At 37.7% G+C, this 143808-nt stretch overlaps 12 protein-coding genes, 2 long non-coding RNA genes, 1 other non-coding gene and 1 pseudogene across 23 annotated transcripts; 10 read left to right on the forward strand and 6 right to left on the reverse strand.

Annotated features, from left to right (window-relative positions):
• Positions 1–14368: 14368 nt before the first annotated feature.
• LOC121787100 (dnaJ protein homolog) lies at positions 14369–17994 on the forward strand. Its single transcript, XM_042185720.1, has 6 exons — positions 14369–14610; positions 16209–16374; positions 16503–16644; positions 16756–17032; positions 17129–17327; positions 17399–17994. Exons 1-6 carry the CDS (start codon positions 14461–14463, stop codon positions 17719–17721), a joined length of 1257 nt encoding a protein of 418 aa, XP_042041654.1. The 5' UTR covers positions 14369–14460; the 3' UTR covers positions 17722–17994.
• A 484-nt stretch (positions 17995–18478) lies between these two features.
• LOC121768194 lies at positions 18479–20975 on the reverse strand. 7 transcript variants are annotated; one of them, XR_006043311.1, is made up of 8 exons: positions 20943–20975; positions 20782–20863; positions 20402–20475; positions 20229–20316; positions 19933–20052; positions 19638–19835; positions 19026–19124; positions 18479–18795 (listed from the first exon to the last, which is right to left on the reverse strand). It is a non-coding gene; the product is annotated as an uncharacterized LOC121768194 (long non-coding RNA). The 7 variants fall into 7 exon arrangements; XR_006043309.1 differs by having other exon boundaries at positions 20402–20479; positions 20943–20959; XR_006043310.1 differs by lacking the exon at positions 20943–20975 and having other exon boundaries at positions 20782–20903.
• Positions 20976–22516: 1541 nt separating this feature from the next.
• Positions 22517–27577, reverse strand: LOC121787108 (BEL1-like homeodomain protein 1). Its single transcript, XM_042185733.1, has 5 exons — positions 27453–27577; positions 26691–27229; positions 25657–25982; positions 25507–25567; positions 22517–22936 (listed from the first exon to the last, which is right to left on the reverse strand). Exons 2-5 carry the CDS (start codon positions 27156–27158, stop codon positions 22619–22621), a joined length of 1173 nt encoding a protein of 390 aa, XP_042041667.1. The 5' UTR covers positions 27159–27229; positions 27453–27577; the 3' UTR covers positions 22517–22618.
• A 40110-nt stretch (positions 27578–67687) lies between these two features.
• Positions 67688–69442, forward strand: LOC121767696 (aluminum-activated malate transporter 2-like). 3 transcript variants are annotated; one of them, XM_042164029.1, is made up of 5 exons: positions 67692–68031; positions 68095–68238; positions 68308–68577; positions 68643–68737; positions 68811–69442. In XM_042164029.1, the coding sequence occupies exons 1-5, from the start codon at positions 67800–67802 to the stop codon at positions 69324–69326; spliced, it is 1257 nt and encodes a 418-aa protein (XP_042019963.1). In that variant the 5' UTR covers positions 67692–67799; the 3' UTR covers positions 69327–69442. The 3 variants fall into 3 exon arrangements, with proteins under 3 accessions (XP_042019958.1, XP_042019970.1, XP_042019963.1); XM_042164024.1 differs by having other exon boundaries at positions 67688–68238; XM_042164036.1 differs by lacking the exon at positions 68095–68238 and having other exon boundaries at positions 67689–68031.
• Positions 69443–70483: 1041 nt separating this feature from the next.
• On the forward strand, positions 70484–72990 carry LOC121772683. The gene is made up of 3 exons (XM_042169879.1): positions 70484–70505; positions 72400–72911; positions 72976–72990. The coding sequence occupies exons 1-3, from the start codon at positions 70484–70486 to the stop codon at positions 72988–72990; spliced, it is 549 nt and encodes a 182-aa protein (XP_042025813.1).
• A 4831-nt stretch (positions 72991–77821) lies between these two features.
• On the forward strand, positions 77822–79471 carry LOC121772700 (annotated as a pseudogene).
• Positions 79472–91930: 12459 nt separating this feature from the next.
• LOC121787112 (receptor protein kinase TMK1-like) lies at positions 91931–95486 on the forward strand. Its single transcript, XM_042185743.1, has 3 exons — positions 91931–92166; positions 92249–94688; positions 94780–95486. The coding sequence occupies exons 2-3, from the start codon at positions 92285–92287 to the stop codon at positions 95289–95291; spliced, it is 2916 nt and encodes a 971-aa protein (XP_042041677.1). The 5' UTR covers positions 91931–92166; positions 92249–92284; the 3' UTR covers positions 95292–95486.
• A 5908-nt stretch (positions 95487–101394) lies between these two features.
• LOC121787120 (serine/threonine-protein kinase Nek5-like) lies at positions 101395–108088 on the forward strand. Its single transcript, XM_042185752.1, has 15 exons — positions 101395–101595; positions 101676–101877; positions 101973–102039; positions 102404–102469; positions 102592–102638; positions 102736–102781; positions 102877–102957; positions 103032–103074; positions 103671–103720; positions 104420–104501; positions 104586–104635; positions 104939–105012; positions 105257–105308; positions 105391–106032; positions 106113–108088. The coding sequence occupies exons 1-15, from the start codon at positions 101559–101561 to the stop codon at positions 107754–107756; spliced, it is 3183 nt and encodes a 1060-aa protein (XP_042041686.1). The 5' UTR covers positions 101395–101558; the 3' UTR covers positions 107757–108088.
• A 975-nt stretch (positions 108089–109063) lies between these two features.
• Positions 109064–109210, forward strand: LOC121793266. The gene has a single exon (XR_006049088.1). It is a non-coding gene; the product is annotated as a U4 spliceosomal RNA (small nuclear RNA).
• A 1057-nt stretch (positions 109211–110267) lies between these two features.
• LOC121760831 (NDR1/HIN1-like protein 10) lies at positions 110268–111321 on the forward strand. Its single transcript, XM_042156435.1, has one exon. It carries the CDS (start codon positions 110373–110375, stop codon positions 111117–111119), a length of 747 nt encoding a protein of 248 aa, XP_042012369.1. The 5' UTR covers positions 110268–110372; the 3' UTR covers positions 111120–111321.
• Positions 111322–116412: 5091 nt separating this feature from the next.
• Positions 116413–119032, reverse strand: LOC121771105 (mitochondrial import inner membrane translocase subunit PAM16 like 2-like). Its single transcript, XM_042167898.1, has 5 exons — positions 118834–119032; positions 117863–117916; positions 117259–117346; positions 116924–117054; positions 116413–116803 (listed from the first exon to the last, which is right to left on the reverse strand). The coding sequence occupies exons 2-5, from the start codon at positions 117863–117865 to the stop codon at positions 116684–116686; spliced, it is 342 nt and encodes a 113-aa protein (XP_042023832.1). The 5' UTR covers positions 117866–117916; positions 118834–119032; the 3' UTR covers positions 116413–116683.
• Positions 119033–122512: 3480 nt separating this feature from the next.
• Positions 122513–123512, forward strand: LOC121767218 (NDR1/HIN1-like protein 1). Its single transcript, XM_042163444.1, has one exon. It carries the CDS (start codon positions 122759–122761, stop codon positions 123389–123391), a length of 633 nt encoding a protein of 210 aa, XP_042019378.1. The 5' UTR covers positions 122513–122758; the 3' UTR covers positions 123392–123512.
• A 2534-nt stretch (positions 123513–126046) lies between these two features.
• On the reverse strand, positions 126047–128971 carry LOC121787127 (internal alternative NAD(P)H-ubiquinone oxidoreductase A1, mitochondrial-like). The gene is made up of 6 exons (XM_042185763.1): positions 128340–128971; positions 127503–127716; positions 127252–127412; positions 127085–127150; positions 126686–126846; positions 126047–126609 (listed from the first exon to the last, which is right to left on the reverse strand). The coding sequence occupies exons 1-6, from the start codon at positions 128772–128774 to the stop codon at positions 126162–126164; spliced, it is 1485 nt and encodes a 494-aa protein (XP_042041697.1). The 5' UTR covers positions 128775–128971; the 3' UTR covers positions 126047–126161.
• A 1251-nt stretch (positions 128972–130222) lies between these two features.
• Positions 130223–135065, forward strand: LOC121787132 (transcription factor E2FB-like). Its single transcript, XM_042185778.1, has 14 exons — positions 130223–130638; positions 131814–132000; positions 132165–132224; positions 132379–132464; positions 132533–132621; positions 132744–132798; positions 133177–133229; positions 133334–133384; positions 133470–133518; positions 133602–133667; positions 133766–133842; positions 133990–134215; positions 134386–134452; positions 134538–135065. Exons 1-14 carry the CDS (start codon positions 130459–130461, stop codon positions 134726–134728), a joined length of 1437 nt encoding a protein of 478 aa, XP_042041712.1. The 5' UTR covers positions 130223–130458; the 3' UTR covers positions 134729–135065.
• On the reverse strand, positions 132805–133982 carry LOC121787145. Its single transcript, XR_006047281.1, has 3 exons — positions 133835–133982; positions 133113–133191; positions 132805–132968 (listed from the first exon to the last, which is right to left on the reverse strand). It is a non-coding gene; the product is annotated as an uncharacterized LOC121787145 (long non-coding RNA).
• A 50-nt stretch (positions 135066–135115) lies between the features above and the next one.
• LOC121787138 (probable CCR4-associated factor 1 homolog 11) lies at positions 135116–136199 on the reverse strand. The gene has a single exon (XM_042185789.1). The coding sequence runs from the start codon at positions 136032–136034 to the stop codon at positions 135231–135233; it is 804 nt and encodes a 267-aa protein (XP_042041723.1). The 5' UTR covers positions 136035–136199; the 3' UTR covers positions 135116–135230.
• Positions 136200–143808: the final 7609 nt, after the last annotated feature.

The raw sequence follows: 143808 nt of genomic DNA on the forward strand, positions 1-143808 counted from the left end.
TCAATGTGATGTCGATTCTGTCCAGTAATGACGATTTGGTTGATTATTGAGTTATATCTATGTTTTTTGTCGATTTGGATGAAGGAATTTAACAAATTTCGTTGGTGTGTATTACAGAGCATCAATGACGAAGAGAGACAGACCCTTCAAGAGTCAACGAACACACACTGAAGGTTACATAATTGTTTCCCTAGTTCTGATGCATTATTCGTTGGCTGTACTATATTATTGGTCAGTATTCTTGCATTATTTTGTATATGTAATGCATTATATAGAAATTTATTGACATAACCTGCAGTATATGATGCAATTTATGGGTATTGCGTGTACTGTTTACGTAAATCATTGAAGCTTACTTTTATATATTATATGGTTTGATTAGTGCATTATGTCTATACAGACACCGTCATTATGTGCAGAAAAGTATGCAATATGTATGGTGTTGTGTGTTTTAGTGACTACAATAAGTAAATAGTACATATGTGCATTTTTTTTAGTTTGTACTGTGCATTATTGAACATGATTTATGCATTATGTTTACTAAATTATGCATTAATAAGCGCATTGGGTGTGTACTAATATTTACTCAGTCAGGATGAAATATGTTTATTAATTTGTGTGGGTACTGCATTGAGAATCTGTAGTAGTACATTTGTTGGAGTATATTGTGCATTATATGAGTGGTATTCATTATGTGCAGTAAATTATGCAATATGTAGGGTGTTGTGTGTTTTAGTGACTAAACTCAGGAATGAGTACATATGTGCATTTTTTAGTATAGACTGTGCATTATGGAACATAATTTATGCATTATGTTTACTAAATTATGCATTAGTAAGGGTATTGGGTATGTTGTAATAGCTGCCCAGTTAGTATGAATTTTTTATTATATTGTGCGGGTATTGTGAATCAGTAATAGTGCATTTTTTTTAGTATTGTGTGCATTATATGAGTGGTATTATTTATATTGTTTAATACATTTTCTGTGTAACACATGTGCATTTTTGTGTTTAGACAATGCATTATGAGTAATTTTTAATGCATTATGAGGTTGTGTTATGCATTATTTCATATGATATATGCATTAATCTGTAAAAAGCTAGCACCATTATGTATTCTGATTTATTGATACTGTTTTGATGTATTACTTTGTTTGTTCCATATCAGAGAAGCGGCTAAGATCAGACATTGACGATGCAGTTGACGATGCTATTCCAGTTGACGAGAATTATGGTTTGGAGTGAGTCTTGGTTCGGCTATAATGAGATCTTGGTTAATGGGTAAACCGATATGCGGATAGATGTTTCAATTTAAAACTGTACTTTTTCGCAACATAATAAGTGCGTTTGGATATTAGCTAATGCTTTTGAGACTACGTAAATTGTCTGTATTCAGCATTAAAGATTGTGCATTGTGTTTTACAATCTGTGCATTACTCCTTTATCGACTGTCATTATTTGCAATATAGTGTTTGTTACGATAATAATTGTGTATATGCAAAGTCTGAGCTTTATGTGTAATTATATCGTCATTATTTACAGTTAATTATGCATTATAAGAAGTATGCATGGTAAATTTAAAGTGGATATAAACGTTGCAACAGAATTCAGGGGTGCATGGTTTATTTCAACTGGATATAAATTCAACATTAGATAAATTAGTGCATTATTTGATTAAAACGTTGCATTATTTACCAAGAAATTATCATTAATTAAAATTTTGTATTGAATAAGACATATCAACGGGCTGCATTATTTATTCCAATAAGTGAATTTTTTAATTTAACCGTTTCGCCAGAATTCAGGGGTCCATGGAATATTAAAATCGGATATCAATTCTGCAATAGACATTTTTGTGCATTATTTTACTAAAACGTTGCATTATGACCTAGAAAAAAAAATTGGAACAAACAAAATAATTCATCAGAACACACATGAAACAAAGTTGACTTCTTTAAATAAAACCAAACATTGCATTATGATAGATATAAAGTTCCAATAACAAAAACAAAACATGACCTAGTGCAACACACAAGAAGTTGCTATATGTACGTACTATACCCTATCCCCTAGTCTTATTAAACCCTGGGGGGAAACAAGAACCGTGTGTCAAACATCGTATTACGGTACATTTTATTCGTATGCATTGCAGTTCACATAATTTGCATTATAAAGTCAATAATATGCATTACTCGCTTCAATTTGGTGCATTATTCGAATTGTTTTACAATTTGTAATTAATGTGTACGTACTATAACCTAGCCCCTAATCTTATTAAACCCTTGGGGGAAACAAGAACCGTGTGCCAAACAACGAAATACAGTAAATCTTATTTGTATGCATTGCAGTTCAGATTTTGATCATTATATAGTCAAATATATCCATTATATAGTCAAATATATCCATTAGTCAAATCTTATTCATACTTTTTCGCAACTTAATAAATAAAGGAAGAGCTGCGTCATACATAAACAAAGGAAGGGCCGTGTCATACATAGGCAATTGCTGACTCCAGATCCCCACGATTTTTGTAGATAACACCCATGGTGCAATATGCTTCAGCATACATAGGTCGCTCTATTGCAGCTTTCTCGTAGCAATCAAGGGTTGTGTCATATTGCATCATTTCGGAATAGACGACACCGAGGTTATAATAAGCAGGCTGCAGGCAATGAACTGATACATCAAAATTTAAATACCAGAACAAAAAATCAATTAGCGAAAACTAATCATGTTCTGACACTTAATGCACCTAACAACAACTTTTATAATATATACATTACGTAATACGTTAATTATGTATAACTCAAACACGTGCTATTTTTAAACGTTGTTTTTATTGTGTACGTACTATACCCTAGCCCCTAGGCTTATTAAACCCTTAAGGGAGATAAGAACGTGTGCCAAACATCGAAACAAGGCACATCTTATTCGTATACATTGCAGTTCACTTATTGTGCATTATATAGTCAATAATATGCATTAATAGTTACCATTCGGTGCATTATACGTACCGAACTATACGTTGTTATTAATGTGTAAGTACTATAACCTAGCTCCTACATTTATTAAACCCTTGGGGGAAACAAAAAACGTGTGCCAGACATCGAAACACGACACATCTTAATGTGTACGTAGTATACCCTAGCCCCTAGACTTATTAAACCCTTAGGGGAAACAACAAACGTGTGCCAATGTCATCGAAACACGGCACATCTTATTCGTATACATCGCAGTTCACATATTGTTTATTATATAGTCAATAATATGCATTAGTCGTTCACATTCGGTGCATTATTCGTATCGGTTTATACGTTGTTATTAATGTGTACGTACTATACTATACCCTAGCTCCTACACTTATTAAACCTTTAGGGAAAACAAGAAACGTGTGCCAAATATCGAAACACGACACATCTTAATGTGTACGTACTATACCCTAGCCCCTACACTTATTAAACCCTTAGGAGAAACAAGAAACGTGTGCCAAACATCGAAACACGACACATCTTATTCGTATACATTGTAGTTCACATATTGAGCATTATATAGTCAATAACATGCATTAGTCGTTAAAATTTGGTGCATTATTTGTATTGGTTTTAACACGACAACACAATAAATGAATTACTTGCTTTACGAAACACGTCACATCTTATTCGTATACATCGCAGTTCACATGTTGTTCATTATACACTAAATAATATGCATTAGTCGTTAACATTAGGTGCATTATTCATATCGATTTTATACGTTGTTATTAACGTGTACGTACTATATTATACCCTAGCCCCTACACTTATTAAACCCTTAGGGGAAACAAGAAACGTGTGCCAAACATCGAAACACGGCGCATCTTAATGTGTACGTACTATACCCTAGCCCCTACATTTATTAAACCCTTAGGGGAAATAAGAAACGTGTGCCAATATCATCGAAACACGACACATCTTATTCGTATACAGTGCATTTCACATATTGTGCATTATATAGTCAATAACATGCATTAGTCATTTCCATTTGGTGCATTATTCGTATTGGTTTTAACACGACAACACAATACACGAATTACTTACTTTACAACGAGCGAATACTCGGACTGATGTGAATTGGTATTAACACAACCAACTGATACATAAACAAAGGAAGACAACACTGAATTACCTTATTCCATTATTGAGAGAACAACGATCGCTCCAACGCCGACAACACAAGATTGTAATACTGAGGAGGCGTCAACGGAGAACGCCGGCAACGTGTGACTAAGCGACGAAGGAAAAATTGCAGACAGGGAGTAGGGAGAGAATCACGTCTAGGGTTAAACCTGGATGTAGATGAACGTTACGGCGGCGACGAGGAAGATGTACCAGTAGTCGCAAGAGCACCTCATCATCCTTGATTAATTGAATCCTCTCTCTCTTTGTTGGTTGTCGGAGCGTGTGGAGTGTAGGGAGAGGAAGAACGTGAATTCAATTGCAGAGTGGGAGTAGAGAGAGAATCACGTCTGGAGCGTGAGAACAGAAGCAATAACCGTGAAGATCTTCAACGGAGTAAATTTAGGGAGTTGCCATAACCAACGATTGTATTCATTACCAAATTTGCCCTTTTTGGTTTTTAATATAATTAAATTTTATGATTAAAACCACTAATTTAGGCCATAGGATGTAGGAAATCAACGGCTGAGATCAAGAAGGAAAAAAGAGAAAATATGCAAAAAGGAAATGAATACATCCCTATATATATATATATATATATATAGGGTTGGAACCGTTAGATTTGAGGAATGGACGATCCGGATGAGAAGCTTACTAATGATCCCGTCGTTGCATTATTAAGGCCTTTTTGTGCATTATATGGGTAAACTGGTAAATGCACAGTACCAAAACCGCCAAAAATGGAATGTGCGAATTATAAGAGGGATTTTGCTATCAGCTTCATCTACTCCCTCAATTCATCACTGCAAATTGTCTCCCTACATTCCCACCACTTTCTAAACCCTAGCCGCCACCTGAAGCAACCGGAAATCTACAGAGAGAGCGCGATTTTTGTACGTTTCGCCGTCCAAACATTATTCCCGTAGTGCGCGACCATCTCTGTTTTCAAACTCAGCTTGGTCTCGATTTGCTGAAATCATAAATTCGTTTTACTTTTTTGTTAGGGTTCTGCCTATTATTGGGTGTGAAATTATTTTCTAGTTTGCCATGCTTTAGTTGCAGATTTTGTCGACGAAATCTTAGCGGTTTTTTATATTTGTTTCGTCTCGCAGATACATTATGATGAAGAGAGGCCGACCTTCAAGATCTCAACCAACGCTGCTGAAGGTGAGGGATCTATTTCATTTGCGTGTAGAATTTCTGGTATTGATGTACATCATTTAGTATTCCATGGTCCATTCGTCGGCGGTTTTTTGGTAAAAGGGTGGTAGGTGAATGTAATTTCTTGTGCATTAATTGATTGATTGGGTACATTATTAGTCACTGTTTACACATTATTCGTCAAGTATTATCCATTATTTGACTGCTTCTGTATACGGGTGATTGGGTGAATGAATATTCCTATGTGCATTATTTGATTAAATCTATACATTATTTAACTATTATTATTCATTATTTATCAATTTATAGGTATTATTTGACTGCTTATGCACATGGGTGAATGGGTGAATGCAATATTCCTGTGTGCTTTATTTTATTGAATCTGTACATTATTTAGCTAATAGTTTACATTATTTATCAAGTATTGGGTATTACGTGACCGCTTGTTTATATGGGTGAATAGGTGAATGTCATATTCCTTTGTGCATTATTTGATTGCATGTGTACATTATTTATCTATTTTTATACATTATTTATAAAGTATTATGCATTATTTGACTTCTTGTGTATATGAACCTAGTTGATGCAATGTAATATTCTGTTGTGCATTATCTGATTGCTTCTGTACATTATTTAGCAAGTATTATACATTATTTATCAAGTACTATACATTCAATTACTGCTTGTGTACATGAGTGAATGGTGCATTAGCTAATGTAAATGCAATATTGATAGTTTCCGTTATAATCATGTTCTGATGTTGTATGTTGGATAGCAGTGAAGCAGCTTAGATTGGACATCGACGAAGTGGTCGATGATGTAATTCCAGATGGAATTGTCCAGAAATTATGGAAGAGATTAGCAGAGACCGGGACAAGTACAGCTCAGGAAGAGCCTGAGCATAGGAAACCAGGGTGGTAGAAGGTCGACCATCTATACAGCCTCAGATATGGCCCCTGATAGGGAAGTGCTGAGCAAACTAAAATGTTGTATACAATCATAACAAAAACATATCAGGAAAAATTACATTACAGTACATATATTGTACATCACTGATTAAATAGATTACATTTTACAATATTATTTGTACATTACATTTATCGATTGATACTACCCCCTAGCCGATATGATAAATAAACCCCAGAGTAAGGACTGATACTCGTGGACTTAGTTACGGTTGCGTTGCTTAAACCATACTACACCCTATCCCCAGGGATTGCTAAACCCTTGGGGAATAATTGAAACGTGCCCCAAACAAGCAACCAGTGCCAATCGTAAACTATTCGTAAAATTTTATAACATAAACAAACAAAATGGTTCAGAAAACATATACATTGCAATTCACAAGTCGTCCATTATATAGTCAATAACATGCATTACCTAGTACAATTTGGTGCATTATGTGTATCGGCTTAAACTACCACCCTAGCGACGGATAACTAAACCATAGAAGAATGACTGATACTCGTGGACTGTAGTTACGGTTGCGTTGCTTAAACCATACTACACCCTAGCCCCAAGTTTTGCTAAACCCCTGGGGAATGATTGAAACGTGCACCTAACAAGCAACGAATGCCAATCTTAAACTATTCATGAAATTTATAACATAAACAAACAAAACGGTTCAGAAAACATATACATTGCAGTTCACAAATCGTCCATTATATAGTCAATAACATGCATTACATAGTACAATTTGGTGCATTATGTGTTTCGGCTTAAACTACTACCCTAGCGACGCTGATAACTAAACCATACAGGACGGACTGATACTCGTGGACTTTAGTTACGGTTGTGTTGCTTAAACCATACTATACCCTAGCCCCAAGGATTGCTAAACCCTTGGGAATGAGTGAAACGTGCACCAAACAAGCAACGAATGCCAATCTTAAACTATTCATGAAATTGTATAACAGAAACAAACAAAACGGATCAGAAAACATATACATTGCAGTTCACAAATCGTCCATTTTGTAGTCAATAACATGCATTACCTAGTACAATTTGATGCATTATGTGTATCGGTTTAAACTACCACCTTAGCGACGCTGATAACTAAACCATAGAGGAAGGGCTAATACTCGTGGACTTTAGTTACGGTTGTGTAGCTTAAACCATACTACACCCTAGCCCCAATAATTGTTAAACCCTTGGGGAATGATTGAAACGTGCCTCAAACAAGCAAACAGTGCCAATCTTAAACTACTCGTGAAATTGAATAACATAAACAAACAAAACGGCTCAGAAAACTTATACATTACGGTTCAAACATCGTGCATTATATAGTCAATAACATGCATTATCTAGTACAATTTGGTGCATTATGTGTATCTGCTTACTCTATGGTGCACTAAATAATTTAACTCAACAATATGGTTTCATTGCAACGTGGAATAGGGAGAGAGAAAGAGTTCGGCGATGGATTAGGGGGAGAAACACGTTTGGTGGGTGTGATTTTAGAAGATAACCGCCAAGATCTTCAAAGGAGAAATCATGGAAGTTACCATAACAAACAATTTAGTAATTCCCTCTTTTATCCTTTTCAGTTTTTTATTGTATTTAATTTAATTGTAAAAGCCAATAATTTATGCCCTAGGATCTTGGAAATAAATGGTGGAGATTAAGAAGGAGATTGGATTAAATAGGTGAAAAGGATTTGAATACAATCCTATATATATATATATATAAGTTTACACTAAACCAAAATCTAAAAGTTTTTCAAATTTTGTGAGTAAAAGAGACATAATATAGAGAATATTCTTTTAAATTTAAGTTTAGTGTAAATGGTTGGAGTAAAATCATATTTGATGTGATATTTACCGAAAATGAGAGAGGGGAAGAAAAATGACTAAGAGCACCCACAATGGGGCGCCCGATGGCCGTCCATCGTCCTCGGGCGCGGACGATGACACCATTGTGGGTGCCTGCCATCGGGCGCGCCCAAAGGCACGCATTTTACTTAAAAAAATGCATTTGCCGGGGTTCGAACCCGGGTCTATTGCTTGGAAGGCAATAATCCTAACCATTGGGTTATACACACTAGTTGAGATATTTTGAAAACTAAATTCTTTTATACATTTATTAAGATGAAAATGTGATAAAAATTAATTTTTATAAAATGTATTAATTTTTATAAAATGTATGTAATTTTTATAACATGAATTTTTCTAATTTTAAATCCAATTACATTACTAATAATGTGACTCTACTCTTGACTAACTCATAAGCATATGAACATTAATTTTTATAAATGTATGAACATTAATTTTTATAAATGAAATGGAGTTTTTTCCCAATTTTTGTAGTTATTTAAATATTTAAATAAAAGAAAATGCATAGGGCGCCATATGGTGCGCTTTAGGGCGCCCCACTGCAGGTGGGGGGTATGACGATAAAACTGATGACGTGGCGCGCCATAGGGCGCCCCACTGCTAATGGTCTAAAGTAAGAGAGAGGAAAAGAAAACTAGTGGAAATCGAGTTAGTGGATTGTGGGGTCCACTTCCTAAAAATAGAAACTTTAGAAAATTTCTATTTTGAAGAAACAACTCAAAATGAAAATAGTTTCTATTTTTAAAATACGGAGGTACTAAGTAAATATCCCAAAAATGTAATGTTGTGTAGTTGATATTTGATTGTGGCTAGCGTGTGAAGATCTGGGATTTGAATATAGCTTTCACCTTTGTTGTTATTCTTATTGCTATAGTTATTTGTTTAATTTGGTGGATTTTCTATTTATATACTCCCTCGGCATCATGATACTTGCACTTTTCTATTTTAGCTCGTTTCAAACTACTTACATTATTCCTTATTTTAATAAAAATTAGGATATTTAATTAATACTCCCGCTGTCCCCAAAAAATAGACTAGTTTTACCATTTTAAGTCGTTCGCCAAAATTAGACAAAGTCTAAATATGAAAAGTCTTTAACCAATTATACACCACTAATAATGTGTACCCCACAATCCACTAACACTCATTCCACTACCTTTTCCCTCTCTCTTTCTTACTCCCTTCGGTTCCATTTTGGTTCTGACACGAGTTTTAAGAAATGTAAAAGAAAGTGGTTGAAAAAGTTAGTGGAATATGAGTCTTACTTTTATATAGAAGTATTAGTTTTATAATGAAGTGTGACTGAAATGAGTTAGTGGAATGTTGAGCCTATTTATCATTTATGATAAAAAAGTGAAAGTGGACAATTAATAGGGGACAAACAAATATGACAGGAATGGACAATTAATGGGGGATGGAGGGAGTATTTTTTTTCTATACTCTCTTCCTTTATCAATTGCACATTAAAACTTGTGACATATACAAGTTTGTCAATATTTTGAAGAAGGAAGTATATAAGAGTTAGTTAAGTATTTTTTTAATTTGCTTATTTAAGTACTTTTTCTCATTGCTAGATTAATTTACAATTGATATTTTTTAGATTTTTATTTATAATTTTTTATATAGTTATGTTGTTTATAAGCTCAATTAGTATTATGAAAAAAAATATGTTTATATGTTGTTTGACATTTTATATTACTATTCATTCTCCTGTTTACTAAACTTATAGATCGTCTATATTAATTTATGTTCTATATACATTTGGTATAAATTTATCAATATGGATAGAAGTTGAATGATAAAATCGAGAGCAACGGAGGAGTACCAAAATGGATTTCAATACTTTTTGGATTATTCTTTTGGCAATGCAAGCGTAAATGATAAGATATTATGTCCATGCAAACGTTGCCAAATGAGAATATTTGCAAGTTGAGATGAGGCATATGAACATTTGACAGTCGATGGATTTATTCCTGGATACACACATTGAACAACTCATGGAGAACTTCCTAGTCGTTCTCTTTTCTAGGCATGAAGATCAACATAATAATTTAGAGACTTTAGGCGTATGCAAGGTTGAGTTCATGACGCATGTGGAGTTCCAAATGAAGAAGGATATACACATTGTACTGATTCTTGGATGGATTTAGAAACAGCAATGGGCAAGCAAAAGGGTTTTGTAGATTGATTGATGGTTCGCAACAACCATTATATGAAGGTTGTGCTGAATTCTCAACTATCTTTCATCATCCGTTTATTACACTTAAAGTTTCTTGGGAGATTGAACAATAAAGTATTTGATATGCTATTGGGCTTATTAAGAGATGCTTTTCTAGTTGCCATGGTTGGTCTACCGAAGTCTTACTATGAAGTCAATAAATTGATGAAAGAAGTAAGACTTAGTTATGAAAAAAAATGATGATTGTCTAAATGATTGCACTCTGTCTTGGGAAATGACTTGGTTATGGCATGCTGAAAATCGTATGAAGGATTGGTATATCATATGAGACACCCCGCCGATTCTCCAGTATGGAGCACATAACCAATTCATTCCCCAATACAGAGTGTAATCATTTGGGCAATCACCAATTCTTTCATAACCAAGTCTTAGTTATGTTATCAATTTATTAGCTTCATAGTAAGACTTAGGTAGACCAACCATGACATCTAGAAAAACATCTCTTATAAGTTCAATAGCATATCAAATACCTCATTATTCAATCTCTCAAAACGCTTTAAGTGTAACAAAGGGATTATGAATGATAGTTTTGAGAATTTGACACATCCTTCATATAATGGTTGTCGTGAACTATCAATCAATCTATAAAACTCTCTTGCTTGCCCATTAGCTAATTCTGAACCATCCGAGACCCGGTACAGTATGTATATTTGTATTCATTTGGAACACTAAATGTGTAATGAACTGAACCATGCATATCATCATCGTCTAGAGTCTATAAATTATTATGTTAATTTTTACGCCAAGAAGAAAAAACTTAAACATTCCGATGTACATTGGGATTAACTTCACAAACGATTTCTAGATTATTATAAATATTTTTTGTTCCATTAAGTTTTATGCACATCTTTCTCAATTATTGGACAAAATCCTAACGGAAAATATAGAGTAGTTTTTAAGTGTTCTTTGTTTCACTTTTGAACATACAAGTGTTCATATGTTATAGAAAAAGAAAATAAATATTGAGAAGTAGTTCTCTCTATGAGAAAAATAAGTTCGTAGCTTAATACTTTATGAATTACATTTAAGCAATGACCAAACAATAAAATAGCTAGAAATAACAACGTAAATAGTTTTAAGCAATTTGAATCAACTACTTGGGAAGGGAACTAATAAAAGTAGGTACATAGGATCCTTTTAGCCTAAAACTTATTTGTCCGTCTAATATATACGATCATTGACTAATTTTGGAGATGAATGGCTAATTTTTGTTCGTTTCTTTTAAGTGATTCCTTAACTAGCTAACATTGGGAGTATGCAATATCTAGCATCTAGACTCACCGAGTGACACAATACTCTTGATCATATGACTGTATTCTCAATTATTCTATATAAAAACGAAATCCTCATATCCCTAGAACAACCACAAATCCAAGAAGAAATATCTAGCATCTAGACTAACCAAGCGACACAATACTCTTGATTATATAACTAAATTCTCAAATATTCTATATAAAAAGAAAATAATCATATCCCGAGAAAAACCACATATCCACGTAGAATAAAGGGCATTTTTCACTAATTCAACAATAAAACTTGGGTATTACAAAGTAGGAACAACATAGCGAGCACAAATATAGTACTCCTACTCAATAAGCACCATGGTACTTTTGAGCAAGCAAAACCTTAAAGATTGTTAAATCTTGAATTATTCAATTCTTCAAACTATATTCAGCATGACTTTCGGTATTAAAAATGCAAATTAGAAAATCAAATAAGTAAAAGTCAGAGTTCATAATTATCATACGCTGTGAAATTTGGGAGTCCAAATTCGAACTTGCCGCTCAAACGGTAATGTGAATACTCTTCAATTCAATCCAAAAAATCCCCTATAAACCATAGCTATCTATATGAATTGATATAAATCAGAGGCAAATAAGAAATAGAATTGAAAGGAAGAATGTAAACTACCTTCAAATATTTGATTCAATTACTAGAAGCGCCGCTTCTGAATGTGTAGCTCGAATACTAGGGTTTATTTGGGTTTTTCATTAGTATGTTATTGAGAATTCAAATAGATGTGTAGTTTAAATGTATATTAAAATATATTATATTATTATCAAGTTCGACTTTTATTAGGGCTAAACCTGTTTCGTTTTGTATATATAGTTAATATTCTACACACTCACATATATTTGTACATATCTTATTAGGGTTTTAATCCATAATCTTAACGATAGTTACAAAATACTACTCCTATATTGTACTAGATTAAAAGGATACTATTAGTAATAAATTAAAACACTAAATAAATCATTATCTATTCACATAATTTTGGCCATAAAATTAGTTTTCATGCATTTTGGAAATAATAATTTTTAAACAATAGTTAACGTCAATAGTTAACGTTATGTTTAAAATGTAAGTGAGGTATTATAAGTGTGAGTAAACGAGTATTATTATGATGTTGAACATAGTTTGATAAGATAGCAATACTAATATATATTTTTCTAATTTTTGATATCATATTTAAGCTTAATTGAAAGCCCTATATAAAACAAGGGCTCGCATTCAATATTACCAAGATTATAACTTTAACCGTGTTTATGTAATCCACTAATTTATCTAGTTAAGCCACTATTATTTAATAAATACTATACAAATTTAGATAATTTATTTTCTATCAAACAACAATGAAAAAAATCTTATCTCTGAATATCTTGATATATTTTATCTTGTTTTACATATTTCTCATATCACACCTTTCTTATAAACATATCCTTATTTGAATATGTAGAATTAATAGTATTTAATATGAGTATAGCAGCACAGTAGTGAATTGACACAGGATTTAAGCGGATATTTTAATGTAGCGAAACTCCATTTTTTTCGTTGTGGGAAGTTAATAAAAAGTTATAATTTAAGTAGCAATTAAATCACATTGGTTACATTGGTGAAAATCAAAGCTTTTGAGTGTTTAGCACCGTAATTAGTAGAAAATTGATGGTACAATTGATTACATTGGTTACAAAATCAATGGAGCGGAGACAGGAGTAATGTCAGTAGCATTTTTGAAATAACTTGCAGTGTTCTTGCCCATGATATTTTAACACATAATTTTCATTGTTTTTCTATTAGCTAATTAGATATCAAACTAAGTCATGGACTAAAAGGGTTTGAGCTTGGGCTTACCCGTCGAGCTAACTATATGAACTAAATTGATCCTCATTTTAATTGTAACTCAATAAATATTGTAGCATTGTTGAAAATTAATGCAAGCATTCCATAGAAATAACCTCAATTTCATTTTCAATCCGCCCAATATAAATAAGCTATATTCATTTATGAAAACATTTTTTCCTTATATTTTACTTTATCATTTATAGGCCTCACAATACACTTACACTAGTATCTCAAATATACATTTTATATCTCATTTATTACTTTACCAATTACTAATCAAACTAGTGTCGTTCCCAAATGATCTATTTCTATGAGGTGGAATGAGTTTATAACTCAGCTCAATACTAAATTAAGCATAATTCAATATTATTTATTAATTAATTAAACTTGTTGATTTAATTTAACTAACGTACTTTATCAAGAGTTATCTAGTTCAAAACAACTATTTGTTGTACTGAAATTAGATTCCGACTGATCATAGTTGACGCACAATAGAATTTGATCTCGTTGAAGACATAATTGAATGCAATAACAAGCATGACACTGCCAAACAAGGATTAATAAATATTACCCACTTTGTCAATTGCCTTTTGACAAATCTATATATTCAATATTATATACACGTTATTTTAAATTTTACATATAATAATTTGCGAGACTTCATCTATAAATAATTTATAAAAACTTAATTGAAAAAATAAATAACATGAAATATTTAAAAAGAAAATTTCCATAAGCACAAATTCTGTAATATTATTATTAGGTAAGTGTAAAACGATGAGATCAAATCGAACGGCCAAGATAGGTTGAGAGTAATGGGCGACCGCCAAACAAGACCTATATATAATCGGAGAAACCCTTTCAAAGTCTCCTCTTTTGCTCTCACTCGCAATCGCTTCTATACGTACAGCCTATACGTATAGTCGTCGATCTGCGCGAATTTGATCGGAAAGATGTTTGGGAGAGCGCCCAAGAAAAGCGACAACTCCAAGTACTATGAGGTTCTAGGGGTCCCCAAGACGGCCTCGCCCGATGATCTCAAGAAGGCCTACAAGAAAGCAGCCATCAAGAACCATCCTGACAAAGGCGGTGATCCTGAGAAGGTATTCATCCTTCTTTCTTTTATCAATTCTTCGCTGATTTTGTATTCTGGATTCGTCTTGTGTTTCCGTCTTTTGATCGGATTACTACCGATGCTTAATTTGGGGTAAATGCCCTATTTGTTTGATTTCTAACATTTTGTTTAATCGAAGACACTATGCATTGGATTTAGGCTTGATCATCTTTGAATTGTGATCGATCCTTCAATTAAATGCTAGTAGTATGTACTAATTGAAAGCTAGAATATTGGAATGACCTCAGTTGATCTATAGGGAAAGCTGGATTGTACATCCTTAAAGGTTCTTATTCTTGTGTAGGAAATACACGCAATAATAATAAATGGAGTAATAATAATCATCGCACAGGATCAAGTAAGAGAGACATATATTCGTAGGCTTGAATTTGTAAATTATATAAATAATTCAGTAATTGAATTTGAAAAAATACGTTTTTTGGTAGAAATTAAATTCTCCATCCAACTAACCAAGTATCCGACTGCACCATAAAGAAGTGCCCGTCCAATAATTAAGTACTCAGTTGAAGTTTTTGGTCAGTTACAGATTTTTTTGGGCATTTTATCAGTTTCATAATTCAAAATCTAAGTATCCTCTCACTCTCAAAAGATCACCCATCCTGTACCTCAATAAGAGTGGAACATTTTTCTCACTCTCACAAGATAGCCACTCTTTGAAATAGAACATATCGTATCAAGTTTTTGCCTTTTTCTCCGTTCTCATTGTATATGCCACTAAAGTATCAAGAGTCCATGAAATTGTCACAGCAAATGTCTATTGCCTTCAGTTACATGTTTCCTTTTTGGCTTGAGTGTTGTACAGTTTGGAATAAGTTACGAGGGTCTTGAGAGAGATTTGATCATTAGTTAAATTTGTCCCAAAGGATTCTTGTTCAAGAAAACAGACAAAAGTTGGCCTTTTGTTCAAACTGTTAACAGTCACTGAGCTTCTTATGATAGTTTTGCTCAACGTTTGTCTGATAACATATTCTATTTTCGGATCACTTGCTGTAAGATTTTTTTAGTTCAAGTTTATCACTGATTCAGTCTCTTCTTCAATGTGAACTATAAACCAATCTTTCGCATGTTAAATTAACTAGTGGGTTTTGGCAAACTAAGTGTTGCAATATGGTTGCTATTCAATTATGGTATGCCATTATGTGCACGTATCTCTTAGGTAATAGGATATTGTTATATTTTTGTTGTTACCTATTGCTTTACAGTTTATGGTCATTAAAACCTGACATGCTATTTTTTCTTGATTTTAATGTGAGCACTAGATGTGCGGCAGTGCTATTTACTTATGCTTCCTTCATCTTGTAGGGTGATCTTAAAGTCTTTTTAACTGATCTTGTTTACGCATCTCTTAGGCAATCTTTTGGTAGGATATTGTTGTATTTTTGTTACAGTTTATGGTCATTTAAGCCTGGGATGCTATTATTTCTTAATTTTAATGACCATGAGATTTCAATTTGAGCATTAGCTGTATGCCAATGCTATTTACTTATGCTTCCATTATCTTGTGGTTTGATCTTAAACTTGTCTTTATTGTTAAACTAATCCCTACTAAAATTGTTCCATTTGCAGTTCAAGGAGCTTGCTCATGCTTATGAGGTCCTAAGTGATCCTGAGAAACGTGAAATCTACGACCAATATGGTGAAGATGCACTGAAAGAAGGAATGGGTGGGGGTGGTGACATGCACGACCCATTTGACATCTTCTCATCCTTTTTTGGTGGTAGCTCATTTGGAGGTTAGGCATTCAAAGTTGCTACCCTTTTGATGTATTTGAAATCATATCTTATATTCTGATAATGTTCATATGTCCTTACTGTGATGCTTTTTCTCTATTACAATAGAACTCAATTCTGTTTGCTGCAGGTGGTGGTAGTAGGAGGGGCCGAAGGCAAAGAAGGGGAGAGGATGTAGTACATCCACTGAAGGTTTCTCTTGAGGATTTGTATCTAGGGACCAGCAAGAAGCTTTCTCTGTCACGCAATGTTCTCTGCTCAAAGTGTAAAGGGTGAGTTATCTCCTTAGTTTGTTTGTGCCTATCTTAATTTTTCTGTGCAAACATTCTATCTCCCTTGTTGGACAATCATCATTTGCTTTATTTCTTCTCTACACTCTACAGGAAGGGTTCAAAATCTGGAGCATCAACAACATGCTCAGGATGTCAAGGCAATGGTATGAAGGTAACAATTAGGCAGCTTGGCCCAGGTATGATTCAGCAGATGCAGCATCCTTGCAATCAATGCAAAGGGACAGGAGAGACTATAAGTGATAGAGATCGGTGCCCTCAATGCAAAGGTGAGAAGGTGGTTCAGGAAAAGAAAGTCTTGGAAGTCCATGTTGAGAAGGGCATGCAGAATGGGCAAAAAGTTACATTCCCTGGGGAGGCTGATGAGGCGGTATGATTGCCTCAGATCAACATTTCTTTTGCATAGTTTTGTAGTGCATTGGAGTATTAATGTTAACTTGCTAACTCACTTGTCATTTCTTTGCAGCCTGATATGGTCACTGGAGACATAGTTTTTGTGCTCCAGCAGAAGGAACATCCTAAATTTCAGAGGAAGGGTGATGATCTTTTTGTCGAGCGCACATTGTCACTCACCGAGGCACTGTGTGGCTTCCAGTATATACTGACGCATTTGGATGGCAGGCAGCTTCTTATCAAGTCACACCCTGGAGACGTTTTGAAGCCTGGTCAGTTTTTTTTTTATAAATTGTAGGCAGTCTAGTTATTGTTCTCATCTTTGTATGTTCTACTTATGCAGATTCTTACAAGGCAATCAATGATGAAGGAATGCCTATATATAGGAGATCATTCATGAAGGGCAAACTGTATATTCATTTCAATGTTGAGTTTCCAGATTCGTTAAGTCCAGACCAAGTCCAGGGACTGGCGAAAGTACTCCCACCAAAGCCTCAGTCACAGCTTACTGACATGGAACTGGATGAGTGTGAGGAGACGACTCTGCGTGATGTGAACCTTGAGGAAGAGATGAGAAGGAAGCAGGCTCAGCGTCAGGAAGCATATGATGAGGATGAAGATATGTATGGTGGCGGAGCCCAGAGGGTGCAATGTGCTCAACAGTAATGGAGTTAAGGCCTTGAGTGTTTAGCCTTAGTGTGCAATGTGCTCAACAGTAATGGAGTTAAGGACTTGAGTGCTTAGCCTTAGTTGTGTGAAGCAATATAATATCCTCGGAAGGTAAGTCGTCGTTTCTTCTTCTGAGGGATTATTCCTATGGAAATAATCTACTACGTACTACTTGGTAGATAGTAAGGATAAAGAGTTTTGTTGTGGACAATCAACATGGATATATGTATTTTTCATAAGGTATTGCTAATATTGTTTGTTTGTGTGGAATATGTTATTCAGGATTTTTTTTTTGTAAAATATGTTTCGCAATGTCCAACGATTCATACGCTCACCTGCTCTATATGTTTGAAATGTACAATATTCAACTTGAAATTAATGTGAAATCTATTGCCGTACCACTACAAAAAACACGCAAATTACCAATCAAGATTTCCGTTGGAAAACTATGTTATAAAGGGATTACCAAGGGATACTCGACTTTAGTAAAAGGCAAGTCGCATGTTTTTTTTATCAAGGGATATATGTGTCGTTGGTAGACTTCCCAACGGCAATTCCCTTGGTAAATCTTGGTTAGGGTTTAGGGAATTACCAACGACAGTTGTCCGTTGGAAATTGTATATTAGGATTTAGGCATTACCAACAGTTTCTGTTGGTAATGTGCTAAATTGTATCAGCTCTGTTTCATTGTTTTTTTACCACACCTGTAAACAATATGTTTCTAGCTATACAATTAAATCAATAACCAATAAAATAATAAGAAACAAAATAATAATCATGATAGATAAACCTCAAAACTTTTCGTCAAAACATAACGAACGTACGAAGCATAAAGTATCGAGTTTAGAAGTTTGTTTGTGAGACATCAATTCTAACTAGTAGCATCATCATCGACACCATCATGAGTGTGACTTGATTGTTGGGGTTGCTTGGACATAAACCGCTTCATCATCTATTCCATCTCCAGTTTTTGCTAGCGTCTTTGCTTAAGTAATTCTTGCTGCATTTGGCCCCACACTTCTTGTTGCACTTCATTTCCTATTTGATCTCGAATGGAAGGATCCAAGCTAGCTGAGGATTGATGAACAATTAGTACAAAAGTTCACTTAACAATTTCTCACACTTCAAGTCAAGTTTCAAAACATATATACGCATGGTAAAATCAACAAAGAGCATACAATAGCACAGAATCAACACTATCAAGTCACTTCTTCACTACAACGCCAACAAAGCTCCACCCCAAGCCTAGCCACCAATTGAGATGTTCCAAGCTAACCAAAATAAAAATAAACAAAATTTACCTCTTATATATTCACTTCAACTTTAATCTCTAAATCTCCTAACTTTGCTCCTCAAATAAAATCTCCAACACAGATCTGATTCTTCAGCTCCTACCACTCCTGCAAAGTTAATTCATATAATTAATTCTCAAACAACAATTTACTTCGATATCCCCAAATCTGCTCCACAATTAATCCTACAAGTAAACGGTTGATACGGATCTTTTTACTTTCTAGCACACGCGCAATTAACAATAATTTATCAAGCAAGAGGAACGATAGGAAGAATAGAAAGAAGGACCAGAGAAGAGTCTTCTTCATCTTCTACACACTCAATTCCACACCATTCTTTTAATTCCTTTGCATCATAAATACGGCAGTTTTGCAAACAACGGTAGTCCCAGGAATAAAGTCTTGAATACAAATCAACCAGTAATCCTGTTTGCCTTTTTATTCTTTCAACTCAAATTTGAAAATGTAAGAAAGGATAATGAGACTTAGCATTGGACAAATCAACCAATAATCAGGTATATTTGTTATACAAGCATCACTAAAATCTCAAGTTATGACAAATAGGAAATAGACCAGGTCTTATAACACAATTAGCGTTGCAAGTTATATATTAGATTCTACCTATTCTAGCAGCTTCCAGAAAACCTCTCGAAATCTGCCATCATAAAAAAAATATCAGAATGGAAGTAGACTCATGTTTATGGAGATCATGACGTAGCCAATCCAAATAAACACTTGTTAAGAGTTGCCTCCCTCAACTCTTTCAAACCCGCAGAGCTCAAGAAACTTCACACCTTCCTCGAATCTGCCAACTCTCTCCTGTTGAAAGGCCAAGAAACACACATCAACATCACTACAACTGTTTTCCATTCTCAAGAGAGGGAAATGGACCACACCAGGGAAACGAGCAAGTTACCTGGAATGCAGGATTGCTGATGCGAATCTTTCTGAACTTCCCCTCGTCAGGATCCTTGAAGACATTTTTAACATGGATCAAGAGAGGTTAAAATGCTCTCATAGCTCGGGTATTGTTATCCTAGCACATCAGATGCAATGATTTTAAAACAACTAGATGGTAAGATTTGAGTTTTTTCTATATAAGAAAAATTCATTAGTACTTCAGTCATTTGGAAAAAAATGAAAGAAATAGGAACAGTTCATATCCCTTTCTCAGTGTACAAGTAATATCCTGAGAGGGTTGAGATTAGCTACCTTATTTGATGTTTAAGAGTTCTTAAACATTCTCTCATGCTGACACGGGCGTTTCGGGCAAAGCAGCAGGATCAATTAGCTCCGTGTTCTGCATTACAAATATGAATATGTAAGGAGCCACGAGACCTGCTAAGTAGTAACTAAAGGAGACACAAAATTCAAGTGTTTCATACATTTGTTTGTTGTGGCAATCCAGTATTCACTGATGCAGGAACCTCCATAGGCAATCCCAGCATCCAGCGTCTTTCTGACTACCATATGAAAGGAAACATAGTATAAGAAATAACAACGTTTCAATTGGTAGGAAATAGATAATTTCATAATCTCAGAGCTCAGCCATTTTGGCAGATGACTGATGCAAAGAACACAAAAATATTGAGTGAAATCATGAAACAAACTCACAAAGCAATTTAGTGTGGTGAGGAATATAATTTCTTTACTAGTGTTCAATGTTCCTTCACTTTTTGCCCCAATATTTATTTATAATGCAACGAAATGGTAGAAACGAGACTTTGTTAATTGCAGGAAGGCTGGCATGCAATAATTCAGGTACCTTGTCCTGCTGCAATTTTTGACAAATTCTTTTGCGTGCTATTTTCTCTTCCTCTTTATCTGCTTTTTGTTGTGATAGAAGCCTGAAACCGACTCCAAGCAAATAAAAGAAATATGATAGAAACCAAAAGCAGAAAAGACGAACGTGTAGAAAAGGCAAACCTTTTCCTGTCACTTTCTTCAGCCATCCTTTTAGCCTCTAACAGTTCTTTCCTGGTCGAATTCTTTCCTGCATATAGCAAAGGTATCTGATGAGAGAATGCCAAATAGATTGACTAAAGTAAACCCAATCATCTAAACCTGTAAGTCTATACTGTTGATCAGACACGCCAAACTAACCTGGCTAAGTTTTCAGAAAAGCTGCCAAATTGAACTCAGAGAATGGAAGCTAAAACATATTATGAATTCAAATATGGAGCAACAAGGAACAGATATAATGCCTATACATTACTCAAGAAACACGCTTGTCCAACACCTTATGTGAATATGCATAACTCATAAGTTAAGAGTTTTGTTTAAAGCTTCTAATGCAATGTATACTAGTAGTTCATAGTTTAACCCAAAATCAACACTAATTCTGACCTAAAAATCAAATACAGCAAACTATATAGTAATTGTATAGTTGCATATAGAGAATAAGCAAATGCACACCAATACTCGGAAATCAAAACAATTAAAATAAGTAGTTTTAATTTCCCGACGACATTAGCCCCTCGGTAAATGATTTATGAAATAATTGTTTTAAAAAATATAATAGCTTTACCCACGGAACCATCCGTTGGTAAAATAAAATGACAATTTCCGTCACAGATACGTTGGAATTGACGTCGGAAAAATTACCAATGGCAAATCCCTTGGTAATCCATTGGTAAATGCCGATGGAAATTATGTTGTCAGTAAATCCCTTGGTAATTAGCTTGTTTTTTTGTAGTGTACATACCTTGTTATTTTGATACTGTGAAAAATTTGATAACAGGCTTCAGATTTTGTTGTTTCAGCCAAAAATCAATTGGTAGAAAAAAATAAAAATTCTCTTATTCAAAATTGGATATAGTCCTTGACGATTTACTGTCGTTGCTTGCTTTTCACCGCCTTAGATCATGCTAGGTTAAAATACCACTCCCTCCGATCCGTCCATCATTAGGAGTTTTACTTCTTTTCAGCACGGGTTTTAAGAAATGTTAAGAAACGTATGTGGATATTATAAGTGTACCGGGACACCTATTCGCATACAAAGCGAAAAGGAAAAACGGAATTCATTATTGCAGGCGGAGGAAGTAAAACCTTGGCACTGAGATCAACTGAGAAAAGTTAGGTAACTAATCTATAGGCACACCGCATCAAATTTATTCTCTAGAGAGAATCATTTTGTGAAAGTGTAGTGAATAGTGTATTCGTTCATAGCATCCTGATTTTGGATCCATTTTAGTGTTAATTTTGCGTCTTTCTCTTTCCTATATAATTTGAAGTTTTCCATTTATGTCAGCTCCTCAATATAGGCTATAACTGGTTCCATAAAAAATGTACTAAATATTTTGAAAAATCCTTAAAAAATAAGTCAACAACCATATTCTGGAAGATCTACGCTATTCATTCAACACTATATATACATTCAGTATTAATTTAATTTAAAAAAAAAAAAACTGCCGGCCGTTGGAAAATTTATTGTTTGTGTTCCACTTCCACACAAGAGAAGGTATATATATATATATATATATATGTATATTGAACTATTCTAACGTGTAATATATCATCTTAATTTGTAAATAACTCAACAAACAACTCTTTTATACATATCTACAATGTAAAATTTATAGGGAGTAGTAGTATATAAGTAGTTAATCGAGAGGAGTTGAGGTGACGAAATCCGGCAGCGGAAACGGCTTCCAATCCATCATCTCTGTCCCGAAGTGGAAGCTCCGTTGAGAGGGCGGCAGTCCTAGGGAGAGAGAGGAGCTGTTCTCCTGCCCGAACAACTTCTCTCCGATCCCGTAACTGTCGATGCTTTCAGCAGCAGCAGCAGAGAGAGTATTTGGCGGTTTCTGGTCGGCCGTGGGAGGTGATGTGATGGATTGGTGGTTGGTTTCTTGGAGGTACATCTCCTCAACCATGGGCTTCCACAGCCGCACTCGGGCGTTTATGAACCAATTCGACACCTGCATCAAACTCATGTCATAGTATTCATTTGCCAACACTGTTTTTAAGAAACTACTACTGATGTCACAAAAGATACATTGCATAACATTTCTGTGTATTTACACAAATAATTGTATTTGTGTTTGATTTTGCTTACTACTACTATACTCCATTTTATTACTACTACTCATTTTCTTATTAATTATTGATTTTGCCTAAATGTACAATTATTGGACAATACAGGATCGAGTAATGAACTTTCAAACTGTGGTCAAAACTATTTTAGTTGTGTTTAATAAAATATGTTTGAGCTTTGGGAGAATATTATTTGTACACCAATCTATATGAAATTATAAATAAGTCAATACTATTATTCTTAGGTATAAATTTATAATTTTACATACGCTTAGAAGTTTAATTATTAATGATATTTTCCCAGGATTTAGTAAGTGAAGTACTTTTTTAACCGGTTAATGAAATACATTTGCCGGCAAATTTCAGAATTATGACACTGCCATGCAGAATGGGTAATTACATTGGACCAGGAGTACAATTTGTCTATATATATTTACCTACCCCACATGTATATATATGCATGCAATTATTTTGTCACAAGAGAATCTACAATGGGGAAGACTATCCGCCCGATGCATCGGGCGGGCCATCGTCTGCCACTGTAGCCTTGCGGACGATGCCCGATGCATCGTCCGCGCCCTATACATCATCCGTGGACGATGGCGTCGGAACACGCATCGTCCGCCCCATTGCGGTCACGCGGACGATGCAACGCGTTTTCCTTTTTTTTCAAAATTTTTATCTATTTAAACCCTCATTTCTCTTCCATTTCCCACACCAATAATTCTCTCACATCTCTCACTTTCTCCACACACCAATATTTTACTCCCAATCTTTCTCACTGAAAAAAATGAGACCCGGCGACGACTGGAGTACCTCGGAGGACATTACTCGGGCCTTGACTCGAGCCTTATTCGATTGCGTTCATGAAGCTGCGGCGGAATGCTTGGCCGAAATGGAGCGCGAAGCAGCGGAGCAAGCCCAGGCGGTGCGGATCCCACGTTCGATTCGACGTCAGACGTTTGTCCGCCGCGAGCACGACGTAGCTCACCAATGTCTGTTCGCAGACTACTTTGACGAGCAACCACGGTGGGGCCAGGCGGTTTTTCACCGCCGTTTTAGAATGCGCCGAGATCTTTTTCTCAGCATTGTCCAAACGTTGGAGGCACGTGATGAATACTTCCAGTATCGGAAAGATGGCATCGGCAGACCCGGACTTACGCCGTTGCAGAAGTGCACGGTTGCTCTTCGGTAGTTGGCCTACGACACCACGTCGGACATGTTCGACGAGTACCTTCACGTCAGGGAGACAACTGGCATCGAGTGTCTGAAGAATTTTTCTAGGGGAGTTGTGGAGGCTTATAGCAACATCTATTTGCAAAAGCCGACTGCTGAGGATTGCCAGGCCCTGATGAAGATGCACGAGACGGCGCACGACTTTCCTGGAATGCTATGGAGCATCGATTGTATGCACTGAGAGTGAAAGAATTTCCCGACGGCGTGGAGAGACCAATTTACCAGTGGATACAAGGGCAACCACCCTACGATGATCCTCGAAGCCGTCGCTGACCATCGGCTCTGGATCTGGCATGCTTACTTCGGTGTAGCGGGGTCGAACAACGACATCAACGTCCTAAACTCATCCAGCTTCTTCACCGAGCAATGCAATGGCAACGGCCCGACCATCGACTTCACTGCCAACGGACGCCAATATCAATGGGGTACTACTTGGCAGATGACATATACCCGAGGTGGCCTGTTTTTTTGAAGACGATCAGCTGCCCAATGGGTGAGAAGAGAGTTTTATTCGCGCAAAAGCAGGAGGCTGAGCGGAAGGATGTGGAGCGGGAAATTTGGTGTGCTCCAAGCGCGGTGGGCAATAGTGAAGGGTCCGGCGCGCTTCTGGTACAATGACGTCATCGCCAATGTCATGTATGCGTGCATCATCTTGCATAACATGATAGTCGAACACGAGGCTGGAAGAGTCACCGATTGAGGCGATGATGAAGGTGAATCTAGCTCCAGCACGGCAGCCCCGCCCCACGTTCGAGGATTACCGATGGGCTTCAATGAGGTTCTATCTAGACAGGCCTCAATGCGCAACCAACAAGACCATGCTCAGCTCATGAACGACATGACTGCAGAAGTTTGGGACCGTAACCGCCGTTGAGAATTTGTAGTTTTTTTATTTCGTAGTATAATGTTTGAATTTTAATGAAATGGAGTTTTTTTTTTAATTTTTGTAGTGTTTTAAATATTCAAATAAATAAAATGCTTAGGGCAGACTATAAGGCATCCTACTGCAGGTGGAAGGGTAGGAGGATGAAATGCTGATGTGGCGGAGCATAGAGCACCTCATTGTGAATGTCCTAAAACATATATCTCGACGACATATATATAATTCCTAATTAATCTATTATCATACACAAATTAATTTATTTCTTAACTAGAAAAACTGTTTAAATTATACTACCCCATATGCATGCATATATACAAGTGGAGTATTAATTAATACCTGACTCCTGGTAAGCCCTGTTTGCTTAGCTAGCATTTGCTTATCCGAATCCTTAGGATACCTGCATTTCAACAAATAAAACTAATTATACATCAATCTTCAACAATATTAGCTAACAATTACTACTAAAATTAAAAAAAAAATAATTACGGATGAAGAAAGTGTTGAAAGAGCCAAGCACGAAGCACCGAGACAGCTTTCTCAGGCAGTCCTCTTTGCGGTCTCCACGCATTGTTCCGCCCCATCCCCGCCACAAACCTCAGCCTCGACACCTCCGAACCTTGGACCTCGCCCAAGCTCTTATTCAAAGCCTTCATCTGTGAAGAAATCGTGGATTTCAAGCACCGGAATTGCTTCAAGATTGTGTTCATGGCCACCTGCGTGTACGAACGCGCTGATCCCATCCCTGCGGCCTGCTCGAATGCATCTACTATCATCTGCATTTCCTGCTGATACAGTCTGCATCTTTGCTCCACCTAATTAATATTCGAATTAGAGATTTAGAGGGTGATGAGTATATTTGATTTTCTGATGACAAAAAAAAATATTGTACATGGATGGCCTCTCAATGTGTTTAGGGAGGGAGACAAGGCAATAAATTCCTGTTAGGGGACCATGATCCCACCATTGGCTTTAATTAGAATTGGACCTATTCATCATCAATTGAGAAGTACAAGTTTGGTTAATCTGGGGAAAAAATGATCCCTACGTGTTTACATTTTCCCAAAATTAATGTCACTATTTTTGAATCTTAACGTTTTGCTATTGAATTTTCAATAACGGAGTCATGAAAATGGCTCAAGTCAATTTTTTTGGACACTTAAAAGTTGACATGTGCGTCAAGTCATAACCCCAAAATCAGCATAGTATAAGCGATTTTTTCAACGCTAAGTGCATATTTAGCCTTGTTTTTCAAGCTCAAAATTATTGACTCGCCATATTTTCTTATTTTTACTGATTAGTCATATATATAATAAAAATGAAGTGATGGCCCCGCTATGCATAAATGTGAGCCACACACAGAAAAAGATGACATTTATTAGGCTTTTGCAGAAAATGTTGAAGTTGAATTGTGCTTCTTCATATCTCAAGAATCTCACTTGATTGATGTATATACATTATATAGTTGTTTGATGGAATAAAAATATGAGTTATTGCGAAAAAGAAGGTTGAAAAACCCATACCTCATCCAACATGTTAACTAGTTTAGCTTTCTTCATCTGAATCTCCTGTCTCTGAGCCGTCGTGAGATTGGCGCCGCCTTTGTTAGAAGACGGAGCTTCCTTATTTGCAGCGGCGGTCAGGTCTTTGATCGGTTTGGCCTCATCGTTGTTACCGACGCTGACCACTTCATCTAGAAGCTCTTGAGCGGCCTTTAGGTATTTGGAGCCCGTGATCATAATAGTGTTGGATGAATTATTCACAGCAGCCGCCGGAAAATCATGATCGCCGCCCGTGAGGCTGAGGGAGAGGCCTCGAGGATTAATATTATTGTTCCCACCGCCCCACATGCTGTAGAGGTGGGAGGAGATCTCTTGCTGGTGCGGCGGCGCGTGGGGATTGGAGAAGAGCATGTTGGATTGGGGTTGGGTGTCTATGTAATTAGGGTTCATTAGATAGAGTGTGTCACATTCAATTCCTTGGTAGTACATAATTTTTTTATGATTATTAGTAGTTTTTTTATTCTAGGGATCCTTGATCGGTTTAGAAATCCGGCTGAGACCTGAGGAATTCATCCATGCACTCAGAATAATTCCGTATATATCAAATTTGCTAATTAATTAAGGTAGTGAATTTTGTACAAGAATTCTGACTGCATACAGAAAAATTAGAAATATATACTAGCATATGAATAGCGAAATACTAAAGAATAAAGGGGAACAGAAAGATGTAAGAAAATAGGTGGTGTAGGATCCAAGAATGGATGTGTTGAAAGAGGAACTCACAGTGGAAAGAAAAGGATTGAGGCTCTATTGTCGGTCTCAACTTGGGCTAGCTAGCTGCACTTTCTCTCTCTAACTTAGAAGGAGGAAGAAACTGATTGATGAAAACTGGAAGAGATCAGGTGGGGTGTAAATACATAAATATAGTTACAGTACACTACCAGATAGTGAGATGGTTTTTGGATATTTTCTTCACCTTCATTCTACATGTCAATAATTGAGACCCTCATCCCCTTCTCCAAAAATAAATCAAAATTAATATTCTCCCATACAAATTAACATGACACTGTTTTATTTAAAAAAAATAAAACAGTTTTCATTTCTTTTCTGTTGTTTTGGCCTTATTATATACTCCTATATTGGGTTATAAACAACCCAAACAAAACACACATATTTTGAATAATGGAACTTATTGATATTCCTTCCTTTAATAACTAGTAACTTCATAAAAGTCCATGAGTTCCATTCTAAAACCAATTAGTAATAGGAACAAGGGCCCATATAGTTAAGTTATCTCTTTATATCGATATGCGATTATTGTATTTTTAATTTTTAGTTTCAATTGCCGACAAAAATTTCATCCATGGTGAATGGTGAGTGAAGTTGGACATAAATTAAATTAAGTGGTCTTTTACTATACGACCTAATTCAAGTAATTACAATTTGGGTCTCTACTAACGACGTAATGACCTAATTAATTTTGAAGCATAGCTGCCCAAGCATATGATGCAAGATTTTTTGTCTTCATCTTTAATTAGCCTCTAAATATATGAATTTGGAAAATACGAATATAACACATTTGTACGAGGCTATTCATTTCTCAAACTATGTCTTTCCATTGCGCATATATGTACTTCTTTGCATTTGTTTAAAACTTGAACATAAATATGCATAAGCATAATGTTGAATACAAATATGGATAAAGTAAATTCAAAAATTTTACAATCCAAACCGCATTCGTTGTTTTTCTAATGAGACGGATAAAGCCATGATAGTAGTGTTGAAGTGATTTCATTTCAAAATTTGAGGAGCTGATAATGGAGGTAGTGGTGGTGTGTGACTACTGCTTTGGTCGTATTTTGAGCCAGGACAAAAATGAGACATCGAAGTAATTGTGGAAGGATTTTGTTAAGATTGGAGAAGAGACTGCGCACATTAAATTAATAGAAAAACTGATATAGTTAAATATGAATATGCATAAATTAAGGTATTAAAAAGACATATATTCACTTGCAAATATACTATATTTATATAGCCAAATTGAAACAATACTTCCTACTTAAATGATCTGCTAACCATCTCCAATCATACTCCAAAAATGAGTTTTGATATAGAAATATTCTTCAACCATACATCAAACTCAAACCTATATTTGGTGTTTTTTGTGAAATAACATCAAATATGGTGTTACTTCAAAAATTTTGTGAGACAAAAACTCAAAAATGGTGTAAATTTTGAATTCGGTGTAAATGGTTGGAGTAAAACTACATTTTAGTGTGACGTATACTCAAAATTGGATTTGAGTTTAGTGTAAATGGTTAGAGATGGTCGTATTACTAAATTATACTAATAATGGAATATGAATTGGCAGACTAATTACTACAAGGAGGGAATTAATCATGTTTAGATATTATTCAATAACAATTTTAAAAAATCCGTATACACTTATTCCGTTAGAGCACTTGTAAGTCGTATCGGTGTCCTCAGTGCCAACCAAAGTATATCGTCTCGTGCTTAACCATAATTAAATACATACGCTTTAGCTTGGAAAATGGTTTAATATTTAATATATATACATAAGAAAAAAAATTAGAATATGATATTAAGAAATTATTAGTATTTTTTAGTTTTAAACAAATCTTTTATTGAATTTTGCAATTACTTACGACGACCTTTCAAAATTTGAAACCTAATCTTATACAATGACAATCATATTCAATATTGTTTAAAAGTTTAAAGATTTTATCTACTTACTCGTTGAAAAAAATAAGGGCTTTTTTTTATGAAAGTAATGTTATTAGAAGATATTATTCTTGATAATTATATGATTACTAGGAATATATAGTTATTAATACATGATTTATTATATAATTAAAAATATAAATAAAATGTTAGGTTTTGAACTTATATCAAGTAACTAAACTCAATTGATTAATAAACGTAATAATTAAGATTAAATCATTATTATTTAACCAATAAATTAATGTAAACTTTAGACTAAAGTAATAATAATAACAAAAATTAATATACACCACAAAATATGAATTATAATTTAAAATACTCCGTAATAGTTTCGTAGTTTGCAGACGCATTTTAAAAGTATTATGTAAAACCAAAATTTAACAAAATTTACATACAAATATAAATATAACTTTCTTTGTTTTTAGAGGTTTTGTTATGTCAACTAAAAAATATCAGAATTTGAAAAATCAATTGATCAGATTACGTTACTTAAAATCCTACAAACTCCGATAAGTAGGCCATCCACAACGCTGTCACTATACCGTCCCTTAAAACACTATTTGCGGGCCTCACTGTACTTTTTTACTCCATCTTTTAACTAAGGGAGGAACCTGCAACCCTCCGTCCCTTAACCGTCCCTTAAATTACTATTCATTCAATTTCATTTTTTTATTTTTTTCCCAACAAATTCAATTAATAAAAAACACACTTCATTAACAATAAAATAAAATTACAACATAAAATAAAAATACAACTTAAAAGTTAAAAAATTAAAAAACACACAATTAAAATCCTAAAAAAATAAACGTGGCATAATTTAAAATATAATTTTATAGAAAATAAAAAAACTATTCCGCTGGCGAATCATCCCCCGAAGACGGTGGAGGTGCACTAAAGCCTGTAGGAGGCGGAAGGCCAAGTTGTGCTGCCATAAAGACAATTCCGTTCCACCAGGCTTGGTACTGGGCGGGCGTAAAGCGGGAAGTGTCCGCCATTGTGGCGGACATTTTGTGATGAGATGTTAGATGAAAATTGGAGAGGAAATGAAGATGATTTGGGGAGAGAAGATGTGTACTTGTGTGTGAAATGAGGATGAATTAGGAGTATTTGTAGAGTATAAAAAATAAATAAAAATAAAAAACGGCTAATTATTACCGTTTACAATTTTTATTTATTTATTATTTTTTTAAATTTGAATTTTTAAAAAAAAATGATTTATTGCGTCAGCGTGACGATGCCCACTCGCGGGCCGGCGAGTGGCGTCAAGCATGGCGCCTGGGCGCGCCACGTCGCCTCGGCGAGTGGCGAGACGGCTCGTCACTCGTCACGCCGTGACGGGACGTGGGACGGGATCGGAACGGGCTGGGGACGAGACGGGGCGCCGCAACGCGTCGCGCCGCCGTCCCGTCCCTCCGTGATGGAACGCGGGACACCCGTGTAACGCGTTGTGGGTGCCCTTAGTGTTTGAGAAATAGAAGTGTAGAATTTGGCGTGAGGGTTTCTTCAAGTGGCAATAAAACACGTGTCCATAGATAAAGGCGTTGCAGGTAGGGTTCTTATAATAAGTGGCATTCCGCAAAAAGTGGTTTTGATAAAGTCGTGTTTGGGACCACTAACTACGTTTCTAATTCATCCTTCATCATTCTTGTCTCGTAGTCTCTAGCTCCACGGCCCCACTCCCAAAACCAACGTTATTCAGAATATATAATCAATTTCTAATCTAACAAAACATTATTGTGTTGTTTGATTTCTGTTGCATTATTTTTAAATATTTATTTAATTTTTTGGAGTTATATATGCTAATTAAGTTGTACACTTTTTATCTTTACTTTGATAAAGTTTGAGCCTCTTATTTTCAACAAATCCTTTTAAATAGCCAATGAAGGCATTTCCACAAAAAATATCTTAGTATAGCTTCGAACAAAATACATACTGTCTCAACTTTTAGTTGGGTCCCTTTTGAAAAAGTTGAGCTTAAATTTAATTATGTTATTTAATATTCAAGGCTCACGAGCTTAATCGATTCTAAGCAACTTTTTCACATTTCGATTTATAACATTTCAAATATTAATTAATTTTTGTCTATACTCCTAAAGTTTATTTTTTACAAATAAACTGTAACACAATATGAAAAGAATTACTCTATTTTAAAGACGAAGACTTCTATCTGCACAAGTCTTGAATCTCGCCCCTCCTCCTCGTTGGTCCATAGCTAAGGTGTTACATTACTCCATCCTTTATTGATCGGAGCGAGATTATAATAGCTCACATGTAACTTGGCTAGATGGATTAGTTTTTTCTCACAAATACCGTAATTGATAAGAACTACAGTAAAAGAGAAGATAGTCGTAGTAATAGCAAATAAATCGAAAAAATTCATATAAGAAGGGGGTCCTATTCAAATACTAGTAGTAGTATGTTTTTAACCAAAATGGCACTATTTTAGTCAAAGTTACTAACTGATTCACCATAAGTAAAATATCCAAACTCTTTTCAAAACTAGCTGCCACTTTTGTTAGGTCAAGGTAATATTTCAGAGAAATAAGGTTAATACGTAATAACCACATGTGCTTAAAAGGCCAAAAAATTAATTGCTGATCTAATTTTTCGGTTTCCGATATTAATGCTATCTATTCTCCGTTTTCAATTAATTTTGAAAAGCTCCAACACATTATTTACACCTGTCACATTAAGCTCGACAATTTAAAAAGTAGTAATTAAATATCAAGTTTATATTTTCCTTTTTTTTATTTTTCTTTACAAAATTAATTAGTTGTCCAAATACGTACAATTTCAATACAAGGGATGTGGGATATATATGTAGGCGGATTGCAACTTTTAGCTCTTAGCCTTTGAATGGCGGATTTCAATACGTACATGACTCTTTTCTTCAAGTTGAACATCGGATAGCCTTTGAATGGTGGATTTGATTTTGGGGATTATTATAACGTTGATGCAACTTTTGCCTTGTTTCGGATCCAACTCAGGCTTGACTTGAGTTTTCACCTTTATAATATTGATGCAGTCCAGTAATTCGTTTTGTTTCAATTCGAATCAAACTTTGGGGTCAATTTTGAGATTTGTTCACATTCTTTTCGCATCGAATGTTGAGCTTCATACGTTTCTGACTACTTCTACGAAGAACATAGGCAACTTATACGAAGAACTATCAGAGATTGAAGATAAATTTGTAGGAGATATATACTATTCCAAAATGAATCAAGATATTGAAATTAATAGTACTAAATTTTTTTTTATCAAATTACACCCTCCTTTAGTGTCGACTGTGAGAATACAAAAAACTGTACTCCATATTTATAAATTATCATGAGTAATAAAGGGAAGTAATCGATAAGGAACAAAGTCAGCATTTTGAAAATTGAAAATATTGGGAGATTTATGGAACCTGTAATGGCATGCCACGTACACACGAAGTTGGAATATTGAGTAGAATAGAAACAATTACATACACACCTATAAATATAATTATGTTGATGTTTTAGTTTAAACTTTAAAGCATCAAAACGTTGTCAAACTTTCAACTGAACTGATTGAAGTGAGAGTTAGCGCAACATAATAAACTACTGAGTAATATTCATGAGTGTTATACAAAAGCTAATACTAGCATTAAGATTTAAATACTAATACGTAATAACAGAATTTCAAAAAAAAAATCCTATATTTGGAAAATAGTTGTGACTTCATTTGGTAAACTGTCTGTATAAACTTTGAAGTTTGTCACAAATTAAATATCGAGGCATGCCAATAACCATATACTCCATACTAAAGTTGCTAGTGACTTGCACCGCCATACTAATGTTAGTAGTATTGACCACTTAAATTATTCCATATTTCCTTGTAAAAAAGTCATGTCAATTGATTTAGACTATAATAGATGTAGGAGATTAGGTTTTTTAAGATGAGTAATCATCATGCAAAACAATGTGAAATCATTAAACATGGGATGACGAATCATCTGAAAAAGTTTATGACGAGGCTTTTGCATGCAGATCAGCCATTTAACAAGTGACATCAAGTTTAGCCTAATTATTTGCTTTATCACTTTGGGATTAGGTTAGTGGAAAGGTTATTATGGTTTAAAAACCCTACTTTATTTGCTAAAGATCCCTATGGTACAACAACTACAAGATTATGCTGGTAAGCTTTATTTATTTCTTGCACGACCGATATCAAATTCAATATTGACAAAATAAAAAAGACAATTAATGTAAGAAAATAGACTAATTCAAACTATACTTCAATATGATTAATGTAAGTCAGTAAGTGAACTCTTGTGCCCAGCACTCGTGCACTGTGTGTGTGCAGGCTGACCCAGCCCGGACTTGGGTCAAACGCGACCTGATTTGATTGGATCCATTTTATTTTTTGTAGTCAAAATGTCAAATTCACCAACAAATATTTCTATTAGTAAATCTCGGAAATCCGTTAGTAATATGGATTACCAACGGATCAACGATGTTTGTAAAAATATTATCGACTGATAACATCCATTGGTAAATTTTGCCAACGGATACTAATGGCGGTATCATGACCAAATTTAACCATCATAATTACAGATTTCTTTTGTACAGTTACCTTAACGTACAAATATGATCACTTTTTCTTAGAACTCATGATTTTAGAGAGCTTAAACAATTTTTCCTGAATAAAATTAAATTCAACTTGCGTACTATGAAAGTTCAAATACACGATTATAGTATTATACGATAGATTTGTACTAGTAGTATAAATTTTGGGAAGTGTATGTATTGGATTAGAGTATTGGGCTTTTACTTTAATAGCCCAGTTAAGTACTCATAAGATGGAAGGAACGAGACCCACAAAACACAAAGAAACATGGGCCAGCCTCCTCCTCCATCGCTTTTATTATTTTGGGAATTCATTGATTTCGAAAAAAAGAAAATCCAGACATTTATTTTTCTTATTATTTCAACAATTATTTTGCACACCCAAAGGTTTTCTACATCGCATAATAATTGTGGAACTCAAGTAAAATAGTTGAGGACATTTGCTAATCTACTAAAACAAATAATAGGCATTTTATCCATACATAATGTGTAGTGTTTATAATACCAACCCCACCACATTAGGGCTTTATCTCAAAAGAAAAGAATCAATTCTTCCTATTATACTTATTTATGAAGTTATCAAGTGCATAAAAATAAAACATGAAATTGAGAATGCCATGTGCACTTCTTCCATTTGAGGTTTTAGTTTATACCAAGACCTGTATTTCACAATTTTGAATCGTATTTTTTGGCCTGATACCGACTGCAGACATATCAAATCAACAATCCGACTGGGAACACAACTTCTTAGTGTTGAGACCATTCACATTGCTAACAACATATCATATCAATCAAGATATGCAATTTATATTCTAACAAAAAGCACTCTCAACTCGATCATATATGTCTGATCCTTCGGCCCGCAGCACCACCGTTAATTGTCTATATTTACCATATGTCTGATTACAGAATTGGCAAAGCTCAAAACACAGGCTTTTATATGTATAGATGTATATATAAATTGCTAATTTATTTTGTTGCAAGATGTACTCACGGACCTAGTGATCATTCTCGCACATATTTGTAAACACCTCAAAGGATAGGAGGTACAGTTAGTACATTGATTTAATTTGCTGATATTAATTTGTTAGAAGATATGCAAAGATCACGGAAGATTAATGCAAAGATCACGAGATCAATTACAATGATTCTTCCCCTAATTATAGCTAGGGCAAACCATGTTTAAATCTTACCATATGTAAAATATCCTCTGCCTATTTTAGGCGTGTATCTCCTCTCATTTGTGAATATACGAGAATGAATATGATCTCTCCCTTCAACATGGTACCAGAGTAGAGGCTCAGAATATAGATTCATCATAGCCATATACCGTTTCTCAGCCAGAAGGCAGAGGACACCACCGAAACCTGAAAATGTCAGAAGAAGACGACATTAAAACCGGCGAACTCAAACTCAAAGCAAGCAAGAATGTTACAATAGCATTCAAGCTAAATGGAATAAATTATCCATTGTGGTCTCGGCTAATGCGAGTTGCCATTGGAAGCAGACGTGCACTAAGGCACATCACCGGAGTGTCGGAACCCCCGAAACCAACCGATAAGGAGTATCTGGAGTGGGAGGAGACCGATTTAGTGGTCTTCTCCTGGATCGTGGACAATATGGAAATCGAGATCGTCGGAGATTTTGCACATCATCAGAGTGCGAAGGCGATTTGGGAGAGCTTGGCCGTGACGTACCAAAGCACATCAGATTCGTATATGCTATACGATTTAGAAGACAAAGCAAGCCAGATCGTTCAAGGGGACATGGATCTGGAAACCTACGGGAGAACCCTGCACGGAGTCTGGATCGAAATTGACCTATGCCAAACCAAAACAATCACCTGTTGTGACAAAGGAATCAGTGAGTACCGAAATATAATCAATACCCGAAGGGCTTTACAAATTCTTGGCGGGACTGAATTCCCAATTCGAAGGAATAAGGAGGGATATCCTCGAGGAGAGTCCGATGCCACAAGTAGACATCGCGTACGAGTGGGTGAAACGGGAAACCACCCGGCTAAAGATCATGCCAGCGGCAAACCCGGACCCAACCAGCGCAGCGAATGGAGTAGGCCTCGGATTTGGAGCCCGGAACACAAGATTTCCTCCTCAACCGGCACAGCCCCGCCCCGGTCAGAACCTTGCCGCCACCAACTACCGCCGCGGAGCAGCCAATACCGACAAGACGAAACTATGGTGCTCTAACTGTGGGGTGAACAAGCATACTCGTGAAAACTGCTTCAAACTAATCGGTTTTCCAGAGTGGTGGGACGAAAATCAAAAGGGGAAGGCGAAGTTAGCCATTGGAACAGAGGAAATCAGTGGAACTGAGACTGTCGCCCGTGGGCGAGTCGCCGACGGGGAAGCCACACGCGACGGCGGCGACAGCCAAGGAGATGAGATGGGGCAAGCGGCCTTGACAAACACGGATTTTGCATATTTTTAAGGGCTACATTTGACTTGTTTTAAATGTCAATCATGCAAATTATGTTCTTAAATTACTTATTTTATACATTTGGTATTTTTGACGTGTTTGTTGATAAATGGTAGAAAAAGATAGAAAAAGGTGGAAAAAAGGCCAAGGTGTAGCAGCCTCTGTTCGAGCCCATTCTGCCATCAAGTTTGAAGTCCAATCAGTGCTTACTACATGTCATTCTCTTCGTCTTCGAAAGAGCTTCGCGTGGATACCTTAAACGTCTCAATCGGAGTTTTGTGGAGAAAGTTATGACAATTCTACAAACATTGCGCAATGCAGTCAAAGATGACGGAAATTCAAGAAAGAGAATAAATTATTAAATTGTGAAACCAAATCTCTCTCCTTTCTTGTAGGGCACGAAAATAACCAATATTAACCCCTTTTCTAGCCTATAAATACCCAAACCTAATTCATAATCTTCATCTCAGAGCCTCCAATCCTTCTCCCTCTCTACACTTCTTCCATTCCATATTCCACCATTAAATTCATCCATCTTCCATTGGAGCGGAGTTCTGCAGATCCAGGCAAGAGAAGACTGAAGATTGAAGATTCAACCTTGGGTTTTATCAATTTCTTTCATGTCTTGTACTTTAATTATAGTTTTTACTTGTCTATGAGTTAAACATCTTTTGTAGAATTTTTGGTAAAGATATTCGATTGATTTTCCTTGTTAGTTCTTGCAGTTATTTGATTTATCTGGTGCTTTCTATGTTCAATTGATTAGCTACCTCTTGAATACATGTTAGAGTTGATTAGAGTACTCGGGAGACGAAATAATTGACTTGGAAAAATGGATAATTCACACCTTAATTCAATAGAACTCGGGAGAGTTGAGGTTTTGAGTGAGGTCTTTGATCTTATATGCTTTTAGGAGTTAGGGGTTTAAGGGTTAGAAGGGGACTTCAATCCTATCACCTAATCTACAGGTTTCTCACCTCGGGAGGGGGTTTAATCTATAATTGTGATCGACTTAATAGCTCTGGAGACCGTAATTCAAGGAAGTCAATTGTGTTTTTGGATCCTAAAATTCTACATTATTATGCCTGCTTTGTATTATTTCTTTTTATGTTTTCCGTTTTTTTGTTTATTTCCTTCAGTCTAGTTTAATTAATCTACCCAAAAATCACGTGTCTCTAGATAGTATATGACGCTTAGTATATGGTTGCAATCTTATTCCCTGTGTTCGATATCCGGTACTGACCTTTAGCTATACTAGATCTACCCTGTATGCTTGCAGGTATTTTTAGTGCTAATAAATAGTGCATCAAGTTTTTGGCGCCGTTGCCGGGGATAGCGACCTGCAATCAAGATGATCATCTAGTTTTCTTCCTACCATCCTGTCCCCATTTATTTAGGAACCCAACCAATGACCCTCTAGACTTCGTCTAGCTTATACCTCCAGTTTTTTTTTTTTTTTATCACACCCTTTTCTTTTCCTTTTTCTCTCTCTTTTTTTTTTATTTTATTTTCTTCACATAAATCACTCACACACACTTCAAATTCACATCACTTAAGCAAATTCTTTGTACTCTACCAATTATTCATGTGCTTAGCTCTCAATCGACACAAGGTACGTTCTCTTTTAATTTCTGAGCTTTGATCTTGAATTCTTTCATTGAATGACTTTGTTGTTGATATATATATTGGGAGTTTGATGAGTGACGATTTAATTTGGATTTATTTTTGGTGAATTTGTGAGTTTTGGATATTTGCAAGAAATAGTTGTTGGGTGTGCTTGGGTATGTTTGGTCTTTGGTGGATGAAAATTGAATATCACTTTGGCTTGATGTTGATACACATAGTTCATGTTCATAGCATTGCGAAGTTATTTTATCTTGCATGAATTGTGTTTTAGAAGCTTAAATTGTTTTGCGTGATCTTGGTCTATTGTTGAAAATTTTTGCAATTAATTGGGGGATAGAGAATATTACGGGGGATGAAAAATGATCATGTTAAGGTAGATAATTTGATTAGCATATTTTATGTCTTGATATGATTAAAGTTTGGGGGGTAGCCACATGTTATGCATTGTACTCTACTATAATTTTCTTCATTCTATGCTCACATTGCGAAATTGTAGGTACATAAGGCATCCCAAAGAAAATCCCGAGAATGAGGGATAATTTATGAGCTTCAAAGAGCGTCAAGCTAAAGACGTTAACCAAGCGCTTGTTGGGAGGCAACCCAACATTGGTATTTTTTTTAGTTTGATTTGTTTTCTTAGTTTACTCACATCTCCACCGACTTTTCAAACTTATTCTTAATGTAGTTTTGAATAAGTTTGGGGGGATGAAGTGGTGGACCGTGAGCGTGGTAGTATTGAATCCTATACACTTAAGAGCGAAAAAAAAAATGTTACACTTCATAAACCTGCGAGGGCATTGAAACCAAGTGATACACGAGACAGTAACTCAAGGTAATGTTTGATTGATTTTGCTTTCCATGCCGTTGTTTTAAATATGAATCTGAAGCAAAGCCCAATTTCACCTCTTGTATGAGTTTATTCTTCTTGCGATATTCTTCTTGATTATTTGAGGACAAATAAGGTTTTAAGTTTGGGGGAGTTGACAAACTCATATTTTCATAGGTGCAATTGGTATGTTGAAGTGCTAAATGTTAATTTTATCACTCGATATTGTCTTCATCTAACCGATTATTATACCTTTGGAGTTCTATGTGTTTTGTTGAGTGTTCTAGGAAAGATAGGTGAAAAGAAGAGAAAATGGAGCATAAGTGTTCAGAGGCAGCAGGGGCACGAGAAGAAGGACCCGGCCGGGTCGAATTTACAGTGCAAAAATATAACCCGGCCGGGTAGGGCCTGAGTCCAGCAACGACCCTAAAATGAAGACCCGGCCGGGTTTAATTTCCAGTTCAAAAATACAACCCGGCCGGGTAGGAGTGTCTGACGCGTCTGAAGCTGAAAACGCGATTTTTGAAGTGAATGAAATAGAGAAAATGCCTAGGGTTCGAAATACATTCTACCTACCGCCTACCACACGCACTCACACCCTCAAGAACACCTTTGAGAGAAAGATTTGAAGTTTGGAGACTCTATATCGGAAGATTGAAGCTTCATTCCATAGATTGATCTCACAGGAGTACTTAGTATCTATATTTCATGTATTTGTTGAATTTCTTTGTGTTGAATATGATTTTCTTCATAAACATGAGTAGCTAAACATCTCTTGTAGAATTCTTGGTGATGATGCACTAATTTCATAGTTTTTATCCGATTGATTTTGTTCTTGCCTTGCTCTTGTAGTTATTTGATTATTCTTGGGTTTATTCCTTTCAATTGCTTGATCACCACTTGATTGTGTAGGATTAATTAGATTAATCGGGAGATGAAATAGTTAATCCGGAAAGAAGAATAATTCACACCTTAATACAATAGAACTCGGGAGAGTTGAGGTTTTGAGTGAGGTCATTAACCTAATCAAACTTTTGGGAGTTAGAGGTTTTAGGATTAGAAGGGGACTTCAATTCTAGCATCTAATCTACAGGTTTCTCACCTCGGGAGGGGGTTTAATCTATAATCGTGGTTGACTTAGTAACTCTAGAGACACCAAAAGGTAGGGCGAGTCAATTGGATAAGAGCTTGGAATTGTGCATCGGATCCTTGAGTTCTACGATTTCTCCATATTATCTTTCATTATCACACCGTGTTTTCTAGTCCTTAATTGATACTTGCTTATTATATGCTTTTATTAGTTGTTAGAACAAACCAAACTGCACTTGATTGTCTAGATAGTAGTTGATCTTTGTTCGTGGTAGTTAAGTTGATACAAAATTGTCTCTGTGGGATACGATACTCTTGCTTACTGATTGCTACACTAGCCCCGTACACTTGCGGGTATAACTTGTGTTAAAATAAGTTGAGTCAAGTTTTTGAAGTTGCGCTATAGGGGAGGCAACCCCTAGTAGGTAATTTTATTGCTTTTGTGTGTGTTTGTGGTTTATTGTTTTTGGCTTGTTTCATTTTTCTTCCTTTTTCTTTGGTGTGTTTGTTTCCTCCTTCATCTGGTGTTAAATCTTTCTAACTCTCAGTCGTAGTGGCTTCCTTTTGGTATTTTGGAATTGGGACTTTTGGTGTTTGAGTTTGGTGCAGGGATTGGAAGGGAAAAGATACATTAGGCGACAGAAACTACCCAAAATTTGCTACCCGGCCGGGTTAATTGTCAATTCAAAATATGCAACCCGGCCGGGTTAATTTTCAGTCCAAAAATCCAACCCGGCCGGGTAGGATGAAACGCCAGAGAAAGGTCAAAATATGAAACCCGGCCGGGTTAATTTTCAGTTCAAAAATCTGACCCGGCCGGGTCCGTCTGCGCGAGCCCTAGATCTATATCAGGTACGAATTTTTCTTTCTTTTCTCTTCCTCCTTCATAACCAACGGCTCCCTTCTTTCCCACCACACAAATTGCTTAAAATTGTTCAATATTCTCTCAATCCCACCCACAATTTCCTCCACCCAACCCTTAAACTTGTGATTTGGAAGAGTTTCACCATTTAGTTTGTGGATATTCGGTCAATAACATCCACATTGGAGCACTTTCATCGCCGTTCGGTTAGCTCCAAAATGTCCTCCACTAGGACTAGAGTGGCACTTCCTCATCACAAGTTCTCATTCATCTTCGGGAATGCATCTTCTTATCACCATGTCGGCACATCGCCTAAACAAGAACAGCTCGTCCCAAAAGTAGAACTTGACGTCGTGGAAGAACTTCTTCTTTTGATATTCCTTGTACTCTTCGGGGATGACTCTTGCCACCAAAAAGTTCACAATATCGGCGTACCACGGAGATGAGCCTTGAGCAAAGAAAAGATGCTCATCGGGAAATTCTTCATTGATGGGCACCTTTAGATTTTCACCTTCAAAACAGTGCTCCAATCTCGATAAGTGGTCGGCCACCACATTCTCGCATCCCTTCCGGTCCCGGATCTCTAAATCAAATTCCTGCAGTAGCAGGACCCATCTTATCAACCTCGGCTTGGCATCTATCTTGACAAAGAGGTGACGGATGGCGGCATGGTCGGTGAACACAATAGTTTTCGCCCCGATGAGATAGGGACGGAACTTGTCGAACGAGTATACCACCGCCAACATCTCCTTTTCTGTAGTAGTGTAATTTGCTTGCGCGGGGTCCAGTGTCCGGCTGGCATAGTAGATCACCCTGAATAGCTTGTCTCTTTTCTGTCCCAAAGCCGATCCCACTGCTACGTCACTGGCATCACACATTATCTCGAACGGTTGTGACCAATCCGGTGAGATGAGCACGGGTGCACTCACAAGCGCCTTCTTCAATGTCTCGAATGCCTGCAAACATTCAAGAGAACATCCTTCGCAAGTAAATGACATAAAGGCCTTGCTATCTTAGAGAAATCCTTAATAAAACGCCTGTAAAACCCGGCGTGTCCAAGGAAACTCCTCACAGCCTTCTCATTGGATGGTGGTGGCAACTGCTCAATCGCCACGATCTTGGCCCTGTCCACCTCGAGTCCTCCTGCAGATATCTTGTGCCCAAGCACAATACCATCTCTCACCATAAAGTGACATTTCTCCCAATTGAGCACCAAGTTCGTCTCTTCACACCTCTGCAAAACACGGGTTAGATTTTCCAAACAATGATCAAAGGAGCTACCATAGACGGAGAAATCGTCCATAAAGACTTCCATAATATCTTCCACCATGTCGTGAAAGATGGACATCATGCACCTTTGGAAGGTGGCTGGGGCATTGCAAAGGCCAAATGACATTCTCCTGAAAGCATAAACACCATAAGGACAAATAAAAGCTGATTTATACTGATCCTCTGGGGCAATCAAGATCTGATTATATCCGGAGTAGCCATCTAGAAAGCAATAATACTCATACCCCGCCAACCTATCTAACATCTGGTCAATGAATGGGAGGGGAAAATGGTCTTTCCTAGTCGCAGCATTGAGGGCTCTATAATCTATGCATACTCTCCACCCGGTCACCAACCTAGTGGCTATCATTTCATCATCTCCCCCTTTCACTACTGTCATTCCCCCTTTCTTAGCTACCACTTGGGTAGGACTTACCCAATCACTGTCAGATATTGCATAAACAATCCCGGCATCTAACCACTTCAACACCTCCTTCCTAACAACATCTTGCATTATGGGGTTAAGTCTCCTTTGGTTTTGAGCCTTGGGTTTAGACCCCTCTTCTAAGAGAATTCTATGCATACAAACAGTAGGACTTATCCCCTTAAGGTCCGAGATAGACCACCCAATTGCACCCCTATGCTTCCTAAGCACTCTCAGCAATTTATCAAGTTCATTAGTATTGAGTGAGGATGATACAATTACCGGATAAGTAGCATTCTCCCCGAGAAATGCATACTTAAGGTGTGAAGGCAACGGCTTAAGCTCCTCTTTCTTCTCTTCTTTCTTCTCCTCCTCATTCGGATCCCTTAATGGCTGGAATTTCTGTCGAAACTTTGGGACTTCCTCAGCCGAGTTAAGAGCCCCTAAAAAATTCAATAAATCATCATTAGGCTCAATAACATCAGTATAATAAGGAGAAAAGATAGATTGTGATAGGCATCGCTCCAATTGATCTTGTGGGGAGATGGCTCGGGCCACCCCTCTCACACAGTCATCGACCACTTCAACCATGTTGCAGTGCTCCATTCTCTCTGCATCCTCGTCATCATGTCTTTGCATCGCATTGTAGATAGAGAATGTGACGCTTTCATCATTAAGTCGGAGTGTGAGCTCTCCCTTCTGCACATCAATCATTGCCTTCCCTGTAGCGAGGAAAGGTCTTCCCAGGATGAGAGGGACATGCCGGTCTTCCTCCATATCAAGCACCACAAAATCAGCGGGGAATATGAAATTATTGACTTTGACGAGTATATCTTCAACAATCCCCCTAGGATACGACACAGATCGGTCGGCCATCTGGAGTGTGATGGTAGTGGGCCTCAGTGTCCCAATCTTCAACTTCTGAAAGAATGAGAAAGGCATAAGGTTAATGCTCGCTCCCAAATCACATAGAGCCTTGCCCACTTGGCTATCCCCCACGATGCATGATATAGTGAAGCTTCCAGGGTCTTTCATCTTAGCGGGCAGCTTCTTCTGGATAATAGCACTGCAGCTCTCTGTCAGGTTGACGGTCTCGTGCTCCACCCACCTCCGCTTCTTGGAGATCACTTCCTTCAAAAATTTTGCATAGCTAGGCATTTGCTGTAACGCCTCTACCAACGGAATGTTGATGTGCACCTTCCTGAATATGTCAAGAAACCTAGAGAATTGATCATCTAGTTTCTTCTTCTGCACGCGCTGTTTCTTCATCTAGTTTCTTCCCCTAAACCCGGCAATGGCGCCAAAAACTTGATGCACTATTTATTAGCACTAAAAATACCTGCAAGCATACAGGGTAGATCTAGTATAGCTAAAGGTCAGTACCGGATATCGAACACAGGGAATAAGATTGCAACTGACTACCATATACTAAGCGTCATATACTATCTAGAGACACATAATCATTTGTGTTGAATAATTATATGATCAGTACATGCCCAAATTCAAGTCCCACAGGAGAGACGTACACAAATCAAATAGAAAACAAAATAAGACAAAAAGTTCACAAACATCCACGGAGATAGCGGGGAAGGAAAGGAAGCACCACCAATCCACGTCAGACTCCCCCAAACTTATTCAATACGAATGAGTGAATAAGTTTGAAAAGAAGTGGATGGGGTGTGATACCTCTAATCGGAGGGTGGAGGAAATCTCGCGTAGTAGGCGCGATAGAAGGCCTGTTCCTCCGCCCACCTGGCGTCACCTTGAGCTTGTAGGTGGCCTATTTGCTCCCCAAAATGATCCAGTCTTGACTCCTGTTGAGTCCTCCACATTTGATTCTCCTCTCGCAATTGCTGCTGGTCGACGCGTATGCCTCGAATCCCTTCAAGTATCTCGGCCAGTTGGTTGCCCGTAGATGGTCGGCCAACCGGATGTCTCCTCTTCGGCTGGCTGGGCTCGGCCTCCTCCTCATCTTCTTCCGTGTTTGGATCATCATCCTGAACGGGTAGGGGCTCGTCGGGTATCTCTGGTTGTGGGAATTGGCGTGGGCCCACACGCATTGGCCGTTGACCTGTAAATCCTTCGCCTTGTGGGGGGTCACTTGCTATTCTCGCCATATGATCCTCGGAGTTCATCCTCCATTTGGCCTGATAGGTCCACCCTCCAACCGCGGTTAGCTGAGGGGATGGGAATCTGAAGAACGTATTCGGGTCTATAACAAAGTACCCGGTGCCCCTGCTGTCCACAGTGATTATGCCTGATTTCTTCAGAATGTCCCAATCGATTGACATGCTCCCCGAATCTGGGTGACGCTCCTCTATGTCAACCCCAAAATGGAGGGCCAAGCGGGTGATCACACCTCCACAGCATAATTTGCCACTTTTCTTCTTCGCCTGTCTCTCCAAATGTTTGATCATATAGTATCCAGTATTGATCCTTCGATGGGCCAACATGCCCCATAGCATGAAGAGTATAACTTCGGAAATGCTTCCCAGTTCCTTATGTGCTAACGGGAAACAAACCAAAGCCTTTGCCATGTACCTCAACACCGGGTTCCGAATGGAGTTGATTTTGGCACGGGATGGGGTAAAAGTAGGGCCCTGGCTAGACGTAGCCTCATCTAATGTAATGCGACCCCAGAAGTCATGCCTGTCATAATCTTGAGGCTCTTCAGTATACCCTTCCTCATTGTCATCGAGTAGCTCAAAGATAGAGTTGAGCTCCGCCAGAGTGAGAGTGTGAGCGACATTGTCCAGGCGGAAGGTAATGGAGACCAATACTCTGTTGACGTATTTCACTTGGAGAGTGGATAGAAACTCCAAGGTTAAGGCCTTGTACGATCCATAGCGGTGTGCAAATAGGAAGTTAAGGTGGCCCGCTTCCCTGAGTGTTTCCCAAGATTCCTTTATACCCATATCGGTGAGTAAGTCAACCACCGGGTACCGGGACGGCATACTATCCAAAAGTGCCAATGCTGCCCATCTGTTCTTCTCATCTCTGTTTCTTAAGGTCACATTCAAAGCCCGAGGGTTAGCAAAGTTGGCCATCTGAAATTGTACCTGAAATCAACCACAACAAGGAGCCAACTCCCCCAAACTTTAGTCCACAATTAAGGATTTATAAATAAAACAAGGTGAAATTAGGAAGATAGACTCAATTCCTAAGATCAAAAGCTATAACATCAAATTAGGGTGAATCCAACCAAGCTGCTCTAGTGGCTTGGGAGTTGATATCAGGGAGCTTTCACTTCCTAGGAGGTCGCAGGTTCGAATCCTAGGAAGTGCAGATTTGGGGATTAATTTCTCCTTGGGCCTGTGGGCCCAGAATGACAACGAAGCGCACCTACGGGGTAAGACGCTTCACCTCCAACTGTTAGGTCGGGTTAGCATGAATTAGGGAGATAGACTCAATCCCTATGCCCAATTCCAATGCAATTCATTCAGAAAAAGGAAGCTAGACGCAATTCCTATACCAAGCTCACATAATCAATTTATAACTCAAATCAAGCATATAGGCATATTTCACATCTCAAGCAACATACTTCTCAAAGTCAACTCACGGTCCACCACTTCATCCCCCCAAACTTATTCAAAACTACATTAAGAATAAGTTTGAAAAGTCGGTGGAGATGTGAGTAAACTAAGAAAACAAATCAAACTAAAAAAAATACCAATGTTGGGTTGCCTCCCAACAAGCGCTTGGTTAACGTCTTTAGCTTGACGCTCTTTGAAGCTCATAAATTATCCCTCATTCTCGGGATTTTCTTTGGGATGCCTTATGTACCTACAATTTCGCAATGTGAGCATAGAATGAATAAAATTATAGTAGAGTACAATGCATAACATGTGGCTACCCCCCAAACTTTAATCATATCAAGACATAAAATATGCTAATCAAATTATCTACCTTAACATGATCATTTTTCATCCCCCGTAATATTCTCTATCCCCCAATTAATTGCAAAAATTTTCAACAATAGACCAAGATCACGCAAAACAATTTAAGCTTCTAAAACACAATTCATGCAAGATAAAATAACTTCGCAATGCTATGAACATGAACTATGTGTATCAACATCAAGCCAAAGTGATATTCAATTTTCATCCACCAAAGACCAAACATACCCAAGCACACCCAACAACTATTTCTTGCAAATATCCAAAACTCACAAATTCACCAAAAATAAATCCAAATTAAATCGTCACTCATCAAACTCCCAATATATATATCAACAACAAAGTCATTCAATGAAAGAATTCAAGATCAAAGCTCAGAAATTAAAAGAGAACGTACCTTGTGTCGATTGAGAGCTAAGCACATGAATAATTGGTAGAGTACAAAGAATTTGCTTAAGTGATGTGAATTTGAAGTGTGTGTGAGTGATTTATGTGAAGAAAATAAAATAAAAAAAAAGAGAGAGAAAAAGGAAAAGAAAAGGGTGTGATAAAAAAAAAAAAAAACTGGAGGTATAAGCTAGACGAAGTCTAGAGGGTCATTGGTTGGGTTCCTAAATAAATGGGGACAGGATGGTAGGAAGAAAACTAGATGATCATCTTGATTGCAGGTCGCTATCCCCGGCAACGGCGCCAAAAACTTGATGCACTATTTATTAGCACTAAAAATACCTGCAAGCATACAGGGTAGATCTAGTATAGCTAAAGGTCAGTACCGGATATCGAACACAGGGAATAAGATTGCAACCATATACTAAGCGTCATATACTATCTAGAGACACGTGATTTTTGGGTAGATTAATTAAACTAGACTGAAGGAAATAAACAAAAAAACGGAAAACATAAAAAGAAATAATACAAAGCAGGCATAAGAATGTAGAATTTTAGGATCCAAAAACACAATTGACTTCCTTGAATTACGGTCTCCAGAGCTATTAAGTCGATCACAATTATAGATTAAACCCCCTCCCGAGGTGAGAAACCTGTAGATTAGGTGATAGGATTGAAGTCCCCTTCTAACCCTTAAACCCCTAACTCCTAAAAGCATATAAGATCAAAGACCTCACTCAAAACCTCAACTCTCCCGAGTTCTATTGAATTAAGGTGTGAATTATCCATTTTTCCAAGTCAATTATTTCGTCTCCCGAGTACTCTAATCAACTCTAACATGTATTCAAGAGGTAGCTAATCAATTGAACATAGAAAGCACCAGATAAATCAAATAACTGCAAGAACTAACAAGGAAAATCAATCGAATATCTTTACCAAAAATTCTACAAAAGATGTTTAACTCATAGACAAGTAAAAACTATAATTAAAGTACAAGACATGAAAGAAATTGATAAAACCCAAGTTTGAATCTTCAATCTTCAGTCTTCTCTTGCCTGGATCTGCAGAACTCCGCTCCAATGGAAGATGGATGAATTTAATGGTGGAATATGGAATGGAAGAAGTGTAGAGAGGGAGAAGGATTGGAGGCTCTGAGATGAAGATTATGAATTAGGTTTGGGTATTTATAGGCTAGAAAAGGGGTTAATATTGGTTATTTTCGTGCCCTACAAGAAAGGAGAGAGATTTGGTTTCACAATTTAATAATTTATTCTCTTTCTTGAATTTCCGTCATCTTTGACTGCATTGCGCAATGTTTGTAGAATTGTCATAACTTTCTCCACAAAACTCCGATTGAGACGTTTAAGGTATCCACGCGAAGCTCTTTCGAAGACGAAGAGAATGACATGTAGTAAGCACTGATTGGACTTCAAACTTGATGGCAGAATGGGCTCGAACAGAGGCTGCTACACCTTGGCCTTTTTTCCACCTTTTTCTATCTTTTTCTACCATTTATCAACAAACACGTCAAAAATACCAAATGTATAAAATAAGTAATTTAAGAACATAATTTGCATGATTGACATTTAAAACAAGTCAAATGTAGCCCTTAAAAATATGCAAAATCCGTGTTTGTCAAGGCCGCTTGCCCCATCTCATCTCCTTGGCTGTCGCCGCCGTCGCGTGTGGCTTCCCCGTCGGCGACTCGCCCACGGGCGACAGTCTCAGTTCCACTGATTTCCTCTGTTCCAATGGCTAACTTCGCCTTCCCCTTTTGATTTTCGTCCCACCACTCTGGAAAACCGATTAGTTTGAAGCAGTTTTCACGAGTATGCTTGTTCACCCCACAGTTAGAGCACCATAGTTTCGTCTTGTCGGTATTGGCTGCTCCGCGGCGGTAGTTGGTGGCGGCAAGGTTCTGACCGGGGCGGGGCTGTGCCGGTTGAGGAGGAAATCTTGTGTTCCGGGCTCCAAATCCGAGGCCTACTCCATTCGCTGCGCTGGTTGGGTCCGGGTTTGCCGCTGGCATGATCTTTAGCCGGGTGGTTTCCCGTTTCACCCACTCGTACGCGATGTCTACTTGTGGCATCGGACTCTCCTCGAGGATATCCCTCCTTATTCCTTCGAATTGGGAATTCAGTCCCGCCAAGAATTTGTAAAGCCCTTCGGGTATTGATTATATTTCGGTACTCACTGATTCCTTTGTCACAACAGGTGATTGTTTTGGTTTGGCATAGGTCAATTTCGATCCAGACTCCGTGCAGGGTTCTCCCGTAGGTTTCCAGATCCATGTCCCCTTGAACGATCTGGCTTGCTTTGTCTTCTAAATCGTATAGCATATACGAATCTGATGTGCTTTGGTACGTCACGGCCAAGCTCTCCCAAATCGCCTTCGCACTCTGATGATGTGCAAAATCTCCGACGATCTCGATTTCCATATTGTCCACGATCCAGGAGAAGACCACTAAATCGGTCTCCTCCCACTCCAGATACTCCTTATCGGTTGGTTTCGGGGGTTCCGACACTCCGGTGATGTGCCTTAGTGCACGCTTGCTTCCAATGGCAACTCGCATTAGCCGAGACCACAATGGATAATTTATTCCATTTAGCTTGAATGCTATTGTAACATTCTTGCTTGCTTTGAGTTTGAGTTCGCCGGTTTTAATGTCGTCTTCTTCTGACATTTTCAGGTTTCGGTGGTGTCCTCTGCCTTCTGGCTGAGAAACGGTATATGGCTATGATGAATCTATATTCTGAGCCTCTACTCTGGTACCATGTTGAAGGGAGAGATCATATTCATTCTCGTATATTCACAAATGAGAGGAGATACACGCCTAAAATAGGCAGAGGATATTTTACATATGGTAAGATTTAAACATGGTTTGCCCTAGCTATAATTAGGGGAAGAATCATTGTAATTGATCTCGTGATCTTTGCATTAATCTTCCGTGATCTTTGCATATCTTCTAACAAATTAATATCAGCAAATTAAATCAATGTACTAACTGTACCTCCTATCCTTTGAGGTGTTTACAAATATGTGCGAGAATGATCACTAGGTCCGTGAGTACATCTTGCAACAAAATAAATTAGCAATTTATATATACATCTATACATATAAAAGCCTGTGTTTTGAGCTTTGCCAATTCTGTAATCAGACATATGGTAAATATAGACAATTAACGGTGGTGCTGCGGGCCGAAGGATCAGACATATATGATCGAGTTGAGAGTGCTTTTTGTTAGAATATAAATTGCATATCTTGATTGATATGATATGTTGTTAGCAATGTGAATGGTCTCAACACTAAGAGAACTCCATCACCCAGTCCATCTCCACCTCCGTCACCTATCCAGTACGAGCCTCATTCTCCAATTCTAATGGAGAACGGCGGGGAGAACAACAATGAGGATCCTGTCATTCGTGAACTCCGTCTACAGCTGGCTAACATGCAGAGGCAACTGAATGAGTAGAACGCGAGGCCAGAGCCCGTACAGAATCAGTTTGCCTACAGACAGATCACTAATCCACCAGTCAACAATGCGGGGATAGCGGCCAACAACTTTGAATTGAGACCGGGGTTGATAGACAGAGCAGAAGCAAACGCATTTGGTGGGACAGGTTCAGAAGATGCCAACAAGCACCTCACCAAGTTCATACAGATCAGCAACACAGTAAAGGCGAATGGGGTCACAGATGAGCATGTCCGCCTCCGATTATTTCCATTCTCTTTGAAAGACGAGGCGAGGGACTGGTATGACAGCATGGGTCCTAATTCTGTGCCCACATGGGATGCAATGGTGGAGCTGTTCTTGGAGAAATACTATCCACCTAGCGAGGCACTCAAACGCCAAGCTGAGGTCATTCAATACAAGATGCACCATCAGGAGAATATCATGGAGGCTTGGAAAAGGTTCAAGCAGCTGATGAGAAGATGCCCCAATCACGGGCTAACTCCGGGACAACAGATCTTAACCTTCTACAGGGAAGGCACGCTGGAAGCAATGCGTGAACTAAACATGAGCGCCGGAGGATCTCTCTTGAAATTGGGGGAAGCTGAAGCACTTGAAGTGATTGAGAGGGTGGCTTCAAATGATGATGGATGGAGAAATGACAGAAGCAAATCTTATAGGGTGGCATCCACCTCCGATAATGATAGGATGGATGCAATATCCAAGCAGCTGGAATTCATAACTGACAAGCTTGGGCATATGGGAACGAGTCAGGTTGGGACTGAGATACAACAAGGAGTCGAAGATGTGAACTACGTTCATCAGGGTGGCAACAACAGAAATTTCAACAATTACCGCCCCAACCAAGGAGGAGGCAATTACAACCACTATGGGAACAAGGTGCATCCCAACTTGTCCTACGGGAACCCGAATAATGCCCTGCAACCACCACCCGGATTCCAGGTATCAAATGGCCAAATCGTAGAACCGAAGAAGGATGAGCTGAAAGATGTGCTAATGGCCTTTATGAAGCAAACGGGAGAGTGCATGAAGGACTCCAACAAACGGCTAGTGCAGGTTGAAGCTAATGTGAATGACCTGAATATTCACATGAAGAGCATCGATAACCAAATGAGCCAGATTTCACAGGCCGTGGGTATTCAGCATCAACCGGGCCAATTTCCGTCACAAACGGTTGTAAATCCTAAAGACTTTAAGGATTGCAAAGCCATCAATCTTAGGAGTGGAAAGAGCTATGAAGGCCCAACCATGCCTACAGAGAAGGAGGGGATCTCTAAAGAAGAGACAGTTGTAGAAGAGGTGGTGGAAGAAGAAGAAGAAGAAGAAGCAGTGGAAGAGGTGCCGCCTCCTAAGGCGAGTACCGTGATGCCTGCACCCCCTGCTGAGGTCAAGATCCCTTTTCCACAGCGCGTGCAGAAGAAGAAACTAGATGATCAATTTTCTAGGTTTCTTGACATATTCAGGAAGGTGCACATCAACATTCCGTTGGTAGAGGCGTTACAGCAAATGCCTAGCTATGCAAAATTTTTGAAGGAAGTGATCTCCAAGAAGCGGAGGTGGGTGGAGCACGAGACCGTCAACCTGACAGAGAGCTGCAGTGCTATTATCCAGAAGAAGCTGCCCGCTAAGATGAAAGACCCTGGAAGCTTCACTATATCATGCATCGTGGGGGATAGCCAAGTGGGCAAGGCTCTATGTGATTTGGGAGCGAGCATTAACCTTATGCCTTTCTCATTCTTTCAGAAGTTGAAGATTGGGACACTGAGGCCCACTACCATCACACTCCAGATGGCCGACCGATCTGTGTCGTATCCTAGGGGGATTGTTGAAGATATACTCGTCAAAGTCAATAATTTCATATTCCCCGCTGATTTTGTGGTGCTTGATATGGAGGAAGACCGGCATGTCCCTCTCATCTTGGGAAGACCTTTCCTCGCTACAGGGAAGGCAATGATTGATGTGCAGAAGGGAGAGCTCACACTCCGACTTAATGATGAAAGCGTCACATTCTCTATCTACAATGCGATGCAAAGACATGATGACGAGGATGCAGAGAGAGTGGAGCACTGCAACATGGTTGAAGTGGTCGATGACTGTGTGAGAGGGGTGGCCCGAGCCATCTCCCCACAAGATCAATTGGAGCGATGCCTATCGCAATCTATCTTTTCTCCTTATTATACTGATGTTATTGAGCCTAATGATGATTTATTGAATTTTGTAGGGGCTCTTAACTCGGCTGAGGAAGTCCCAAAGTTTCGACAGAAATTCCAGCCATTAAGGGATCCGAATGAGGAGGAGAAGAAAGAGGAGCTTAAGCCGTTGCCTTCACACCTTAAGTATGCATTTCTCGGGGAGAATGCTACTTATCCGGTAATTGTATCATCCTCACTCAATACTAATGAACTTGATAAATTGCTGAGAGTGCTTAGGAAGCATAGGGGTGCAATTGGGTGGTCTATCTCGGACCTTAAGGGGATAAGTCCTACTGTTTGTATGCATAGAATTCTCTTAGAAGAGGGGTCTAAACCCAAGGCTCAAAACCAAAGGAGACTTAACCCCATAATGCAAGATGTTGTTAGGAAGGAGGTGTTGAAGTGGTTAGATGCCGGGATTGTTTATGCAATATCTGACAGTGATTGGGTAAGTCCTACCCAAGTGGTAGCTAAGAAAGGGGGAATGACAGTAGTGAAAGGGGGAGATGATGAAATGATAGCCACTAGGTTTGTGACCGGGTGGAGAGTATGCATAGATTATAGAGCCCTCAATGCTGCGACTAGGAAAGACCATTTTCCCCTCCCATTCATTGACCAGATGTTAGATAGGTTGGCGGGGTATGAGTATTATTGCTTTCTAGATGGCTACTCCGGATATAATCAGATCTTGATTTCCCCAGAGGATCAGTATAAATCTGCTTTTATTTGTCCTTATGGTGTTTATGCTTTCAGGAGAATGTCATTTGGCCTTTGCAATGCCCCAGCCACCTTCCAAAGGTGCATGATGTCCATCTTTCACGACATGGTGGAAGATATTATGGAAGTCTTTATGGACGATTTCTCCGTCTATGGTAGCTCCTTTGATCATTGTTTGGAAAATCTAACCCGTGTTTTGCAGAGGTGTGAAGAGACGAACTTGGTGCTCAATTGGGAGAAATGTCACTTTATGGTGAGAGATGGTATTGTGCTTGGGCACAAGATATCTGCAGGAGGACTCGAGGTGGACAGGGCCAAGATCGTGGCGATTGAGTAGTTGCCACCACCATCCAATGAGAAGGCTGTGAGGAGTTTCCTTGGACACGCCGGGTTTTACAGGCGTTTTATTAAGGATTTCTCTAAGATAGCAAGGCCTTTATGTCATTTACTTGCGAAGGATGTTAAGTTTGAATTTTCTCTTGAATGTTTGCAGGCATTCGAGACATTGAAGAAGGCGCTTGTGAGTGCACCCGTGCTCATCTCACCGGATTGGTCACAACCGTTCGAGATAATGTGTGATGCCAGTGACGTAGCAGTGGGATCGGCTTTGGGACAGGAAAGAGACAAGCTATTTAGGGTGATCTACTATGTCAGCCGGACACTGGACCCCGCGCAAGCAAATTACACTACTACAGAAAATGAGATGTTGGCGGTGGTATACTCGTTCGACAAGTTCCGTCCCTATCTCATCGGGGCGAAAACTATTGTGTTCACCGACCATGCCGCCATCCGTCACCTCTTTGTCAAGATAGATGCCAAGCCGAGGTTGATAAGATGAGTCCTGCTACTGCAGGAATTTGATTTAGAGATCCGGGACCGGAAGGGATGCGAGAATGTGGTGGCCGACCACTTATCGAGATTGGAGCACTGTTTTGAAGGTGAAAATCTAAAGGTGCCCATCAATGAAGAATTTCCCGATGAGCATCTTTTCTTTGCTCAAGGCTCATCTCCGTGGTACGCCGATATTGTGAACTTTTTGGTGGCAAGAGTCATCCCCGAAGAGTACAAGGAATATCAAAAGAAGAAGTTCTTCCACGACGTCAAGTTCTACTTTTGGGACGAGCTGTTCTTGTTTAGGCGATGTGCCGACATGGTGATAAGAAGATGCATTCCCGAAGATGAATGGGAACTTGTGATGAGGAAGTGCCACTCTAGTCCTAGTGGAGGACATTTTGGAGCTAACCGAACGGCGATGAAAGTGCTCCAATGTGGATGTTATTGACCGAATATCCACAAACTAAATGGTGAAACTCTTCCAAATCACAAGTTTAAGGGTTGGGTGGAGGAAATTGTGGGTGGGATTGAGAGAATATTGAACAATTTTAAGCAATTTGTGTGGTGGGAAAGAGGGGAGCCGTTGGTTATGAAGGAGGAAGAGAAAAGAAAGAAAAATTCGTACCTGATATAGATCTAGGGCTCGCGCAGACGGACCCGGCCGGGTCAGATTTTTGAACTGAAAATTAACCCGGCCGGGTTTCATATTTTGACCTTTCTCTGGCGCTTCATCCTACCCGGCCGGGTTGGATTTTTGGACTGAAAATTAACCCGGTCGGGTTGCATATTTTGAACTGACAATTAACCCGGCCGGGTAGCAAATTTTGGGTAGTTTCTGTCGCCTAATGTATCTTTTCCCTTCCAATCCCTGCACCAAACTCAAACACCAAAAGTCCCAATTCCAAAATACCAAAAGGAAGCCACTACGACTGAGAGTTAGAAAGATTTAACACCAGATGAAGGAGGAAACAAACACACCAAAGAAAAAGGAAGAAAAATGAAACAAGCCAAAAACAATAAACCACAAACACACACAAAAGCAATAAAATTACCTACTAGGGGTTGCCTCCCCTATAGCGCAACTTCAAAAACTTGACTCAACTTATTTTAACACAAGTTATACCCGCAAGTGTACGGGGCTAGTGTAGCAATCAGTAAGCAAGAGTATCGTATCCCACAGAGACAATTTTGTATCAACTTAACTACCACGAACAAAGATCAACTACTATCTAGACAATCAAGTGCAGTTTGGTTTGTTCTAACAACTAATAAAAGCATATAATAAGCAAGTATCAATTAAGGACTAGAAAACACGGTGTGATAATGAAAGATAATATGGAGAAATCGTAGAACTCAAGGATCCGATGCACAATTCCAAGCTCTTATCCAATTGACTCGCCCTACCTTTTGGTGTCTCTAGAGTTACTAAGTCAACCACGATTATAGATTAAACCCCCTCCCGAGGTGAGAAACCTGTAGATTAGATGCTAGAATTGAAGTCCCCTTCTAATCCTAAAACCTCTAACTCCCAAAAGTTTGATTAGGTTAATGACCTCACTCAAAACCTCAACTCTCCCGAGTTCTATTGTATTAAGGTGTGAATTATTCTTCTTTCCGGATTAACTATTTCATCTCCCGATTAATCTAATTAATCCTACACAATCAAGTGGTGATCAAGCAATTGAAAGGAATAAACCCAAGAATAATCAAATAACTACAAGAGCAAGGCAAGAACAAAATCAATCGGATAAAAACTATGAAATTAGTGCATCATCACCAAGAATTCTACAAGAGATGTTTAGCTACTCATGTTTATGAAGAAAATCATATTCAACACAAAGAAATTCAACAAATACATGAAATATAGATACTAAGTACTCCTGTGAGATCAATCTATGGAATGAAGCTTCAATCTTCCGATATAGAGTCTCCAAACTTCAAATCTTTCTCTCAAAGGTGTTCTTGAGGGTGTGAGTGCGTGTGGTAGGCGGTAGGTAGAATGTATTTCGAACCCTAGGCATTTTCTCTATTTCATTCACTTCAAAAATCGCGTTTTCAGCTTCAGACGCGTCAGACACTCCTACCCGGCCGGGTTGTATTTTTGAACTGGAAATTAAACCCGGCCGGGTCTTCATTTTAGGGTCGTTGCTGGACTCAGGCCCTACCCGGCCGGGTTATATTTTTGCACTGTAAATTCGACCCGGCCGGGTCCTTCTTCTCGTGCCCCTGCTGCCTCTGAACACTTATGCTCCATTTTCTCTTCTTTTCACCTATCTTTCCTAGAACACTCAACAAAACACATAGAACTTCAAAGGTATAATAATCGGTTAGATGAAGACAATATCGAGTGATAAAATTAACATTTAGCACTTCAACATACCAATTGCACCTATGAAAATATGAGTTTGTCAGGCCTTCACCGGTCGGGTCGGAGGAGTGGAAAGCGGCTGAATCACCGAAGGAGGTAACGGGCTAGGGCTTCAAAAACCTAGCCCATATCATGACTTAAAACTTGATCCTCCAACTTTCCAGAAATTACAATCTGAACCCCCCAAATTTTGCCACCTGCCCCCCATACTTTGATTAATCCAAAAATGAACCCCAATGTGATAATTTAGCTATTAGTCCCAATAGTTTTGAAATATTGCATAACCTGCCTATTGCATGTGCAGTACAACATAAGTGTAGGACGAAAGATGATAGGTGGATTTTTAACTGTGGGGCGACCGATACTATGACCCATGATAGACAGGATTTTGTGAATTTTTGTGGAACTATGAAAAGTCAGATACAAACTGCAGATGAGGAATTTACGTCAGTAGAAGGGAGTGGAACAATTGAGATATCCCCCACGTTAAGACTGTCAAATTGTCTTTATGTTCCGAAACTGTCACATAAGTTGATGTCTATTAGTCACGTGACGAAGGAATTGAACTGTACATTACTAATGCATCCCAATTTCTGTGTATTACAGGATATCAGGACGAGGAGGATAATTGGGCGTGGCACTGAGCGTCAAGGTCTCTACTATGTTGACGAGATGGCTCACCAAGGCAGTGCCGCAATGCTGGCTCACGGATCTGCAACTCGAGACGCTTGGTTGTGGCACAGACGTTTAGGTCATCCATCTCTTAGTTATTTTAAACTACTCTTTCAGAATTTTTTGTATCTTAAGGATTTTGAGTGTGAATCATGTGTTTTGGTGAAGAGCCACATACAATCGTTTAAGTCTACTGAAACTCGTGTTAAGAGTCTTTTTTCACTTGTGCATGCTGATGTTTAGGGCCCGCGCCCGTTACTGGTGATCATGGTTTTCGATATTTTTTTATTATTTGTGGATGATTGTTCAAGAATGCCGTGGGTGTATTTTTTGAAAAATAAGTCGGAAGTTTATGAAAAATTTATCCTTTTTCACAAACTAATCGAGACCCAATTTCAGACAACTATAAAGGTCCTTAGGTCTGATAATGGGAGGGAGTTTGTTAATCGAGAAATGTCAAATTTTTTCGTAGATAAAGGGTTAGTTCACCAAACCTCGTGCCCATACACCCCTGAACAAAATGGAGTAGCCGAAAGGAAAAATAGGATCATTATGGAAATAACTCGTGCTTTGTTTTTTTGACTCTAATGTTCCTAAATTTTTGTGGCCTGAAGCTGTTGCTACGTCTGTTTATTTGGTGAACCGTCTCCCTACAAAAATCTTGAAAATGAAAACCCCGTGCAACTTTTATCTTCCCTAGCCGATGTACCTGAACCTCTTACCCTACCCCTTAAAATTTTTGGGTGCTCTGTGTATGTTCATGTTCCCAAACACGAAAGAACAAAATTTTCCGCGTGCGCCATAAAGTGTGTTTTTTTGGGGTATGGAATAAATCAAAAGGGATATAGGTGCTTTGATCCATCGTCTAGGAAGATTATAACGACCATGAACTGTAATTTCTTGGAGTGTGAGTACTACTACACCAATCTTAGGGGTCAGGGGGAGAGTAGAACTTTTGATAAGACAAGTGGACCCCTAAATTGGTTTGTGTCATCATCAAGCGAATCTGTTGCGGAACCAACAGAGACAGTTAGTACTGCCGCCGAGCCCGTTTTGTCGCCAGCAGAGCCTCCTCAGTCACCCACACCTGATCATCCTCCTCCAGTGATATCAGAGGTAACCACTGAAACTGGGGTCAATAGTACATATATTCCAAATGATACTGATGCAGAAGGAACTGAGAATGCCGCAATTGATGGGGACACTGGACAGTACATACTCCCAGACAGAAGCACAAGGGGTATTCCACCCAAAAGATACAGTCCCGAGCGTATATCAAAGAAGAGCAGATATTCAGTGGTGATTTTGGCAACGACAAATCTGACCGAAATGCCAAAGGCATTTATGGCCGCATTATATGAGGAAGAAGAGCTTCCTAGAACGGCAGAAGAGGCAATAAAAGTCCCACATTGGAGAGAAGCAATGCTTGTAGAAATGAAGGCACTAATGAAGAATAAAACGTGGGAAGTGTGTATGAGGCCTGAGGGATCCAGACCAGTGGGGTGCCGCTGGGTATTCACAATCAAGAGGGAACCAGATGGGTCGATTGATCGCTACAAAGCAAGACTAGTAGCGAAAGGTTATACTCAAACCTATGGAGTCGATTATGCAGAGACCTTCTCACCAGTAGCAAAGATGAAAACTATCTGTGTACTGTTCTCCATTACTGCGATGAAAAACTGGCCACTACATCCGTTTGATGTAACTAATGCTTTCTTGCATGGAGATCTGACTCGACCAATCTATATGGAGGCCCCACCAGGATTCGATGGAGAATTCAAGGTAGGGGAAGTGTGTAAACTCAAGAAGATAATTTATGGTTTGAAGCAGTCACCAAGGGCATGGTTCGGACGATTTACGGAAGTAATGAAGAAGTATAGATACAAACAGAGTAATTCTAATCATACTCTGTTCCTAAAGAAGAAGGAAGGGAAGATCACATGCCTGATTATATATGTGGACGATATGATCCTTACTGGGGATGATGAGGAAGAAATCGGGTAGTTAAGGAAGAATCTATTTGCTGAATTTGAGATGAAGGACTTGGGCCTACTAAAATATTTCCTAGGTATTCAAGTAATGCGATTCAAGAAGGGGATATTTATAAGACAACGAAAGTATGTTTTGGACCTCTTGGCTGAGACAGGAATGCTAGACTGCAAGCCCGCAGAGACCCCAATGATGCAGGATCATGGCCTTCGACTGATTGAAGGAGCCGAACTCACTCACAAAATGAGATATCAACGACTAGTGGGTAAGCTTATCTATCTCTCGCATACTAGACCTGATATTGCGTATGCCGTTGGAATAGTCAGCCAATTCATGCATAAACCACAAGTTGATCACTGGGAAGCAGCTCTGAGAATCGTACGCTATTTCAAGGGAACGACAGGGCATGAGATCTTGTTCGAAAATCACGGGAACTTGAAGGTGCATGGATTCACAGATGCAGATTGGGCAGGGAACCCAAATGATCGAAAATCCACCGCGGGGTATTTTACCTTCGTCGGGGGTAATTTGGTGACTTGGCGAAGCAAGAAACAAAAGGTGGTAGCTTTGTCAAGCGCAGAAGCAGAATTTCGTGGAATCAAAAGTGGAGTAACAGAGATCCTATGGCTAAAGAAGCTAATGACAGAACTTGGCCTAATGCCAAAGGAACCGTGCAAGCTCTTTTGTGACAATAAAGCAGCGATCAGTATATCTGAAAATCCGGTGCAACACGATCGTACAAAGCATGTTGAAGTAGACCGACACTTCATCAAAGAGAATATAGAAGCAAGGGTTATAGATCTCCCATTTTTCCGTTCAAAGGACCAGTTGGCAGATATCCTTACGAAGGCTGTAGATGCGAGAAGTTTTAGTGAAGTATTGGGCAAGTTAAGAATGGGAAATCCCCTTACTTAACTTGAGGGGGAGTGTTAGAAGATATGCAAAGATCACGGAAGATTAATGCGAAGATCACGAGATCAATTACAATGATTCTTCCCCTAATTATAGCTAGGGCAAATCATGTTTAAATCTTACCATATGTAAAATATCCTATGCCTATTTTAGGCGTGTATCTCCTCTCATTTGTGAATATACGAGAATGAATATGATATCTCCCTTCAACATAATTGTTCAAGTTTTTTATTATGAGAATAACGTGACAATTTCCTTTAGCAAAATTTGGGACAAAAGGACTGAATATAAAATTGAGTGTTAAAATTCTTAATATCTTGTCTCACATCAACTTGGTAACGATCCTAGCTCACTCACCTATAAAAGTATAGAAAACCCTCTCCCTTATAAGGACTTTTAAGGAGTGAGTGATCCATTTCTAATATAGTATCAGAGCGGGTCAAGTCGATGATGGATTTTATCTCTTTATCTCTTCTCTTGCCGACTTGGTAACGATCCTAGCTCACCTATAAAAGTATGGATAACCCTAACTACCCACGTGATAGAAGTCCGATGTGTCATTCCGGCCCACACGTGATGGGACGTGTTAAAATTCTTAATATCTAGTCTCACATCGACTTGGTAACGATCCTAGCTCACCTATAAAAGTATGGATAACTCTCTCCGTTATAAGTCCTTTTAAGAGGTGAGGGGCTCATTTCTAATATTGAGATAGTATTTGTTGAAAAATTTGTGACCTTTAAATTGTTTCCACTAATTCCTGAAATTGCTATCTACCCTGCATTTTCAAAAGGTACACATATATTCAGTGTTTTTTCTTGATCTTGATAAAATGAGTAGTTTTATTGAAAAGTTGGCAAGTTCCTTAAAGTTAGCAACATGTACTAAGAAAGATAAAATTATTGTCATATAGTACTACCAAAGACACTAAAAATCAAAGAACTCTTTAAAACGAATCTAAATTTTGAATAAAAAAAATGAACGGGCTCCTTGCACGAGCCTAAACTCAATCAGACATTGAAGAAATCTTAAATAAGAGCCGAAATTATTTACAAAATTAAAGAATTCCTGAATACAAGTATAAGTATAAATTGTTTGTTAACCAAATCCAAATTAAATATCGTCACAAGTTTATTTAAAAGTCGGATGCTCAACTTGAGGGGAGTAGAAGATAATAGAGCTACAATATCTAATTTACCCCAAAATGGTTATTATGGCTTATGTAATAGCCTTGCACTTTAACGAGATAATATGCTTCCTCAATAATTATAGGTAAATGGCAACTATAAGATTCATATAAAATACTCCCTCCGTCCCGCCATTAAATATCTCATTTTTCTTTTTTCGTTCGTTCACCAATAAATTTCCCATTTCACTTTTACTATATTTGGTAAGTAGACCTTACATTCTACTAACTCATTTCACTCACATTTATTATAAAATCAATATATAAAAGTTGGTCTCACATTCTACTAACTTTCTACCCACTTTACTACATAAAATCAAACAATTTCTTAAAACTCGTGCCGGTCAAATATGAGACATTTAATCACAGACGGGGGAGTAAGAAATATGTAATGTTTAACACTCCATCAAACAAGCCAACGAAATGTAGTCATTAGTGTTTTATGTTCTTTTAATACAATGTTTAATTTCTGCATTTCTATTCCATTTTGTAATAGAGATCTGGTTTGGTATCTAAAAATAGTCCATTTACGATTAAAAAAATTAATTACGAATTTTGCCATGTTACAAGCCACCTAAGATCAATTAGTTAGGTTCACTTAGGATTAAAACGACATATGAATTTGAATCATGATTGGAAAATCCATAATGAAAGAGGAAAAACAAAAAACAAAAAAAAAACAGAAAAGTATTATAAATCCGTGATATAAGCGATTATTACCCATTATAATTAGAAGGATAAAGTTATTGCGATGCACCAAATAAAACTTTTTTAAGTGACAAATTAGTAGAGTAATAAGTGGGCTTTATCATACGTGCATTAATAAGTGCTGAACTACACAGATAAAGCTCTCCTACTTATGGTCTCGTGAGTTGTTTTTCCACTAAATTTTTAGTTCGACTCCAAGTTGCTTTTATCACCCAATCCTTATACGATCTTAATTCTTTTTATTTTATTTTTTCATTTGGTAATAGATAAAACTATGGCATGAAAGTTATATATGAATATATATAGATTGATAATGAGATGTGTAATCAAATGATTACTAGCTTAAATCTGATAACTTTTATAATTAATTAACTCAGTTATTAAAAATGTCAATATAATGATATAATGATATGGGTATGTCAATACAATTTAAATTAACACCATAAATATATAATATTGACATTTATATTTATATGTGAACACAAAAACATAAGTATGTTAATGTAAATTGTGTTGACATACTAATATCATTGTATTTACCTTTTTAATATATCGAATCGATTAGTTATTAAAGTTAACATTTAAATTAGGTTGCATTCTAATACGATCCTTGATATTGAAACCTATATTAATAATATAGTACTACTAGAAAACCAGGGTTATTTGCAATTTAATACCACATCTTATAGATGGTGAAGGTATTCACGGGACGGTGGTGGCGGGCCTTAGTGTGTGGGGTTACGCCTATTAATCATGTTTGGTCATTCGTCTTCAATAATCATGTTGTATATATTATAATGCACACATACATGATGTCCACAACCACAAGCACCTTCCGAAACCAAAGTCGACCCAAACCTTTGATGATTGCGAAACATGTTAGTAGAATAGAGGAGGTAAATTTAGAATTAAAAACTATATTCTTGATATAAAAAAAATTAAATAACCAAAAGGAAACGGACTCGTAGAGCCACGAGTGGAGAGGGGAGGGCATGTGGCGGAATGCCACCCTTGCTCGGGAGGCTTTCAAAGCGTGGCGATACCATTCCGTGTCTCCAGAACGGGATGTCATCGCACCGTTGCGATGCTCTTAATCAATGATGTGACTTTAAAAATTAAAATATGTTCGGGGCAGTTGCTCGATTGGATAATAGTATACCTGCATCTCCCACTTAAGAGCCATTCATCGACTAATTCATTTATATAAATATTTAATTCAATTGGTTTCTAAATTTGCTCTTTAAGCCGGTATTTATTTATTTATTTATTTATTTTCCCTTGTTTCTGTTCTGCTGTTGTGTTTTCTTGTTTTTGGTAATTGGGTGTGGGGAAGACTACGTTTTTGGGTAACCATCAGTATCACTACCTGAGGCTGAGGTGGTGGACAATCCTTCCACCAGATGTAAATCTCACTCCTTATTGTTACTTTGTGTAGTAACTCTTATCACATATGTTTGGAGAATTAGATGATTGTCGCACGATTCCCCCCTATTGTTACAAACACATAAACCACTAAACCAACATTTAACTGTCATCATGCATCACCAATTGTTGCATATTTTCTTCAGAACAAGCCGTAGCGCTTATCTTATTGAGGGATGAGACTATAGAATATGTGTTAATAAAAATTATGGAATTATACTGTTCCTATTAAAAGGGTGTTTATATATAGGTGGCTTTCATATTAAAATAAACATCCGATAGATTACAATAAATAAGCAGCGATGCACACTTCATGATTGGCAATTTGAAAGTTCATATATTTAATATTTTTATTTTACTTTTACAGTTTATAAATTGTGACAAGAAATACGATTGGTCTGTCAAATGATTTACAAAAACCAAACCTTTTCAACAAAGAAAAATGATAGATGTACTCGTCGTTGTGCAAACAATATGATTTCATATAAATATTTGTCAAATTGATTATCAATTATCATTGAACTATGCATGCAATTATACATATATGAAAGGTTCAATTCAGATAAAAAGAGTGGAATTTTTTTTAAAAAAATAATAGGAACTCTCCTACTTTAATATTGTGGGCATTAATTTGATAGGGCTAAAGATAATTTTTAATTATATTTATAATATGGATTGATGCATTTAATTTTTTATTGAATTTAATTTTTTAAAGTTTGTGTTGATTTTAAAGTAATCGAGGGTGATAAACATAGACAATAAGAGTAATATGTATTTGCCAAAAACAAATGTTTAGAATAACTCATTTTTATGAAATACTAATCACTTAAAAAAATGCGCCATTGCCGGTGATCGAACCTGGGTCACCCGCGTGATAGGCAGGAATACTAACCAGTGTGACACACAAGGGTTATACATCATTAGAGTAAGACTTATAACCCTTATGCTAATGACGCATAACTCTTATGCGTCGTTGAACGACGCATAACCTTTGTGCGTCATTAACCAAAGACGCATAAGGGTTGTGCGTTTCATTAATAACGACGCATAACCATTGTGCGTCACTTCCCTATTCAGAATAAATCTAATCTTCTTCATTAAAATGGAATTCAATTAACATGTTTTACTAATAAAAGAAAGAACTCACCGTCACACTGCCCAATCCGATTTAGCATAAAAAATCTCCGATTATCAATCCAATATGAATCGGTGAAATTGCCCTATTTAGTCGGAAGTCGCACCAATTAAACCCTTTTTTAAAATTGTCAGTTGCCCTTTTATCAAGCTAGATTTTGTTCTCGTGGCTTATGCATTTGAGTAAATACTCCTCTGTCCACGAATAAATGTCATATATTTGATCGGCTCGGGTTTTAAGAAATATCTTGTAAGATTCAATATTCATACTTTCTTGTAAGATTCAATATTCCTGCAATACCTGCATCTCTTACTTAATTAAGAGCCACCATCGACGAATTCATTTATATAAATATATAATTCAATTCTAAATTTGCTCTTTTAGTAAGTGCACTTAACTTTTTATCCTCAAATTTTTTTAATTGTACGTGATACGTGATTAAAGAGAACAAAACTATTATTATTCGCATGAAAGTTTATCATGACGTCGACTTAATTAATAAGGTTAAAAGGTTGCTTTATTTTTGTTTTATTTCCTTCTTTGCTCTATGTGATTTCTTCTTCTGTTAGTATTTTTGTCTTATTGTATGTGTATTTGAGAGTTATTGTTTTCAGCAATATTTGTAATTGGATGGAAGACTACGTTTTTCGGTAACAATCAGTATCACTATCCAAGGTGGTGGACCAGATGCAATGCTGTTGTAATGCCGCGGTAATTTACTATTTTGATCTCACTCCCTATTGTTTTACTTTGTGTAGTAAATCAGATTGATATAACATATGTTTGGAGAGAATTAGATGATTAACATGAGTTTTCAAAAATAATCAGTACGAAATCAATGATTTAACTGAACTTCGTTGTCATGCATGAGCAATCTCTGTCGACTCATATTGTTGCATATTTTCTTACAAGTAGTAGTGCTTATCTTATCACTGGACAATGGTGGATTCAGAAATTAAATATCGTGGGGTCGAACCACATTATAAATATTTAAATAATATTTATATTAATTATTTTTATAAAAATATATTTTAATATTTAACAATTTATGCGAGTATGGATATTCATAAAACAACATATTTCCCTTCATTGCACCCTTTGAGTACGGATTTAAAAAAATAATGTTTAGAGAAATAAGTAAAGAAAGAATAAAATAAAAGATGAGATAAAGCCAAGAAGCAAAAAGATAAAGTAAATGAATAATTATGTTATATTTTGCCAAAGAAAAAAAGATTTATATTATTTGGGACATCCATAAAAAATACAAGTCGTTTATGACAGGATGAAATGAGTATACCTTTTCTGTAACATTCAAAATTTTTAAAAATTAAAAATAATTTAAATATGAATAATAAGGTTGAAATTTTAAATTATAAAACTGAAATTAGAAGAAATTAAAAAATATTTACTTGTGTAAGTATGTGTTTATTTAGTGATATATAAAAAATATACTCCATGTAACAACAATTGTCTCGGTGCACGCCGTGGGGGATTAGTTCACAGCATCACGCTACTAAGCCGCCTGTGTATCCGATGGTGTCGACTATGGAGGGTTCAAAGGCAACAACTACCTATCCTTATGCTTATATACCTCGTGAGGGTTGAGCTTGTGTCTGCATGCATATGCATTTAGCTATTTCCACTCATGTGGGGATTGTTGGAATCTTGTTTTAAGATGTCCGGTCAATGAAGTTTGACCAATAATAAATGTGTCGAAACATTTAATTTTGGAGAATTAAATGATATAGCGTCGATCTACGTTCCGCGTAGATGACGTAGTATATTCACTTTCTTAAATCCGATTCCCGGTGAGTAAGAAATAGTGGATTAAAGTTGGTCACATTGTAGCTTTTGATAAAGCTAGGAGTTGAAAGTGTAGGGAGTAATTAACTAGTGTTAATTATCCCACATAGAAGATGAGACACATCTTTAAATGTGTATTTATTAAGTGACTTGTTACACTTAGTAATTATCGTGGACTAAGATGGGTGAAAGAGCCCACACGTGTGGACACGCGCGCCGAGCCGAGCCGCGCCCGCGCGCCCGTGCCCTTGCTCTTGCCCTTGCCCTTGCCCTTGCCCTTGGTCTTGGTCTTGGTCTTGTCCCTGGATCCAGACTTAATGTTTTGGACCACCTAAGTTTGGGCGGCAGCCTGATCAACTTGACATGCTGCGCCTTGATCAGCAGTTTGATCAACTCGGCCTGCTGCGCCTTGAGCGATGGCTTCAGTAGCCTGATCAACTCGACCTGCTGCGCCTTGAGCGATGGCTTGATCAGCGTCTTGATCAAGTCGAAGTCCACATGTGATGGTTGAACTAGGGCGTGTACAACGTCTAGATTCAAAGTCGACCACTCCAGCTTTCAAACTCGTAACGGCCGACGGTTACAGCCCCGCCATAATGAGCCATGATGACAGCCATCAAGGCTGAGTTGACCCCTGCAGTGGACCAAGCCTATAAATAGGCTAGTCATTCCTTGCATTAGATATAGAGCACAATCAGAACAACATATTCACAAGCATCATACTCTCTGCATAGTCTTTCTTTCCGAAGTTCTGCCCTCTCCTCCATCCAGTTCGCTGAAGCTCTGTTGATTGCGGTGCTGCTTCACCAGAGACGTAGCCGTTTTATCTTTGGGGACGACACACCAAACCGAGAGCACTACCGGGGCGTATCTCATCTTGCGGAAAGATGACTCCTCGACTCGGCTAAACGCTTTTACGGTTTTACAGTTTCGATTCCATTGTAATTTTCAGTTTTAGTTCTTCCTTCCTTCTTGGGTTGTATTACGTCCGGTATTGTTTATCTCTTGTAATTTCAGCATTATCCCCAACACAGAGAGGATAAACAAGAAGTAACCAGGAGGCGGAATACCGTCGACAACTCAAGCTTTAAATAAAGTGCACCAAATAAAACAGAAAGAATCATAAATTCATATATTATTCATTCGTTGATTGAAATGAATAACAATGACACATATTTATAATGCTAATTAACTAATTAATAAAGATATATGGTCTTCCAAAAATATGCACGTAAAATGTGTCCTGCACTTCCACTAAAACAATGGCAGACAATAGAATCCTAAAACCAGAGAGATTCAATATCCGAAATCAATTTGGTTTCATAGATCAATAACAACAAAATCAAATTGGCAACATATACACAACCGCAAAATAAGTACCCCTATTGAATTCGTAAGATGAGTAATAAATAAATCGCGAGTGTTGGTTGAAAATATATGCAAATGGCAACTAAGTAGTGACAACATATGTGACACCGACCCCTCCACATAACCTGAAAGCCCATAGTTAAAGTTGATAGTAGTATATAAAAATCCCACATTCCCATCGACTGCATACAGCTTGAGATCAATAATGGCGTTAGAAAAAGTGAAACAAGGGGTGAAAGGAAGCTGGGAAATGGTGGTAAAAATAGGAGGTGAAGATCCAAGAAAAATAGTCCACGCAATAAAAGTGGGAGTGGCCATGGCCGCTGTATCTCTAATCTACTACTTTGATCTCTTTCACGACGGCTACTCTACCGGTAGTGGCCTTTACGCCATGTGGGCCGTCAACACTGTCGCCGTTGTTTTCGAGTTCTCCATAGGTCCGGTCCCTCCCTCCCCACAACTCCCCTTATTTAACACTACATATAATTTTTTCATTTCAGGAGCTACCATTGGCAAAGGAGTGAATAGAACGTTGGCGACGCTGTTGGGAGGCGCATTAGGAGTTGGGGCACACGGCGCCACCAGCTTTGCCGGGAACACGCCGCCCGAGTCCATCATGCTCGCATTCATCATTTTCTTCATATGTACATATATTATGAACAAATTTAATTTTGATTTGCTTGCAAAATTGTGATTGTGTTGTGTTTATGCAGCTGGATTGGCGACGTTTGGTCGATTTATTCCAAAGCTGAAGGCGAGAAACGACTATTTTTTCTTGATAGTAATAGTGACGTATGGATTGATAGCGGTGTGCACTTATCGTGGCGAAAAGCTGATAGAGATGGCGGAGAAAAGGATGTCTACTGTGTTGGTTGGTTATGCCACCGTACTTGTTTGTTGCTGCATATGCCCCTGTTGGGCCGGCCAAGATCTTCACACTCTCGTTGCTACTAACATCCACACGCTCGCAAACTTCTTGGAAGGTATGCTGGGATAATAGTCACTTAAATTATAAAGTATTGTTTAAAAATGGAATATTAAATTACAGGTTTTGAAGGCGAATATTTCGGGACAGGCAATAAAAACCATGAAATGGAAGGCTATAGAGGAGTTATTGAATCACAGAGCATTGAAGAATCACTGGTTAGTCAAATTAAACAAGTTGGAAATCCCTCAATTAAGATTGTTATTAACAATGTGTATACTTTTGTGTTAGGTGAATTTTGCAAAATGGGAGCCTAGGCATGGCAAATTCAGATACTGGCACCCTTGGGAGCACTACCTTAAAATTGGAAGGCTAACACGAGAATGCGCGTGCAAGATCGATGCACTCAACGGCTGTCTTAACTCGGACATGAAGACGCCACTAGAGATTCGAGAAAAGATGAAGGAGGCATGTACAGAGATGAGCCGGGAATGCAGTGAGGCTTTGGCAGAATTAGCGGAGGGGATGAAAGCAATGACGCGGTCCACGCATGCTGATCCGCACGTGAAAAGGGCGGAAGCTGCAGCCATGAATCTCAAATTGGTGCTCCAGACTCCTCTATGGGGCGATGCTCATCTCCTCGATCTGTGCCCCGCGGCCACCGTGGCTTCCCTGCTCATGCAAATTGTTGGTTGCACGGCCAAAATAGTAGATTCTGTTCATGAACTCGCCACCTTGTCCAAATTCAAGAATCCAAATGCAGTTACTGATGTTGTGCTCATTAATGTTCCTCTAGATATTAAGTAAAATATCAAGGGTCACGCGAATCTAGTTTGACCCAAAATGCCATATAGTCAAATTCAATTGTTTGTCACCAGCTTAATTTTAATAAAAAAAATTCCCGTTTTTTTTGTTAACAAAAATGCTCTTGGAGGAGTGGTTTAACAATTTTTTTCACTTTCTTAGCCCATTTTATTATGATCGAATCCAGAATATAGATATGGACAGACAATTCATGAAAGAGAATATAGAGATTGATATAGCGCAATTCACATTTAATTTGTTCGATCTGAGATCAATTAGATTACATTTGATAAAAAAAAATATTAAGTTCAAAAAGTTCAACAGGAATTCTTGACAAATTATAGGTGATTCCATTAGTCTGACTTGTGGGGATGTTAGGAAATGGTCAATCTTGAAATCAATACTAGAATAGATGAATTACCTTTTGTTTAATGTAACTAATTTATAAGAATTGCGTATAATAGAAAGCAATTTAAAACTTCGTTCCCAATTCTATGCTCGATTAGTTTAGAGCAAACTGAGATGTTGAAGACTTCGACTACTTTGACTATGATGGTGTGTTAGGCCGTCCTACCCACAGAATCTACTATTTTGGCCGTAAATCACAATTTGACATACTAACAAAGTATTACTCCTGATTGAATAATATTTTCCTTGAACACTTACAAAAAAGATGCTTTGTGAAATCTTATAAACTAATGTTTCAAAAATATTATTCCAATAAAAGATAAAAGGCTGGATTCTCCAAAGAAAATGGACACATTTGATTGAATAATATTTTCGATTCAATTAATAAACAAGTTGGTCAAACTAATTAAACCATGATTTAATAATTTTATTGATTAAAATTTCGAAAATATTGATATCAACACACTACAATACAAAGAAAACAAATTTAAATTCCAACTATTTTTCTAAAAAAATACTCCCTCCGTCCCGCACTACTCGCACTTATTTCCTTTTTGAGCGTCCCAAGTTACTTGCACTCTTTCCATTTTTAGTAAAAAATTTCACCTACAGTCGTCATTTTTTACTTTCCTATACACTCATTCCTTAATCTCCGTGCCGAAAAGGAAAGGAGCGAGTAGCCCGGGACGGAGGGAGTAATAATTTATATGTAATTTCCCTAGTATCTGAAAACAAAAATAATTGGAGTAAAAATGGAGTCGCAGGCTCATTCAGGTACTGGGTCTGTTAAACAACTAGAGCTAAAGTGATATAGTAGTAGTTGATTTTGATATCCTGGCAGATATGGGAAGAGTGGTAGATGTTGGAACATTTTAATATGGTCCAACATAATAGTCTAAAGATTGTATAATATTTATGACTATTTATTGATTGACCCGATTACGTGATCTACTATGGTTATATAATTTATAGGGTCAATTGATTATCTATAAAAGTATGAGGACTGTTGTGCAGATACTACTTTGGATAACTTTAATTTTGTTATGGGTGAAATTAAAGTTATAATAAAGTTAGGGACTTATTCTCTAAATATATGGTTATGGTCCCCAAGTGCAACCTATAAATAGGTTAACAGATTCCCATTCCTGTTAATCTGACGTATTTTCAAGACTTACAGATTACAGAGAATCTGTGAGAAGAGCGTTGTCACTTGGAAGATTAATTTTCATACTTTAGAATCATCAATAACATTATGAATCCAAATCCATGTATGCTTCCGCTTTAAGTTTATCAATCTTATTCAACATGTATGATTTGTGTGATGAATTATGTGAATCATTAATTTGATTTCAACAATTGGTATCAGAGCCAATACATGTTGGAATGAATTGATAATTCCTTAATTTATAGTTCTGTGTTAGGATTCGATTTATGAAAACTATGTGTTCAAATTGATGAAGAATTTTTGAACGAAATTCTTTGAAGTTTGTTGAATTCAATCACAAGTTTTACAGTTGATCACGCAAACCAATATGTGATTCTTGAAAATTGGTTTTGAATTCTGTTTTGATTCAATTTGATTCTTGAAAATCGTTCGACTAAATCGTTTTAAATTTTGAAGCTTGTTAAATACAATCTGAATCAGAAATTCTCGTTTCTAAAACCAAGTTATTCTGTCAAATTATTTTTTTGGGAAATTTCAGAATTGATTCATTAATTTTAAGCATCTCCTTGTGTTCGACAGAATGGTTGTGAGAAACTGTTTCTTCTTTGTAATTTTTGTTGATGGAAATTTACGTTAAAATCCATATTTATGGTGTTTTAAAACATTCAGTTTCTCTGTCAAAATAAAAGAGATTTATTCAAAATTTAGTTTTCAATCATATCTGACCATCAACCATTTATTCCGACGAACGGAGACGGCGTCGCCAACAAAGTCAGAGCGGTTGATGGCGGTTGTGATGGTGAAACGGTGCATTGTTTCGTGAAACAACGCGTCTATTTAATTTTGATTCAGTTTCTTGGGGCTGAATAGTTGTGATGTTTTGCATCCAAAGTGAATCAGATGTTTTCTAAAATAAAGAAATCAAATCAAAGACATTGTGGACTTAGAACTATTTTTTCTCTATTAATATTTACAACGTTTGCTGAAGCCCAAGAGTATTTTTAAACAATTAATGGTATTTTAATTGTTTTGGTTATTAAGTAATTAATTAAATAATGACTTGAAGCTTTTGTTGTCTATTATTCTAAAGGAATTAATTAAAGCATTAACTCGCCAAAGTGAGCTCTGACGTGTAGATTAATTTATTTGGAATGTAGAGATTATTTGTATACTTGAAATACATGCGAATAGTTAATCGGCCCAAAGGAAGATTGTTATTTGGTCGTGTTTCTTGTGTACTTTGTTGTAATAATATGAGATTATCCTTAAGTCATTGTGGACATTAAGTCGGCCCAAAGGAAGACTTATTGTTTGACAGGAAATGATTATCTATATTTGATTACTACATATTAAGATGTCACTTGCGAGTTATTATTTTGTCCAAAGATGAAATTTTAATGTTGTGCCGACATCTTGAAATGGGAATTGTCATTATTTAATTTATTTACTTATTATTTCCGTGAGCTAATTATTGTCCTACTTGTTATATTTGTTCTTTGCTAGCTCAAGAATCTGCTATTGGTTTTCTAAATTCCATTCATATACTAAAAGGCAATACCTATGCATCGTGGAGAAGCAAGGTATTGATTGGTTTGGGGATTGCAAATTTAGACTATGCACTTCGAACGGAGCAACCCGCCCCTCTTACTGATGAAAGTTCCGACGAGGATAAACGGAATTTTGAGAGGTGGGAACACTCCAATCGCATGAGTCTTATGATTATGCAACATGCTATCCCTGAAAACTTTCGTGGTACTGTCCCGAAAGAAGCAACTGCTAAGGAATTCCTCGAGACCATTGATATGAATTTTGCAAGCAATGAAAAGGCCGAAACGGCTTCATTGATGCATAAACTTGTGACTATGAGGTATAATGGCCGAGGAGAAATTCGGGAGCACATTATGGAAATGTCAAACACTGCTTCAAAGCTTACGGCACTTAATTTGACGATCAGTGATGATCAACTAGTGCATTTGGTTATGATATCTCTTCCTCATCAATTTGATTACTTCAAAGTTAGTTACAATACTGTGAAGGATAAATGGTCATTGAATGAGTTGATTTCTCATTGTGTTCAAGAGGAAGAGAGGTTGAAGCAAAGTAAGACGGAAAGTGCTCACTTAGCAACAAGCTATAAGGGGAAACGAGGAAAGGACAAGGGAAAGAGGATTCTTTCCGAGTTCGCTAAGGGGAAGAGGATTCTTCCCGATTCCTCCAGAAATGTTGCTGGTCCATCTGCAAGACAATTTAAGAAGGAAAGATCAGGTTCAGTTTGCTTCTTTTGCAAGAAAGATGGACACAAGAAGAATGATTGTGAAGAATATCACGCTTGGCGCGTGAAGAAGGGTACATTTTTCACTTATGTTTGTTCAGAAGTTAATTTAGCTTCTGTACCTGGACATACTTGGTGGTTAGATTCTGGTGCTACTACTCACATAAGTGTGTCCATGCAGGGTTGCCTCCAGTGCCGAAAGCCGATTGATGCTGAAAGATTCATCTATGTGGGCGATGGCAAACAAGTTGAAGTGGAGGCAATAGGCACATTTAGATTATTATTAAAAACTGGTTGTTATTTGGATTTAGAACAGACATTCGTTGTACCGTCATTTAGACGGAATTTAATTTCTATTTCTGTATTGGACAAATTCGGTTATAATTGTTCATTTAGAAATAGTAAATTTAGTCTTTATCTAAATTCAACTTTGATTGGCACCGGTTCTCTTTCTTATGGTGATAATCTTTATTTGCTTAATACTATTACTTCATTTAATGAAGCCCTGCATGTGAACTCACAAGGTACAAAGCGTAAATTAATGAGTGAGAATTCTGCTACAATTTGGCACAAACGTTTGGGTCATATCTCCAAACGGAGAATTGAAAGACTTGTATCAGATTGAATTCTTACCATTCCCAATATGACAGACTTTCAAGTCTGTGTTGAGTGCATTAAAGGGAAACAAACAAACATTAGGAGATTTGAAGCCAATCGGACTACAGACGTCTTAGAACTTATCCATACAGATATCTGTGGACCGTTTTCTACTGCTTCTTGGAATGGTCAAGGATATTTTATTACGTTCATAGACGATTATTCCAGATATGGTTATTTATATCTAATAAGTGAAAAATCTCAAGCACTGGATATGTTCAAGAGTTACAAGGCCGAGGTTGAAAACCAACTTGGCAAAAGAATTAAGAACGTCAGATCTGACCGTGGTGGAGAATACTATGGTAGATATGACGGCTCAGGTGAACAACGTCCAGGACCTTTTGCCAGATTCCTAGAGGAATGTGGAATCGTTCCCCAGTACACAATGCCTGGTAGTCCTACCATGAATGGTGTTGCTGAAAGACGAAATAGAACCCTCAAGGATATGGTTAGAAGCATGATTAGTCATTCTACTTTGCCAGAATCCCTTTGGGGAGAGGCACTTAAGACCGCAACATACATCCTAAACCGTGTACCTACTAAAGCAACTGCCGTAACCCCTTATGAATTGTGGACGGGCAAAAAGCCCAGTTTAGGTCATTTACATGTTTGGGGTTGTCCAGCAGAAGCTCGGCCTTATAGGCCACACGAGCATAAATTGGACTCTAAAACGGTAAGTTGTTACTTTGTAGGTTATCCTGAGCGGTCAAGGGGTTTCAAGTTCTATGATCCCACAACTAGATCATTTTTTGAGACGAATAATGCAAGGTTCTTTGAGGAAGTTGAGTTTGGGGGGGAAGATGGTATGAAGAATGTTGTCTTTGAAGATGAAGTAATTTCACTTCCCTTCATTCCAGAACAAGACAACAATCTCGTAATTCCTGTTCCGCCTCCTGAACAACAACATGAAGAACAACCTCAACCTCCTCAAGAACATGACGAAGTAGTGCCACTAAGAAGATCCACTAGAGTGAGGAGACCTGCAATATCTACAGATGAATATATTGTATATCTCCAAGAGCATGAGGTAGACATTGGAGTGATGGAAGATGACCCAGTCACTTTCCGTCAAGCCATTGAAAGTTCTAATGCTCAAAAGTGGATCGATGCCATGATTGAAGAGATTAAGTCTATGCAAAGCAATGACGTTTGGGATCTTGTCCCATTGCCTGAAGGTGCAAAACCCATTGGTTGCAAGTGGATTTTTAAGACCAAACGGGATTCGTAAGGCAATGTGGAAAGATATAAGGCTCGTCTTGTAGCAAAAGGCTTCACTCAAAAAGAAGGCATCGATTTTACCGAGACTTTCTCTCCAGTTTCAACGAAAGACTCATTCAGAATAATCATGGCACTTGTGGCTCATTTTAATTTGGAACTACATCAGATGGATGTAAAGACAACGTTTCTTAATGGCGACAGTACAGAAACGATTTATATGGTGCAACCTGAAAACTTTGTGTCGGGCGACCCAAAAAAGATGGTATGCAAACTTAAGAAATCCATCTATGGTCTTAAACAAGCATCTTGTCAATGGTATGTTAAATTTCATCAAGTTGTCGTCTCATTTGGTTTTGAGACGAATTCTGTTGATGAATGCATATACTATAAGTTCAGTGGGAGCAAATTCATTTTCCTGGTTCTATATGTAGACGATATTCTACTTGCTTGCAACGATGTAGATTTATTACTTGACACCAAGAAATTTCTTTCAAGAAAATTCGAAATGAAAGATCTTGGTGATGCTTCTTTTGTATTAGGAATCCAAATACATCGAGATCGTTCCCTAGGTGTACTTGGATTATCACAAAAGAGCTACATCGATAAAGTGCTGGCAAGATTTGGCATGAAAGATTGTAGACCAGGAGATACCCCAGTGGCTAAAGGTGATAAATTCAGTTTAAATCAATGCCCCGAAAATGAGCTTGAAAGAAAGGAAATGGAATTACATCCTTATGCATCGGCTGTGGGAAGTCTTATGTATGCACAAGTATGCACGCGTCCGGATATTGCATTCATAGTAGGCATGCTAGGCAGATATTTGAGTAATCCCGGTATGGATCATTGGAAAGCAGTCAAACGTGTTTTGCGGTATCTGCAAAGAACAAAGGATTATATGCTCACTTATAGGAAATCGGATCAGCTTGAGATCATTGGGTATTCTGATTTGGATTTCGCGGGATGCCAAGACAGTCGTAGATCCACGTCAGGTTATGTTTTCATGCTAGCCGGAGGGGCTATATCTTGGAAAAGTGTTAAACAAACATTGATAGCCACCTCTACAATGGAAGCAGAATTCATAGCTTGCTTTGAGGCATCACAACATGGAGTATGGCTGCGGAACTTTATTCAAGGACTGCAAATTGTGGATAGTATTGAAAGATCACTCAAGTTATATTGTGACAATAAGTCCGCAGTCATGTACTCCAACAACAACAGGAGCTCGTCGAAGTCCAAACACATTGACATCAAGTTCCTTGCTGTTAAGGATAGAATTCAGAGTAGACAATTGCAAATTGAACACTTAGGTTCAACTTCCATGCTTGCGGATCCTTTCACTAAAGGTTTACCGCCTTCAGTCTTTCATGAGCATGTATTTCACATGGGTGTTCGACCTTGTGATACTTTGGTCTAGTGGGAGTTTGTGTTCATCTATGTAATAATATTGAATTTCAATTATATTAAGTGCACACTTCAGTTACTTTGGTTTAGTTACTTTGAATTATGCTTTGATATTTTCTGATCTCACTACAGTTTCAGAGGACCAGTTGGAAATAGACATGCAAAAGATCACATAGCATGTAATTTTCATGCTGCACACTCATATTTTGATTTGTGTTGCTGGATGTGTTAATATTTGTGATCACTGATGAGTTTAGTCATGTATACGTGTTGTGACTTAAACTTCTTTGGTTCCATATTAACATGTTTAGTAGACCGGATCGGTAAAGATGATTAATATAAATAGTAAGCGCGCAACTTTAGTAATGAACAAGCATTTGGTGACTTTTATGTTGGCCCAAGTGGGAGATTGTTGGAACATTTTAATATGGTCCAACATAATAGTCTAAAGATTGTATAATATTTATGACTATTTATTGATTGACCCGATTACGTGATCTACTAAGGTTATATAATTTATAGGGTCAATCGATTATCTATAAAAGTATGAGGACTGTTGTGCAGATACTACTTTGGATAACTTTAATTTTGTTATGGGTGAAATTAAAGTTATAATAAAGTTAGGGACTTATTCTCTAAATACATGGTTATGGTCCCCAAGTGCAACCTATAAATAGGTTAACAGATTCCCATTCCTGTTAATCTGACGTATTTTCAAGACTTACAGATTACAGAGAATCTGTGAGAAGAGCCATGTCACTTGGAAGATTAATTTCCATACTTTAGAATCATCAACAACATCATGAATCTAAATCCATGTACGCTTCCGCTTTAAGTTTATCAATCTTATTCAACATGTATGATTTGTGTGATGAATTATGTGAATCATTAATTTGATTTCAACAGTAGAGAGTTTTAGTTTTTAGAAATCTGTTGAGTAGTTGTAACACGCTGATTTCTTCTTCTTCAAGCCCACCCGGAGAACGCGGCGCGGGTCAAGAACATAGTCTCCATCCTCAAACGGATTCATCAGGTCAATTCTATTCCCCTCTTTCTTTCTTTCTTTCTTTCTTATTTTGATGCACTTTGGCTTTTCTTGTAATTATTCTACTATGATTACTATATATAATTTGAATCGATTTTAATATTTGTGATATGATATCCCACATCGAATAACAAATAAATACTAAATATTTGAATTAATCATTTTGGTAAAGTAGATAGTTGTTGTATACCGTGAACAACATAACATGCTCGAATTCTATTAACATACTAGTATTTTGTTTTAATCAATCCATGGATGCACAGTTTGGAATGTTATCAAAATGTTGTACTTGTAATTGCTCTCCTTTTAGTTATTCCATTGTAATATATGCTATGCTACATATACAAGGTTGAGATAGTTGTAATCTACAGCAACATGTATATGAATCACTTGTTAAGCCTATCTTTGAGTTTTCCTGTTGCTCAGCTAACAGTTAGGCTTGCACATTTCGGATTATCTCAGAATATATAGACGAGCTTGTTGAGGCAGATAAGAGAGGGGGCAAGGACTTCGGTGCTGGAACCATCTTGAACCCCGGTTCATGGGATGCTGCGCTCCTAGCTGCCGGAACCACTCTGTCAGCAATGAAACACATACTTGATGGGAATGGGAAGATTTCGTACGCATTGGTCCGGCAGCCACCAGGTCATCATGCTCAGCCTACTCAGGCATCGGATATTGCTTTCTAAACAATGCAGGTCTTGCGGTCGAATCAGCTCTCAACTCCGGCCTTAACAGAGTTGCTGTGATCGATATCGATGTGCACTATGGAAACGGGACTGCTGAGGGCTTCTATCGATCCAATAAGGTTCTCACTATCTCTCTTCATATGAGTCATGGATTGTGGGGGGCCTTCGCACCCTCAAGATGGAACTGTGGATGAGCTAGTTGAAGAGGAAGGCTATGGTTACAATTTGAATATACCCCTGCCCAATGGGTCTGGAAGTCGAGGGTATGCACGTGCAATAAGTGAATTAGTCGTGCCTGCTATCGACAGATTTGATCCCGAGATGATGGTTCTGGTTGTTGGCCAAGATTCTAGCGCTGTAAGTTGAATGTGTTTGGTTAAGCTGCAAATTATAATGTGCATTCTACAAATTGTTTAACTTTGAACTATAGGGAAATCACTTGTTTGATGAAAATTTATGATATAGGGAATCTTGATTCTTGAGCCATTACTTAAGATGTTAAACGAATGGATTCATTAAGCTGAAAATTTCACCTTGATTTCTGCATTTTGTAACTGCAGTTTGATGCAAATGGAAAGCAATGCTTGACTATGGAGGGCTATAGGAAAATCGGGCAGATGGTTCGTGAAATGGCTGACAAGCATTGTCCAAGAGGGCGGTTACCATGTTACTTATTCGGCTTATTGTCAGCATGCCACGCTTGAAGGTGTGCTCAACATTCCAGCTCCTCTGCTACCTGATCCCCTTACTTATTATCCGGAAGATGAGACTTTCACCGTAGCTGTCGTTGAATCCATAAACAAGTTTCACACAGAAAACGTCCCAACCGACTTCGATCTTCTTATTTTATGCAACTACCTATTTGTTCATCAAGCTTTGCCATCTTCAAACATGTGTGTGTGTTCTAAAATTGAATTTCTATGTTCAAACAAGATGTTTATATATGTTTAAGTTAGATTCTTGCATGATTGTTAGGCCTGTACTGTTCATTCATGAAGCGAAGTGTAGGGATTTAAGTTCAGAGGCCCAAATAAGTGAGTATATTTTCTATGCTTTGATATTATTTATTTTCGGCTAATTTGATCTAATTTCATTTTTTTTTTCATTTTACTTGGAGTTGGCAAGTTGGCCGACGACTTATTTCGTTATGTTGCTGCCTAAAATGTACTACCATTAACTAAAGTAGCATAACCTATGGGTATATTTTATGCGTTTGTGAGAGCTACTTTATGAAAGGTCTGTTTTTTTTACCATTATCATTTGCTTTTCATGTTAGGTGTGCTCTCATTATGATTTACTGGAACGCATATTGTGGTTAAATCGATCCACTTGTATGTTTTGAAACAAATCGAATTTGATAGTATATACTAATAAAAAAAACATGAATACTGAAATACTACTATGAATGTTTTTCTACAATAAAATAGAAATTCTTAATATTTTTAAGATATGCACCTCCAATTTTATTTGTAAAGTTGGGATTGGGATTTCAAATTCATTTTGCAGATTTCATTGTCATCTCATAATCGTAAATGGATAATTACATGATAATGAGTTATAAATTAGCAATCAAACGACACCTATTTGTATGAAAAGAAGCACGGAGTTTTTGCTCTCGGCTTATTTTAATATACAAAACTTGGATGCGCATATAAATTCGGCAGAGTAAATGTAACAAGAATTATAGCGTTAATTTAGTGGGCTAAGGTTACGCATATATACTATGGAGTGGTCAGTGGCGTAGAGGATACACTCTCATATTTAATATTTTATTGTAGTAATAGGATTTGATTAGATCTCTCTTTAAACACCGCATAATTTGGTCAACAAAACTTTAGATTCGGATATGGCAGTTAGGATTCAGGAATACGAGGACGCAGAAAAAATTGACTGTAAAGGCTGGACTTTACTATATATTTTTTCACGGTTAAACATAATATATATATATATAAAGAGTAAAGGCCAAAATTGGTCCTGAACATATGCTCATTTTATCATTTTGGTCCTAAACTTTATCTTTTGAATTTTTTGGTCCTGGACATTTCAAATCGGATCACAATTGGTCCTCCGTCAACAATTCCGTTAATATTTAACGGTCAACGATTTTAATCACAATTTTAACCAACTTAAACAATTTTTAATTATTTAATCATCAAAATTATTTTTTTAAATAAAATCATAAATTATTTATTAGAAATAATTAAATAAATTTAAATACTTAAATTATTTATTCCAACTTAAACAATTTTTAAATAATTAAATTATTTATGATTTTATTTAAAAATAATCATTTTGATGATTAAATACTTAAAATTTGTTTAAGTTGGTCAAAATTGTGTTTATCATCAAAAAATCATAAATTATTTATTACAACTTAAACAATTTTTGAATAATTAAATTATTTATGATTTTATTTAAAAATAATAATTTTGATGATTAAATACTTAAAATTTGTTTAAGTTGGTCAAAATTGTGTTTATCATAAAAAAATCATAAATTATTTATTACAACTTAAACAATTTTTAAATAATCAAATTATTTATGATTTTATTTAAAAAAATATTTTTGATGATTAAATAAGTTGGTCAAAATTGTGATTAAAATCGTTGACCGTTAAATATTAACGGAATTGTTAACGGAGGACCAATTGTTATCCGATTTGAAATGTCCAGGACCAAAAAATTCAAAAGATAATGTTTAGGACCAAAATGATAAAATGAGAATATGTTCAAGACCAATTTTGACCTTTACTCATATATAAATTATATAATATAAAAACCGCAAAAACTGTAAAATGCATATATATTTAATACGAAGTAGTCCAAAATATATCTAATAAAAAGAACATGTCATAGCTGTGGTTTTACATCTAAAGCGGTGGCAACTGAATTCTACGTGTTCTCATCGATTGAAAACGTTGCAAGATTTTTTCGTTATCAATCGTTGAAAACAGGTCCTTCTCAATGTACACAATTAAACTATCACAATTTATGTCCCATGCATAAACTCCTTACCTCACAATTTAGGTAGAATTTGATAATAATTTCTCTAAAGTTTCAAAGATTCAAACCCTCCTTTTACAAAGTAGCACCGTTGTCCGTTTCTGTATCGCCACGCGCAGCGCAGCCTCTGTAAACTTCAGAAAGAAAACCTTTCTGTTTCTCGTCTTTAATTTTTTAAAATCATATAAACGGGTGCCACTAAAATTTACACTTCTTTTACTTAAATTTTAATAAAAAACGTATTAAAACAAGTCAAAGAAAGTGGGGTCCATTTGACTTACTTTTATATTAATTAATTCATTTAAACTTATCTTCTTCCTTATGCTTCCTTCCAACGCCATTGTTAAGGGCTTAACATAATTTTCTCTCTTTAATTTTCAACCCCTTATAGTTATTCATCTCAAAATAATTTGCTTCAATAGCATTATTTAGTAAGGGCTTAACATAATTTTTTAAAATTTTGAAAAATTTAAAAGTAGAAAATAAAAAAAAAGTTGGGTCAGGGCTTCAATCCTGCCTCTGTCAACATGCGTCCGCCCCTGGGAATATGGATCTCAATTGTTGATTACTTGATTATTCGGAGTAATATTTACCTTTTCTCTCATGTATTATAACTTTTCTTTTTCAGTCATCCATACTCGTGGATGTCGTTTTATCCTCATTTCAAATACAATTTTATATTACTATGGAGTATTAAACTCAAAATAAAATGACTAAAATTTTCATACATAAACTCCCATCCGACTGAACCTCCGACAAAATTGAGATTTGATCAACCATAGAAAAATACATGTCAATAAAATAAAAACAAAACAAATTTTTTTTAAAAAAAAGTGTACTTAAAAAATCGTCGGACATCCGATTCTCGGTTAACCAAAGCCGGAACGGGAACCGGCCGGTTAATTGAGGAACCGAGAACCGAAAAATCGGTTCCGGTTCCGGTACCTATTTCAACTTTTTAAATAGAGTGAACTACATAAAATGTCCCTAACATTTCCATTTGTTACACTGCAGACCCCTGTAAAAAAAATATCGCCACAAGACTCTGACATTTGGGATAATCACATATCATGTTTTTGTAGTCATTTTTCGGACGAAAGACCCTTATGCCTTGCAGGGCATTTCAGTCATATTACCTTGCCTACTCTGCACACGGCTGCACTTTTGCAGACATTAGCTCTGCACTTTTGTCAACTCAAAGTTGATGTTTCCCAAGACTGTGTACTGTCCATCTATATTTTAAGTGTGTGAAATTACTTTCTCTTCTTCCTTCTCTCACTGTAATTTAACCGTCCATTGTATTTCGTCGTTTGATCTCTACCGTCGTATACATTGTTGTCAGATCGCAATTTAGGTAATTTCTCTTCTCGCACTGTAATTCATCCTTCCATTATCTGTCGTCGTGTGATCCCTACCGATTTGGGCCGATTTTTTGGGTGGAATTTGCAGTTGGATTTGGTTGTATTCAATGTAGGGTTTATGTGTGTTAGGCTGGGTCGTGCTATTTTTTTGGGATTTCATTTCAAATCAAAGTTGATCTTCGAATTAATTTGTGTACTTCCCTCTACATTTGAAGGTATGAAATTAATTTCTCTTCTCTCACTTCAATTCATCCTCTCATTTTCAATTCGTGTGATCCCTGCCGTCGTATACTCATTTTTCAATTCGTTTGCTATAGCTGAGCTTGATAGAGAGAACAATTTAGGCAACTTGCAATCTGACCGATTTGGGTCGATTTTGTAGCTGAATTTGGGTGGATTTTGCAGCTGAATCTGGTTGTATTCAATTTAGGGTTTATCTGTGTTAGGCTTTGTAGTGCAATTTTTTGGGGATTTCATTTCATAAATAATGACGTATAAGTTTTTAATATGTTTTGGGTTTTGATTTCCAATTCAGGTCGTTCTTGCAATGTCTTCTTCAAGTTCTCAATCGTTCGGGTCAAGTTTCAATTGGGATTGGCCTCGTCCACAGATTGTGAAATGTAATCACAATCTTGAGGCTGAGCTCGTGACATCTAGGACGGCTGCTAATCCTGGTCGACATTACTATCGTTGTCCAATATGGAAGGAAGATGATTGCAGATTCTTCCGTTGGTTTGATGCGGGTCTATCGCCAAGCCAAGACACTTACTTTCAAAGAATCAAGCTCGAATGAGACAGGTTTGAAGAACAATTTCGATGCAAGAATATTGTGGAAGGTCTTCTTGAAGATAAATTGCCCATGAAAAGTGACGAATGTGAAGATCTGAAGTTAAAATTGAGCATGAAGACTGAGGAGTGTGGACGGCTGAGTTTAGAAATTGTTAAAACCAAAAAAATGACCCGAAATATGAAGATTGTAATATTGTTGTTATGCGTTGTAATTATTTTCCTAATGTAATGGTAACACTTTCTTCTTCAATCAGTAAGAGGGGATTTGTTGGTACTAAACCTTTGAAGTTCCACTGTAAGTATAAGGGGTAAATAAGTGACACTGTAATTATTGTACACGAATGAAGTCTTTCAATGACGAATGAAGTTCCCGAATAGGTACATTAAACTAACACTTTGAAGTTTTATAATCACGAATGAAGTAGCATCTTCTGGTGAAATATCACCCTACGTACAAATCTTTTTATTGAATGACACCCGACGTACAAAACTTTTTGTGAAATAACACTTTACGTACAAAGTTAAAATATGCAGTACTCAATTACTATATGTATAGGTAGATATCAACACATAAAGCATACACTACAACTACATACAAGAGCCTTCTCATACAGCATAGACAAAAACATAGTCATAATGTTTGATCCCTAACATGCATAGTATTTAATATCTTAATACAAGGGCCTTCCCATGATGATCCCACCAAGCATAGTATTTAATATCTGAGTAATGTTTGACAAAAAAATGCTTCAAGACACTAACAAAAACCAACACCATTGTTTAAGGTTCCCAAACTTGATCACCGCGAGTATTCAATCCTGATCCCCGCGACGGCCATAGCGTTGCGGCTGAGTCGTGGTCCGACGTGTGCTAGCCCTTGGACCAGTGGGATTGGTCTACAACAGACAACAAACCGGTCTAATTGACTGGTAATGTTTAGGAAATGAAAAGTCAAACATTGATTTTGAATACTACCTCCTGGTTTGACCGCGTAGACCGACGTGTGCTAGGTCGTTCCCGCCGAGGTAGATTAGTCTGTAACAAACAAACCATTAAAATATAGGCCAACGGGTAGGGAATTAATATAATCGTACTGAATAATACCTCTTCATTTTGAAACACGTTAGACGACTCAGTCTTGTCACCGCCGTCTGTTGTGGCTGGCTGTGAACTCTGTCCAACTGTGGTTCAAGCATCTACACGGGGATCATTGGTGCATGTTCTCATGTTATGACCATCTTGTCCGCACCGACGACATCAGAGTACAAAGGTTCATCGTAGTGACTCAGATCCATTCGCGTGATGACGAACTTGGGGCTCTTCACGCCTCAGTTTCTTTGGCCGTCCACGTTGTCGCTTTGTCCGCGGGGGTGCCAATTCAAATCCAACTTCAAAAGCGTCATTGTGGACCGTAAATAATAGCGGGAGACATAGTCTGCTACATCCTTCTCAATCTTGTTGATTGTAGCGATGGCATGGGTGCATGGGATCCCAGTCAACTGTCATAATATGCAAGAGCAAGTAAATTCACGCATGTTCACTACATACTGGCCCGACGGTCCCGACACTTGGTACGAATCCTCTCCGTTCCATGTTGATCTCCAGGAAGAAGCCCCCACTAACAACTTATCCACAATCTCTTTGATAACGGGTGGCAGTGTGTGATCATATGTCTTGATCCACTGGCCTCTAATCTGTATCCTCTCCATTTGACTTGTTCGGATCTCCTTCAACATGGTGATAATGGTCAACTCGCGAGCAATTGCTATCTTCGAATTAAAGGTCTCGCATATATTGTTGAGGATAACATCACAACAAACATGTGAAGAGAAATATGCCTTCACCCATTTTTCTTTAGGAGCAACACCGAGTAGGTATTGATTTGCTTGGGGATATATAATCCGCAGTGCATCCATCCGCTCCACATACTGTTCGTGGGTTGTACTCGACGCAAGCTCCCACAGTATCTCCTTAAAATTCTTCCTGATGAATCTCTTCTTGAAGTTGTTGTATATGTGTTGAACACAGAAGCGATGCTCGCTCTGTGGGAAATCCTCAAGGATGGCTTTTGCCAGACCCTACCAAATGCATGTAACACAACACCCATTAGCACATGTATAAGACACAACACAAACACAAAATCTATAATCACACTCGAACTACTACTCTATAGGCCAAATCACAAATAAGATATTATTATTTAATAAATCACAATTAAAGTATACACTTTTTACTAAAATCACATTACTCGTACCTTTTGCTGATCAGACATGAAGACAAATCTTTGGGCATTCTCCTGTATGTGGAGGTCCTCTGCCAGGTAGCTGAGGAACCATTTCCACTGATCATAGCTCTCAGCCTCAGTCATCGCCCACGCAATCGGCCACCAACCGTTGTTTGGATCAATTCCCATGGCCGTCATAAGTTGGTCTCTGTACATACCTCTCAAGAAACAGGCATCCAAGAAGATAATTGGACGGCAAAAACGCATCCAACCCTTTTCAAAGGCCCGAGACAACAATAAAACCTCAAGAATCTCGAGCCAACAGCTTCAGGATCCCTGAAATTCTCGTAGTATATATGCACACTAGAATCAACGTGTGTCCGTTCCAATTCAGCTTTGTAGTCGAACAGTCTCCGGTATTAGAGTCCCGCCTTGCCAAAAATACCTTCTAATGCATTGTCTCTTGCGCGATACGCCTTCATCCTACCAACTTTCAGCCCGAACTCCTCATCCACACACTGTCGTATAGCTGTCAATGAATTGTGGGGATTCGCTTTGATTTTCTCCATGTAACGCTCAGCTAGCCACTTGGACGTGAGTCATCTCTGATCCAACACTTGCGAGCACGTGTGAGAATGATCTATTTGCATATTCAGTACCACAAAATCGGTATTGCTGTGGGTTTCGATCTTCCTTGCATACACATACCATTCACATGCCTTGCCCTTACAAATGGCACGCAGTTTCTTGCCATCATTTTTGGATACATGTACACGTCGTCTGGTCATTATCGCGTACTGGCGAATGACCTGATAGAAGAAATCTCGATCCTTAAAAAAATCACCAGGCTTCCAAGCTGGAACCTCATTTGTCAGCTTGAATGGGGTGTACTTGATACCCTTTCTGCGCAACCCTTCCAAATCCTCTAGATCTTGTAGATCTTGTAGCTCATCAACTGTTTCTTGCTCGTATAGAGGGTTTGTATCCGACGTGTTCCTTTTCTCCACAACAGGGGAAAACTTTCGCCTTTTCTTAGACCCTCCGCTGCCTTCACCAGACTGTTGTCCAGACCCTTGTGGTTTGGTCTCCGGCTCCGCACTCCTATGTTGTCCCGCCTCCTGTTCCGGTTGTTGTTGCCGACATAAAGACTCGTAGTATGAGGTAAACATCTGTTCATCGCGACACATGTTGGCCAACGAGATAAAATGGCCGACCTCATCAGTATCATCATCTTCATTACTTCCCTCATTATGAAGATGACTTCCATTGGGAATATAATCGAACGAAGGACAATAAACATCATCTTCCTCCACCTGATGGGGTACTTCTCCTACCACTTGTACGGGTTCTTCAGACGCTGCTTCAGTTGGAGCTGACTCATGCACATAGGTGTCAGCTTCGGACATGAACAATTCATGGGTAATGTCCTCAATGATTGGAAATAAATCATTGTCTACCTGTATGTCCGGATGTGGTTGACAACCATCGTCCATGACCGGTATGTACACGTCTTCATCTACAACTGCTCCTGTCCTGGCCGAATCTGGTTGGTGAACTACAGATTCAGATTCAGTTGCAGGTTCATCAACATGGACACTTGGACCAATCGACTCGGAATGGTCCACAGATGAAGGTCCAGCTACATCCTACAATACACAAAATCACAAATGAGGGACTAAATCACAAATGAGGTACACAAAATGTACACAAATGAGATACACAAATTGTACACAAAATCAAAGATGAGGTTCTAAAACAATTATGTAAATCACAACTCATTACCTCTGGTACGTGTGCATGGGAGTCTCCACCTCCAACTTCTCCAACATATCCTCCTCCAACTTCTGCTATAGATTCAACGTCTGGTGCTGCTACTAGTACTTCTTCAACCTCAGAGACCAGGGCTTCGGATGGTACTGATACGGATGATACCGCTTCAAATGCATTCGCCAAATTTTGACTAGCTACCTCCACGTCCCTCTTCCTCTGAGCACGATCATCTTCTAAACTCTTCGTAAGATATTCCTCGAACTCAACATCCCTATCATACCAGCCAATCATTTGAGGCTTACTCCGGGTGCCCTTGAAAGTGACCCCCCTGCCTCCTCTTCGTTCTAGTTTTTTGCTTTGGCACATTTGGTTCGGTTTCTTCAATCTCTTCAATAATGACTCCTGGGGGTTTCGACGCCCTGAATTTGAGAAGCTCTTGCGCTTCATCCTTCATTTTTTTCAATATAGCGTCAGCCCGGGTTATCTCCACAACGTAGATGTGAACTAACTTTGTCGTAGTAGTCACCACTTTGAGGAAATCAGTCAGATGTGTATCCTCAACAATGGGCAACAAAGGGCCGCCGATAAAAACCCCCTCACAGGCATGACTGTACTTTGGATCACAATAATAGAACTCACATAGCATCTTCCTATCATACTTCAACTTTAACACCATACTCGAGAGGTCTATGAGCGCGAAATGGTTTATGTTACAGAAATCGAAGTATGTCAAATACCCACCAACATACTTTTTTAGTAGAGAAGAATGAACCTCCATGATGGAAAGCAACTGAAAACTTTCCAGGTTCTTCCCCTGTTAAGGAAAACAATAATCGGATAATCACAAATCAAATCAAAACATCCAAAAAAAATTCACAAAACATTCAATTTCCGGAGCCCTAAATCACAAACTGTGGATTAAAAATCAATTTCCGGCGGACCAAAAAATATTCACAAAAAATCAATTTCCTAAACCCTAAATCACAAACCGAGGATTAAAAATATAACTTACTATATTCATCTTCTCGGACGAAAAAATCCAGCCGAAGATCTCGGATATCCCAGGTTTCTTCTTCAACATCTATGACCACCGGTGCATGTCTCGGTGGTGGTCGCCAGTGTGGTGGCGATGGCGGGGGTGTGGGTTCCTTTTTATGGCGAGACGAATTACGTGACGACGATGCACCTGAGGATCCAGCGCGCCTGCGTTTAGGCGCCATTCATGCAAGATAGATTTTTACAGCGGGGAGCAGAGAGAATTAAGAGTGAAAACATTGTTTGTGAAATTTTTAGGCGGGTGGGAGAGTGAAGAGTGAACTACCTTCTTTGTGAAAATTTTAGGCGGGGTGGGAGAGTGAAGATCGAAAATAAGGGTTGTGAAATTTTTGAAATTTATTTGATAAATCACGAATGGAGTATTGTGTATGTGGCGTGTATAATTTAAAGTAACTGCCTACAAACAGCCGCTGACGGACATACATCACCCCTGGCCGTTGACGCACAGAACTCCATGTGATATGACCATAATGCCCTTTTAGGGCTGAAGGGTCTTTTAGTCCGAAAAAACATGATATGTGATTATCCCAAAGGCCAGAGTCTTGTGGCGATATTTTTTTTTTGTCAGAGGTCTGCAGTGTAACAAATGAAAACGTCAGGAACATTTTATGTAGTTCACTCTTTTAAATAAAACCAGTTCCTAACCGGGAATCGGATTATAATTCAATTTTATTTTTTAAAATTTTAATATTACTAATAAATCTAACTACAATTATTGCTCCAATCCATTTTTTATGAACTAACTACTAAGAGTAGAACATCATAGATTTGTTTTTAATTTTCAAAAGAACTTATACAAATACAATATCATTCCATATGAGAGAAACTTAACTTTATAACATATTTAGGTAACAATTCATTTAACATATGATTTTAATATGTTTATGAATAATTTATTAATTGTTACGTCATAAACCAAAAAGTCACAACAAGATCAATTAGTATTGGAAATTGCATTGAATACTATTTGTTTATCCAATAAAAAGGAAAATGGAATTCATTTTTAAACTCATTAAAAAAAATTGCTAAATTCTAGAACTCATTTTTTTTATAAAAAATTGCCAACATAAACTAGTCCAACCTACTACATTTGGCATCACTCTTACCTATACATGAATATTATTGTATTGTTGGTTTGTAATTTTTGTATATTTATTTGAATTTTTAGGTATTAGTATTTGTTATATTTCTAGATGTTGGATTATTATTTTTTTAATAATAAACTATTTAAAATTATAAATAAATTCGGATTAAAACTATACATCGGTTCCGGTTCGGAACCGGAATCGACCGATTCTTAATCGGCCGGTTCCAAACCGGAACCGATCGGTTCTGGTTCCGGTTCTGGAATTTATGAAAAATTACGCTTGTGCAGCAAATCAGCCATAATATAGCCCGGTTTCCTGCCCCACCTTTGGTGGAAATCGCGGCCACCCCTCCCTCGAGGGTCATACAATGGGGCCACCCTGGTGGGGCACCCCTAATCTACATTGTGGATGCTCTAACTTTTTACAATTTTGATTCCTACTAGAAAACGTTTTGTGCTACCCCTTAATCTTCAGAAAATTTATTTACCCCTCAAAAATAATTTAAAGATAACCAAGTATATCTCCAACAAGATTAAAAATAATCTGTATATTAAAAACATAAAAACTGTAGAATAGCCGAGTAGGGTCGTAGAAAGTAGGAAGATTATACTAGTAATTTTGAACATGGATTGGATGGTGAAGATTAATTTAATTTGGTTGACAACAATGACAAGAGAAGAGGTAGAGTAGAAAGTTTTGGAAATAGGTTTCGGCGCCAACTCAGTATTTATTATTGAGCCATAAATGATCACTCATGGACTAGGGACACAAAATTATCGCTAATAAAGTTTCATTCTAATAAACCTTCAAGCCAAATTATAAATTGTGACAATTCAAAAGTGAGATGTTTAAATTCCAAAATAAACGTCACCCTCTTTAGAATCAATACGGAGATCAAGAATCATAGTATTAATTGAATTTAGTCCAAATTAAAGGTGACCATTTTGTAGTAAAAAATGGGACATTCATAATGAGACATCGATTCGGTCAGCACTCAAGGCAGAATTGTTGGTCAATTGCAAAATGATGTGGCATGTAATGTACCCCTCCTGTGACATTGTCACGTTTAAAAAGTGATGTTATAATTGTTAATTTAAGCAGAGATAGATGAGTTGAAAATTGAAATGCAATTGACAATAGAAGCTACAATTTCGGTGTTAAGAAATGTCGGCAGCTCTGTTACTGAGGCTTGATTTGCGCTGTTGCTTTCGTCATTAAGTGCTAAGCAAGTAATTAAGAATCGGATGATCAATCATTTTCTTGTCCCCACCATGGAAAATGTCGGCATCATTGTTTTACCAAAGAAAAAACTAAACACAAGCCATCACCTCTACAGCTCTACTCGTTCATCTCAACTGAGTTAGGCTTCTTTCCAGCTATGATAGAAATACAATAGGCAGGGTCATGCTCTTTAATTTCTAAACTAGCTAATTCATTTGTTTAAAACAATTTAGTTATCAAGTTCTCCTACTTTACACAATTTCTAAATTACTACTATTTCTTTTAGTCCAAAAATATCACGTAGAAACACATTTCTTTAGCATGAAATTTTATACAGTACAATAATTTTTTTATGAGTTAAGCAGATAAAGTAAAATACTATGAACAAAACGTGTCATTTCAAATGTGACTTCCAAGAATAAAATGTGAGATATTATAAGTGGGAAGAATAGTATATTTGTTTACAAAGGTCCCATAAATATAAAATATGCATTCTACATTTGTAATTAGACAAGTACTAATAGCTTCCCATCTGGCCATCTATGTAGACTGATTAACGTTTATTGCATTCGTAATTCCCTTCTACTAAAATACATGTACAGTTCTATCATTTGTGAGCAACAAAACTTACATAAAATTTTAATTAAATTTTGATAATAGAAAATAAGAAAAGCGAATGAAGAGCACAAGAGAAGCAAAGTATAATATTAATAATTATGGTTAGAAAAGGGAAAGGTAGAAGACATGAATGCCCCGTGAATTGAGATTATTTATAAAAGTTGCCTGAAATTTCTACTCCCGCGATTTCTGCCGAACTAACTGCTGCATTTATTATTCTGATTTCCTTTTACGTTAAGGTTTACTTATTTCGTAATGTTTTATTGTCTTAATTAAAATACTCCTTAGGCAAATATGTATGGGAAATAATCTAAGCAATATTTATAGTAATCTTTATTTTTTGGCACAATTTAACTTTTTTACTTTCAAGTTTCTACTCTTATCCCACCGTTTTGGAACTTTGAGTTAACACAAATCTTTATTTTGTAGCGATTGGTATTTATTCATTTTGTATGAATAATATTATACATAAAAGAAGAAGATATATCGTTGTCCAGCTAATATTGTGACAAATATTAGAAAATCCAAAATAAAGAATGTGACTTTTCCGGTGCACTTAGTTGATGTGTTGAAGCTGTTGGAGAGGATTGATCATCTCATGCACTAAAAAATACCGACATGCAATTCAATAATGTGAGTGAATTCTTACCACAACAAAACAAAAAAGGGAACAGAGGAAAACGAGAGAGAGAGAGAGAGAGAGAGACAGAGTAGGGAGTCACTATTTATGACCTTCTACATGCTTGTCTTCAGGGTTTGATCCAAATGCATATCACTCAAAACCCAATAGATTGAACAGTGACTTCCCCTGTATCTCTCTCTTCTTTCTTGGAGGACAAATTCAGAGCATGCAACCAAGGTTTGTACATTTTGGCTTTCAACTCTTTGCTCATTATCTTTGATTTCTCTCATTGTGGGTGTTTTCTTTTTGCAAATTGAAGATGTGGGCTTGTGTAAAGATTTTGTTTTGATGAAAAATGGAAATGAAGTCAAGAAAGTTGAAAATGCACATTCTTGTTGGGTTTCTTGCTTGCATTTTGGTAAGGGTTCACACCCTCACAGACGAAAATGATTTCAAGATTTTGAATGATTTCGTGGATGGCCTCAACAACCCGGAGCTCTTGAAATGGCCGGATAATGGCGGTGATCCTTGTGGCCCCCCTGCATGGCCTCATTTGGTGTGCTCCAACACCCGAGTCACTCAGATTCAGGTACAGAATCTTGGATTGGAGGGGCTTTTGCCCCCAAATTTTAATCAATTGGAGAAACTAGAGAATCTAGGCCTTCAGAGGAACAAATTGAATGGTGATTTGCCAAGTTTTAGTGGATTATCTAACCTGCAATTTGCATACCTAGATTTCAATGAATTTGAGACAATCTCTCTTGATTTCTTCAATGGACTCACTAGCATTCGTGTGTTGGCTTTGGATGATAATCCCTTTAACAAGAGCTCTGGTTGGAGTATACCTAGTGAGTTAGCAGAGTGTTCTCAGTTGGTTAACTTTTCTTGCTCCGGTTGCAATATAGTAGGGCCGGTGCCTGATTTCTTCGGGAAGCTCCCATCGCTTGAGTCCTTGAGGTTGTCGTATAATAGGCTGAGTGGCGGTATACCATCCACTCTTAGTGACTCAATGCTGCAGGTTTTGTGGTTGAATGATCAAGATGGAGATGGCATGACTGGCCCTATTAATGTAATCTCGACTATGGCTGGGCTAACCACAGCTTGGCTCCATGGAAACCACTTTTCTGGGTCGATCCCGGATGACATCGGTCGTTTGACTTCCTTGAGGGAGCTCAACCTCAACAGGAACCGGCTCGTTGGGCTGATTCCTGCTGGCTTGGCTAATATGGATCTTCAGCTTTTAGATTTGAACAATAACATGTTGATGGGTCCAATTCCAAAGTTTAAAGCTGCTAATGTCTCGTATGCGTTTAACTCGTTCTGTCAATCTGATCAGGGCAAGCTATGTGCTCCTGAGGTGAATGCCCTTTTGGATTTTCTTCGTGATGTGGATTATCCCGAAAGGCTGGCTTCCGAGTGGACAGCGAATGATCCTTGTGCAGGGCATTGGTGGGGGATCAGTTGTAGTTTGGGGAAGGTTTCTGTTGTGAATTTGCAAAAACTCCGGCTTAATGGTACAGTTAGCCCTTCACTTGGTAACTTGTCTTCACTTCTTGAAGTTCATTTAGAAGGAAATCATCTGCGCGGACGAGTCCCTGTAAGTCTAGCACAGCTGAGTTCATTGAGATTGTTGAACTTAAGTGGGAGTAAGTTTGATCCTCCGTTGCCAAGATTTCGTGAGGGTGTGCGCGTGATCATTGATGGCAGTCCACCTGCTACACCGCCCAAGCAGTCCCCCTCACCAATTTCTCAGCCACGCCTTCCCCCTTCTGCAGACCAGGATCTGGGATCTCCATCTTTTGATCCTTCATCTGGTGATTATCAGCAAACGTCTAAAGATGCTCCACCTTCGTCTGGAAAGTCTAGTCCGGTTGTAAATGAGCCGAAACCTGCGAATTCTACCAAATTAAGAGCAGTGATTATAGCAGTTGCAACTGTAGGCTCAGCTGTTTTGATTCTTCTTGCTGGACTATTTTTCGTCTGGTGTTGTAGCAGAAGAAGAAAGCCGGAAATCCCTGCTTCCGGTTTTGTGGTTTATCCTCAAGATTCACCTGATACTGGTGACATTGCGAAGATTGCAGTGGTTAACGGCTCTGCTGTGGTGGTTAAAAGTGGCGATGCTGTTGTGAGCAGGACGACCACTGGCGGATTGGACAGTGCTAAGGTGATTGAGGCTGGGAAACTGATGATACCTCTTCAGGAGCTTCGCAAAGCCACCAACGATTTTTCAGTAGAGAACGAGCTCGGGCATGGAGGTTTTGGGGTGGTTTACAAGGGCACGAGGGACGATGGTACGGTAGTAGCAGTCAAGAGGATGATGGTTGCAACCATGAGTAACAAGGCCTTGGATGAATTCCAATCAGAAATAGCCGTGCTTTCAAATGTTCGCCACCGCCACCTTGTGACCCTCCGAGGATACTCTGTTGAGGGAAATGAGAGGCTTCTAGTATACGAATATCTGCCTCAGGGTGCTCTTAGTAAGCATCTTTTCCGTTGGAGGGCGCAAGGCTTGGCGCCTTTGCCCTGGAAGACAAGACTTGTCATTGCTCTCGATGTTGCTAGAGGAGTCGAGTATCTTCACAATTTGGCCCAACACAGCTTCATACACCGTGATCTGAAATCGTCCAACATTCTCCTTGACGATGATTTTAGAGCAAAAGTGGCCGATTTCGGATTGGTGAAGCTTGCCCCTGACAGAGAGAGCTCTATTCCTACCAAACTTGCTGGAACTTTCGGATACCTTGCACCCGAATACGCTGGTAAGGGAAGGATCACCAGGATGTTATTTATAATTGGCAATTGTGTCCTTACCTTACATGTGTTTGCTAATTGTTAATCGTATATTTCCAGTAACGGGGAAGATTACTACAAAGGTAGACGTGTTCAGCTTTGGAGTTGTGCTGATGGAGCTTCTGACGGGACTAGTGGCGCTTGATGATCAACGCCCTGAGGAGAATCGTTACTTGGCTGAGTGGTTTTGGCAGATAAAATCGAACAAGGATAGGCTCATCGCCTCCCTCGACCCAGCTCTAGATATAGGAGAGGACATCTACGAGACCATCTACACGGTAGCTGACCTGGCGGGCCACTGCACAGCGAGGGACCCAAACCATCGGCCTGAGATGGGACACGCTGTGAACGTGCTACAAGCTCAGCTGGTGGAGAAATGGGAACCGTATGAGGAAAGTGATGAGTTTTCGGGCATAAACATGGCGCTGCCTCTTGCGCAGATGCTAAAAGGGTGGCAAGAAGAAGCTGCGGACGGGAAAGATCATAGCGGGGCTAGCCAGGACAGCAAAGGAAGCATCCCAGCTAAGCCGTCCGGGTTTGCAGACTCCTTCACTTCTGCTGATGCTCGCTAGCTGCACATGATCTTTTCTTGCAAAATATTTGTCTGTTTTTTTGTGAATGAGATTGATTTGCGCTTTTGTGATTGCATATGAACAATACTAGCCACACGTAGTTCATCAAAATGAATGTGTTGTTGTTACTATGTAGATAATACAGAATATGCTGTTTTTCCACTATCTTTTTAATACGAATTTTAGATTCACTCACCTAGTATTTAATATTTATGCCTTTCCAATCATTTTTTCCTATTTTCTTTGTGTGCTTTGAATCAATTTTCTCTGTTCAAAATGAAGACTGAATTAAAAATAGCTACCTTTTCTAGCAAAAATATTTGGCCTTTGATTAATTGATTTGTGACAGGACATTTCCTATTATTCCATGAATTTGTGTTGTTCCATAGGCCACTGCATATGTACATATGATGGTAATGTTTGTGTTGAAAACTAATTGCAAAGGCGACAATTTAGCCATATATTTGGGATTTGCTTGAAGAAGTAATTATGATGTATACAGGGCAAGAGTACAAACGAAAGAGCATACATAACTCTTGAGCACTTAGAAGTTGAGTATTACACTATTCACATATTTTTTAATATTATCCACAACTCTTGAGCTCTAAGAAATACATACTTTATTTATTATGTGAATTTCAATAGGCTATCAACTTCAATTGAATGGTTATAGCCAACCATATAGATACAAATCCACTTAAACTTAAATATGACATCAGTTACACATTGGCTTCCGTGATTTCGTATCTAAGTTGGTCTATAAATAAAAATCAACACGATAATAGAATTTGTCAAAAACTAAAAGAAATTAAATAAAAATTAGAATTAAAAAATACGAAATAAAGAAGAAGGTTAATGTGAAGATGTGAAATAGACATGAAAAATCAAAATTTTAGATTAATAAAAAAATTAAATTAAATTAAATCAAATCAAATGAACGTCACTTAGGATCTTGTGACTAGGCTATAGATTAGGGTGCTCAAGCACATGCAAACATGTAGCCTTTGTGTGCTCAACAACCTGCATTGGCATATGAGCATGCCCCGGGCATGCTCAGTTGCGATTGTCCGAAGGGCACTGGATGAATGCCCTTCATTTTATCAATTTAAATGCAGTTGCGATTGTCCGAAGGGCATGCTCAGTTGCGATTGTCCGAAGGGTCCGAAGGGCATGCTCAGTTGCGATTGTCCGAAGGGCACTGGATGAATGCCCTTCATTTTATCAATTTAAATGCAGTCTGTAAGTAAAGATCTATAAAAAAATATCTGAGCAATATAAAAACAATTATAGGACAGTGGGCCGTGAGAAGGCCTATACACTACTCTTCCTAACAAGCCATAGTTTTAGTTGTAACATAAGTTGGGGCATGTCCAATTTCTTTTTCTTCTTAAAATACTAATATACCTTGCCATAGTATCATACATTTACATGACAATACGTCAATTGCATAGACGAACGTTGTAAATAATAACAACATATTCATCTTCTTTCCACGTTATTTTATATACACTAATTTAGTGCTAAAAGTAATGGCTAATTAAATCTCAATCTTTCTACGTTATTGCAGATTAGACCTAACTTTTGAATATTTTCCTGTTTAAATTTTCTTCGTGACTTTATTTTGCTAACTAGACCCATATATATTTCGGGTCAAAATTCAAAATTAATTGATGACTTTTGAAGTTCATTGTCGTGTTGTCAATTTCATAGACAAACCTCCAACAATTATTAATAACACAACAGAGATAAGACGTCCGAATAATACAAGATGCAATTATTTAGAGATGTATACATCTATATATAATACTCATTTTTTTTAAATTTCAAATATCAATTTCAAACTCACATAAAAAAAATAAAAATCAAATATTATAAACGGAAAGGTTAGACCATTGTTGAAATTAATATTTTTAATGTATGCAGCGATACATTGACTAAAACAGGTTTTAAAGCATCCACCTATGAGGCTAACAAACAATAAATTGTAGTCTGAATTTTCTATTGTTATTTCTTTATCAAAGACTAATTAAAGTTATTGAATCGATCATTAGATTCTTCTAGTTTTACGTACTGGGGCTCTTTTTGCCTCCTAATTATTGACAGAAGAAACATTATCTGAGAAAGGGCAGATTATTTGAGAAATCATCATTGGAAGTAGCTGTTACACTATATAATCATATATATGATTGATATGATTAATGATTTGATTCCATAAATAATTATTGTGGGTGGGGTCTTGGAGCTACATGCTTATTTCTTTACCAATATCATTTTATTTGGTTTCTTATTACCCACAAAAGAAATGAGTGATGACTAGTGGGAGTATATATATTACGTGAAGTGCATACAATGTATGCACATGTAGTTATATTGATGAATGGAGCAGTAAATTGTATAGTGAAACATAATGGTGTATATGCATACATAGTAGTTTAGCCAACTAGTTTTGCGGCGTTACAGTTGGCAGTTGCGTTGATTTGCTTAATTAATTATGACATGTTGAATCACGAGATTTTAATCAATCTTTATAATTGTACTAACTTTTGAAATCATCAATCTTTCCACTCTCCTACGTACATTATTCTTTTTTATTTAATTATCCACATCATTTTCTTTTAATTTATTCTTTTTATATTTATTCATTAAACATATTATTTATGTCCATAAAAAATAGTCTTAGTTGTAGAGTATCAATGTTCAAAATTAAAAAAATAGTGAGATATGAAGAAAAAGTACTTAAAGTATTAGTATTATTGAAAATTGAGATTCACTTTGTTAAAGAGCAAAAACTTAGAAAGAGACTAATTTGATGAATGATCCAAATGGAAAAATATGATTATTTTCTATGAATAGATATAGTACCATGGTAAAAAAAAACAAGTCGCTGAAGAACATTAGTAGTCCTTTCATTCTATAATAAACAATTCTTATTTCTTTTTGGGATATGTCAATTCCATTTTTTTGAAAAAAAAATAATACAGTATAATCACTCTTCTTATTTCTTCAAATTTTTTATACTTCATTTTTTCTTTGCTCACGTACTTTAAAGTTTACTTAATTCTTTAAATATATTTTTTAGAGTAATGCTATGTGGCCATAATATGGCCAACCACACAATGACATTTTTGTAAATAATTATTAAAGTCAATGCAATAAATTAATAGTAATAGTCAGTGCTAAGATAATTTTACTTAATTACCCTTTTCTCAATTTTTTACTTCAAATTTAAATTTACAACATTCTCTCTCCATAATAATTTATGCACAATTTATTTTGACTTACCTTTTAATTTGTCTATTTCTAATCATTATTATTTAGCATTCTCTTTCCATAATTATTTAGCATTCTCTCTACATTTAGCATCACAATTTACGAGCCCTATCAATAATTTATGTATTAAACACTAAGGTGTATTATAATCTAATAATAATATATTATAGTGTACTATGATATACGATTATTAGATTGTGAAATATTATGACAAGATAGTATTGAAACTTAATATTAAGTTATAACTAAATTATGAACTTATGATAGCTTTTTCATCATACTTAATTTATAAAAATAAAAATAATAATAGTAATGATAAAAATATTTCTTAGGATTACAGTATATGTCGAGTAATATTATTTTAAATAAACATCTGAATAAAAGCCAAAAGGATATAAAGTACTCTAATAAAACGTAAATATCTTTTAAAAATAAAAAAAAAACATTGTTGGATGGATGAATATAAAGTACTTACTTTATAAACTAAGGTAGGGGGTAGAGTTGTCTTAAGAGTTTTGATACTTTTAAGGTGAGTTAATTATTAAGTGAACTCATTTAATTTTTAGCTAAAAGACAAATTATGGCTGGCCATAATATGGCCATTTAGCACCACTCTATTTTTTAAATGGAGTATGTTAAAAAACGCTTTACTAACTGTACTACTGTAGGATGAGAATATTTATTTTAAATCTTTAATCGTTTAATGAGGATTTGGTTGACTAGAAAAGAGTCAGCGGAGCACGTGTCACGTGCGATCACATGTTTGCCAGGCAGCCGCAGCACGTGCTCTTGCTCTGACACCCTACTCCATCCATTAATGCACAATTATTACTCTCATGCATCAAATTTAGAGTGTCCGTACAGCCGGACCGCCTAGATAGCCCCGCCCCTTTTTTGTTCACAGCTCCAGTTTATTTGTTCGCGCCTAAAAACAAATTGTCCGCAGCTATAAGGTTGGACACTTCGAATAGCTCCAAAATTTTTAGCCACTTATCATTTTATTTTTTTATCGTCTATATTAAATCAATTAAAATTATCGGAATGTAAAAAATTAGAAAACGAGGTAATTGAGACCGAATATTCGTTGTATTCGAAACGGTAAAATTATACAAAGAACATTTAAAAACAATATAAATAAAAAAACCGCCACCGTCTACTCGGTGGCGGAATCGGATTCCTCCTCCTCTTCTCCGCCGGAAGGGGAGTTTGATTCCAACCCGACGGCTGGGAAGGATAGCTGTCATATCCCGATTCGTCAGTGTCGGGTGATTCGTCATCTCCACCGTGCATCTTTAGAGAGTGAAAGTGTAGAGAATGAATGAATGGAGATTGTTTGAAATGGGTGTAAAATGGGTGGTGGTAGAATTTTTGTGTTAAACATATCCATGTGTGTATAAGAGAGATACTTATTCTTTAATTTTAAAACATAAATATAAAATGAATGGAATCAAACAAATTTTAAAATAGGAAATGTGAAATGAATGGAATGAAACCAATTTTAAACAAGGAAATAGACAAATTTAAAACGGGAAATAGTATTAAATAAATGGAATGAACAAATTTAAAATCAGGAAATATTAATTTAATGGAATGAACGGAAAACGATTTTGGAATGACCGAGTTATTCCCTATTTTAATTATTTTTTGGTTTAAGTTATTCCCTGCAGAAAAATTGATTTTGCTAATTCTTTCTTTGTGTTGCAAATTTCATTTTATAATGATGTAATTTACATTTCAAGTTACACTCCTCCGTTTTATAAAAATAAAAATATTTGGATCAAAATGGAAAAGTGAACCACTCCTATGTTTTAAGGAAAGGTTGGAGTAAAATTTCAAGTTATTTGTTTTAAATTTATAACCATCTAAAATTATAATTAAATATGTATATTAAAAGAATAATAATGATGAAATTCAGGAAGTTAGACTGTGTTTTATTTGGTACTTCGGCAATTTTGATCATGTAATTTACAAAATAAATTAAGAATTTAGATATTTTAATTTATGTAATATAGAAATTTAAGTAATTTATGAAGATTTTATACATTTATTTTGACTTTCAGAAAAACATTCTCTTCAGTTTCGGTAAAAAATCGTTCTCATCTGAATGACAGCTCACAGAATAAAGGGTAGGCCGTAGGCCTGTCGCAGTGAATTAGTTTCTCCCACAAATAACTTAGTTGGAAATTGTTAATTGCAACACCAACCCACCCAACCTAAGAGCATCCGCAATTGCTGATGTCCTGGCGAACGTCGGACCGGCGTACGACGTCCGCCGGTCGGATGTCGTTTGCGGACACCGGAGTTCTGTGGATTTTCGAAGACGTCCGCCAATTTTAACGACTATATTAGAAATGAGCCACTCACCCCTTAAAAGGCCTCATAAGGGGGAGGGTTATCCACACTTATATAGATTAGATGGGATCTTCACCAAGTCGATGTGGGATAGAATTTAGAGAATTTAACAGACTATATATACGACTCGTTGAACTTCATTTCATTCGCACCACTCGTTTTCATTTCATTTTTTTAACTATGTATTTTTTTAATAATTATGTATGTTTTTTGTTTTAAATAAAGTGGTTGCATTTTCTCCGTATTCGTGTCGAAATTTTAATTCCGTAAATTGTTTAATTCCATAAATTTGTGAATTTTTATTATTGTGGATGTCCGTCGGGATGTCTGTCGTTGTGCAGTGGAATGTCCTTATGACGTGGTATAAAGTGTTTTTAGGAAGTCTGTCGGGACATCCGTCCCAGCATGGATGCTCTGACTACACTTAACTGTTAATCACTAAACAGATGAAGAATTAATTTAAAATTAATCCCGACAGAGAGAGAGTAAAAGAAAAAACATTGAAAAGCTTCAGCTTTCTTTGGTTGAATTTCATTAACTGCTTCAGTCCAAGTTCCAACCAATTACTTGCTGCTCATTTTCGTGTATGTATTGCTGTTTGTGGAGTTGGAATTATGATGTGCATTTTTTGGGATTGATCTGCTCATGGGCAGACAGAAGCGGCAGAAGATCCAAAAATTAGGTTAATGTCATTGCATCATCTGGTAACATGTGTTTCTTCATACTTAGTCTTAAAGCAGCAGTTTGACTTGAGTGATACAGATTGTTCCTGTGTTTTCGGATTCGATGATTCGGTGAGATTTTGTAAATGCGCTTTCTGGAGCATCAGTGTAGAAATCAGGAATTTGGTGAGAGGGGTTTGGGATATGGAATCGAAAATGGATCAGTATGAGCTAATGGAGCAAATTGGGCGTGGAGCTTTTGGTGCTGCCATTTTAGTCAATCACAAATTTGAAAGGAAAAAGTACGACACAATCAATCTAATGATGGTTTCTTTAGTTTATGGGAAAATCTGTGATTCTTGTATGTCCTTTTTCTGATTTTGGAAATGTCACATAGGTATGTGCTCAAGAAGATTCGGCTAGCTCGCCAAACGGAGCGTTGCCGGAGATCAGCACATCAAGAGGTGAAACTGCTTTTTTTTACTTATTCAGATCCATTCAGTTAATGTTATTTATACAGTACTTTCTTTGTTTGCTCACTACATTTTGAAAAGAATATTCTTGCAAATTTAGTATTTGATATTCTTGTCAATTTTTTGGGAATCTCTTGATTTCAAGTACTTTTCACTATCTGTTTGAGGAAGAATGTATGATTGCTTACATTGGTGAATGAAGAGAGGTTTATCCGATAAGACATTATTGTCAATTTCCTCAGTCCAATTTTAGTAATCTAGAGTCTCAACTATATCGTGCATTTCGTCGTTAGTCATGTGTACCAGTGCTTGGATATGAACTAATAGAGGTGTTTCTGGCTATTTGAAATAACAGATGGCTTTAATTGCACGGATACAACATCCGTATATTGTTGAGTATAAGGAAGCTTGGGTAGAGAAGGTAATTCTCATTGAAGCTTCTACTTTCTAGTCTCCAATATAATTCCATGACTATTCTTGGTGTTGGTAGACTTTCATAATAAAAAACTTTCTTACCGAACTATATCTTTTAAAATAAAACAGGGTTGTTATGTCTGCATTGTTACTGGCTACTGTGAGGGTGGTGACATGTAAGTGTGTTATGATGCAATTGTAAATGGACAGATAAATACATTTCCACATGTATAAGCGCCTTTTTAACATAATATTTTGATGATTGAATAACAGGGCTGAATTGATGAAAAAATCCAATGGACAGTACTTCCCTGAGGAGGTTTGAGTTCCTACCTTTCAGATGTATTACTCTTTTCTGATTTTAAGTACGAATTTTAATTAATATGCTTCCTGTTTAATCATGCCTCTCTGTAGAAACTGTTGAAGTGGTTTGCTCAACTATTATTGGCGGTTGAGTATCTGCACTCCAACTATGTTCTGCATCGGGATCTTAAGGTAAGCATAGTTGACTTGATTTTTTTTATGTTCCTTTAACAGTGGGAACTGATCTCTCTAGCACTTTGTTGCAGTGCTCAAATATTTTTCTTACCAAAGATCAAGGTGTTCGTTTAGGTAAGTTAATAGAGGAACCAAATTCTTCTAGCTTACTGAAGATTCAGATAATATTAGTGTAAAAAGTCACTCGCCTATTATCAAGGGAAAGAAATCAATCCCATTCTAAACATCTTAAAGTAAAAAAATTCACAAACATGCTGCTGATAGAAAATTACAAGCACATTCGTAATCCCTAAGTTTTAATAAAATGTTTATATTTGAGAAAGAATCTGAGATTCTACACTCATCAACATAGGTTTATAGAAGTTCATGAAGCGTAGCTTGGATCAGAACAATCCCTGATTCTGTTTTCTTCTTAATAAAATGCCAAGACTTATTGAAAAAATTCAATAAGTTCACTGTCAAACTATGTACATCAAGTAAGAGAATTCATTCCCAAACTAATCAATAAAAAAATCATCAACTTTCTCAAAACATGATGCTTCATAGAAAGGAGATAACCAGAAACTTTCCCTCTTAGCATTGGCTTTTTTATTATGAAAAAAGAAAAAATGAAATTCTGCAGAAGGCTAGGAGATGAATTTTTATTGCTCAGTTTCAGAATCTTAATCATGTTCTGAAAAATGATTGTCTTTGAACTTCCCTATGAGCAGGTGATTTTGGGCTTGCTAAAACTTTGAAGGCAGATGACTTGGCTTCTTCAGTATGTGTTTCATAGTGCATATATACCTCTCTCTTCGTTGATGGAATTAATTGTACTTATGGGATTATAAATGCTACATACTGGTTGTTTTTCCCTTGGTTATTTTGTTTGAACCCTGGAAGATAATATTTTATCAACCCAATTATATTTAGGAAAGGAGAAATTGAGTTTACTTAGAAAATTGACTCACAATAGTTTCTTTCATATTATGAGCATGCAGCTGAGTACTTCTGTCGACAAAGAAATAGAAGGTTACCATTATAGAACTTCTCATGGAATTTACAACGGAATATGAACAATTATTTTAAACTTAAATATGCAGAGAGTGTGTAGCAGGCTTAGCATAATGGTTAGTTTAAGTGAATGCATCATAGGTATTTTTCTGCATAAGTGCCTTGGACTTGATCAGTGCCAAGACTACTGGGAAATGTTTCAAACTAACTCTAGAGGAGACGAACAAACATAAGTAGTTCCAGAACTGTAATTACTTTGCTGGAATCATTGTCCTTTCAAGAAGCTTGAATATAAAATATGCTCTAGGTTGTTAAGAATGTACATACTAGCGTATTGTCCTGGAGAAACGAATGCTGTAATGCAATTCATGTAGCATTGCATCTGGGACTTTTCATCTGTTTTTCTTGCATCGAATTCCAGTACTTCTTTACTGAAACCAGCTGTCCTTTCTTATGTTTTGCTCAGGTAGTTGGAACTCCCAATTACATGTGTCCTGAACTTCTGGCTGACATTCCGTATGGATTTAAGTCTGATATTTGGTCTCTTGGTATGTTGATGATCATTTACTCTTTACTCTTTAACACCTGCTGAATAAGGCTTCCCACTTTGTAATGTTTCTTTCCTCAACTAGGTTGCTGTATGTATGAAATGGCTGCTCATCGCCCTGCTTTCAAGGCTTTTGTAAGATTTCTAGCCCTTATTCTGTAGATTTCTAGCCCTTATTCTGTTCAGTTGTATTTTTTTCCTATGTTTTCCATTGTTTTTGAAATATTTATAAATTCATACTCCCTCCGTCCACAAAAAATAGTCCCATTTGTGGACGGCATGGATTTTAATGAGAAATTGGTAAAGTGCGAGAAGAGGAGAAAAAAATGTACTGATGACATAATGCTCCCGGCTATAATAGACATTACTTTTTCTGTAATTTGTCACATATATTCTCTGTGATCATCTTTATAATGAATACCTGCACTCATGTCTCAGGATATGGCCGGACTAATAAGCAAGATTAATCGATCATCGATTGGCCCATTGCCTCCTTGCTACTCCCCATCCTTGTAAGCACAGTTGGTCTTTGTTGGTCCCTTTTTTTCCTTTTCCCATCATATTACATATTATTCTCTTTTATTACATTGATAAGAGTTGCATTTAACCTATCTTTGCATTCTTATTTCTCCATGGTAACCCTTTATAGTACTCCACATTTTTCATAGAAACGAAACATAGCCTTCTCTTAGTCCCTTTATGCAATTCAAGGGCGAAAGTATAGAATCTTAACTCGAATGGTGTTTTACGTGATAGGAAAATGCTAATCAAGAGCATGCTAAGAAAAAACCCAGAACATCGGTCAAGTGTAAGAACCTCCTTTAAGTTCCTTTGTATTCATCATTTGTAAACAACGGTTTCTTATAATCTGATTTTGAAGAATTTTTCAGGCGTCAGAACTTCTGAACCATCCATATCTACAGCCTTACGTGGACCAATACCGCCCATCCTATAAACCGATTGCTGCTATTACGCTTGAGAAACCTCCTCCCACTGGCCGTGTAGGTCGAAGGAACATGGCTGAGAGCCAAGGTAGCAGCAGTTCATGCAGTGACAGAGACAGCTTAGTCTCAAGCGAGAAGAACATAGTGAACCATGGTCATAAGTACCCTGATATGGAGACGGCTTCAGTTGATGAAGATGTTGATTGCAGGTCACTGTCAAAGGCGGAGGAGGAGGAGGGCCCACAAATTATGGACTCGTTGCCCGTAAATACCAAGGAACATGATGTCGGCAAGCCACTGCATGAGGAGCAGAGGAATAGCAATGAAACGAAGCAGCCGAAAACAATTAGAAATATTATGGTATCTCTCAAGGAAGGAAAAAGCAGAGAAAATAATTCTCCACTTAGAAGCCACCATTCAAAACCAAGCAGTGGTAGCAACCTGAGAACGGTTATCGAAGCATCTCCAAGAGTTGCAAAACAACCGAATCTCGTTAATTGTGTTCCGAAGGGTAATGCAGAAGCCCCAGAAAGAACAAATGCTGATTCTAATAAACGAGTGCAAGGAACGCCTTCCTTGAAGCATCAGGTAATAAAAGGATTTCATGTTCTTTCTCCCCCTCCCCTCGACTGGAACTGGTTTATATTCTTGTTGATCAACCTCTGTAGTTGCCCGTTGTGGAAACCCCTCCGAAGACGAAGGCTAGACGTGAAGGTATCCCTCCCTCTGGTCTCATAAAGCCCGTTGCTGAAGAAGGATTTTCGACAAGGACAAGACAGAAAACACCTCCTACCCTGTCTAGGAGACCCTCATTTCCTGCACGAATCCGGCAAGCACAGCGTGATATTCCTAATTGCATAAATGATAATAGGAAGACTGGTCCTAATGATGTTCAAGATCCTGAAATCATGAAATCGGTGCCTAATGGCTGTGCGTCACATAATTATAGGGAGAACACGCAGAACTCAAAAAGGTCTTTATCTGCAGGCTCTAGGAGAATGCAAACAGAGAGCAGCAACTCAGCATCTTCATCAGTATCTATCCAAGGTTTCGAGGTCTCTGACGATGCGATGAATCCGTTTATTAGCTCATCGGAAGAGTTTCTTCACAGTCCCGAGCAAGCTACAATATATGAAATTATTGACTCTCCTTTCCCCCAAAAAAGGACAGGAAATTGCTTTGGGGATCATCTTGAGGCTAACTGCCAAACTAGAATACAACAAGCTGTAGAAGTTGAAATAAACGAATCGAGACCCAGCTGTTCCACTCACTCCTCATCTCAATCTGAAGGAGGGGAAAATCTATCACCTGGATGCCGTGGGAGTGACTATGCATCTAAAGTTTACTCCTCTGGAAAACTACAAGAACTGTCGGACGATAAGCTTATGAATGTAAAAAATGCTGATAAACCTATGAATGTCAACAATGCTCGTGATGAAAGAACGAGCTCTACGGCGAATATGGAGGTTTCGTTTTGCATCACTGAAGATATACCTTTGGGTGGAGAAGATGCTACAACCATCAGTAGGCCTGATCCTGTGACCAAGCTGGACCTCACCTCACCATCAAGCATTGATGACAAGGTCATGATCAAGAAACTCGTTTCTTCTGCTGACCCTTCCATTTTACTGAACCAGAAGAGTTCGTTTCCAGACAGAGGATTACTGGAGCAAAATGCAGTTAATGAAATGCCAGTTTTAGCCATTACCCCACCTTCTCCAAATAAAGTGACACGTGTGATATCTCATAGCAACATCCAAGCAGTGATTGAGCTTCCTGTGGCACAAAACACCGAACGAGATCTGGATGCTGGAAAAACAATAGATGTTGCCAGAGATGAGGTTGTTTTAAAAGATTCACCTTCTTCATCGACTCCACAGCCATCCACAGCTTCTGAAACTCCGACCTTGGAATCTACATGCTCTCAGAATGCCACTCCTACTTCAAATCTCTTTGAAAACCCTGTCACCAAGGAAGTAGATGTGACAGCTACAACTGACAAGGACCCTGTGGCTGCAACGTCGGACCCTTCTGAATCTGGTCCAGCAAAGACAAACCCTCCTCCGGCTCGAGAAGAAGCATCACCACCCGTGAAGGAAGCTTTAGATGTCAATTCCTTCAGGCAAAGAGCAGAGGCACTTGAGGGACTGCTGGAACTGTCTGCTGACTTACTTCAGCAGAAACGGCTTGAAGAGCTCACGGTTGTGCTGAAACCTTTTGGAAGGGAGAAGGTGTCTCCGAGGGATACAGCAATCTGGTTGGCCAGAAGTCTGAAAGGGATGATGCTGGAGGAGGGTGGACGCAATTTGTAAATGCCGGTATATCTATTCTTTCTCTTCTTGCTCATTAGTTGAGGTTTACAGGGAGTATATAATTGGGAGCATTTCTCTCGACATCTAAAGCCTTTGCAATTTTTAATTATCTATTGGTTCTTTATTTTCTATATTTGTTGTAATGCAATGCGTATTGTATATAATGTTGCAGCAGAATACATATTTTTTATATGTGAAAACATATTGCTTAACTGAGCTGTGTGAGATTCTTGGGATACTCTTCTGCTTCAATGGTGTATGGGATTCGGCTGGATCCTGGATGATACTTATCCAATTATATTCTGTTAGTTTTTACCATTATTACTCTATAAGATTTGGTTGATTCCCATCTTATTCTTTCTTCTTTTTCCTCTGTAATTTTTCCTTTTCTTTTTCTTTAACAGAGTCCCAAGCCCTACATCTTGTATCTGCTTGTTTTATGAGGAAGACCATTTTTACTTTTGGTAATCGATATTATGAAATGGTCCAATTTAGCCCAAAAATATAACCAAGTTGTTGGATTTTAAAGCCAACTCATTTTTGACTCAATCAGTCAATTAAATTGGTCCTAAACTAATTTTTGTTAGATTAGTTTTAAATATGGAGTATAATTTTGTTTTATATCATATCGTCATTTTTAAAAATTACTTGATTAACTTAATAAACAAATTTAATTAATTTTTCTAAAATAAATATATAAATTTGTAAATAAATGTTATTAATTTGAAAAAGAATTTAGTGAATTCATCTATAGCCACATCTATTAGAAATCCATGTTCTTATATATATTCAATGGTTGCATGTCTTAGGTGTCGCATTAACTTTTAGTAAACTCTGTTATCAAATATTTCTGAATACAATATAATGGCCTCACATAAACTATTAATGAGCTTCAATATTTACATTTTCAAACATTATATGCATATGTCATTTGACAACAAATAATTGAGTCCGATGGTTTCTGATTGCATATAAGTGATTCTCCAGTCTCCACATTCATTTTCAGATTTATACCAATTCGTAATGATAAGAAGAAGGGACAGAATCGATAGAGACATGATTCTAAAGCAAGGGTTGTTTGTTTCATGTTTCTTATTCTACACTTGTTGGTAAAGAGATGGATCTGCACTTGCACAAGATCTGTACTATTTTGGTATTACAATGAAGATTTCATGTACTAAATGGGATGGATACAGACCGCACCGCTGCTTTGACCAACACCATGTATTTATCCCACATCGTTTATTACACTGAAAATTCATGTGTAGTTTGTGTATAAAAGGGTGAGTAAGTACATGAGGTGATCTATCTTTGCGCTTGGGGCAATGACGCAGCTAGTGAGGTTCTAACTGAGACGCGTCTATTGCTGGTTGAAAACTATTTCCAAACCCCCTCTTCGGCCATTGCTTGACTTTGGCTGTCGAGAATTTTTGGAAGGCCTCCTTTTTCTGGGTAAAGACCTACATAACAGTTTTAATTTTATGCTCACTTTCAAATATTTTAGTAAAAAACACAAATAATATAATAATAAAAACATTTATGCAGCACTAACAAATAAAACCACAATTAAATTTAAACTTAACTAGAACAATAAAAATATTACTATAAACAACATACTAATATATTACATATTAAAAATGAAAATACTATTAAATTCAAACAATTAAATTATTTGAAGATGTGAGTGTTTCTTAAAATTAAAAAAATATGGATATTTGTAAAAATGAACTCTTTTGCATAATAAAAAAATCATTCTTAAATTAATATATTTAAAATAATAATAAATATTAATTATGTATATTTTATAAATATAATTATTTTAATACTTATATTCTTTCCATATCTCTTCACTTAGACTGACACTATCAATTTCAGTTTCCTGAATCTTTCCTGATATATGAATATCTAATTAATATGCACACTTATTATGAGTATGGAAATATCTAATTAATCGCATTTTTGGATTGGTTTTTAAGGTTCTATTTCAGTTTTTCGGGTTCAGTCATTCAACAAATTTGAATCGATTCAATTTTAATTTTTTTAAAATGGATTTTTGGTTTGGTCATATTTTGCAAAAAATCGAATTGAAAAGCAAATTCCACTAATAGTCAAACTTTAGTCATGTACTAGTAACTAACTAATCAGTATCTTTTTTCAATCTTAGCAATCAATTTTTTTCCTCACTACCTAATGTACATCCTTGATTTTTATTTCCTAATTTATACCTTTTCCTAAGGTCTTTGAAGTTAAAAAGAAAACAAAGTTTAATTTATTTATAAAGTTAATAAGTGGAGTACTAATTTATAAGGTACTCCTATTAAATAAAACAATACTCCTATTTTTAACAGTAGTTCGTATCAAAGTAAGAACAAATATCAAGATCATAATGGTAACAAATTTTAAACACCAAAAGATTATTATTACTACGAATGTCACTTTCAGAATAGGAATAATAAAGTTAGATAAATATTCCATTTATTTTCTTCTTCTAGCAACATATTTTGAAAATTTACCATTTCCACCCAAATCTTTCTACTTTCTCTATCTAAAAACGCGCAAAACACACTGAGTGCGTGCGATTGATCGATTCTCCCCTGTGCTACCGCGATTCCCGCAATGGAAGATCGCAATAGGCCTGTCACAGGCTATCCCGCCCCCAATTCGCAGCCCAACGGCTACTCAGCCGCCGTCGGTCCACCACCGGCCGGCACCGCTTATCCTTACGCCGCCGCGCCTCCTCCCCACAGCAACCCCTACCCCTACCAGTACGACGCCGAGTCGATCCGCCGCGCCACCTGCCTCCGCCGCATCTTCGCCTTCGTGATCGGCCTCGTCGTCATCTTCGGCACCGTCACCTTCATAGTCTGGCTCGTCCTCCGCCCCCAGCTCCCCGAGTTCCGAGTCGACTCGTTCTCCATCTCCAATTTCACGCTTGGCAACGACTCGCTCACCTTCTCCTCTGAAATCAAGCTGACCGCCAGAAACCCTAACAAAAAGATGAAGCTCGGCTACGATCACATCGACACCGAGATTTACTACCAATCCTACTCCCTCTCCGAGACTACCGTCGCGCCGTTCTACCAGGGTACGAAGAACGAAACCTCTTTGACGGCGAGATTCGCCGCCGCCGGGAGATATCTGGATAAGGCGGCGGTGGATGGGATTAGTGGCGAGAGGGGGAAGAATGGAAATGTGAATTTCAATGTGAGGATGATTTCTAGGGTTAAATTTGAGGCGAAGGCGTGGAGAACTCGGAGGAGGTTTCTCAAGGTTTTCTGCGGGGATCTGGTCCTTGGACTACCGGCCACCGGGAGATCAGGGGTGTTAAGCGGCGGACCAAGGCAGTGCCGCGTCGGGATTTGAGGTGACCTCATGCTTTTTTCGTAAAGCTAATTAGGTTTAATTTGATGTTGGATGGGTATGAAATCTATATACAGCCTATTGGTTTCCTAGATTAACCCTGTTCCATGTATAGTTAGGAACTATCTATGCTCTTGATTTTTTCATTCTTGTTTGATTATATTTATCTACTATTAGAGGAATGCTTTATGCTCTTGATTTTCAATTGCTGGTTGATTTTATATTGTTGTAGTATTTTAATTTTACGAATTAATTTACATTCTGCCCTTCCCGAGAGAAGATGAAGCAATTAAAGTTTTTCGATTATGTGTGTGGAAAGATACTACTAGAACTTGTTTTAAGAGAAACTGCTACAATACGTTAGAAATCAATTGATTGTGTGTTTGCCACTGCACCAACTAGAGCTTCGCAACAACTAATGGTGAAACTTTCATGAAAGTCCATACAGTAGGAAAGATACTACTACTACTAGAACTTCGCACCTTGTTGTCATATGAAAGTTTGTATCTTAGGTGTTGCTTATATGGACTTTGTTGTGTTTAGTCCTCTGCACCAACTAATGGTGAAACTTAACTGTGGTGTTTTGTATGCTAGAGAGAATATGGTTATTTGATGAAGTAAGGAACCATAAATCTGACTAGATAGCATATTATGATAGAAGTTGCATTAGGGCTCATGGTCATGGGCAGCTAATGTCAGTATCATTTTCCTTTATACATGATGAAGTTGCTTTAGGACTATTCTTGCTTTGGCTGAAACATATTATCTCACTATTAAAGATAGTATGTTTGATGGTCATTTTGGGTAGTTTTTGCTCAGTCCATGCGCATTCCTGCTAATTCTGATCTAACTTATAAGTGTCAATGATGGATGGATGTATGTTACATTGTTACTTTCAAAATATGGGTCCACCTCAATTAGGATAAAAAGTTTAATCTTTTGTTGGACAATTTCATAAGCAGATGTTGAGTATATTTTCTTTTCTTTTTATTCTTTATCAATCACACCAAAGAATGAAAGAGTTTCGTTTTTTATCTTTCGAAATTTTTAAATACTATCAGCTCTTGAAAGCTAACTACAATTGATAACCTTCATTTTCCATGGTGCTTGGCAAGATTGTTTTGGAGTGATTTAAAATTTCTTAGGTAGGAATCCTTGTCCATTTCAGGCTTATGAGATGGCAAGAACTTATTAGGCCATCCACAACGCTGTCTCTATACCGTCTCTTAAACCGTCTCTTAACTACTATTTGAGCACTATTTGAGGGCCCCACTGTCCTTTTTTCCTCCATCTCTTAACTAAGAGACGGAGGCTGCAACGCTCCGTCTCTTAACCGTCTCTATACCGTCTCTTAATTACTATTCATTCAATTTAATTTATAATTTTTTTTAAAACCCAATTCAATTTAAACAAACACACTTTATTAAAATTAAAACAATATTACAACTTAACATTAAAAAGCGAAGACATAATTAAAATTCTAAAAAAATAAAAATGACATAATTTAATATTCTCCGCCAAAGTTTTCCCAAATGTGCTCAATTAGATCCTCTTGGAGTTGGGTGTGGGCGCTAGAGTCGCGTGTCCTTGCCCGAAAATTCGCTATGTGGAGAAATAGCGGTTTCCGCATGCGGAAACGGCGACGGAAATAGGTATCTCCCCAAATCGGGTTATCGCAGAAGTAGTCGCGTACTAACCGTGCGGCGGCTTCCTCCCGGTTCCGATTGATGTACTTCCGGGAGCGTCGTGGGGGTGGTGCGGCTTCCTCCGCCTCTCGTCGTCGATCTTCTTCGAGTGATTGTTCCATTAATTGGCGCATTTGCTCAAAAGGATCCATTTGTTTGAGTTGATTGAAGATGGAAATTGGAGTGATAGAGAGGATTTGAGAGGAATAGATGTGTGTTTGTGTTTGAAATGAGTATGGAATAGAATTATTTATAGAGTAAAAAAATTAAAAATTTAAAAAATGAAAATAAATATTTAACGGTAATATTACCGTTTGAAAAAAAAAAAATTTTTTTTTTATTAAAAATCGATTTTTTTTAAAAAAAAATGAATTATTGCGTCATCAGTGACGACGCCCACTCGCGGGCCAGCGAGTGGGCGTCACGCACGCATGGGGACGTGCCACGTGTCTCGGGCGCGTGGCGAGACAGCTCGTCTCGTGTCTCTCCGAGACGAGCTACGCGACGAGCCGGTCGCGAGCTGGAGACGAGATGGCCGCTGCAATGCGTCTCGCGGGGGTCTCGTCTCTCCGAGACGAGACGCGAGCCCGGCGCGAGACGCGTTGTGGATGGTCTTATGCATCTTATGGTGGCAATCTTGTCATATACTGTACTACTACATATTATGGCATTCCTCCAACTATAATCTATTCATCTTTTGAAGTGTTATTTTATTCTCTACTTTTATTTTAGCTTTCTCAGTAGTTGGAACTTTGAACATATCCAAAAGCGAGCAGGCATGACTTTATATGTGAGTGGTGGAAATTGCGTAGGACTTTTTAGATTCTTGATTATCTTTAGGCCACCCGCAACGCGTTACGCGGGTGGCACGAGTCCCGTCCCTCCGTGACGAGACGGGCGCGGGACGCGTTGCAGCGTCCCATCCCGTCACCATCCCGCCGGATCCCCCGTCACGCTGAGACGCTGCGCGAGACGTCTCGCCACGCGCTCCCGCGACGTGGCGCGCTCTGGGGCCAAGCGTGACGCCCACTCGCCGGCCCGCGAGTGGGTTTCGTCACGCTGACGCAATAATTCATTTTTTTAAATTCGAATTTAATAAAATAAAATAAAAATTCAAAAATGGTAATATTATTGTTTTCGACCATTTTCTTTTTTTTTACTCTATAAATACTCCTATTTCATCCTCATTTCACACACCAATAAACATCTAATCCTCTCAAATCATCTCTCTTTCCTCTCTAATTTCCATCTGAAATAATCTCTTTTATTCTTCCTCCAAATTTAATCTATCTAATGGATCCATATGAGTAAATGCGTCGAATAATGGAAGAATCACTTGAAGAAGATCGACGCCGGGAGGCGGAGGAAGCCGTTCCACCCCAAAGACGCTCTCGGACTTACATCCATTGTTTTAATTATGTTTTGTTTTATTGTTTTAAGAATGTAATGTTGTAATTTTATTTTATTTAATGAAATATGTTTTTATTAATTGAATTTGTTGGAAATAAAAATAAAAAATGAAAATGAATTTAGAGCATCAAATTATACAAAGTTGAATGATCTGACGTGAATTTAGAGCATCAAATTATATAGAGTTAAATTATGTCTTTTTTTTTTATTTATTTTGCCACGAATTTAATTATGTATTGTTTTTAAGTTGTAATTTTATTTTATTTAATGAAATGTGTTTTTATTAATTGAATTTGTTGGAAATAAAAATAAAAAATGAAATTGAATGAATAGTAATTTAAGGGACGGTTAAGGAACGAATAAGAGATAGAGGGTTGCAAGTTCGGTCCCTTAGTTAAGAGATGGAGTAAAAAAGTACAGTGGGACTCATGAATAGTAATTTAAGGAACGGATAAGTGACAGCGTTGCGGATGGTCTTATCATCCAATTTAGATTCTTACTTGTGCATAGGGCCGTCCAATCTTTCTTAAACTGATACTTGCGTGATAATACCCGACCCAGTGGCGGATCTAGAAATTTTATACTATGGGTACGATAAATAATTATACCGATAAGATTTAATATTCAATATATTTTTTTTTGTTATCTATATAACAATAGGTTATCTTTTGATATTATTACTAGAAGATGTTTTACTAATAGAAATGAAAGTTTTGGATATTTATATAACAAAGAATTTGTTTTAGTTATGAAAAAGTTTTAAATATTTAAACTAAAACAAAACACATCATATTTTTTATATAATCCCAAATCTGAGCATTAGAAATCATAAATACCCACATTATTGTATGGTATAAAATAAATGAGAGAACAAATAATAAATTGTACTAATATTTAATCAAATATTACGTAGAAACTATAAATAATTACTCAAGATAGAATAATTAATCAAGGCAGAAAAGCAATAAAGCATAAAGCAATAAGAAAGAATAACAAAATCAACCCTGAGACCGAGAGGCATCGATCTTGGGCCAACGCCTATGTTAGAAGAGCACATTACCACTGGTCACTCGCAGTTTTGGGGGTACACTCATACCCCCTTGTTCTTAACTAGATCCGCCACTGACCCGACCCGATCCCATCTACCGGGGTACCTTATATCCTGACTCAGGTATCCGATCCCAATCTATCGGGTAACTGAAATACCTAAAACTTTGATTTTCATGAACAATCCTTGTTTCATACACTTTTTTCTTTCCACCTGGACATTCCACAATATATCCAAATTGGTTCAAAAGTTTCTAATTTGAAGCATATTAGTCAATAGTCAAGCAGAAAATTTCAAGCAAAGTAGACATCATTCTAACATTCTTCATTTCAGGATTTATTTTCTCTTGATTCATCGTTAATCTTGGATGTGGTGGTATACTCTAACTTTGTGTTGATTGTGCAGTGCTCGATTGAGCAATACCCCAATGGTTGCTAATACTTCTACATGGATAAAATCAATAATTACAAATAAGAATTGCAAATACTAGTTAGTATAATATGGAGATGAAATCTAAAGAATTTACTTGTCACTACGAAACTCCTTCTGTAGTTCTTCTCCACGCATGCCTTCTTCATCAAAATTAATACTAACAAAGGTGTCCCTTAAATTTGAAGTTTCAGGATTTATGAAAAAAATACCGAATTCTATAAGTTCATATGGTTTCCTATAGTAGTTACACTAGGGAAAATTTAAGAAAATTTCCTATGTGCAGTATTTTTACCTGAATTTGGCCAAATTACCCATATGGGTTAGTGGATTAATTGTTTTATTAGAAAAAAAAAGAAAGAAAACACAATAATTTCTCTTGTCGCCTACGAGATTCTACGACAATTGACTTGCTCAAAAGTAACATACACGAATATTCCAAACGACATTATCCAAATAAGACAGATATTTCATGAATTTTACGTCAAGCCGTTCGTTCCACAATATTCAAATCATTACTCAGCAGCGAAAAAGTCAGCCAAAACCATCGTATTTGATCAATATTTGTGATATTCCCATCACGTGGATAGGCAAAAGAAGAGATAAAGAGATAAAATCCATTATCGACTTGGACCCGCTTTGATACCATATTAGAAATGAGTGACCATATTACAAATGAGTCACTCACCCCTTAAAATGCCTTATAAGGGGGAGGATTATCCACACTTATATAGATTAGATGGGATCTTCATAAAGTCTATGTGAGATAGAATTTTAAAGAATTTAACAGTTACCTTAATAAAGGTGCATTAATTTGTTGTGTGATGATGCAAAAAATATCATTTCTTGAAATTATTGGTCAAGACACATGAATTCGTCTTCTCTGGCTTTGTTTCTATCCAGATTCTCTGTAGAATACGAGCTGATGATGCAGGATCAGTTTTTACCACATGATGCAGGATCAGTTTTCCCAGGATGATGCAGGCAACAATGTTTTAACTTGGGTCTTGTTTCACTTTCTCAACAGTTTCCAGACATTCTTTCGCTCTAACCACCTTTGACTGGAGATAGAAACTGCCACTTTGAGTATTCCTTTCGAACAACTTGTCATACCTCTGAGAAAAATAAGGAAAGCGTTTGGATTCATTAGTTTTTACTATTAGGACACAAGAAACACATTTTTTTTTATCTAAACGTGACGGAGAAAAATAAATGGTATCAGAGAATGGAGACACCTTCACAATCTCTTCCCAAGATGTATTCTCAGTTACACCAAGGATTTGCCTTGCCTCGGCATCCGTCATCATTTTACTCCCTCTTTTGATGGTTTCCACTGCTTCTTGAGCAACGCCAGTCTTTGAGGCATCTGCAATTTATCATGATATTTAAGTGTCAGAAATTATTGAGCTCAATCGAGTTACTTTCTAAAGGCCAATCCATTGTCTCTGACCTGCAAGAAAATTACAAATTTGTGCACAGGGACTAATAATCATACCAGCTACTCCCCAAGCTAGTTGATATCATTCTCCCGAAAGTAGAAAACTGAATAACAACATAAGAGAAGACTTACTTGCAAGTGCTTGGCGATATGCTTGAGCAAACGCTCTTATCATTATTCCAGAGCCCATAACAATCAAGTTAGCAATAAGCCTACCAGCCTGCAACCCCAAAACAAACAAGAAGTTGCAATAAATATTAAATACATATCAATGTCTTCTAGCTCATGAAGACATTTTCTAGTATGTGATCCAACTAGGATATTACACATTACAATGTCCAATTCAACAGAATGTTGTAAATAAATATCTAGACAACTTAGTGTGCGGCTCTAGAGAACAGCATAACACAATAACAGCTGTAAATCAAAATTGCTAGCCAATTATAATAAAGAATTCCCGGAACTATGTTGAAGATATAATATGTGAAAAAACCTTAACTTCACAGTTAAACATGAAGCGAAAAAATGGAACTTAAACATAGTAAACAATTACTCAGTTAATCAATAAGTCAATTCCCTCGTCCTGGTGTGTTTAAGACAAGTGCATTACATGTTTTTTTATTTAAACTAGTACTATATAAAGAAGAAAAAGTCATTTTCATTTGTAATATAACCTAGGAACGCAGTAAACTGTGTGTTGCTTGAGATAAAAATCAGGTTAGCTCCAGGAACATACCATGGTTAGAGTACTAAAACACAACCACCAATTGATTTATGAATTCCAGATAACCTACATCAGAACAAAAATTAATAAGATTCAATCAATAAATTATATTGGTGCAACTGAAACAGAAATTGAAAGTACAATTATGATCAAATTCGTGTCCAAGTACATAATTCTTATACTATACTGTACATAATAACAGAATACAAACATAATGATCAATTTGCATAATGTAGCTTTTATTAACATCCATCTCTCCTTTTTGTGATTTCACTTGGTCCATACCTTCATCCCCGGAAGCACAGTAAAAGCTAGAAAAGGACAAGGTATAAACAATTATGTATGATTTGACGGGATTAAAGATTGGCTATTAAGATTAACAACATGCTATGACATGTTCAGTTTTGATGTTTGGTCCCTCACATATCATCATCAGATCATCTGAAATTTTTATACATCGGGTAAGCAGGGAGATCAAAGCCGCACAACAGTTCAGCGGGATTTAATACAAATAATCCTAAAACTGTGTTCGTAGCTGGAAATTCCATATTTACATCAATATAATAAATCAAGTGCTCTCACCTCAAACCGATCAATAAATTGAGTTTTTATTTTAGTTTGGTTTTTTACACATGCTTTGTTTACTATAGGAAACAGAGTTTGGCAACAACATGCTCAACAAAAGCACTTTCAATAAATAAAAGGAAAGAAAATCCATCAATTTACAACACAGTGTCTCAAAAGTCAGGAACTCAACTGGTAAAATGGAGTATCTGAAATCAATCAGTTGAATTTCTAAACACATTTACAATTGTTATACAGTCAGTATATTCTTGTAGGAGTAGAAGAATATCAAACATCCAAAATTAGCTAGCGTGGATAACTAGACATTTGTGACTATCAGGTTTGATTTGTTACAGTAAAAGCTCATAAAAATCATCGCCGCAAAACAAAAGGAGAAGGGAAACTTGATTTGTATGTACCTTTCCGGTGAGATGTGAATGAAGGAACCCTAAAACCCTGAAATCAAATGGAGAGGAGTAATGAAGAATCACAAAATTCTTTTGTGAGAAACAAAAATGTGCAGAAAGTCGAAGCCTAGAATGGCGTTTACAATTTCAAAATCGACTATTTCAATTGTTTTTCTACGTTTATTCTTTTGAATTAAATTGGACACATACTATATTTGCTCTTTTTATCACTTTTTTATCATGAAAATAAAAGGATCTCAAGAAATTTAATTAATTTTTTTTAAAAAGAACCAGTACTAAAATAAATAACCATGATTTAAAGGCGTACTAAGATTTTGGCTTCCATCGCATATAAATTGTTTGTTCGAATAATTTATGTTCAATCTCATAACTTTTGAAATTAATATATGAATCGTAATTTTTCAAAATTTCATAATTGTCTCACGAAGGTAAAGGTTCGAATCGAACTAATATGGCAAAATCAAATAGTATAGTGTGACAATATAGCACGGAAAATGCAGAGTTTGGAAAGTGCAGAGTTTGTTACATGAGTTTGACTCAGTGGTGCTTTGTCACGTGCACAGGGAAGGAAATTTCGCTGTTGACTTTCTGTCACATTACACATATAACTTTCCTAAAGGTGTCCATGTTTTAGAGTCGCCTCCATTAGGTCTTAGTATTTGGTTGATGCATGAGCATGATAGATTAGGTGTTTCTTACTTTCGCTAGTTTGTAATCGGGTTCTGCTCGCTTTTCTTACCAAAAAAAAATCTAAATAAATCAGTGTCGTTTTAGTTAATACTCAAAATAAAATGACATTTTTTTTTTCAAACTACTTCATTTTATTGTAACATCATGGAGTATTTGATTGTTCATATTAGTTTTGTAACACCAGCCTTTTTCCTTGCATTTTGGGGTTTTTTTTTAATATCTCCATCTTCCCTAAAATCTCTTCAATAAACCAAATCTCTACATAATTTATTATATATATATATATATATATCACTTCAAATCAGTTTCATATCTACAAATTATATGTATAGATATATAGGTAGAATCCCCACGATTTTCACCCTCCTTTCAAATTCTGGAAAAAAAAACAAAGGAGATAGCTAAAGGAGTTGGAGAAACGAGCGATACAGTTGACAATTGAGGAAGGCAACGAGATGCAGAATCAGCCCCCTTCAGAGTTGAGTAAGCATGCTGTGGAGATGAAGGAAACGACGGCGTGTGAGCGACGGCGCTGCGAATCCTGCTTACGGACAGAGAAAAAGAGTGAGGCAGCGACATATGAGAAAGAAAATTGGCGACGTTAGGAGCGTGATGGATCCCGTTCAACCGAACGCAGCGGCGGCGAGGCTACTGATCGACGTGCTGGAGGAAGGCGGCGCCGGCTCGGTGCTGGCAGCAGCGACCACGTCTGCACTGCAGCACGATCTGCAACGAGTTTCGGAATCAAGAGCAGCAGCACCTCCTGCTGCGTCGCAGCATTGGCGGCGGTGGTGTTGTATTTTGCCGGCGGAAATCAGCGAAGGAGGAGAGAGACGGACGGCGAAAGCACCACGCGGCTGCTCGACGAGTCTCGAACAGCAGCGACGGCAGGTCGTACGCGCAGACAGCAGCAACAGCCGCAGTGGAGGTCGCTGGAGTGGGCAAGGCGCCGGTTGGAGCAACGATTGACGTCGATGCAGAATTTGTGAAGAAGAGTCGAGATTTGAGAGAGAAAGAAGACGACAGAGGGGATGCGAAGTGAAAATTAAGAACAGAGGGAGAAAGAGGAGACGTGAAATTGGGGGAGAAGTTTTCAAAATAAGTGGATTATTTTGGTAATTGGGCTACTATACCAAATTTTTGTTGGGCCTTGTCTTTAGTTAAAGCTTTGGGTCAACAAATTAATAAGGATTCATGGGTTAGAATTTACGAATTTATTGGCCAGATTACAAATTACAAAGAGATAGGCTAAGGGGAACACTCATGATGATGAAGGCTTTTCACGCACGCTTTTCGAGGATGGAATGAAACACAAGTTAAAGCTTTAAACGAACAAGGTTGAGCGTGACAGGTGCGGTGGGTGTTGAGCAAGACCGTTGAAGAAATTTAAGTGTCTAGAATGTGTCATGTCTTCACACGTGATATATTCTTTCTCTCAAATGCTTCTGCTAAGTAGTTGTCCTTCTTTTGAGTTTCTTTTGAGTTCTTGTATCACTGAGATAATATTCATTTTTGAGTTGTTGATTGTTGAGATACTCTGATTTTATACGAGCTATTCTCATTTGTTTCGAGCTATGGTCGAGTTGTGTTGTTTTCTCATTTCTTCCCCGCTTCTTTAATCATTCCCTAGTCGCGATCAACCGTGTTTTCTATCCTTAGAAAATGCGGGCGTGACAAGTTTCGACTCTGATCATTGCATGACATGCGGAAAAAATTTATAATTTAATATTTTAATTTCAAAAGTTATGAAATCAATCGTAAATTAGTGTAAAGTTTTGATTTAAACTGCAATACTTCTAAATTGTTTTTTATCTAGGAAATCAAATCATCATATACAGTACTAGTACATGTTCTTATCCTCTTGGTTGTTACATAGTTTAGGCATTAGAGAGTTTTCGTTGAGACATGATACAATTTATTTTAATTTTATGGTTGGAGTCCAAATTCAATCTGTAATTCTTATGTAACTGATGGCTCTGCTATTTTAGTTGATGGATGTCGTCACATCACATCGCTTCTTTTAGTCTTCCTTGCTCCATCAGCTAGGATGGCCACTTCTCAATTTTTTTTGCCTCAAATTGTGATTTTGTCCATTGAATATATCTACTATTTAGGTGTTAAAAAAATACCTAAAAGAATCTTTGGGTGCCTTTCCTATTTTCTTTTACTTTCTTCTTAATTTTTATTTCTTTTTTTCGTATATTAATAACCAGTCTTTCATGTCTTTTAAATCATCAAATTCAATATTATTGATATTGAATAATTCAGTTAAATATACATAAATTCCACGTTTTGATCATATGGTTGGAGTACAATTCAATCTATACCCCAAAAAAGAGTGAACATAATGGATTGATTATATATGATAGCAATTTCCAAAGATTGAAAAGATACAGATATGCTTTGATATTTTTTTTCCAGTAAAAGCAATTGAATAATTCATATCATAGCACCACACGAAAGATAAACCATACTTAAAATTCATATGTGATGTAGACTTAAAAATTGGTGGTAGTCGAACATGAGTCTTCTGACATCGGAATACCGTCTCCCACCCACCCCATGGGCCATGAGTAACTCATCCCAAATGAAATTTGAAAACAAGTTTAACATGATGATCCTAGGATTTATTAAAATAATCAGTATTTATAAGATTTGAAAACCAAATATGTGATGTTGTAGCAAAAAATTGCTAGGTGGATCAAAATAAGCCATTTTGTCATATTAAAAATTAGAAGTTTTATATTTATTAAAAAAGAAACACTTCCTAAAATGAAAATAAAATTATCTCTATTTTTTTTCTCACTCTTAGTTTATTCTCTCTTAATTAACTCACAAAATAACATTGCATCAAATCCCGTGTCGAAAACTAAATGTCAAGGAAGGAGTAATATTTTGGTGATGTTTAAAATGATGTCATTTGATATACTCAAAACAAAGATATAACTCACGACAAAACAATGTTTCCTACAAGTGGTGCCACCAATCTAATTGGATTAAACTAATACACTCTCATTAAACCTCATACTCGTACACATTCGATTTTAATTTCCAAAGCTTAACGGGTTGACTACGAATTTGTACACGAGCATTAATTAGAGTGCCCAAAATCCAAACCCTTTTACATAGCATTGAAAAAGTAAGTTTCATCTCATTAAAATTCTCCCAACACATTCATCACTAACTCTCTCCCAAAAAACAAAACCACCGCCTCCGCCGCCGCAACATGACGTCCAAGGACTGCGGCAACCACGACGACGACCACCGCAAGAAGCTCTACCGCAACATCTTCCTAGCCGTGGCAGCGTTCACGGCCGCCGTCCTCTTGGCGATCCTATTAGTGTGGCTGATCCTCCGGCCAACAAAGCCGCACTTCACCCTCCAAGACGCCACGGTGTTCGCATTCAACCTCTCCGGCCCCAGCCTCCTGACGGCTACCTTCCAGGTCACCATCTCCACCCGAAACCCCAACGGCAGGATCGGCGTCTACTACGACCGGCTGGACGTCTACGCGGCCTACCACAGCCAGCAGATCACCCTGCCGACGCGGCTGCCCCCGTCCTACCAGGGCCACAAGGACATCACCGTCTGGTCGCCGTTCGTGTACGGAACCGAGGTGCCGGTGGCGCCCTACCTGGCCACGTCGCTCGCCCAGGACGAGCTGACGGGGACGGTGCTCATCCACGTTAGAGTTGACGGCAGGGTTAGATGGAAGGTTGGGACGTTTATCTCGGGGAGTTATCACCTGTATGTCAACTGCCCCGCCTATATCAATTTCGGCGCCAAATATAATGGGATCACCGCCGTTGGATCGGGAATCAAGTATCAGCTCCTCATGGACTGCAATGTTGATGTTTGATTTTTTTTTCTTTTTTAAGAGGAATTATTAATTTGACTCATTTTATTTATGTTTATGCTAGTGAAACTGAATTTATGTTATCTGTGTTTAACTTTAATTATGGAGTATTGTGATTTAATTAGTCTGACTCTCGGATGCATAATTTTTACATAGATGATGAAAATGCCAATTGTTTAGATTAATTCATTTTTGTTATAATATGGACTATATAGGCAGACACAGGTAATGAGTACGAGATCATGATTTTATATGGGTAAATTTATATATTGAGAAAAGTAGAGTGAAAGATGAAATTGGGCATGAGAAGAAAAAGGTCTTCATTGGAATCGCATGCGAACAAAAGCAGTGGGCAGTTAGGTTAGGTTTAGTTTTGATGGAGTCCATATATGTCTTGCTTTCACTTTCAGGCTTTTTCAGTTAGGTGGTGAGTCTTTACGAAAGAAACAATTATGGTAATGAGATTTTTTCAGTTCACACTCTTTTCTATTTACATTAATGTAAATACGTTATCCTGCAATTAATTGGGTCATTAAAGTGACGTTTACCAACATTTCATTCATTTTTTAATTGTGATTTTTGGCTTGAGCGAGATAGACTTACACTGATTCATTTCCTCGCAAGCCATCCTATTCCTAAAGCTTAGCACCAATTCCATTTTTATCTTTAGTCGTAGTAGTAGTAGTACTTGTTTTTTGTTCACCTTGACAAATTTGTTTTTCTAGTTATGCTTTTATTAATTTTAACTACAGTTGAAAACAAACTAAATTAAATTAATTAACCATGCTATTAATATTTTTTAATATTTTACACATAATATCCACTAAAGCTAAATCAGTTACAAGCGCATATTAAACACTCCAATGGTAGTATTAATTAGTACTCTGGTAGTCTAGTTACAGCATAAAAACAAAAAATAAAATATAATGAAATGGAGTACCATATATCATCAATAATAAAAATATTCTCAGGTTTATTAAATCGGCTCTTCTATTATTTTCTTCTTTCCCCCAATTCAGAGCTCTCCTCTTCTACAACAGAGCTCTCCTCCTCAAATTCAAATTCGTTTTCTTATCAAAATGTTCACCCTACTTAAATTTTCTAATTAACAACAATGGTGTCTCTGTATATCTCTCTTCTCCTCTCAATTATTCTCTAATTTTCCATAGAAACGATGCTGCTATACGTGGGGTCGGGAGGCGAATGATTACGGAGCTTCCAGAAGCATTCACGGACCGACGGTGGGGTCGGCCGACCCCACCTGGGGTCCGTCGTTGATTACTGCCATAAGTATTAATAACACTATTCTTTGATGACTAAGTATCGAAACACCAAATAAATTAGTAGTATTCCCTATGTGTTTATGCAGTTTCGACATTTCTTTTGGACACATAGAATAAATATATTTTTTCTCATCCATCCTTCAAGTTAATAGAAATACCAACAAATGGGCTGAAATATTGACAAATTGTGGTGTTCAAGTTCCTTTGTTGAATTCTGTTCGGCCTAGTATGTAATATGGGCCCGCACTATTTACCATGAAAATGTGCTGAAACAATTCTCTCAAAATTGGTGGTTTTTAAAACCCACGTGAAACCAGGACCGAGAATTTAAGGCAATTTTCCTTCTTTACCCCTCCAAAATTTTCGCTTTGGGCAGGAGGTGGTGGACTGCCAAAAAATATTGAGGGCTTTTTGGGCATTCATTGTAGATATGCCTCATATAGTTGGGCCTACATACCCAAATCTGAACTCATATCTAGTTACTTAAACAGCCGAAATGAAAATCTTATATGTGGGCCCTACCATCCCAAATCTCATCCAAATTAATTATGGGCATCCCAAACCTCACAACTTGAACACGTCCTAGAATTAGGACTCAATTATGGTGGGATGATGCATATTTTTTCTAATCCATCCGTAATTGCTATTAATTGTAGTAGTATTTTTTTAATAATAAATATATGTTTAAAATTAAATTTATAGTAATGATATGATATACTGTCAATAAAGAGTGCGTTATAATGCTAACTTTTCTTAAATTGCTAACTTGTTAACTCATCAACATAGTATATTAAAAATGTGAACACGATCACATTAAAATGTCAACACATATTTGTGTTGACATTTTAATAAACTGTGTTGACATTTAAATATTAATGTCAATACAATGTATTAAAATATCAACTTAAGTTTATGTTGACATTTCATTATCATAGTATTGACATTTTTAATACATTACATTGAAGAGTTGACAAGTTAGCAACGAATCGAACCCCTTGCAAATAATGAGTAACATTAAAAATAACTTAATTAGTTTGTATTGTGAAATGGTAAAAAAAGTTGTACTACTATAAAAAGTCGTTAACAGGTTCGTGTCGGGTTCAAATCGTGTTCGGGTTTTAGAGTAGCAGGTCGGGTTCGTGTTCGGATTGACAGTGTTCTTAACAGATCGGGTTCGGGTTAGGCCTTATTGGATTGGGTCGTTATCAGGTTGACCCGATAACGACCCAATCCGCACGATTTGCCACCCCTGTGTGAAATGGATAAAGAAAGCTGTATGAAAAAGAAGCATTGTGTAGTTTTGGTGAAAAAAGAGCAAGTGAAAAAAAGAAAGCAAAAATAAGTTATATTGTGAAAGAAAAGAGCTAGTGAAAAATAACAAAACAAAAAAGACATAAAGATGAACACTTTTATTAGAGAAAGAGAAATAAAAGAGCTTTTGATATTAGCAAAATAGGCATATATAATAGAATACATGTAATATGGGAGAATCAAAGCCGGCTAATGTCACGACCAAACACCAAGGTGGTAACCCAGTTGAAAAACACATAGAATCTGTTCCTCCAGCTTATAACCCGAGTCAGATACGCCGACCGCCATATAAAAAAGCTGCTGAATCCGGCCATCGACACCCCTTTCGCCTCCTTGCTCTGCCTCAGATCCACCAGGGCCTTGTACCTCCCTATTGTCGCCATGCTCCCTAGATGCTTGTACACAAAAGCCTCCCCCAAATCCAACCCCGTTGCACTATTAGCCCGTCCCCCGCCACTCTTCCCCACGTTGTTCAACACTTGCGCCAGATACTTCCCCTGTCTCTCTGCTACCTGGGCTAACGCTGGAAGAACACTCTTCCCCGTGCTTTCAAGAAACCCACTGCAGTCCCCAATGGCAAACACATCCTGCACCGAAGGCACTCGTAGCCATTCATCAATCCCAATCCTGCACCATCAACATTCAATTTTTACCATATCTAATCATTTCAGCATCTTCAAAATCAAATGTGCAACTTCTATACCTTCCAGCGGCTTTAGGAAGTTCGAGGCTCTTGACAAACGACGAAGGACCGACCCCTGTGGACCACACCAAAACCCCATATGGGATATCAGTACCATCATTGAGAACTATTTTATCCGGCTGGACGTCCTTCACTATTCCACGGACAAAATTGACTCCTGACTGAGAAAAGAAACTGATATATCAATCAATATTATATACACATAGATGCAGAACCTCAAATTTAATTCAATATGAATTTATTCTGGGATTGGTAGAAGAGTATAGAACAGCATGTTCAAGGGAAAACAAGAAACAGACGAACTTTACAAAGTTTATGCTAAATAATAAGCATATAATGACCAGTGATCAAGGTTGGTATTTAGTGAAGTCTGAGAATAATCACATAAATTCCCTTTACCTTAGTCAACTGCTTAATTGCATACACTCTAAGGCGGTCGTCAAAGGATGACAGTATCTCATTTGCCTGCAGAATGAGAAATATGAGATTAAGGATACAATATTCAACTACAATGAGTTTGATTCTATCCATTATAGATGAGAGGGTGAGCGGTGTGACAGACTAACCTCAACCAATGTAACATGAATATAATCCTTCACGTGAGAATATCTTTGCTGAACATCCTTCTTGATGAAGTCGCTAAGTTCACCGCTAAATTCAACTCCTGTTGGACCGCCTCCAACTACAACACAATGCAGGAGCCTCCGCTTCTCTTCCTCAGTTACTCCTATTTTGACAAACACTCTAAATAAATTTTTTGAAATTATTTCACTTCGATATAGTACAATGAAGACTTAGCAGGCTTGACATGTCATGCCTGGGACATCCGACAACATCAGATTCAGCAGCAGTTTCCTGCGGATCTCCTGGGCATGATAGACTTCACGAAGAAAGGTCGCATGTTCTCTTGCACCCTTGATGCCAAACGTGGACGCCTCTGCACCAGATGCAATTACTAGTTTGTCATATGCGACTGTGAAGTCCCACGGCTCCAAGGTATCAACACCTTCGGTTACAGTTTGGCAGTGAACCTAGCATGAAATTTGGGATTAGCGAACAACAACTGCAGATAGTTACAGGAAAAGTCAATACTCCATATAACAACCTACCTTTGTGGAAAGTGTCCTTACAATTGGTAGTAGCTTTACCCTAGATGAGTTATGTCCAAGTTTTACAACCAAGATCAGATTTTTTCCCAATGCTTCCAATAATTATATTGACCATCTAGAAGTTGGAAACTAAACTAACAGTGACAAAAAAAAGACTTGACCCAAAGCTATTATGAACAACGATGTTAGCAAAAAGGTAACCAAAAAGACAAAGAAATCCAGGAATCCTATACTCGAAAATTTTACTGGTTCTGTTTGATAATTACCCGCACTCACTAATCACTTGAATTGTCACAATCTAGGTAACTTTGAGGTCAGGAACATAGTGCATTTGCTTTAACAGTTAACTCAATCACAATTCAAAACCAGAAAATACAGCTTCGAACAGTAAGGGTTAATGGTATATACTCTAACCAACAGAATCAGAAAAGATTCCCTCTTCGAAATTTATCATAGAACACAATTGCATAAAAAATAAAATCAATCCAGAAAATTAGAAATCAAGAGAAACAGAAGGCGGAAAAATGAATCTGAGCGATGGATACCTGGTGATTCTGAAAATCGACCTCCATGCAATTAGCGAGGAAGAAAAAAGAACCGGGCTCCCGGGAGATGGCGGGCTGGATCCGGCCGAGTGGCTCAGCGACGGACCGGAATTCGAGCGTGCCGACGCACGTGGACGCCAGGAGAGGAGTGAAGACCATGTGATTTCTCGGCGAGATGCAGACAATGTCATAGATATTAGTGTCAATATCCTTCATGAGCCTGCAGCCGGCCCATCCCGTGCCCACCACCACCACTCTCGGCTTCTCGCCGCCCTTGGTCGGCCGGGAGCCCGGATGGTTGCTCGAGATTTGGGTGCTGCTGAAATGCCGCAGCAATTGCGTCAGAGACGGAGGAGAATGGGCCAGCAGCGACGCCGGTTTGCGCTGCGGCGGCGATTGTTTAACTAGGTGGATGAAATTCCTGAACCACGGCATGGTTGGTTGATCGATTGATTGATTGATAGTGATCTGAGATTGCTTAAGGAAATTTAATTTTTATTCATGGAAGAATCTCCATGAGTTTAGGAGAGTGTATGGAGGCGCGAGGGAGACGGCGGCTGGTGAAATAGGTGGCAGATTTGGGGGTCAACACACGGCAGCTTTCTGTAGTTTCTTATTATTATTATTTCCACATCGTGGTCACAGATATTCCTATTTTCCTAAGCATCTCTCTTTCCTTTTGAAACAAAATTCTCTTCCAATTAATGCATTGAGAATTCGAGTAACCTTATTAAATGTGTATAATCATAACTCCAAAATAAATATATATATTCTTGTTTCATGTGAAATAATGCATCTCATACAACAATACTACCAAATACACATGTGATACATTAATGTAAATATACTACTCTTATGTAAAAATTGGTTTGCCTTTACATTGCGTTAACACTCGAATAGCCAGATTAATGAATTGTCACATTGCGTTTATTTGTAGCCTATTTTTTGATGCGATATTCAATTTTGTTGGAAAGTTAAACTCCTACACGATAAATACAAGTATTGTTGGATGCTTGGATTTCGAAGCAATCGGCATCTAAATGGCCAGACAGTTCTACATCAATTTACAATACTTTGTTAAAGCCATATTTATAGAAATATATGCGTATACCACTAAAATGATAGTAAATGATTCGTTTATTCTTTCTGCATATAAAAAAGATAACACAAGAATCACACTTATAAACAAACTTTTCTGTTAACTAAAACCCATATACACTTGTCGTCATTTTTCTGTTTACTTGTTTATTTTACATCGTAGCCTTCAATTTAAATTGATATCTTGTGCAAGAGTACTTTTCACAAAATTTTAACACAAACAAGGAAGTGCTTGTTAGTTATATTAAAATCATCATATTTCATGTGTTAAATCAAAATAATTTCACTATATTAACAAACACACAGTTGTTGTGACTTGAGTATGAGTAGATAATATTAATGAAAGATATTTCTAAGTTTTGGCATATAGTATATCTAAAATCAATTGCAGTGCATATGAATAGCTACTCCACCACCGTAAAACTAACCACGCTCCTCACGCATCCAGTAGAATGAAAAGAATGTTTAAACCTAGATAATTTTACTTCGTTAATGAAAAGGAAAAACGATTAAAACCCCTATACATTGACATCGTACAAGTGCAATTTGATGACTTTTCTTAATATTTCTTAAAAGTTCCAAGCCCTATATATTGATGTGGTGCAACTGCAATTTGACGATGCTACGTGCCACCACAATCTTTTGGATTGGTTACAAAAGGTTACGTGTGTGTTAATACTATTAACAATAAGAATTGAAGAATTATTTCGTAGGAAGGGGTAAAAAGGTAATAAAGTGGTTCCGTTCCCTCCACATCTATATCCGAACCAAATTCCCTCGTTTTCTTCTCCATTTTCTTTCCCTCTTTTTTATTGCTGCCTCTCCCAAATCAGATCTCTCCAAACCCTCACTTCCATTCTGCTCTCAATTCTCATCACCTTCCTCAATCCTATACCCCTTTCACCCCTTCGATTTCATTCCCCTCAACCACCAATTCTTCTGACCCGGATTTATTGCACAGTTCACGAAATTCTTATGGTTTGTTGAGGTCTTTTTCAGCTCCAAAGAAAGAGATCGAATCATGCACCGGCAGACGCCGCCTCCTCCGAGCTCCAGAAAGCAGTTGCCTTTCACTTCCATGAAGCCTCCGTTTGGTGGAGGCGCTGGAGCAGAAGGAGGCGACTACCATCACTTTGCTACTGGTGATGCTCAGCGGCCTGATCAAGAATTTTCCGAGTCCGTCGTTGTCAAGAAGCGCCCTGTGAGTGTTAAACTCTCCTCACTTTCCTTCTTCACTTCGAATTGGCGTTTGTCGAGCATTTCTCGTTAATCATCAGTTTTAGTGGCGTCGTTGAAATGGGCCTAGAGATTTTCTTCTGTGATGTGATTTTTGGATGCATTGACTTCTCTCAGCTCTTGAATTCTGTGAATTTAAGTAGAGCGAGATTAATTGTTGTTGGCTTTTCTTGAGCATTTATTTTTTGCCTATTTGGATAACAAATACACTAGGGAAAGACATGCATAACCCAATGATTCATCATCAATGTTTTGTTTATATGTGGTGATCTACTGCTTGGTTCATCCATGTATCACTTCAGCTTTGTCTGAGTTGCTTGTTAACCTGATATGTGCTTTCGTGATGCATTGCACGATTGGTCATTCTTTTTCACTCATTTGTTCAACATTTGCAAGTTTGGGTGGAATTTTAACTATTGCATTGATAAGGCTCATCTAGGTCCATGGGTACATATAAGGTTGAATCAATTGAGCTTGATCAAAACTCTGGTTGGAAGTAATATCCATCATTGAAATAATTCACACTTTTCAGTTGTCCTTTTTTCTTTCTTTTGGCTTTCAAGATACAAGGTTGTGTTTTTTCATTCCATGTCCCAAGAGTAATTGAAATATCTAATGAATTATGATAGTTCTAGCTCTGGTTTGTCAACGTTGTCTATCTCAGCTTTTGGTCTTCTTCATTAGCCAATGACCACAATTGATTTCATTATAGAGCTCTTCGATCTTCTTGCCGTGTGTTACATATAATCGTAATGATGTTGGCCGGCATAGGTGAGGTTTTGGGCCCTGGGCACAATATTGGTTTGAATTTATGTTTCTGATTTGTGGCTTGTCCAACTGTGCTACTAAGTAGCTGATAAAATTAGAGTTTTGTTCCTTGGCATTTTCTAGTTTAGAAAATAACCGGGGCTATCCAATCTAAAGGAAACAGCTAAATGCTGACTACTTTTTAATGCCATGCTACATAAGCATGTAGATCCAGTTTATCATTCATAGTCATGCTAGAATAATGTAGTGTTTTCATAAACATGTCATTTATGGTCCTTGGTGACTCCTCTATTCTTGTGAGAAGCTTAATTTGTTGAGGGGTAATGTTTTCTGTTTTGCTGATTTTGCCTTTGCTTATTTCTTGTCTGGAAGCCATTAAAGCGGAAAACTGGAGTAGCAGAACCTGAAGCTGAGCGTGCTGACCATAATGCAGGTGCTGGCAATGTCACTAACCTGAAAGGTCCCTTTCAGACACCACCATCAACAAAACCAGGAAAACAAAGGGTTTCAAGGGCGAAGGCCAACAAGGCTGCATCTCAGATTCCCATGCCAAATGTTGGTAAGTGGGAGTTTGATCAAATTTAATCTTTGCTAAAATGCCGTAGCAATATCTTTTTCAAACTCACTGAACTGCATTTCATGAATACTCCTAGCACACTTTTATTTTGTTCAATATTTTTCCACTGGAGCTAGGTATTAATAATTCTTAAGCATGTTTTGCAGGGTCTCCTAGTGGAAATAATCTCACCCCTGTTGGTTCTTGTCGTTTTGATAGCTCACTGGGTAAGAGAAATATCTGTGTGTTATTATGTTATCACTCCCCCTCGTCTGATTTTGGATTCATGTGTTTACGTGACTCTCAGTTAAAACTCTTCCAATCCAAATTCATTCTGCTTATCAGAGGATGAAGTCATTAACAAATATATTACCCTCTCAGGTCTCTTGACAAAAAAGTTCATCAATCTAATTAAACACGCAGAAAATGGTGTTCTAGATTTGAATAATGCTGCAGAAACTTTAGAGGTAATTATGTTGGTAAGTAACACTTCACTTTAATCATGTTTGTGACTGACATATTTGTCATTCAACAGGTACAGAAGAGGCGTATTTATGATATTACTAATGTTCTTGAAGGAATTGGTCTTATAGAAAAGAATCTCAAAAACAGAATTCAGTGGAAGTATGAAAAGTCTCTTCCAATATCTTTAAATTTAATTGTCTTCTGTTTTGCCATTAACATTTCACATGCCCTTGAGAACCACTAAGATAACACCATTACTGAATTTCCCTCCTATCTGACAGGGGTTTAGATGTAGCAAGACCAGGGGAAGCTGATGAGAGCGCTCCTGCTTTACAGGTACCTGGATATTAAATGGAAAAATTGTATAGCTGCACAAAATTTTCTTTTGCCATTTCACCTCACTTTCATTGTCCTTTTAACTCACTGCTTCTTTGCGATTTTCCATTTCTGGTTTCTCATACCATCTGGATTGTCCCATCCATTATGTTGTTGATGAGCCTAAGTACCTGAGTAGAGCAACATATCTTTGCATCATGGGATATGGAACTCATTACGTAGTAATAATTTTTAAGAACATTTACGTAATTTCTATGGAAACCACTACATCCCACTGCAACCTTGAGCAAACACTATCATATTGTATGGCTTACCTCAATGCCACAAGTCATATTTTGAATGATGTTATATGTCCTTGAATCTACTTGCTTTCTTCAGGAAGAGCTTGAAAATCTGAACATCGAGGAGTGCAGATTAGATGACCGCATAAGGTTATAACTTATAACCAAGTGCTTCTAACACTCAGTGTCATAAACGTACTTTTTCATTTACTATTTAGAGTGCTAGTGCTCTAATAAATTATCTTTCATTTCAGAGAAATGCAGGAAAAATTGAGGGGTCTGAGTGAAGATGAAGGCAATGAAAGGTAACATACTGGTCTACCTATTTTTCAAGGAACTAAACTATTTAAGCTGAGTTGGGGTATGCTTTAACCACTTATGTCTTTCTAGGTGGCTTTTTGTCACAGAAGATGATATAAAATCCTTACCCTGCTTCCAGGTATGAGCTTGACAACTATCATGTACCCTAACCTATATGTTGAATCTTTTCGATCTAAAATGTAGTTATGTTGTATATTCCAGAATGAAACTCTTATAGCAATTAAAGCTCCTCATGGCACTACTTTAGAAGTTCCAGACCCTGATGAGGTATTTTTTTATCTTCACTTCGTTGGAGTTGCTTGGACATTACAATGAAACAGTTCCAATGTATCTATTTGTTAACATCGTTTCTCAACCTCCCACAGGCAGTTGATTATCCACAGAGAAGGTACAGAATAGTTCTTCGGAGCACAATGGGGCCTATTGATGTTTACCTTGTCAGGTATGTTTCATTTTTCCTCCTTTAGCTTCCCCAGGGAAAGAGTATGCTACAGCTCATCAAAATTTAGCTTGATCTGATGTGTCCTAAATATTTATTTAATTTGGAGTTTATTTCTTGTTATTCTTCTTTCTGACCCCCAATTTTCAGCCAATTTGAGGAAAAATTCGAGGAGATTAATGCTGTTGAAGAACAACCAAGCATTCCTGCTGTGCAGGGAGTAGAGGCTAATAATTATGCTTGTGTACCATCTCCAAAGCCAGAAATCGGAGGAAGTGAAACTGCTATTCAGGGAGTAGAGCCTCAAATTAGCTCGGATGCGAGCACATCACATGATTTCGTCAGGGGAATCCTCAAGATAGTGCCAGAAGTCGATGTAAGTCACTACAGATAAAAATGATTTTAGTAAATGCTGATACATGAAAAGAACAGGCTCACATATATACTCTTCTTTGTGAAGCTATGTATAGCAATGAACTGCAGCACATCTGAAAACATGAAACCTGCCTTCTCTTCTAACTCTACTCTGATATCTGATTTCTGCAGAGTGGTGCTGATTACTGGCTTTCGTCGGATGCGGATATAAGTTACACTGACATGTGGAGCATAGATTGTATCCTAGTATAATTAATTTTTTTGCCCTGTTTTAGTTTTCATTCTTATTCAACACTACCACATTCCATGACTTCCCATCATAGCTGTCATCGACTGGGAGAGCTTGGACGTGCCTGATTATGCCACAGCAGGTATCACCACCCCCCCACGAGCCCAAGCTTCAGCACGAAACACAATTGCAGCATCTCCAATGCAAGCTACCCCGCCTTCTGCTCTGCCGCCGCCGGACCAGGTTCCACCAGAAACCACAAAGCCTCCTTCAACCAGGATTTGATAATAAATTCGGAAGAAGACGTTCTGTTGTACATTAGAGAGAGTGAAAATGTTGGTCACCTCTACCAATATGGAGTATATTGTAGTGTAGATATGTTTGAGCAGAGTAGGAAGGCGGATGGCATTCTTGGCTGTACAGCTTCAAAATTAGACGGTACAAATGCAATAGCAATACATCCATCACCCACGGTAATTTCCTAGGCTTTTTTTTCTTCTTCTTGTAATATAAGTTGATGTTCTTGGTCTTTAGCATTCAGATTTTGAGACCTCTGTGACCATCCATTTATGTGTTTGGTTTAGAATAAATTCTTCTAGATTACAATTATTTTTGGGTTGCATATTAGTATTCGAAAATAAACTTAGTTTGTAAATGGCCGAAGAGTGGGAATGAAAAAGCAGAATAAAATATTGAAAAAATAGATAAGTATAATGAAGAAAGCGGCAAAACAAGAGTCACGAAATTCCTAATCCTAAAAATCCTAGTGCACTAATCAATCAATGAATCAGTAGACTTGTAATTCTAATCCATATAAAACCCCTCCATATTGTTGATGAGACTGCTCAGGAAAAAAAACCTCTTTCATCCTCATAAAAGCGTGACACGTCAGCAAGCTATCGGAACCGGCCTGATGGCAGTTTCCCACAACCCGGTCGACCTTGAGGGCACGGGCCAGCCGGTCCAACCCCCCGTGGAGGGCCCCACTCCCACAGAAGCGCATCAGATGCTTCACGTCGTACACGTTGCTCCCGAAGAATGCCGCCAGCACGCACAGGAACTCGCTCAGCGTGGCCGGGAGCGGCCTCCCCGTCAGGACCTTCACCAGGTAACCGAAGTCGTACGCGCTGTGGAAGGTCACCCAGCTCACGGCGTCGTTGCACACCACCCCGGACCCCATCATCAGCTCAGCAAACCGGGCCGAATCGATCCCCTTGGAGCGGTTGGCGTCGAAGTCGATTCCATGGGAGCGGAGAAGATCTATGGACTCAGGGGCGTGGGGGTGGATTGCGGCGTCGAAGTCGGAGAAGTTGAACTGCCAGATGCCGGGGGCGGGGAGGTTGCCGGAGGGATCGGTGAGGGTGAGGCCGAGTTGGATGAGGTTTAGGGCATCGACGTTGGCCTTGAGAATGTGGTAGTGGTCGGCGGGGAGGCGGCGGTCGGCCTTGAAGATGACGCCGGGAAACTCGGTGTCCATGGAGATAAAAGGGTAGGCGTCGATTAGATCCGAGATGAGCGCGAATTCGGATTCCAAATTGTCGGACCATACCTCCCGGATCTGTATAGGGTTGGTAGGGCTTTCGGCCGCCATCGGTTGCGCATAAAATTGAAATTGAAATTGAAATTGAAATTCAAAATTGCTGAAATCGGAGAGGGGATGTTCTAAACCCTAGAGAGAGAAAGGGGGAGAGAGTTGGATGTTGCTTGAGAAGAAGAGTTAGGAATGCGTTTTTATTTATTGAGAGAGTGGGACGAATGGGGGCGTCCACTGTATTCAGATACAGCTTTTATTCTGCGCATATACACAATATATTTTAATTTAAATAAAGTGGCCCTACCACTGCGCTTAACCTCTTTCGCTATTTTTGGCTAAAAGACAAATTCATAGTATTATTGTACACTTATCAATTCAATGAATCTGATGTGGACGTTTTGAAGATATGACTACTAGTACTGTATAACCTTTTTTTCTTGGAAGCTAAGGCAATCGTTAACGCACTGGGCAGGACCGCAAAACGCGAGTCCCGGCCAGTCCTAAGTGTTGGAGGGGCGGAAGCTTCGGCCCAGGCCAGTCCCGGGGCCGTATTTGCTGCCCGATGACGCTCCCAGGGTTCAGCCTGGTCGGCGTTAATCGGGGACGAGCAGCAAGTCCCCAATTTTTTTTTCGATTTCATCTCTATAAATACGGAACTATGGTGTACCATTCTTACGTACATTATCCATTTCAATCCTCTTTTATTCTCTTTCTTTCGGCGTCAATGGATTGGTTTAACAGCAATGAACGTCAGATGGACGAGTTCGTCAATGCGAACAATTGGTACATGCCGGCATCACCACCATCGCATCCGACGCCTAGTCCGGGAGTCGGTAGCAACATCAACGTAACATCGCCGATCAACACCGATGAGTTCGAGATCAGTGAGATGGAGCCTGCTCAAGGGCGGGGCAAGGGCAAGGTCGGCGAGGATGGCGGGCCGAAGAAGTACAGTCCGCAAGAGACAATGTGGCTTGCCAGGAACTACGTCGACGTCGCCGAGGATCCTATCATCGGCAACCAGCAGTCCGACAAGGTGTTCTGGGAGCGGATTATTGAGAAGTATAACGCTGGGCGTCCTAAAGGGTCGTTCGAACGTAGCTACGTGAAGCTGCGCAAGCATTGGGGTCGGGTCCAGGCGGATATGAGCAAGTGGAATGGAAAGTGGACCAACGTAGTCCGGATGTGGCTGAGCGGGCACAGCGAGGCGGATCTCGTCGAGAAGGCGAAGGAGGCGTTCTTCGCTGACGGAAAAAAGCACTTCAAGTACTTCGACGTTTGGAAGCTCGTCGAGAAGAGCCCGAAGTACACCAGTGGTGCCGAACCGACGGCAACCGGGGCGGCGAAGAGAACCAAAGTTTCTGCCTTCGGAAACTACTCTTCGAGCGAAGGAGGTCCGGCGATCAACCTCAACGTTACGGACGAAGACGAAAGGCGGCAAAGGCGGCAAAGGCGAAAGCTATGGCGCCACCGCCGATCAATCAGTCTTTGGATAAGATGTCCGACTCTTTGTCGGAGATGAGTATTACCTGACGGATGAGCCAGCAGACGGAGTTGACATCGAGGGATACCTCGACCATGTCGAAGTTCGATCTCGAGTTGCACCGTGAGATGATCGCCTACCTTCGTGCTCAAATGAAGAAGTAGTTTTTCTAGGATTTGTAATTTTTTTTCTAGGACTTTTTAAATTTTTTTTCTAGGATTTGTATTTTATTTTCTAGGATTTGTAATTCTTTTTTCGAATGAATAATTTATTTTTCCGATTTGAATTGTTCAACGTATTGCATTTACGAGTAAAATATGTTGAAGTTGTAAATAGTGTCATTTATTAGTTGCGGCCCGGGTTGGGGCGTGCAGGGTTAGAGCAGTTGGGGTCTGGGCCGCAACTGTAGGGAAATGATGACGTGGAGGGGACTTGGAGCCTGAAATGGGGATGGAGTTAATGATGCCCTAAGGGCATTACCAAATTTTATAGTCCTGCTCTTCCACCTGCAGTGGGGCGCCCTATAAGCCTCCCTAAAGGCCGCCCTATAGGTTTCACTATTGTTTTGTTAATTAATTTAAATGTTTTCAAATATGTCAATGCAAAATAATTAAAAAACACCACGATTAATTAAAAACGGCAATACCTACATTGATTAAAAAAAGTTACACGAGTTAGAAATGGAAAAAAAGTTGACTACACTACAAAAGTCCCAACTTGCGGCGCAGCTCATTGATCATCCCCTGGAGGTATTCGGCTTTGGCAGGGTCCTGACACTGCATGAGGGGCGTTGTGCGTGTCCAACAACATCCTCCGGTTGGCGGCCGCTGCCAACTCCGCGTAGGCAAGTGACGTCGGGGTCGGGATCGGCGATGGGGGGGCGGCCGCGACTTGTGAGGAGGATGTCGTCTTCGCCTTGTTCTTTGCAGCCTTGAAGCCAATGGGACACCGAGAGGACACCGGTGTGCCGGAACTCTCTTCCTCCTCATACATCGTCCGGTTGAGGTCCACCGGATATGCGCCGCTTTCGCTGCTCGTGTAAGCACCGACTTCGGTGGTCCTCGTCCTCTTTGGCGCAGCCGATGGCAGAATCCTACCTTGGAATTTCTGTTTGTCCTTCAAGAGCACCCAGATGTTGAAATGCTTGAAGTCGTCGTATAATGACTGGTACGACAACAGCGCTCTATCGCCCACATCGCTCAAACTTTCGCCGCTTCCCTGCTCCCTCAAGCACTTCTCGTACTCCGCCTAGAACAGGTTGACTTGCTTCTTCACCTGATCCAAGCGCTTGCGAGGCGGGTTGGAGACGGCTCCATGTCGAACAGACCGTACGAATCCGTACTGAATTCGGGATTGTACTGCGTGTTGGAGTCGAAGGGCCGATATTCGTCAGGGTTTGTACCCGGCCAACGTGCACCACCCCCAAACATCGGACTATTCGGACTTGGGTATTCACCGGAATCCATTTTATAGTGTAATTTGATAGTGGAAATGTGAATGGAAATGTTAAAAATGTGAATGTGGGGTATGGGGTATTTATATAAAAATAATTTTTGAATTTAAAAAAAAAAACAAAAACGCGTTGCATCGTCTGCGTCATCATCCGCATCGCCCACAGGGGGCGGACTATGCCCTATCTTCCGCGTATCGTCATCGTCCGCGAACGATCTATAGGGCGCGGACGATGCATCGGGCATCATCCGCACACCCACAGTGGCGGACGATAGCGCGCCCGAGGCATCGAGCGGCCTTTCGTCCGCCCCATTGCGGATGCCCTAAGCGTTAGAGCATCCACTATAGGGGCGGCGCGCCGGCCGCCCCAGAACCGCCGCGGCGGCGGCTAACTATAGCGAGAGAAGTGTCCGCTCCGGTGTGGACGCTTTTTTTGGGGCGGAAGGGTGATAGACGACTAGGTGCCGAGGACGCGCCGGTAGGGGGGGACAATTTTTTTTTCTTCATTTTTATAAAAATTTATTTAATTTACCTGTAAATACAGCCAATTTCCCTCATTATTTTCACACCATTTCAACTTTTTATTAATACTTTCTCTCACTAAAATTTGTAGATTCCATTGGTATTAAAAATGGACGATTTGTGGAATGACGCGTGGAATTCTCTGATTCAAGAGGTGCAGAGGGAAGCCGACGAGGAGGATGAAGCGCGGGCGGTGGAATTGGCGAAGGCCGCGCTCCCTCGTGCGATTACTCATCGTCCGACCTTCCAACGAGACCATAGCGGAGCGCACCAGCTACTAATGGCGGACTACTTTGTGTATAACCCTCGTTACCCACCCGAGATTAAAGTGAAAAGTGGCTAAAAAAAGTGTCCACTATTGTTGCGGACACTTTTTTTTGTGAGCGCGGACAAATACAAAGTGGTTGTGGACAAAAAAAGTGGCGGGGCTATTGGAAGTGTCCACCTTATAGTGGATGCTCTTAGGGTATCCACAATAGGGAGAGAGGACACTTCCATTGGACAAGCCACTTTTTTTGTCCCCAGCCACTTCTGATTTGTCCGCGGCCACAAAAAAAAGTTTCCACAGCAATAGTGAATACTTTTTTTTGCCACATTTCACTTTATTTTATTTTTTATATATTTTAATTCTATTATAATTAAAATTATCGGACTGCAAATAATTAGAAAATGAGATAATACAATTAAATAAAAGTATTGGAACCAAATATTCGTTGTATTATGGATACGGGAAAATTATACAATGAACATTTTTAAAAATAAAAAATAAAAACACCGCTACCGTATACTCGGTGGCGGAGTCAGAATCCGCCGCCTCTTCTCCACCGCTTCTCTACAAAAAAAATAACCGGACTATAATAATTAGAAAAATACACATAATTTAATTTAAAAAAATTAAAACACATAATTTATTCCCACACAATTTTGTGTTTTAAAAAAAATTAAAACACATAAATTAATACACACACTCTCTCTCCACTTCATCTTCCCCAAATTTCCGTCTCTCTCTTCATTTCATCTTCCCCAAATTTTGTTTCCATAACCTGCACAAAATTAAACCTCCATTGTTTATAGAATTAAAAGAAACCGGCGGAGTGCTGCGCCGAATGGCCGCGCAGTAAACCACCGTGCCTATTGCCGCGCCGCTCTCCCACCGGCGCGTCCTCGGCCAATACTCGGCGATGGCCCTTCCGCCCCATCCCAAGCGTCCACGCCGGGGCGGACGCTTTTCCCACTATAGGTCGCCGCGACTGCAGCGTTTTCGGGACGGCCGGCGCCGCCCCTATTGTGGATGCCCTTACTCACTGTATTCTCTCTCTCAACTTGTTTTTGCTATGCCGTGCTCTCTCCCTTTTTTCTATAATTTGTCATTAATTTTTGTTTTTGTTCGTTCAAAAAATGTAACTTTTCACTTTTAATACTCCTTCAATTTATAATAGTAAACTCATTTTATCATTTTGATATATTCCAAAACTAAGAGTCTTTTCATTTTTTAATAAAAGACAACATATTTTTTCTCACTTACTTTATTCTCTTACAATCTCTCTGCTTTATTCTATCTTTGCCTAACTTACTTAACATATACTCCTTCCATCCCCAAAGAATATATACTTTGAGTGTGACACGAGTTTTAATGCAAGAGTGGTAAAGTAAGAGAGAGGTAGAGAGAATGAAGAATTAAAGTATTATTAGTGGGGAATGAGTCTCACCTCATTAGTGAGAAAAAACTTCCAAAATTGGAAAGTGTATATTCTTGTGGGACGGACTAAAAAGGAAAGAATGCATATTCTTAGGGGACGGAGGGCATATTTTTTTTAAGTCAACTGCCGAAAAAAAATGCATCCACTATTATGGAACAGAGGTAGTAGTACTATTTTTAGTAGTGGACTCTCCATTCCACTAACTCATTCTCACTCATATTTTATTATAAAACTAATATATAAAAATAGGACTCACATTCCACTAATTTTTTCAACCAATTTTCTACTCCGTATTACGTTTCTTAAAACTCATGCCGGGTCAAATTGTGACAAATTATTAGGGTAGGAAGGAGTATTTATTTTTCCATCCGTCTCTGAAAATAGTTTACTACTCCATCCGTTCCACAAGAATATGCACTTTTTCTTTTTTTGTTCGTCCCACAAGAATATGCACTTTTTAATTTTGGAAAGTCTTTTCCCTCTAATAAGGTGAGACTCATTCTCCACTAACAATACTTTAATTATTTTTCTCTCTACTTTTCTCTTACTTTAATTTAGCACAAGTTTTAGAAAATGTAATCTAAAGTGGATAAAAAATTAGTGGAATGTGGATCCTACTTTTATGTATTAATTTTATAATATAATGTGAGTGGAATGAGTTATTGGAATAATGGTTCATTATCAAAATTAGTACTCCCTCCGTCCCAACTAAGTTGAGTCATAACTTTTAGGCACGTAGATTAAGAAATTGTTTGAAAAGTATGAGAGATGAATAAAGTAAGAAAGATTAAGAGGGAGTAAAATATGTGATGGAATAAAGTAAGAGTGATTGGATATTTTGTTTTTAGTCAAAAAGGGAAATGACTCAACTTAGTTGGGACATCCAAAAAGGAATACGAATCAACTTAGTTTGGACAGAGAGAGTAAAATGCAAGAGTGCCAATTAATAGGTGATAGACAAAAAGTAAATTAGTCTCAATTAATTGGGGAAGTAGGGAGTATTTATTTATAAAAATATTTTTTCTTTGTTTCTATTTTATTATTTATAATTCAACTATCCCTTTCTCATTATTTTTTACTTTAATAGTAGTATGTATTAAAATTTATGTTATGTTCAAATAATCTTTTATATGACAAAAAGGGTATTACAAATCAAATAAATTATATACTCGTAATAAATTTTTATGTATAATTGTTATTAATGATTGAAATATTTACAAATTACTTTAATAATTTTTGTAGAAATCTTTAATCTAAAAATTAGAAATTTAAGATAAGTGCTGAACAAATGATCAAATAAATACAGAATAAAGATAATACTTCATCCATCTATAAAAAATTGGACTCTATTCCAAGATGTCCACAAAATTAATCTTATCCAAAAATGATAAGTTTTTCTCAAGTTACATTATTATGTCCACCTTTTTTCATTATATCTCATGCTATCCATTTTTTTTAATACTTATATATATATATATATATAGGGATGTATTCATTTCCTTTTCTCATATTTCCTCCTTTTTCCTTCTTAATCTTAACCGTTTATTTTCATCATCTAAAGGCCGAAAATATTGCACTTAAATATTACTTTTTAATCAAATTTAATTAGGCGAAGGGCTTAATAGGGAATCAAGATGTTGGTGGTTATGGAAAGTTCCATGAAATCCTCCCATGAAATCTTCCGTTTTTTCCATCTTCTTCACGCCTTCCAAACGCAATTTTTTGCAGTATTCCATCGTGCGATTTATTTGCCTTTCACAGATTGAACAGATTGCTCAATTCCTTCCCCGCCTCCGATTCCGATATCGCACCCCACTCCCACAATTGATCCGAATACGCCACTGCGGGAATCACCATGGCTTTCATGGCTGCCCAATCGCGCTGCGCTGCTGCTGCCGCTGCTACGCTCGCTGCCGCGGGCATTCCAAACAACCTGGGCAACGTATAATCTGCCACCAGCTTCGGCGTGATCGCCGGATTGTAGTGGCCAATCGACGATGAGTAATTATGAACGAGTTTATGGAGATCGTAAATCGCGTTGGAGTTTAATTCGTTGGAGTTTGTTTAACTGATATACATAATCCACATATTGTATAGTATAATGCTTATTTTAATTTCTATAATGCATTATATGTGGTATGTAATGGACATTTATCTTAACCCGTTTAATTTAACTTATGCCCTGTTTCGATCACCCATTACTTTATGCGTAGATACACGTAATGCACCAACTGTAATGTATAATGCATGTTACTGAATATATAGTGCATGATATGTTAACTGCAATGTATTGATCTTCTTAGTCGTTTTTGTCTGGTTTTGATTATTTGAGGTTTATGGTTCATTCATTCCCCTAAGGTTGCCCAATTCCAGGGGCTAGGGTGTAGTATATTGTAAGCAACACAACCTCTACGAAAGACAGCGCGTATTAGTCCATCGTTAAGGGCTTATATTTTGCCGTGGCTGGGGTAGTAGTTTAAGCCGATACACATAATGTACCAATTATTAATTGATAATGCATGTTATTGAATATATAATGCATGATATGTTAACTGCAATGTATTGAAACATGATTGTCAGTTTTTGATAATGTGGGGTTTAGGGTTCATTCATTTCCGTAGGGTTGCCCAATTCCGGGGGCTAGGGTATAGTATAGTGTAAGCAACACAACCTC

This window comes from Salvia splendens, chromosome 2 (assembly GCF_004379255.2).
Source record: "Salvia splendens isolate huo1 chromosome 2, SspV2, whole genome shotgun sequence".
Classification (NCBI taxonomy): domain Eukaryota; kingdom Viridiplantae; phylum Streptophyta; class Magnoliopsida; order Lamiales; family Lamiaceae; genus Salvia; species Salvia splendens.

Excerpts from the sequence above, each read along its gene's own strand:
- LOC121787100 (XM_042185720.1), top strand. The coding sequence starts at position 14,461 with ATGTTTGGGAGAGCGCCCAAGAAAAGCGACAACTCCAAGTACTATGAG. Across the intron at positions 14,611-16,208 it reads AAGGCGGTGATCCTGAGAAG|TTCAAGGAGCTTGCTCATGC; the intron begins GTATTCATCCTT and ends TTCCATTTGCAG. Across the intron at positions 16,375-16,502 it reads TGGTGGTAGCTCATTTGGAG|GTGGTGGTAGTAGGAGGGGC; the intron begins GTTAGGCATTCA and ends TGTTTGCTGCAG.
- LOC121787108 (XM_042185733.1), bottom strand. The coding sequence starts at position 27,158 with ATGTACTACCAAGGAATTGAATGTGACACACTCTATCTAATGAACCCT. Across the intron at positions 25,983-26,690 it reads TAGTTAACATGTTGGATGAG|GTGGAGCAAAGATGCAGACT; the intron begins GTATGGGTTTTT and ends AATATTAATTAG. Across the intron at positions 25,568-25,656 it reads TTTCAACACTTTCTTCATCC|GTATCCTAAGGATTCGGATA; the intron begins GTAATTATTTTT and ends GTTGAAATGCAG.
- LOC121767696 (XM_042164024.1), top strand. The coding sequence starts at position 67,800 with ATGGCGTTAGAAAAAGTGAAACAAGGGGTGAAAGGAAGCTGGGAAATG. Across the intron at positions 68,578-68,642 it reads GCTCGCAAACTTCTTGGAAG|GTTTTGAAGGCGAATATTTC; the intron begins GTATGCTGGGAT and ends ATTAAATTACAG. Across the intron at positions 68,738-68,810 it reads AGAGCATTGAAGAATCACTG|GTGAATTTTGCAAAATGGGA; the intron begins GTTAGTCAAATT and ends CTTTTGTGTTAG.
- LOC121772683 (XM_042169879.1), top strand. The coding sequence starts at position 70,484 with ATGGAGTCGCAGGCTCATTCAG. Across the intron at positions 70,506-72,399 it reads GGAGTCGCAGGCTCATTCAG|CTCAAGAATCTGCTATTGGT; the intron begins GTACTGGGTCTG and ends GTTCTTTGCTAG.
- LOC121787112 (XM_042185743.1), top strand. The coding sequence starts at position 92,285 with ATGGAAATGAAGTCAAGAAAGTTGAAAATGCACATTCTTGTTGGGTTT. Across the intron at positions 94,689-94,779 it reads CCTTGCACCCGAATACGCTG|TAACGGGGAAGATTACTACA; the intron begins GTAAGGGAAGGA and ends GTATATTTCCAG.
- LOC121787120 (XM_042185752.1), top strand. The coding sequence starts at position 101,559 with ATGGGCAGACAGAAGCGGCAGAAGATCCAAAAATTAG. Across the intron at positions 101,878-101,972 it reads CACAAATTTGAAAGGAAAAA|GTATGTGCTCAAGAAGATTC; the intron begins GTACGACACAAT and ends AATGTCACATAG. Across the intron at positions 105,013-105,256 it reads CCTTGCTACTCCCCATCCTT|GAAAATGCTAATCAAGAGCA; the intron begins GTAAGCACAGTT and ends TTTACGTGATAG.
- LOC121760831 (XM_042156435.1), top strand. The coding sequence starts at position 110,373 with ATGGAAGATCGCAATAGGCCTGTCACAGGCTATCCCGCCCCCAATTCG.
- LOC121771105 (XM_042167898.1), bottom strand. Across the intron at positions 117,055-117,258 it reads ATATCGCCAAGCACTTGCAA|ATGCCTCAAAGACTGGCGTT; the intron begins GTAAGTCTTCTC and ends GATAAATTGCAG. Across the intron at positions 116,804-116,923 it reads CTTGGGAAGAGATTGTGAAG|AGGTATGACAAGTTGTTCGA; the intron begins GTGTCTCCATTC and ends TATTTTTCTCAG.
- LOC121767218 (XM_042163444.1), top strand. The coding sequence starts at position 122,759 with ATGACGTCCAAGGACTGCGGCAACCACGACGACGACCACCGCAAGAAG.
- LOC121787127 (XM_042185763.1), bottom strand. The coding sequence starts at position 128,774 with ATGCCGTGGTTCAGGAATTTCATCCACCTAGTTAAACAATCGCCGCCG. Across the intron at positions 127,413-127,502 it reads GATGTTGTCGGATGTCCCAG|GAGTAACTGAGGAAGAGAAG; the intron begins GCATGACATGTC and ends TTGTCAAAATAG. Across the intron at positions 127,151-127,251 it reads TTCATGTTACATTGGTTGAG|GCAAATGAGATACTGTCATC; the intron begins GTTAGTCTGTCA and ends CTCATTCTGCAG.
- LOC121787132 (XM_042185778.1), top strand. The coding sequence starts at position 130,459 with ATGCACCGGCAGACGCCGCCTCCTCCGAGCTCCAGAAAGCAGTTGCCT. Across the intron at positions 132,799-133,176 it reads AGAGCGCTCCTGCTTTACAG|GAAGAGCTTGAAAATCTGAA; the intron begins GTACCTGGATAT and ends TGCTTTCTTCAG. Across the intron at positions 133,668-133,765 it reads AAGTTCCAGACCCTGATGAG|GCAGTTGATTATCCACAGAG; the intron begins GTATTTTTTTAT and ends AACCTCCCACAG.
- LOC121787138 (XM_042185789.1), bottom strand. The coding sequence starts at position 136,034 with ATGGCGGCCGAAAGCCCTACCAACCCTATACAGATCCGGGAGGTATGG.